The sequence below is a fragment of the Thamnophis elegans genome, chromosome 12 (genome assembly GCF_009769535.1).
Source record: "Thamnophis elegans isolate rThaEle1 chromosome 12, rThaEle1.pri, whole genome shotgun sequence".
In the NCBI taxonomy this organism is placed as follows: domain Eukaryota; kingdom Metazoa; phylum Chordata; class Lepidosauria; order Squamata; family Colubridae; genus Thamnophis; species Thamnophis elegans.
The window spans coordinates 38,706,408-38,850,586 of NC_045552.1; the positions used below are offsets into that span (position 1 = coordinate 38,706,408).

At 42.8% G+C, this 144,179-nt stretch overlaps 2 protein-coding genes across 7 annotated transcripts; one reads left to right on the top strand and one right to left on the bottom strand.

The window, feature by feature from the left end:
* Positions 1-13,122: 13,122 nt before the first annotated feature.
* Positions 13,123-46,460, bottom strand: LOC116515515 (heat shock factor protein 3-like). Of its 5 annotated transcripts, none has more exons than XM_032227620.1 (13): positions 46,271-46,460; positions 38,932-39,040; positions 36,863-36,990; positions 35,367-35,491; positions 34,310-34,385; positions 31,777-31,838; positions 29,150-29,231; positions 28,504-28,643; positions 25,902-26,135; positions 22,477-22,582; positions 21,376-21,441; positions 16,684-16,750; positions 13,123-14,019 (listed from the first exon to the last, which is right to left on the bottom strand). In XM_032227620.1, exons 1-13 carry the CDS (start codon positions 46,415-46,417, stop codon positions 13,715-13,717), a joined length of 1,647 nt encoding a protein of 548 aa, XP_032083511.1. In that variant the 5' UTR covers positions 46,418-46,460; the 3' UTR covers positions 13,123-13,714. The 5 variants fall into 5 exon arrangements, 3 of the variants coding, with proteins under 3 accessions (XP_032083511.1, XP_032083510.1, XP_032083513.1); XM_032227619.1 differs by having other exon boundaries at positions 35,367-35,506; XR_004256263.1 differs by lacking the exon at positions 13,123-14,019 and adding an exon at positions 19,590-20,631 and having other exon boundaries at positions 16,683-16,750; positions 35,367-35,506.
* Positions 46,461-46,634: 174 nt separating this feature from the next.
* On the top strand, positions 46,635-89,391 carry HEPH (hephaestin). Of its 2 annotated transcripts, none has more exons than XM_032228681.1 (22): positions 46,635-46,934; positions 53,308-53,389; positions 57,788-57,998; positions 61,281-61,525; positions 62,722-62,934; positions 64,244-64,423; positions 65,326-65,580; positions 66,346-66,514; positions 67,493-67,632; positions 70,139-70,270; positions 71,409-71,620; positions 72,517-72,670; positions 76,842-77,054; positions 77,652-77,865; positions 79,023-79,162; positions 81,645-81,776; positions 82,490-82,596; positions 82,978-83,203; positions 84,401-84,540; positions 85,774-85,936; positions 86,951-86,989; positions 88,838-89,391. In XM_032228681.1, the coding sequence occupies exons 3-22, from the start codon at positions 57,826-57,828 to the stop codon at positions 89,125-89,127; spliced, it is 3,537 nt and encodes a 1,178-aa protein (XP_032084572.1). In that variant the 5' UTR covers positions 46,635-46,934; positions 53,308-53,389; positions 57,788-57,825; the 3' UTR covers positions 89,128-89,391. The 2 variants fall into 2 exon arrangements, with proteins under 2 accessions (XP_032084572.1, XP_032084573.1); XM_032228682.1 differs by having other exon boundaries at positions 88,841-89,391.
* Positions 89,392-144,179: the final 54,788 nt, after the last annotated feature.

Below are 144,179 nucleotides of genomic sequence, written 5' to 3' on the forward strand. Positions count from 1 at the left end.
CAGTGGTGGGATTAATTTTTTTTACTACCACTTCTGTTGGTATGGCTTGGTGGGCTTGGCTTGATGGGAAAGGATACTGTAAAATCCCCATTTCCTCCCGATCAGCTGGGACTCGGGAGGCAGAGAATAGATGGGGGTGGGGGCCAGTCAGAGGTGATATTTACCGGTTCTCTGAACTACTCAAAATTTCTGCTACCGGTTCTCCAGAACTGGTCAGAACCTGCTGAATACCACCTCTGCTCCAGGTCTCTTCCAGCTTTGTAATTTTGTTATTCTTCATTGTATGAAATTTGTTCATTGGGATGTGATTCTTTCTAAGAGCCACATTGCTCTTCTATTCTGGATAAATGCAATGGAAAAGAACCCAAGGCCTTATGGGAAACCTGCACCAACCTCTCGATCTCATTGGGGAACCCAAGCTTTTGACCAAGATCAGCCAAGCCTTCTCTCCATGCAAGAGATCAACATCCTTTTCACTTTGCTTCAAGTCTGCCGGACCTACTAATACCACCTTGCAAAATACAAGAGCTGAGATTGCTTACGTTACAAAAGAGAGACCAGAAGAACAGTTGCCCCTCCTTTTCCTGGTGTGGCACCAAGTTGCAGGGAGTGATGCACAAATGGAAACTTTTAAAAAAAAGGATGGGTGTATTTCCCCCCCGTAATTGCAACACTAGCCCTCCATAGAGGAAACTGGAGTAGTTTTTAGAGAGTGATTAGTAAAGAAGATCCATTGATGTCATGGCAATTTTAGGGACCTGATGAATGCAGGAATTATTTCCACTATGCCAAGTGGACACATTCAATGAGGGATAGTCCTGGCCACTTTCATTTCCCATTTCTGAAGTAGTGCTGTAAGCAACTTTCTACTACTGCAATTACTTACAGGAGACATACAACATTGGTGCATGATGAGGGAAGTGGAGGCTAAAGCATACGATGAATGGTTGTGGGAACTGGGATTGTTACTCCAACAAAGAGAAGGACTAGGGTGACATGATAGCCATGATAGTCACCCTAGTTCCATTTTTTTTAAAAAAAATTTTTTAAAGGAACCATTTGCAGTACTCAGGTGACCCTAAGGACACAGATAAACCTTCAAGTGCTTCAAAGTCAAAGACCCTCTAAAAGGCTGCAAATGACCTGTTGTCTGCAAGGAATATATGTCCTTCCATTCCCCATTATCCTGTCGGAGCTGAAGAAGCTTCTTGGATAAGAAGTGAAACATCTTCAAAAGAAAAAACAAGAAAGTCCAGTTGCCTCCTGAAAAAGCATATTTGGGACATTGAGAAAACATTGTTTTCCATGACACTGAAATGGGAGCCCAGGTATAAACTTCAGTGATGTAGTCAAAGAGCTCCCATCAAAGTGGCAAACTTTATAAATCAGGAGTTCCTAATTTTGTTTCATATTTGTAATGTGCAAGTTAGAAGAAATCATAAATCTCCATATAAGCAGTCATCTATATACATTAGCTCATTTTTCCTTGAAGATCTACTTCTCCTTTTGAGAACAAAAGGTCGTAGAGCAAAAGCAGAAGCTTTCATTAATAACTGAATCATCAGCCCAAGCTAATGCTATGCTACAAGAGTCATGACACGCTATTGCACTTGACTGGAGCTGTGGGCAAACACTAGTGTGCCCTCTGTGCCATTGCAACAGTCCTATGGATCATTGCAACACAAGGAGTATCTGTCTCTTGTTATTGGCCTTCTCACCAATTTTCTTGTATAAATGAAAATTGGTCCAGTTAAGTGCCTCCATAACTGGAATCAGAATAGAGCTGGAAAGGACCTTGGAGGTCTTCTAGTCCAGTCCCCTGCTCAAGTAGGAGACCCTATACCATTTCAGAGAAGAGACTGTCCACTCTCTTCTTAAAACCATCCAGTGATGAAGCACCCACAACATCTGAAGGCAAGCTGTTCCACTGGTTAATTGTCCTCGGAGTTAGGAAGTTTCTCATCAGTTTCAGGTTTCTTCTCTCCTTGATTAGTTTCCATTCATTGTTTCTTGTCTTGCTTCCTGGTGCTTTGGAAAATAAGTTGATCCTCTTTTCTTTGTGGCAGCCTCTCAAATACTAGAAGACTGCTATCATGTCCCACCTAATCCTTCTTTTCTCTAGATTAGCCAAACCCAAATCCTGCAACTGTTCTTCATATGTTTTAGCACTTTTCCCATGTGGTGACCAAAACTGAATGCAGTATTCCAGGTGTGATCTTACTATGCTAAGGCTTTATAAAGTAGCATCAATACTTCACATGATTTTAATTCTATGCCTCTGTTTATGCAAACAAGGATTGTATTAGGTTTTTTGGCTGTTGCAGCACACCGCTGACTCATGTTTAAGTGATCATCCACTAAGACTCCAAGGTCCCTCTCACGGTTACTGTTTTTGAGTCAAAATACAGAATAAGGTAACGGTTTCCCTTGCACATATGTGCTCATCGTTCTCGACTCCAAGGGATGGTGCTCATCTCTGTTTCAAAGCCAAAGAGCCAGCACTGTCTGAAGACATCTCCATGGTCATGTGACCAACATGACTAGACAACGAAGGTGCACGGAACGCTGTTACCTTCCTACCAAAGGTGGTCCCTATTTTTCTACTTTCATTTTTTATGTGCTTTCAAACAGCTAGGTTGGCAGAAGCTGGGACAAGTAATGGGAGCTCACTCTGTTACGCAGTGCTAGGAATTCAAACCTCTGAATTGCCGACCTTTCTGATTGACAAGCTCAGAGCCTTAGCCACTGAGCCACCGTGTCCCTGTAAAATACAGAATACGAAAGTCAGAATACAGAATAGAACATAGAAAACAGAATAACAGAGTTGGAAGATACCTTGGAGGTCTTTAGTCCAACCCCTGCCCAAGCAGACAAATGGCTGTTCAATCTCTTCTTAAAAGTCTGCACTGATAGAACATGCACAGTTTCTGGAGGCAAGCCCTTCCACTGATTAATCATTCCTAATGTCAGCAAATTCCTCCTCAATTCTAGGTTGGATCTCTCTTTAATTATCTTCCATTGATTACTTCTTGTCCTGCCCTGAGAATAGATAGAACTCCCCTATTCTACAAATCTATTGTAGAATCAATCTTTCACAGTTACAAGCAAAATGCAAACAAAAGTCCAACACAATTAACAGGAAGATTTGACAAACTGCAATTGGTTTTCTGATTGATGCTACTGTATTTTTCGGAGTATAAGACGCTCCAGAGTGTAAGAAGCACCTTGGTTTTTGGGAGGAAAATAAGAAGAAAATTTTTTTCTGCCTCTGCCTAATAGTATCCATGGTATTCAGCTGACACATGGTAAGAAAGTCAGCCAATGAGGGCTATTTGAACTCTGAAATGTGCTGTGTGAGCAACAAGGAGACAGGAAGGAGCCTGGCTTAGCTGAGAACTGAAAGTGAAACTGCTTGTGTTTTGCTTTTATTTACTTCTACCTTGAAAAACCTGCTTTTGGTAATGTATTGTACATTGTTTTTTTTTATTATTATTATTATTGTACAATTGTATCACAGCGGCCAGTTGTTTCACCGGATTTGGCATTGATTACTAGTCGGGCCCCACCCAGGGGCCTAGGACGTCGTAACGTATTTTCGTAATATGCGTGCAGATCCAAGCAGTGCGGCTTTTTGCATTTGACTGATGGTGATTTTGTCAATTTTTAACTGTTTTAAATGTAATTCCAGTGCTTTTGGAATAGCACCCAGTGTGCCAATTACCACTGGAATTACCACTGCTGGTTTGTGCCATAGTCGTTGAATTTCGATTTTTAAGTCCTGGTATCTTGTGATTTTTTCATGTTCCTTCTCGGCGACCCTGCTATCACCTGGTATTGCGATGTCTATGATTGTGACCTTATTTTTCTCAACCAGTGTGATGTCTGGTGTATTATGCGCCAGTATTTTGTCGGTTTGTATACGGAAATCCCACAAGATCTTGACCATCTGATTTTCGGTGACTTTTTCAGGCTGATGTTCCCACCAGTTTGTTGCTGTTTTAATATTATAATTTTTGCACAAATTCCAATGGATCATTTGTGCTACTGAATTGTGCCGCAATTTATAATCAGTCTGCGCGATTTTTTTACAGCAGCTGAGTATGTGATCAACAGTTTCATCAGCTTCTTTGCAAAGTCTGCATTTGGCATCATCAGAGGATTTTTCGATTTTGGCCTTAATGGCATTTGTGCGGATAGCTTGTTCTTGCGCAGCCAGGATTAGTGACTCTGTTTGTTCAGTGTCCACTTTATCTTTTATTTTTTCCAGAAATTGACCATGCAGTGCTTTGTTCTGCCAACTCTCCATTCTTGATTTTATCACATCTTTTCTGTATTCTTGTTTTGTCTGTTGGGCCTTCAGTAGATTTTTGTTCTTTACTTCGATTAATAGATGTTCTTGACTTTCTTTTAAATAATCAGCCAGTGCATGTTTTTCTTCTTCAACTGTTTGCTTCACTTGTAATAATCCTCTGCCCCCTGATTTTCGTGGCAGGTATAGTCTATCAGTATCACCACGTGGATGTAAACTGTAGTGCATTGTCATTAGTTTCCTGGTTTTTCGGTCCAAAAGGTCCAAATCAGCTTGTGTCCAGTTAACTATGCCAGCTGTGTATCTTATAACTGGTATTGCCCAGGTATTTATGGCCTTGATTGTATTTCCACCATTCAATTTAGATTTTAAAATTTTCCTAACTCTGTTGGTGTACTCTCGCCTGACAATAGTTTTTACTTCTCCATGCTTGATGTTATCCAACTGCAGAATGCCTAAGTATTTGTAGGCTTCATTTTCTTTGCATTTAATTAGTTGGCCATTGGGCATTTCAATTCCCTCAGATGCAGTGATTTTGCCCCTTTTTATGGATACAGTGGCGCATTTTTCCATGCCAAACTGCATTGAAATATCGGTGCTGAATACTCGGACTGTATTTGTCAATGATTGGATTTCTATTTCTGACTTTCCATAGAGTTTCAAATCATCCATATATAGTAAATGCGAAATTTTTTCAGCTTTTTTGGCTGTTTGGTAGCTTAATTTCATTTTTTTAAAGATTACTGATAGTGGGATCATTGCGATGATGAAGAGAAGAGGTGAAAGTGAATCACCCTGGAAAATTCCTCGCTTGATATTAACCATTCCGTAGCTCTCGTTCCCTACTGCCAACTCAGTTCTCCATTGTTTCATTGCCTTTTCAGTAAAGGATGTAATATTTTTGCTAATGCCAGTTGTTTCTAAGCATTTTATGATCCAACTATGTGGCAGTGAGTCAAATGCCTTTTTGTAATCAATCCAGACCATATTCAAGTTCGTTTTTCTGTTCTTACAATTTTCTAATATCATTTTATCAATTAGAAGCTGATCTTTTGTGCCCCTGCTCCTTCTTTTGTTGCCTTTTTGCTCTACTGGCAAGATGTTGTTTGTTTCCAAATAATCCATCATGTTATCTGCAATAATGCCTGTGAGTAATTTGAAGGTTGTTGGCAAGCATGTTATTGGTCTATAGTTTTCAGGTGTTGTTCCTTTAGTTGGATCTTTCTGAATCAAGTATGTTTTTCCAGTTGTCAACCATTCATCAATTTGGCCCTTTTGTAAAATTTCATTCAGTTGCCTGGCCAATATTGCATGTAAACTGGTCAGATATTTGAGCCAGAAACCATGTAATTGGTCCTTTCCAGGTGATGTCCAATTCTTTATCTTTTTAACTCGATTTTTGATCATCTCAGTTGTTATTTCTAATACTTGCATTTGTTTGTTGCCAATGCTTTTCTCAAAGTCATGTATCCACTTTGCTTCCTTGTTGTAGTCCTTTGCATTTTCCCACAATTCTTTCCAGAATTCAACTGTGGCCTGCTTTTCTGGTTTTTCACTTTTGGTGTCACCATTCACATTAAGACTTTGATAAAAACACCGTTGGTCTGATCTAAATTGCTGATTTTGTTTATATTGGATGATTCGTGCCTCATATCTTTCAATTTTTCTAGCTGTTGCTGTTATCTGCTGTTTTACAATCTCTACAGCTTCATTGATGTTTCTTGTATCCAATCTATATCTTCTGATTAGCCGATCTATGATTTTGTTGTTTTTAAGCCGTTGCTCATGCATGTTCTTTAAGTTACTAGCATCTGCCCTTAATTTTTGATTTTTTGTTCTAGACGGATTTTCCACTTTGGCTTTGATGCTTTTTCTGTTGTGTGACTAGGTACTTTAATTTTAATGCCTAGTTCGTTAGTGACTATTACAGCTGCGCTGTACATTAACTGGTTTGTTTCCAAGATGGATCCCGGTTCAATTGTTGAAAACACTGCATTAACCATTTTCATGATAGGGGCCAAAATTTTCTTAGGCACAGTTTTTAGTGATGGTAAACGTTGCCTTTCCTCATTAAGCAGAAAATGCTCCATGATCTTATCCTTCAATTCTTTTTGTTTTTGAGTTAGTTCATCAGTTGGTTCAGTGATAACTGGTTCTAGTGGTGGTGATGTTATTTCCTCCCCGAGAGCTTCTTCTGGGAGTTCTACTATAGTGTCTTTAGTTGTGTCTTGAATATCAGTTATTTCCGCTTGTGGTATTGTTTTTTGGGTTTTGCAATTTGCCTGAATTTCCTCATGTTCAACTTCACTAAACACTTTATTCCGTATAATAAATCGCCTTTGATCTGCTAGTCGTTGTTCACTAACATTTGAATCTGGATATTGTTGTTTCCATAATTCATACATTCGCTTTAAATATCCTCTTTTTTCTGGCTCTGAGTTGTAGTAACAGGCCATTATGGCACGGTTTTCATCTGCACTATATTTTTGTCGTTTTGTTGGCTGGTCCACTTGTAGCCCACTTGTCGACGGATGTCCAGGGACCCCAACATCCGCCGCGGCCCTTGTTAACCTGCGCGACGACCGATGCGGTATGGAATTCTTATTTGTTTTTTTCACCATATTGTATGGGTTGGCGGGGGTTTTTTTTACGGGACCAGATGCCAACCTGATCCCAACCTTCCTCCTTTCTCATCCGGGCTTGGGACCGGCAATGGCGGAGTTATCATTATTATTATTATTATTATTATTATTATTATTATTATTATTATTATACAATTGTATCACAGTGGCCAGTTGTTTCGCCGGATTTGGCATTGGTTACTAGTCGGGCCCCACCCAGGGGCCTAGGACGTCGTAACGTATTTTCGTAATATGCGTGCAGATCCAAGCAGTGCGGCTTTTTGCATTTGACTGATGGTGATTTTGTCAATTTTTAACTATTTTAAATATAATTCCAGTGCTTTTGGAATAGCACCCAGTGTGCCAATTACCACTGGAATTACCACTGCTGGTTTGTGCCATAGTCGTTGAATTTCAATTTTTAAGTCCTGGTATCTTGCGATTTTTTCATGTTCCTTCTCGGCGACCCTGCTATCACCTGGTATTGCGATGTCTATGATTGTGACCTTATTTTTCTCAACCAGTGTGATGTCTGGTGTATTATGCGCCAGTATTTTGTCGGTTTGTATACGGAAATCCCACAAGATCTTGACCATCTGATTTTCGGTGACTTTTTCAGGCTGATGTTCCCACCAGTTTGTTGCTGTTTTAATATTATAATTTTTGCACAAATTCCAATGGATCATTTGTGCTACTGAATTGTGCCGCATCATCAGAGGATTTTTCGATTTTGGCCTTAACGGCATTTGTGCGGATAGCTTGTTCTTGTGCAGCCAGGATTAGTGACTCTGTTTCTTTCTTTAATGTACCTGTTGTTAACCATAACCAAGTTTGTTCACTGTGGCGCATTTTTCCATGCCAAACTGCATTGAAATATCAGTGCTGAATACTCGGACTGTGTTTGTCAATGATTGGATTTCTATTTCTGACTTTCCATAGAGTTTCAAATCAAATCAGTTTCAAATTCCAGTGGATCATTTGTGCTACTGAATTGTGCCGCAATTTATAATCAGTCTGCGTGATTTTTTTTACAGCAGCTGAGTATGTGATCAACAGTTTCATCAGCTTCTTTACAAAGTCTGCATTTGGCATCATCAGAGGATTTTTCTATTTTGGCCTTAATGGCACTTGTGCGGATAGCTTGTTCTTGCGCACAACAACAACAACAACAACAACAATGAATCCTGCTGAATCAGTTACTGTGCTTTCAGTGCTTTCTGAATGTGATTGATGCTGCAAACTCTGACCAGCCAGGGTCAGCTTCAGCACTTATTGCAGCCTGATTCATCACAGCTAATTGGCGGGTGGATCGGACTGCCAGAATACTGTTGTTCCAGGCTGCAGGGATTGCCACAGACCATCGCTGCCTCCATGCCTTGTATTTTTGGCCTCTGGTGGGGGTGGGGTGGGGTTACATTCAGTGTATAAGACACACCCAAATTTTCACTCTTTTTGGGGGGGAGAGGTGCATCTTATACTCCAGAAAAATATGGTAATTTACTCACAAGTGAAGTAAATCTGCAACTTCCAGAGCCTCCCAGTTACCTGCAACCCTTGGATTCTTCTGCCCTACTCTTTTGCCTGTCCTCTCCAGGTTGGCTAGAGGATGGGAAAGAAAGGAGGATAAAGCTGGTGAACTCATTTCAAGGGAAACCTTCAAAGGGAGAAGACTCATTTTACACCCTGGCAACCAAACTGGAAGCGAGCAGAAAGCATGCCTATCAGCAGAGAAGGCTGATTCAGCAGTGAGAGTTGGATAGCAAACTCCTCTTCCAGGTCTCCTGCTCTGCCTAAAATGGTAAAGTACATGTCAGCCTCATTTCCTGACTTCATCCTCTCTCTTGGGTCTGGCCCCAGAGAAATCTGTTTTGAAGGTTCCACCACAAATGCGCGAACGACAAAAGCGCGCCTCACTAAACCGCAGTGACAAAACCGCGCAACGAAGGAGCGATGAATGAGCCCTGAAGCGCGCAGACAACAGCGCGCCGACAGAAGCGCGCTGTAACCTAACCCTAACCCTAACCCTAAACCTAACCCTAAACCTACCTAACCCTAACCCTAACCCTAACCCTAACCCTAACCCTAACCCTAACCCTAACCCTAACCCTAAACCTTACCTTAACTTAAATCGTGCTTCTGTCGGCGCGCTGTTGTCGGCGCGCTTTTGACATCGTGGTTTTAGCGCCGCGGTTTTGTCGGCGCGCTTATGACGTTCACGCTTTTGTTGGGTCACGGTTTTGGTTCCACCACAAATGCGCGAATGACAAAAGCGCACCTCACTAAACTGCGGTGACTTATGACCTTAGCGCTTTTGTCGGGTCACAGTTTTGAAACCTCAAGGTAGGCTTAGCTGACCAACCTCATTGAGTCCAACCTACCAGGGTTGATATGGTGAAAATAGGAGGAGGAAAGAGTATTAGGTATGTTCATCCTTGAGTTACTTATAGGGTAATGAAATGTAATCAATCGATTTGAGTGCTAACCATGAGTCATCTTTTGAAGCTCAATCAATACTGCAGGAAAGGGTGTAACTTTAGCAGAATTTAAGTCTTTCTCAACTTTTCCATGTCTGCTCTTTGGCAATGGCGCAACACAGCTGACTCATGTTTAGCTCATGACTGATGGGAATCCCAACATTGCATGCGCACCACTGGCAAAACAGGTACCCTGCATCCAAACGTTATGTTACCCAAGTGTAGAACTTCCTATTTGCCCACGATGAATGTCATTCTTGTTTCCCATCCGACCACTGTTGCAATCACGAAGGGTCCTCTAGAACATGGATGATCTGGATCTGTGGCAGATGGAATTTGGGATCTGGCCTGGGACAGGAACTCTTTATCAGCTATTCTCCTGTCCACTTGTGACAAGACCTGGGAGTATGACCATTCTTCTCAACCCTAGTATCCTTATGGACCATCTACAATGTTATGGTGATACTTTTTTCTTAATGGATAGATCCTGTGAGTAGAGAGATGGAGAACTTTTTGACTCTGAGCAATCTGCTATGGGATGTCCATGGTTTGGTCTTTTCTGCTTCATCCTAATTTAGTATCTAAATTACCTAATTTAGGTACCTAATTTAGCATCCTAATTTAGTAGCATGAGGCTGCTGGGACAGACCATGTCAATTCAGGGTAATGTATGATCAATAAGCAGATGATACCCAACTGCACACCACTATCTGAGGTCCTGTAAGAAATTTATCAGAACATCTTACCTCAAGACTATCAGGGCTTGATTGGGAGAAACTGTTGTGGCCTGCCAGCAGCCAGTAGAGCTAGCAGCAGATTCGGACAGTGATGAGGCTGGGGTGGAACATGGGCAAGTCCTGGAGTCTGGGGAAGGCTCGGACGAGGGCTCTGCATAGGAAGCAGAGAGGGGGCCAAGGCCATCTGGTAGTTATTTGCTGCCTTCGGAGCCTGACATCAGTGAGGCAGAAGAACAGTGGGAGCTTGTTCCCAGTGTGTGCATATGCAGAGCTGCCAGAAGGCAAGAACAATTAAGAAAACAGGGTCGACTTGGGAGTAAGGCTTGAAGATGATTGGCCTTTCCCATAAGACATAAAAGAGGAGCGAATGGGGCATGAGCTTTTGCAGGAAGCAATTAGTTCATCTGGTCGGTTCAAGCTTTGAAAAGTTCTGTTTGACTCTGTGCTAAGTTTAGCCTTGCTCTGCATTTGGCAATTAGGTTTCTGGCAGCATTCCGACAGATAAGGTGGGTGTTTATCAACATTCCCCTGAAAGACTGTGGCAACTTGAGCAGACATCTGTCGGAACCTTCACAAACTATTTATGACGCCTTGAGGGCTATGAATGACCATATTTTACAGACTTACAAATAAAAGGGGTTTTGGGACTAAGATTGTGATTTATGCTTTCTCAGGAAGCCTGGGTCAGAACAGAAACACAAGGTCTTCTCCAGAACAAGAGAGGGACTACCAATGCAGAGGCCTGCTGATTCTAGGATAGAGCCTACGTCGATTCTCTCCTCCATGAGGGTTGCACTTGCCCAGAGACAGCAGGCCTGCAGCCTAATGGTTCTTCCACATTCACAGCTCCTGCTGGACGTACTGATGACCCAGAGAGCCTCTGCTCAGCTTCCATTGGTGCAGCCTTATCTTAAACAGACTGATTTGATGGCAGTCACTCATATCCTCAGCTTCATTCATCATCCAGCTCATACCATTGATGATGTGGAGAGCTGGGCTTCTGAGCAAGCAAACTCAGATCTCCTGGTCCAATAAAAGTGGGGTTTAAATACAAAAGCCATTGCTTCTTGCTTATGTATTGCAGCCATGGATGGGAAGTTTACAAAATCTGGCAGAGAGAAACTCAGGGAAGTGCTCCTGCGCTTGGAGCAGACGGTTCAAAACCATCATTCACTTTCAAATTTTCACTTTCAAATTTTCACTTTTGAAACAAAGTACCAAAACACTGCAGTTTTTCATTACAGCTAGTCCTCAAATTATGACTGTAATGGAGTCATAAGTTGTGACAGTCATAATGTATCACATGACCAACCTGATTTTACAACATTTGACAGCAGTCTTAACCAAACTCAGTTTGCTATGGGTGTTTTTGCCCAAAAGCAGAAGTGCCGTATTTTGTTATAAACTCGTCGTGTGACTGTGGGATGCTGCAAATGACTGTAAACATGAGCCAGTTGCCAAGCATCAAAATGCAGTCATGTGACGGATGTGTGTTTGTGTGTGTGTGTGTGTATGTATGTATGTATGTGCGTGCTGGCTATCAGAACTTTAGAACCTTTTTTGAACAAAATATTAATATTCAAATACATTAAAAAGAACCTTTTGGGTTGGTCGGTCATAATTTCAATCCAAGCAACCAATCATAAATTGAGGATTATCTGTATTTGTGAAATCACGAGGTAAAAGCCCTAAGTCAACTTTTCAAACAAGTTATTTTTCAAAGGAAGCCTTCATTTTGAAGGCAAGTATGTGATGTTAGAGAGACGTGGCGGCTCAATGGCAAAGACGTTGAGCTTGTCGATCAGAAAGGTCGGCAGTTCAGAGAGTCGAATCCCTAGTGCAGCGTAACGGAGTGAGCTCCCGTTATTTGTCCCACCTTCTGCCAACCTAGGATTGGGCTCCAATCCCCATGGCTCTGCCCATAGATGATGTGGAATTAAAAGGCTGGCATTCATGGCATTTGCTGGGATGAGTGTTGGATTTGGCCACCGTATTTTGTTTATGGGCAAAGGGCCAAAGAAGTTTGGGAGATGTTTTGTCCATCCAGAAAATATTGTATCTTTCTATACACCTCAACATGCCAAATGGCCTCATAATTCTGCTTTAGAATAGAATAGAATATCAGAGTTGGAAGGGACCTTGGAGGTCTTCTAGTCCAACCCCCTGCTTAGGCAGGAAACCCTACACCACTTCAGACAAATGGATATCCAACATTTTCTTAAAAACTTCCAGTGTTGGAGCATTCACAACTTCTGGAGGCAAGCTGTTCTACTCATTAATTGTTCTGTCAGAAAATTTCTCCCCAGTTCTTCTCTCCTGGATTAGTGTCCACCCATTGTTTCTTGTTCTACCCTCAGGTGCCTTGGAGAATAGTTTGACTCCCTCTTCTTTGTGGCAGCCCCTGAGATATTGGAACACTGCTATCATGTCTCCCATAGTCCTTCTTTCTATTAAACTAAACATACCCAGTTCCTGCAACCGTTCTTCATGTTTTAGTCTCCAGTCCCCTAATCCTCTGTTGCTCTTCTCTGCACTATTTCCATAGTCTCCACATCTTTTTTACATCGTGGTGGCCTAAACTGGATGCATTATTCCAAGTGTGGCCTCACCAAGGCCTAATAAAGTGGTATTAACATGACACGTGATCTTGATTCATGTTTTGAATCATGATTCACTATGCCCCTTTTGAAGACAAGGGGCAAAGGGGAATCTGCAGTCTGCGTGAAAATCACTGGAATCAACAAACCCCATGAGCAACATGTCTTAAGCCTCACAAGTGCACCTGCTGGAGGTACCTGGACAGAACACGTTATCCACACCCTCAATGTTCAGGCCTATGCAAAACATGTTGACTTCAAAAGCAAAGATGGCTTTGATGATACTTCTTAGATAATCCCATTATTTACTGGTGGGAAAACCATCTTATGAACAGAAGGTTTGATATGTAACGTGCATCAAAAACAAGCTTTTTGCAAAGTATCTAAATATGTAGCACATACTGCCATTATTTTAAAATAAATGTTAAAATATATTGTTTGCCATAGGAAACAGAAGTTACAATAATAATTAGAGGGAGAACTTAAGAGGTAAATAATACATAAAAGGTAACATGGATGCAGACAAAATCGTAGTAGTGAGGACTGAGGCAAAAGTTTGGAGCAAACAAAGATTACAGTTACAAAAAAAACCCCAACATAATTCTAACTTACTTGTTATCTCCAACACAACAGTTCAGGAAGAAAAATAAATGTATTATGATAGTATTGACTATCATGGGATCAAATAACCCTCTGCAAATCTTACACTAAGATATAAACATTAATCTTATTTATAGCATATTTGTGTATAAAATAGTTCAAAAAGCAGATTTGAAATTTGCTATTTTTTTGCTTTTGCCTTTAAAAAAAAATCAGTGCAATTTGAAACTTCACCTTGCAGCTACATTCCTAACACTACATTCTTGGGATTAAAGAGCTTTCCCTTGTTTGTGGAGGAAATTCAGCCACAGAAAGAAAGAGAAGCAGAACTGCGACCTGCAAAAGATGCTATTTTGTGAAACTTCTAGTCAGCAATTCAACTTGTTTCTATTTCTGAGGTCTCCTCTATGAAATTTGCAACTGGGCTGAGAAGCAGAAGAGGAAACAGTTTATATTCGCCGTTCATGTCTTCTGAGAGGAGGGGCTGATCCAGGGGCTCCAGCGGAGCGGCTCCGGTTGTTTGGCTTCCTGGGCTGGCGACTCGCTGCGCAGCTTCGTTGCTCTCCATGGAACCCAGCAGATCCCCTCCGGCGGTCCCCAGGCGGCCGTCTTCCTCACTGGAAGGCAGTTCTTCAAACAGTGAAAGCAAAGGGTTCCCCCGATACTGAATCAGCTGCATGTCTGGGGGGGGGGGGGAGGAATAGCTAGTTAATAAATAGTTAATAGCTAAGCTAAATGCTAGTGCTGGCATGTGGAGAGTCCTGGGAGGAACAAGGCCCCCCACCCCCCTTGCCCACCCAAGCTGTTTTGGTCTGTTGGTGGCCTGCGGAGCTGGCAGTAGAGTCAGACAGTGAGGAAGTTGGGGAGGAACATGGGCCAGTGCTGGAGTCTGGGGAAGGCTCTGATGAGGGCTCTGTGTCGGAGACAGAAAGGGGGCCATCTGGGAGTTATGTGCTGCCTCCAAAGTCTGACATCACGACACAGAGGAACATGGGGAGCCTGTTCCCATTGTGCGCATGCACAGAGCTTCCAGAAGGCAAGAACAATTAAGACAAAAAAGGACAACTCAGGAGTAAGGCTTGGAGATGATTGGCCTCTCCCTTAAGGAGGAGCAAACGAACGTGAGCCTTTGCAGGAAGCAACTTTGTTCGTTCAGTTTAAACTCTGAAGTGCCATTTGACTCTCTGTTCTGTTTGGCCTTGCAAAACTAATTGGCAATTAGGTTACTGGCAGCCTTTCCAGAGAGATAAAGGTGGGTGTTTATTAGCCTTATCCTGAAAGACTTTGGCAGACTTCTGTCGGACTCTCCACAGACTGTTTGTGAATTATTACAGGTTGTGAATGAACATAATTCACAGCCATTTAAATTTTAAAAAAAAAAGGGTTTTGCGACTAGGCATGTGATTTTTACTGTCTCGGGAAGCCTAGGTCAGAACACAAGCAGAGTGCAGACTAGATCCCGGAGGAGGGAACGTTCAAGTAGAAGTTTTGCCATCTGAGTCACACCACAGGCTGCAACCAGGATGAAACATGAGGCCATTCAGGCCTGCAGGATGGGTCCTGCCTGTCGCTCTTAGAGAAGAACCAACAGAAGCCACCAGCTGGTTACAGGAACAGCAATAAATAGACTTCACTTTCCATATCTGACTTCGTGCCTGGAAAAACTAGTTACTTCCAAGTGTATCATTACCGTTACTATTCCTTCAATGCACTGTTATTTTACAACAAAAGTCAATTTACCAGCAGTGCAATACACACACGCAAAATTAACAGCCAACTCAGCGCTGACTCTCTTCCAAACAAAAGGCCAAAGTCTGGAAATAGGAAGTTGGCAAAGGAGATGCTGTCACCACCACCAAGACTGGGGGAGGGGTGTCCACAGGGCATGGAAAGGAAATCAAAAGCTCTATCCCCACAAAACGAACTGGCAATTTCAATCTCACTGCTGGGGCTACCATATTTGAAAAGTATTTCCTGTGAACTTCCCTCCTCCAGTGCCGATCCCCTCAATTTCCAGCCCCACAGAAGAGGCCTCGGACTCAGATCCGTAAAGGATTTTAAGGGCCAGGGAAGGGAAAGCCGGGTGGTGAGGTCAGAAACACCAACAGAGCTGATGGGGGATTCCAAAATCTGTCCACTCAGCCCCCCTCTGGCATCAGAGTTGCCTTTAAAAACAGGACTGCATTTTGGAAAGGAAAGCCACAATCTTTCATTGCACAAGTCCGCTTCCTCTCTTTTTCCTCTCTCTCTGCTCTCCAAATGTTGTGTAAGAAGCACAAAAAGACTCAATCACACATAACCCAAATAAAATGTCAAACTAGAACAAGATGCTAAGAATAAAGTCTTGTATGGGGAAAACGTAGGTGCTCAGGCTGTCCCCTTTCGCAGTGCATGAAAGCCAGTGAGTCAGGAGCAGATTCGGGCACTTGTGGGGCAGCTCTTCCCAACTGGATAGTGTTGTGGTCCACTGGCGGCCTGTGGAGCTGGCAGCAGAGTTGGACAGTGAGGAGGTTGGGGAGGAACATGGGCAAATCCTGGAGTCTGGGGAAGACTCGGACGAGGGCTCTGTGTCGGAGGCAGAGAGGGGGCCAGGGCCATCTGGGAGTTATGTGCTGCCTCTGGAGCCTCCAGAGTTGGACATGAGTGAGGCAGAGGAACAGGGGGAGCCTGATCCCAGTGTGCGCATACACAGAGCTGCCAGAAGGCAAGAACAGTTAAGACATACGGGGTGACTTGGAAGTAAGGCTTTGAGGTCAATGGCCCCTTCCATAAGACATAAAGGAGGAACAAAGGCACATGAGCCTTTGCAGGAGGCAACTTTGTTCTGATCAATTTAAAGTCTGAAGCTCCGTTCTGACTCTGTGTTCCGTGTGGCCTTGCAAAGCTAACTGGCAATTAGCCTTTGGCAGAGTTTCAAGGGAGATAAAGGTGGGTGCTTATCAGCCTCATCCCGAAAGACTGTGGCAGACTTCTGTTGGACTCTTCACAAACTGTTTGGGACTCATTACGGGCTGTGAACGAACATAATTCACAGCTGTTGAAATTTTAAAAAGGGGTTTTGGGACTAAGTGAGTGCTTTTTACTGTCTCAGGAAGCCTAGGTCAGAACAGATGATCTCAAATGGACTGGAGTCTGACATTCCAAATTCCTAGCCCCTTTGAGCCATGCGGGCTCAAAATTATGGCAGGTGACATCCAGACCATCTGGAGGACACCAACTCCTATAAAACAGATGTTGTAAGCCACATAGGACAGGAAAGGGATGTTCCGTCCAAAGGGATCCACCCCTGCTTAGCTTCTCCAGACTGATTTGCTGAAACAATTCCCAATTTCTTGCCGTGCTCACCATTCCTCCCTGAGGTTTCCTCATCCGTTATCCCATCCGTGTCTAAATTTGCTGGCAAGTCTTCTGTCTAAAAAAAGAAAAAAATGCACTGAAAAATATTTTTGGAATATTTGTTTTAAATGCTACGGTACCTTTTTTTTAAACACAAAGACAAGAGAGCCAACTGTATCCTCACCAGTTTAATTGAGTCTCCTGTCTTCCTTTTAATAAGCTCATCACTCTGGCTATAATAGCCCAGCCAGAGCTTTGCTTCCCCAGCTTCAATTGGTAACGCTCAACTTTAACAAATGAACAGAGTTGGAAGGGACCTTGCAGGTCATCTAGTCCAACCCCCTGCCCAAGCAGGAGACCCTACATCTGCCTCTACCTAGGATGGAACTCACAACCTCCTGATTGTGAGGCAAGAGCTCCACCTCTAGGCCACAACAGTAGGTACAACTTAAAGCATTGTTGCTTCCTACAAGTTGCCCTGGCTGACAGTACAGGTGAAACTTGAAAAATTAGAATATCGTGCAAAAGTTCATTTATTCCAGTAATACAACTTAAAAGGGGAAACTAATATATGAGATAGACTCATTACATGCAAAGTAAGATAGTTCAAGCCGTGATTTGTCATAATTATGATGATTATGGCTTACAGCTCATGAAAACCCCAAATCAACCATCTCAGAAACTTAGAATATTACATGCAATCAATAAAACGAGGATTGTACATAGAACAATATTGGACCTCTGAAAAGTATAAGCATGCATATGCACTCAGTACTTGGTTTGGGCCCCTTTTGCAGCAATTACTGCCTCAATGCAGTGATGCATGGAAGCTATCAGCCTGTGGCACTGCTGAGGTGTTATGGAAGACCAGGATGCTTCAATAGCCACCTTCAGCTCTTCTGCATTGTTCGGTCTCATGTCTCTCATCTTTCTCTTAGCAATGCCCCATAGATTCTCTATGGGGTTCAGGTCAGGTGAGTTTGCTGGCCAATCAAGCACAGTAATCCCACGGTCATTGAACCAGGTTTTGGTGCTTTTGGCAGTGTGGGCAGGTGCCAAGTCCTGCTGGAAAATGAAGTCAGCATCCCCATAAAGTTCATCTGCGGAAGGAAGCATGAAGTGTTCCAAAAACTCCTGGTAGCCGGCTGTGTTGACCCTGGACTTAATGAAGCACAGTGGACCAACACCAGCAGATGACATGGCTCCCCAAACCAACACAGACTGTGGAAACTTCACATTGGACTTCAAGCATCTTGCAATGTGTGCCTCTCCATTCTTCCTCCATACTCTGGGTCCTTGGTTTCCAAATGAGATGCAAAAGTTGCTCTCATCAGAAAAGAGGACTTTGGACCACTGAGCAGCAGACCAGGTCTGTTTTTCTTTAGCCCAGGTAAGATGCTTCTGACATTGTTTGTTGTTCAGGAGCGGCTTGACAAGAGGAATATGACATTTGAAGCCCATGTCCAGGATCCGTCTGTGTGTGGTGGCTCTTGATGCACTGACTCCAGCCTCAGTCCACTCCTTGTGAAAGTCCCCAACACATTTGAATGGCCTTTTCCTGACAATCCTCTCCAGGCTGCCGTCATCCCTGCTGCTTGTGCACCTTTTTCTTCCACACTTTTCTCTTCCACATAACTTTCTATTAATGTGCTTTGATACAGCACTTTGGGAACATCCAACTTCTTTTGCAATTACCTTTTGAGGCTTTCCTTCCTTATGGAGGGTGTCAACGATGGTCTTCTGCACAACTGTCAGGTCAACAGTCTTTCCCATGATTGTGATTCCTACTGAACCAGACTGCGAGACCTTTTAAAGGCTCAGGAACCCTTTGCAGATATTATTGCTTAATTGGCTGACTAGAGTGGGGCACTTTGAACCTAGAATATTGCACCTTTTCACAATACTCTAGTTTTCTGAGATTGTGGATTTGGGGTTTTCATGAGCTGTAAGCCATAATCATCACAATTATGATAAATAAGGGTTGAACTATCTTGCTTTGCATGTAATGAGTCTATCTCATATATTAGTATTACTTTTTAAGTTGCATTACTGAAATAAATGAACTTTTGCATGATATTCTAATTTTTCAAATTTCACCTGTACATCTGGTGATGCTTTTTATCTATTCTACAGCTGGTCAATAGAAATATTTTGAGATGTTTGTTTTGGTATTTCTGCTGCAACTGAGTGCTGTAATTTTTTTTTTTAAAAAAAGGATGTAAGCATAAAAATAATTCTAGTAAACTACCTCATTTTTCGGAGTATACGATGCACCTTTTTCCCTCAAAAAAGAGGGTGAAAATCTGGGTGCATCTTATACACTGAATACAGCATATTTGGCTTCCCGAAACCCTGCCCCCTTCACCAAAATGGCTGTACATAGCCTTTAGGAGGCTTCCAGAGTGCTCCTGGGGGCTGGGGAGGGCAAAAATGAGCAGAAAACAGGCTGGTTTTTGTTCATTTCTGTCCCTCCAGCCCCCAGGAACACATTACAAGCCTCCTAAAGGCTATGCATGCCCGTTATTTGTCAAAAAACCGGGACATTTTTGGGAGGTCTGCAGAGTGCAAAAACTTATTTTTATTTGCCTCTTCAAAATCTTGGTGCGTTTTATACTCCGAAAAATATGGCATACTTTTATGTGCATCACATGAAAGATGAACACTGCAAGCACCTGACAGCTTAAATTTCATTTTGGGACTCTCTATTGAAACAAACCATCTTTGCTAGCCACATTGTCTCTGCAGGAAGCCAGGATGGTCTGCCTGCGGAGCACAAGCTCTGTAAACAGAGGGAGTCCGTGTCTCAGCCGCCTACACTCATTCAAAAGCAAAAGGCCCCGCATCCCACTCCCATTTCCTCCTAGGAGACCTGTGTGCTGCATAGATCCAACACAGTTCTTCTGAGCGCCACTTACAAAGTCCAGGTCGTTGGTGGAAGCTACCAGAGTTTCACTCCAATTAGCAGAATCCAAACCATCCTGAAAAAGGAGCTCATTTGAAAAGAAAAATGTATTGATTTTCTTCTAAGTACTCGGTTGGCAAAAGAGTTTAGATTTGGCAGAGGTCTCTTTATCACAACATAATTTAAAACTGTTTAACCTGAAACTTTTTATTAGGGGGGCTGCTGTGACCATAGAATACAGCAAGTCTTGCGGAAGGAAGAATTAGAGCTGGATGGCCTAAAAGAAAAGGCTTAGCCCGAGTCGAAGCCTTTAACTACCCAAATGTTATCAGAAAAAAACCAGCAAGCCAGGCCTTGGAAAATGCCCCTAATAAACAGAGAAGAGAAACATTAAGGAGCTTAAAGCCCAAGCAAGAAGGCCAGGCAGAGTCCCAACAAAACTCAAGCTGCTTTCAAAAGGGCTTCTTTGGTGCAAAACTCCCTTGAACGGGAAAATCACTCCTGAACCCTCAATGGCTTAACACAGTGATAGCAAACCTTGTTTTCCTCGGGTGCTGAAAGCACATGTGCACATGCCGATGCCCATAATGTAATGCCCCCCGTGCTCCCCTGCCCCCCCCCACATCCCTAAAGCCTGCTGGGACCAAAAATAGGGTGCGGGGGAGCACCACATCCCTCCCACCCCTGCGCGTGTATTGATAGCACAAATGCCATTTGGGAAATGGATTTACTTATTAAATGTATTTCCCACCCATCTCTCTGCAACTCTGGGTGACTTTTCATTGAACCCAGTGGCCTGAAAGGAAGCAAAGGTTGCTTACCTACAGCTCATTCCGCAGCTTTCCTACAGGTTTGTGGTCTGAAGAAAAGGCAGCTGGTTCTTTTACACCCTCCAGGACAGGGATGGCAGCCGAGTCAAGTTCTGATGGGCATCCCTCCACCCCCCTCACCCTTCCAACAGAGAAGTCAAATCTGGGAGCCCCATTTAACAGTAGACAATCAAGCCGTGGATTTGCCCTGTAACTTTATTTTATGACTGACGGGTTTTTTTTCTCCTTAAAAAAAAAAGAAAAGTAAGGAGAGGAAAGTGTCTCTCAAGATCTTCAGAAACCCTTCAGCACCCACCTTTATTCTTTCTCCATTGGGCAGGTTCCTAAGCTGACTAAAATTGTCCACAAATCAAATTTATACCAAATATGTAAACCAGTTTGAAATGGTTCAATTATTGTGATCTGCTGAAAGTTTCTATGAAAGAGGTATGACTACCTTTTCCCTGAAAATAAGACAGGGTCTTATTTTCTTTTGACCCCTGAAATAAATGCTTGGCCTTATTTTCGGGGAGGTTTTATTATTTTTGAGGTGCAGGAAGCGGCGAGTGTGGTCACCTCATGGCTGTAGCTATATTGCAATATTTTTAGGGGAGGGCTTATTTTAGTGCATGTCCTAAAAAGCCCAATTGGACTTATTATCTGGGGCGGTTTTATTTTGGGGAAAACAGGATACACTAAAAAAGCTAACGTGTGTGCATGTGCATGTGTGAGTGAGTGAGTGAGAGAGAGAGATCAGTATCTGTTAACCTTCTTCATTTATTGCTCTTGCTCTCTTTTTCTACTACACCATTTACCTGGTAAAGGTATTCCTGAAATTCAACTGTTCAGAGTCCAGCGTTTTCTAAGCAACTTGGCTGATCAGAAATAAACACACTTGGGTACCTTCAATTCCAAGAGCCCCCCCCCCCCAAATTTTCCCAATTTGCTGCTCCCCTCCCTCCCAGGAGCTAAGGAAGATCCACTGCCTACCTTTTCCAATCTGAGAGGATCTTCTGGTATGATTGAATCCAACACAGGAAGCTCTGGACTGAAAGTCTGGAGGTAGAAATGAAGGCAATGTTTTATGGATTAGAAACAATTTAAACAGCAAAAATACTACAAGGGCCTCTCTTGACACAAATCAAATGCTTAAACATAGGGGTGGGGGGATAAAAATAAGCTTCCTTCATCTTAGGCAAAATGCTGTCAGTGCACTGAGACTAAAACATGATGCCCCTCAATCCTAGAAGCAGAGGCACCTTGTAAGTGAAATGGGTGGCATATGAATATAATCAATAAATAAAAAGAATCATTCTGACAGATGTCTGCTCGAGTTGCCACAGTCTTTCAGGGGAATGTTGATAAGCACCCACCTTTTATCTTTCTGGAAACGCTGCCAGAGACCTAATTGCCAATTAGTTTTTCAAGGCCAAACTTAGCACAAAGTCAAAAAGAACTTCTCAGAGCTTGAACCAACCAAATGAACTAATTGCTTCCTGCAAACGCTCGTGTCCCGTTCACTCCTTTTATGTCTTATGGGAGGGGCCAATCATCTCCAAGTCTTACTCCCGAGTCGACCCTGCTTTCTTAATTGTTCTTGCCTTCTGGCAGCTCTGTGCATGAACACACTGGGAACAGGCTCCCACTGTTCTTGTCCGACTCCGGAGGCAGCACATAACTACCAGATGGCCTTGGCCCCCGCTGTGTCTGCGATGAAGAGCCCTCATCTGAGCCTTCCCCAGGCTCCAGGACTGGCCCAAGTTCCTCCTCAACCTCCTCACTGTCCAACTCTGCTGCCAGCTGCGCAGGCTGCTGGCGAACCATAACAGGTGGTGCTGAAGGCTGGCTCCCTAGGTCAGTCCCATCTGCCACAGAAATTCTCCAAGCACCCTTGACAGTAAATTGGTGTCTTGCCAGGACACCAATTTGCTGTCATGGGTGGTTGGAGAAATTCCCCTGATCCTGAAGGAGAGGAAAAGACAGAAAGTGCAGAGAATAGAAGAACAGCAACAACTGAGTTTTTCTTCTCTAGGTAATGTGAGAGGAAGGCGGCAGCCCAGCTAAGAAATCCACACAGAATAGTGGACTCACATCAGTGTGTGTTTCCAAAGCATGGTTGTTTTTTTTCCCAGACAGCATTGCCTGAAGCTCCTCAAGACTCGCATCGATACAATTCAAGAAGTCTTGGATCTCTTCTCTGCGAAGGGAAGCAGGAAAATAATAAATATAACAGGCTTTCAAGAGTTTGTTGCCTAAATTCAAATCCAGAAGCACACAGATAACTGATGCAGAAGGATTAATTAACTTCTTTATATACATAAGAATAGATGAATAAATGTACAATACCAACAGGTGGTTCTTCCAAGTAAACACAAGGCAGGAAAGTTACAGGCAAACATAAGCAGTTAGTTTCATTTCAGCAGACAAGCCCAGACAGACTGCTTGTTTACTTCTCAGAGCAGCAGACTGTTTCAGTTTCTCAGTACAGAGCTTAATACAGTTAAGCCATGTCCAGACTTCTTAAGTTTCTGTTTCAATTTTTTACACAGGCTCAGATCTGTTTAAGGTCTCATTGGCTGACTTAGTTGCTATGCCTATTCATTGGCTGACCTTGTTCCCAAGTCTCTCCCTGTTGTGAATATTTAACACAGCCAGACTGGGAGTTATACTATTGGGCTTCGGTATTTACATGGGTGAAAGAATGGATTCGTTTGAAGCATAAAAGGTTATTAACTTTGGATACACACACACACAAACACACACATACACACACGTATATGTATATGGGTTAGATAAATGGCAGAAACTGTGGGACAGGAATTATAAATTAACAATGACAACTGCATATAAAGAAAACCTTTATAAAATGTTTTATCAATGGCATTTTTCATCTTCAGGATTGGCAAATATGCTTAAGGACATGTCCCCTAAAAGTTGGAAATGTAATCAGACACTAGGTTCATATTATCATATGTGGTGGACATGCCCAAAGGCAAAATAATACTAGACAAAAATACATACATGATTGGAAAAAATGACAAAGCAACACATAGATCTAAAATCAGAAATATTTTTGTTGGGTACCTTACCGGAAAAATATAATAAAGGGAATATGTACATACTTAATTTTATTAAGTTGTTTTATTACATTGTTATATTTGCACAACAATGGAAAAGTGAAGTGATCCGTAGAGGAAAATGTAATTTAAAAAATACTAAAATGTGCAGGAATGGATAGTTCAACACTTAAAATTAAGGAAAAGAAACTGAAAACTTTTTAACATGGGACTCATTTTATCAATGGCTAACCAACAGAAACAGAAGTTATAAATATGGAAATATAAGAGAAGGATTAGTTTTATAAGAAGGTTTATTAAAACGGATAAGCAAATATTATTATTATGAGATCAATACTAATGTGATGAATATTATTGTAAATATGATTATTATTTCTCAAAATTATTTGTATGCAGACAATACTGTTTATTTAGAAATTGAATTTTTTATATTTAATAAAAATGTTTTAAAAAAACAGGCAGAAGGAAGCAGATTTCACTACATTCCAAGAAGAAACTCAGAAAGGCCAGCTTGATCTGTAGTAATAGTAGCCTTTAGTTTACTAGATCATTGTTTGCCTATCGGAAGAATGATGCACTTTCCTGTGTGCTGCAACTTAGCTTGGTGCACCTGGAGGAGGAGAATACTCATGTATGAAGGCTGTATGCTGATTTTAGCTTGGTGTTCAACACAACCATTCCTCAGTATTTGGTGAACAAATTGGGCCTATAAGGTTTTAATACTCCTTTAAGTAACTGGATACCTGATTTCCTTACTGATAGGCCCCAGTTTCCGCAAGTGGGGAGAAAAGTTTCTAACTCCCATCTCCTTGAGTGTAAGTTCCCTAAAAAGTTGTGTCTTGAGTCCGCTACTGTCCACCTTGATGACCCTCAACTGCAGTGCCAAATCTGCTACGAATCATATTGTGAAGTATGCGGATGACACGGCAATGGATGGGACCTATCTGGGACAACAATGATTATAGGGAAGAGGTGAAGGCTCTGGTGGATTGGTGCAATAAAAGTTACCTGGTTCTAAATGTTAATAAAACAAAGGAGATCATTGTACATTTTAGAAAGAGCTGCAGTGTCATATTCCACCCAGTATCAAGGATGCAGCTGTAGAAGAATAGAATAACAGAACTGAAAGGGACCTTGGAGGTCTTCTAGTCCAACCCCCTGCTTAGGCAGGAAACCCTACACTACTTCAGACAAATGGTTATCCAACATCTTCTTAAAAACCTCCAGTATTGGAGCATTCACAACTTCTGGAGGTAAGCCATTCCACTGATTAATTGTTCTAACTGTCAGAAAATTTCTTAGTTCTAGGTTGCTTCTCTCTTTGATCAGTTTCCACTCATTGCTTCTTGTTCTAAATGATCAACAGTATTAAGTATCTGGGGCTGCAGATAATTAACAATCTCAATTGGTCTCTCCACACGTCATCCTTAGTGAAGCACCCAAACCAGCACCTGCATTTCCTACATCGGATGAGGAGAGCATATCTTTCTCCTTCTGTCCTGGCCACTTTTTACAGAAGCACAATTGAGAGCATTTTAACAAGCTGCATCGCTGCTTCAGATAGAAAGTCCATACAGAGAGTGGTAAGGACAGTGGAGATTATAGGAAGTTTGCTTCCTGTTATTCAGAATACTGCTTATAAGTGCTCTGTGCTTAGAGCTCGAAGCATTGTTAGAGACCCCACATGCCCACCCAACTCTCTGTTTCTGTTGCTCCCCTCTAGGAGGAGGTTTCGAAGAATTTCTAGCAGGACTATCAGATTTTGTAACAGCTTTGTTCCCTTGGCCATCCATCGGGTAAAACCTGCAAGATTAGTTTTTCTCACCATGTACATGTATACATCCGAACTAGACTGTGTTGTTTCTCTGTGTCATATAATATATGTGGATATATGCATACTTTATTTATTTATTTATTTATTTATTTATTTATTTATTTATTTATTTTTATGTACTGTATATTGGAGGTGGTGACCCTTTGAGACCTGCATGCAATGAAATTTCATTTTAATGTATGCTGGTTAGTGTATCTTTAAAGGGACAAAGTTATTCTATTCTCTATTCCTATTCCTATTCCATTCCATTCGACAGAGGATGGGAAGTGAGGGTTTCTTTCACAGCAGTTTACACTGAGAAATAAGGAGGAAGAATCTAGCAAGGAATTTACAGCTTGTGCTCAAGAGAAATACTCAGAAGTCTTTCCCCTTCCAAAAGGATGCTGAAGAACGAGGGAGACAGCAGCTCCAGAAAACCAAGGGAAAAAAACCAAGGGTTACATTAATAAACAGTAGAACAAATTTTCTTCGGGGGCACGGACTGCCTGAAGCTAGACAGGTACTTATCATGGATGGCAAGGAAGAGACTAACCTCCTCCAATGCCATGGTTCTGTGGCAGGGGATAATCCTGCCAGGTGTCGCCTCTCTGAAAGTAGACACACACCTGTCAAGGAAAGAGTCACTCGAGGCCGTTGTTTGGTTTTCGTTGATGATGGAATCGATAACTTCTGCCGCTTCTTCGTTCGCGCTGACTTGTGGAGTGTGCAACTCCACAGCACTGGACTGGAGGGAGACATCCGAGGGCTGAACTGAATGGTCACCTTGGGGCTCTTCTGGCTCGGAGGTCTCTAGTGTTTCCCAAGTGGGAATCCCTTCTCTGGTGGGCACAGGAGCCTTCCTGAAAACACACAACAGGCACAGACTTAACTAATGCTTTCTCCAAATAGTGCAGCAAAGCAACTCCCACAGCACCCCAAAGTGGAGAGGACCCACTTTTTCCAATGGGAATCCGGCACTGCTGGCTATCCTGTTTGAAAGGGCAAAGAGACTCTTGAATCAAATCACAGCATCCATGCAGTTCTGCAGTTCTGCAGGGCTACAGAAGTGGTTTTGCATCTTGAAAGGAAATCTAATGTTGATTTCCTTTCCCAGGTTCCCTAATGGTCTGGACTGATCTTAGAATCTAAACAACCAATCAGTCCTGGTTCACACTTGTCTGGGGACTCAAGTATGAATTTGAATATCGTTGACTGGGAACTTGGAAGAACAATCCATAAGGAGATAAAAGCAAGCCTCTTCTGTAATACTATGTGAATGCAGTCACCAGAAGCCGAACTCGCCTTGAGGGTATCTTTGCCTTTAATTTTGTTTTAGAATAGAATAGAACAGAACAGAACACAGAACAGAATAGAGAATAGAATAGAGAAGAATACAGAATAGAATAGAATCGAATAGAATTCTTTATTGACCAAGTGTGATTGGCCACACAAGGAATTTGTCTTTGGTGCCGATGCTTGCAGTAAATATAAAAAGACACAATACATTCATCAAGAATCATAAGGCACAATACTTAGTGATAGTCATAAGCAATCAGGAAACAATCAATATCAATATAAATCGTAAGGATAAAAGCAACAAAGTTACAGTCCTGCAGTCATAAGTGAGAGGAGATGGGTGATAGGAACAATGAGAAGAGTACCCTGTTTCCCTAAAAATAAGACCTCCCCAGATAATAAGCCCAATTGGGCTTTTGAGAGCCTACGTTAAAATAAGCCCTTGCCCGAAAATAAGCTCTACCTGAAAATATTGCAACACAGCAGCAGCCATGAGGTGACCACGCTCGCTGCCTCCTGCACCTCAAAAATAGTAAGACCTTCCCGAAAATAAGACCAAGTACTTATTTCGGAGATCAAAAGCAAGTAAGACCCTGTCTTATTTTCGGGGAAACATAATAGTAATAGTAATTACTTAGTAAACAGTTTGACAGTGGTGAGGGAATTATTTGTTTAGCAGAATTTACTTAGTAAATAGTTTGACAGTGGTGAGGGAGTTATTTGTTTAGCAGAATGATGGCGTTTGGAAAAAAACTGTCCTTTTGTCTACTTGTCTTGGTGTGAAATGCTCTATAGTGTCGCTTTGAGGGTAGTAGTTGAAACAATTTATGTCCAGGATGAGAGGGGTCTGTAAATATTTTTGATTTATGCAATGGAAGGCAGGTGGGCAGTAATTGTTTTTTATGCAGTTCTAATTATCCTCTGAAGGATAATGTCCGTCTTGTTGGGTTGCAGAACAAAATCAAAACAAAAATCAGAATAAAAAACAACACAAGCTCCAATGGACTTTTGGTGAAGACTTGGCCAGCACTGACATGCCCAGAGAATCTCCTCTCTCTGGACGTTTTTCCACCTCAACAACAGAAGGAACAGGATTCCTTTTGTTTATTTCATGGCATGACAAAACCGCGGTCCACTAAAGCGCGCCCGATTAAAGCGCGTCGCTGACGTCATCAGCAGCGCGACAACAGGGACCGCGGAGAAAAAAGGGCGCTTTAAAAAGCGCTTTGAAAGCAAGCCGATTCACGTTAAGGTAAGGGTTAGGTTTAGGTTTAGGGTTAGGTTAAGGGTTAGGTTTAGATTTAGGGTTAGGTTAAGGGTTAGGTTTAGGGTTAGGTTTAGGGTTAGGTTAAGGGTTAGGTTAAGGGTTAGGTTTCAGGGGGTTAGGTTTAGGTGTTAATTTTAGGTTTAGCGCTCACAGCGTGCTTTCTTCGTCACACTGTGATGACGTCAGGTACGCGGTTTCGTCGAGCGCGCTTTAGTCGAACACGGTTTTGTGGTGGAACCGTTTATTTGACTTGGGCTTATTTTTGGGGAGGTCTTATTATTTTTGAGGTGCAGGAGGTGGTGAGCGTGGTCACCTCATGGCTGCTGCTGTGTTGCAATATTTTCAGGGAGGGCTTATTTTCAGGGGAGGACTTATTTTAGCACATGCGCTCAAAAGCCTGATTGGGCTTATTATTCGGTGAGGTTTATTTTCAGAGAAACAGTGTACTTTTTAAGACAAACTCCCAATTCTACTTTTCCTTTCCAGGAACATGGCGGTAACCATATCTCAAACCAAGATTCTACAGAACAAAGAAAGATATACAGACATCTCTTGGCAACATCTCTAGGGTAAAAATATTCAGCACTGATCACTTATTGTGAAGCAGCCTGCCTCTGCTTCAGTGCTGTCTCTCAGTAAAAACATCTGAATATCTGTAACCTCACCTTTCATGATTGGAGTGTGCCAGCGCCAAAAACCTCTCTGGGGCAGCAGCATCTTCTTCCTCCTCTTCCTCATGAGCATCTGTGATGTCACGGATGATAATGGAGTCTTGGCAGTCTGGGCCATGATCCAAAAGGGCTGTCTAAGGACACAAGAGCAACAAGCAGTTTATCTAACACCCTTAGCATCATTTTTCTTAGTCAGACAATTGTTATTATAGAAAAACTGTTAACGCTCTGGCAATTATTAGAATTCCTAGTGAAACCAAAACGCATTATAAAAAAAATATTAACAGGCATTATTAAGAAGGAATTTTATAACTAAGCTACCGTAAGACAGGGTCTTATTTTTGGGGAAACATGATAGCTTAGTTATAAAACAGGGTCTTATTTTCTTTTGACTTGGCACTTGATCTTATTTTTGGGGAGGTCTTTTTTTTGAGTGCAGAAGGCAGCAAGCGTGGTCACCTCATGGCTGCTGCTGCGTTGCAATATTTTTTGGGGAAAGCTTATTTTCCGGGTGGTGGTGGTGGTTATTTTAGTGCATGCACTCAAAAGCGGAGAGGGTTTATTTTCAGGGAAACAGGGTAGAATGAATTTAGCATGAACTGCTTTAGGAGGATCGGGAGGGAAACAAAACAAGTCTTACGGTTTCACAATCTTCCACGGGAATGCGCATGTACTGGCGGCTGAATTTTGGAGGCGAAGGGTCTGAAGCATCGGCCAAAGACCTGGGAGAAGTAGAGCACAGAGAGCTGTGGAGGTGGATGGACAGATGAGCCACAAAGCTTTGTATGCAGAAACCGTTGCATGTATGCAATGGAAGCATTCCCCAGCAAGAAAATCGTCACCAGAGAAATGGCTTGGTAAAAACAGAAATAGGTTTTGATCAACTTGAGTTTTTCACCTCTCATAGGTCTGAACAGTCCATGAAAACAAATTCGCAGAGGGAAGCTTTACTCCTCTCTTAAAAGATACAAATAAATTAACATTTGCATGCTTCGGAAGAATGCTTTTTAAGACACTAGACCAGTGATGGCGTGCCACATTCAGCACTCTCTCTGTGGGCATGCGAGCCATCGCCCCAGCTCAGCTCCACCTCGCATGTGCTCCTGCCTCCCTCTGGCTAGCTGGTCTTTGGGTCTCTGCCGTGCATGCACGGGGTGCACACATGCATGGAGGCCCACACGCATTCTGCATTTTAGGGATTCACATGCGTGCACGTGCTTTGGGCACTCGGACCGGAAAATGTTCACCATCACTGCACTAGACAAATGGATGAAATGTTCATTTGAATGGTCTAAATGAGACTTCCTAATTTTGCTGTACGCCTACCCTGATGAACCAAATATTGTTTACCCCTTTATAGCTACCAAATTGATTGGAGGATTACGATATTTGAGAGAATGAGTTTTAAAATCACAGCTGGCAAGTCACAGCGTTTAGGATCCAAAATTGAGGCAAGCTTTCAACACAATCAAGGCATAATCGTTATTGAACTAAAGTGGGCTGGCTTTTCCTAGGGATAGCTTGCAGCTGGAATATAGTATGGTCTCCAGCCACTAAATATGAGTGACAAAATCCAAGGCAACTCTTTCTTGTGCTCAAATGAAAAGGAAAACATAATTTTCTCACATGGCAAGTTCCTGCCCAGGAAAATGTACAGCAGCCATTTATTTTATGTAGAATAATGGGCCATGTGCTTTCCAAATGCACTTACCCCTTGGATAGTTATAACCATCCCAAAAAATTTTTTTTCTGTGTGCATGGAAAAAAGTACTTGAGTTCAACATCTGGACACAATCGTCTGAACATTCCCAGTTGGAAGAAGCTACTGGCCAGGCCTCTGCCAACACTTCATGAGCCCTGGGTCTACGACCTGAAGAAGCAGCCCACTGAAATTAGCTTTAAACATTTGATTAACTTTAGTTAGCTTTAAAGCTTCACATCCTTCTGCATAGTTTCCTCGGTAAGGGAGGTATGGGTCGTCCTTGACTTTCAACAGTTAATTTAGTGACCGTTCAAAGTTACAACAGGATTGAAAAAAGTGATTTATGACCGTTCTTCACACTTATGACCACTGCAGTATCCCCTCATGGCCTCATGATTAAATTCAGATGTTTGGAAACTGACTCATGTTTACGACAGTTGCAGTGCCCTGGGGTCACAGATCACTTTCTGTCACCTTCAGACAGGCAAAGTCTGTGGGGAAGCCAGATTCACTTAACAAATGCGTTACTAGGTTAACAACTTCAGTGTTTCACTTAACAACTGTGGCAATAAAAGTAGTGAAATGGGGCAAAACTCACTTAACAAATATTTCATTTAACAGAAATGTTGTGCTCAATTGTGGCCGCAAATCATGGACTACCTGTACAGGACAGGTTCGTACAATATGCTCCTCTGAAGTCTAAGACCTGGAAGAAATACAGTCACAGTTTCTCTCTAGGTAAAGGTTCCCCTCGGACATATGTGCTAGTTGTTCCTGACTCTAAGGGGCAGTGCTCATCTCCGTTTCAAAGCCGAAGAGCCAGCACTGCCCGAAGACGTCTCCATGGTCATGTGGCCGGCATGACTAAATGCCAAAGGTGCATGCTGCTACCATCTCACCAAAGGTGGTTCTTATTTTTTTACATGCATTTTAACATGCTTTGGAACTGCTAGGTTGGAAGAAACTGGGACAAGTAACGGGAGCTCACTGTTACATGGCGTTAGGGATTCAAACTGTCGACCTTTCTGATGGACAAGCTCAGTGTTTTAGCCACTGAGCCATCACTGAGCTTCCCCATTTCCCCTGTGGCTTGCGAAGAGTGTCCTTGGCCTGTTCAGGTTTCATGCTTCAGCTGCCAGCCATTTTCACCTGATCCCTAAGAAGAAAAACCAACCAAAGCTGCCGGCTCTTTTGAGTTTTTTTCCTGGTAAGAGAAACATCTGGCAGATGAAGGTATCAGAAAGGATGGCATGTTCACAACAAACCATAAGCGGGACCTGTGCCCTGAGAAGCCACAAATATAGTAGCTGAAATACCTTCACACTTGCAAGAATACTGCTCACCCAGAGGCCATGGAAAGAGAGGAAATCAGATACAGGAGCACGATGAAAGAAACAGGAGAGGCAACATTTTGGAATAATTTCAACTGTTCTGCTTGTATCCTCTTAACAGGGAGGCAGGAGCGCTATGAAGTTTAAGGATGCTTTTCTCTCTTCAGTATGGGGGGAAAACCTGGACTCAGAATCTCATTTTAAATGCCAACAGAAGCAAGAGTGAGCAATTACCTTTTTCTCTTGACCCCCAAAATGCAGTTTCCTCTCATTAAACCCAGTATAAATTCAACAATCTGAAAGAAGAAGGGAAAAATAAACAACCCTTTCTCATCTCAACCATCACAGCCTCAAAATTAAGCACAATATTCAATGGTGCAAACTAGAACTGGCAAAAGTCTTAAAAACTTTCTGTTAACTTTTGCCTTTAAAATAGCAATAGCAGTTAGACTTATATACCGCTTCATAGGGCTTTCAGCCCTCTCTAAGCGGTTTACAGAGTCAGCATATTGCCCCCAACAACAATCCGGGTCCTCATTTTACCCACCTCGGAAGGATGGAATGCTGAGTCAACCTTGAGCCGGTGAGATTTGAACCGCTGAACTGCAGATAACAGTCAGCTGAAGTGGCCTGCAGTGCTGCACCCTAACCACTGCGCCATCTCGGCTCTTCCTCCTCCAGATAAATCACACAAACACACTCTGTGTGTACTCACACATACTTCCATGCTGTTATCACAAACCACCTTAGGTAAGATTTAACATCTACACAACAGATTTTAAAATCTCCAATACATTAACCAGTGGTCCACATTATTTACCTTTATTGTAATAATTAAGGATTGAGCTAATAAAACATGGACTGAATTATCATTCATCACCTTACATGCCATCAGGGCAGAAGCTGTGTTAACAGAGCAATGGATCACATTGGCAACATCCTTGCTACCTATTTCCTCAATGTCAACAGGCAAACCTGTTCCAGATTTTGGAACCCTCTGCAATTCTCTTCCATTTTCTCAGGTGCATCTTTAAAGATGGCTACTATAAAGACATTCAAAGCTGCTTCGTTTCATCTTTTCTCTCCATCTATATTTGACAGCGGTGTGTCTCTGAATGTTGCATAAACCTGGACACAGGGAGTCATTTGATGCAACTGTTGTACAAAATATTCTAAAAGTCCTTTCAAGTAAATGTACAGTAAAGGCAGTTTGAATAATTAATCAATCTCTGGGAGAGTCACTCCACCGGGATTTAACTACGGTACTTCTGATCTTTCCACTCAGAATGCAAAAAAAACCCCAAACCCACCACATAATTATGTTCACTGACACTCTTAGTTTCTACATTTCTTGTGATTCTCTGTTCAGGCCTCTATATTTACCCGATTCAGAATAAAAAAACGTAAAAAGCCTATTTTTGACCTGTGCATGAATAGTACCGTGGGAGTTTTCTTACACAGAGATTGACTTGATGCATTCAGCCTTAACCAAGATGTAGAGAATAATATAAAGTTATAGGGCGATTAACTGTGTTATCAACCACAGCTTTTTGCAACCAACAAAAGCGTCTCCTTGCAGTTTACTTTAATGGTTGCTCCTTTCTTTGGTTCAGTTAAACTTCTGAACCAATGGCCTATCCATCTACTGCAAAATGATTTATCTAGACCACACAGATTTTAATATTTTAAAAGTTCTCCAGGACTTTTTTGTTGTTCTTTTTTCTTCCATTCGAGTTCTTCCAAGTAATCAGCAGGGCTTACCCAACTTTCTAGCCCTCCTGGAACTGTCAGTTGAGTCTCTTCCTTTCAGTTATCTCTGTGAATCTGAGAAATATTTCTATCTTGCATTTGGACTACCATATTTTTCGGAGTATAAGATGTACCTTTTCCCCTCCTAAAAGAGGGTGAAAATTTGAGTGTGTCATATACACTGAATGTAGCCCCACTTACCCACCGGCCCCACCCTTTGGCCGCTGCCTCCCAGCAATTTACCTCCTTGCAGCAAATGGAGAAAATGGATTTTGCAGAAGCGACAATAGGCTATGGCAATCCCTGCAGCCTGAAACAACTGATCATCGGGAGCCCTGTGCCTAAACTGAAATTGAAAGTGAAACTTGCTGTTTACTGCAAGGAGGCAAATTGCTGGGCGGCAGAAACAGATTTTTTTTCTCTTCTAATCAGGCTAAACTGAAAGTCTGTTTGCTGCAAGAAGGCAAGTCAGTAACTATAAATGCCTATAGAATATTCAAATTATTACTTATTTTTTAAAGACTGCTTTATTGTTGTTCTACACAACTTAACAAAATGAAGAAGCTTTTTAAAATAAATGCTTGATCTGAAGAGGTCCAGTGCTATTGTATCTTCTTTTAAATAGCAGAGAATAATGCTTCCAGAAAGCCACATCAATTTTAACAGCATCTGTACAGGTATAGTCTGAAATGTAACACCACAAACAGTGTATATCTCCTGTACTGTTTGCTGTAAGGAGGCAAATTGCTGGGAGGCAGATTTCCCCCCCTCTTGTTTTCCTCCCCAAAAGCTAGGTGCATCTTATACTTCGGAGCATCTTATACTCCAAAAAATATGTAGGTTCTTTTCTTCTAAGCACTTGGACGGAGTAGATCACTCTTAGGACCCTGAGCAACTGATTCCTGGAGGCAGCATTCCAACCGTGCCCTCTCCTGCCTTCAGGGGAGAGCCCCAGGCGAAGGGCGGCTGCTCTGGAGCAGAGGAGAGCGCCAAGCTAAGGCCGGGCTATTCTCAGTACCTTTGACAAGAGCTGCTGCTGCTGGTTGTGCTTCTGACGGAGGAAGGCCACTTCTTTCCAGAGGGCTTTGTTTTCCCTGGAAACGAGGAACAGAAAGAGGCAAGTTGAAAATGAAAGTGAGTGACTTCTATGGGGTTCAAGTCTAGTCCAGTGGAGGCTTTTGTAAGAAGATTTGGATTGCTGCAAAACGTAAGGAAATGAGGGGATGTGTGGAAGCAGGAGGAGACTAACCAGTTTTCCATTCCAAGAGACCCAGAATGGAAAAGGAGATGCCACAACTTTACGGGACTTTCCCCTGGGATCTGGAGGGGCACAAAGAGGCTTTTCTGAAACGATGTGGGGAAATGGCTACACCTTATATATGCTCGAACTACAATAACTGCCAAGGTCTTTTTTCAGCTCTGCTCCATGAGATCCTTTAAATGGGAGACTCGGGAGTCACAAGAGATCACTGCTCAGGGGCAAAATATCTGACCTGCAGAAAAAAGCACCAGCATTTCGAAGAAGAATGATTTCTTTGGAAGGGGACAGGCAGAAAGTTTTCTATCTGCAGACATCAATGGGTTAGATAGCCTATCAGCCCAGTCCTTCATCAGGCAGCTTTTTCCCAATGACTATGGATCTTTTCACGTCCCACAGTAGACCACTCTTAATTAAAACATTAAAGGACAACAACCATTAAACTTGCAGGTGAGTTAAAATCTCAGGTAAAATACTGCAGCTGAGCAGGCCAACACAGTAACCAGCAGGAACAAGATCTTTGGGGACGGAGGACAAAAAAAAATTAATAAGGAAAGAGTCTTCCTCCTAGATTAGCAGTTATTAATAGCCACAATAGCAAGATCCTTTATTTCCTTTTCAAAGTGAGTGGTGCTGATAACATGGCATAATGTTTGTTATTGGAACAGAAAGAGGTATTCCAGGATGCCAACAAGTCCACCTTTCTGTACTCAGGCAATCCCTTCATTCTATCTGCAGCTTTATAGATGGGGTGGGAAACTCCTCTCTCATGATTTGCCTCTCAGTACTTGCTCATGGTGCATTCATGGTGCTGCACCTTTTCATACTTTCCAGCTTGATGTCCATGCTGTTCTGCTGCTCCCTCATCTCCTGGACCTCCGACAACACTTTGTGCAAGTCATCTGGACAGATTTTGAGATCTTCTGGCCTTACTGTGGCCACCTGTGACAGGGTAGACTGAAGATGATAAGATGGAACATGTTTATAAGAAACAAATGCAACTGAAATTTGACTCATAAGGAGTGAGGACGCTGGAAACACAACCTTCCCCTTGCTGATCTTAGATGATAACCCAAAGCTGCTGTTTATGCCCACTCAGGAAATGCTACCTGGGCTCTCACCTACCCCAGTACCAGAATTGTACTGAGAAAGCAGAATTGCAACATCCCATTCAGAAAAGCACTGACACACATCTAAAAGGAAAAGGCTAAATCTCAGAAGTCTATGACTGGCCTTACGGTTGGTCAATTTTGCTGTAATGTTCACATTGTTCATATGATCTTGAGTAGAGAAATAAAAGATGTACCAAACTTTAGGAATGTATCCATTTATTTAGAGGTTTGTCCTTACTGTGCTTGGAATATATTAAAAAATAATAATACTGAGTTGTCAAAAGCATCCACTGAAAAAAATTGGTTCACTCTCAGAGTTTGAATGAAAGTCATATTGGTATCATCATTATGATGATCCTGCACAGGCCAGGTTTAATTTGTGCCTTTAAAACTAAGTTGTTTTTACATAACATATGAGGTTTTGTTTTTCTTTTATTGATTTTTGAAATATACAGTCATACAGAAAGTATGTAACTGTAATTATACTTTGCAGCTGGCTGTTCAGCCTCCACAGCCCCAGAGTTTTGCAAGTAACTCAGTATTTCACCCATTAGAAAAAGAATTAGGTAAATGTTCCCCTCGCACATAGGTTCTAGTCGTTCCTGACTCTAGGGGTGGTGCTCATCTCCGTTTCAAAGCCGAAAAGCCAGCACTGTCCGAAGATGTCTCTGTGGTCATGTGGCCAGCATGACTAAATGCTGAAGGCGCATGGAACGCTGTCATCTTCCCACCAAAGGTGGATCCTATTTTTCGAACTGCTAGGTTGGCAGAAGCTGGGACAAGTAACGGTAGCTCACTCCGTTACGCGGCACTAGGGATTCGAACCGCCGAATTGCTGACCTTTCTGATCGACAAGCTCAGCGTCTTAGCCACTGAGCCACCGCGTCCCCTAGAGAAAAAGAATTAGCATGGATGGAAAACATCAAAGCCAAGATTCCTTTCTCAAGACAAGCTCAACTCTGGAGACTTCATGAACCCCCTGTGTGCAAGCGGCTTCCATATTATCTTTTCACCCATCCAAGCACTAAAGAGAATCAGCCCTGCTTAAGTTTTGGGGGTGGACTTTTAGTGGGGAGGGGGAAGATCAGTCAAATTCCAATCCAGTTTTGCTCATAATGCTTTAAACAGAAAAAAGACCAGTTAACATGTGATTGTATTGAACAGAGGAATTTTAACCAGGCAGCACTCTAGGAAACATTACCTTCCTCTTGATGTTTGCCAGCAAATCCACCTTCCCTCTCTTGAAAAACGGATGCTGAAATTCAATGGCAATATTCTTGCCAGAGGTGATCATGCCATTTTCAAGTGCAATCACTTTCCTGAAGCCATCTGCAATGACATCAGAGGAAATTAAATGTGTGTGTCTTTGAGAAGCCCACTTTCATTTGAATTCTTTCCTTTTCCTTTAGCTAGGTGCAAACTCCCCACTCAAAACAAGAGTTACAGTGGTCATATTCTGATATGATGAAATCATTTCCTTTTTTCCTTCTTCAAAGCGAAGAGATCAGAGTGATAATAGACCAATGGAAGAACAAAATCTGGAAACCAGCAGGCAAAGTCAAGGAGGGAAGATGCATAACTCTTACAAGACAGCCTGGGATTCTTTTGAGTTTTTGAAACTGAAAGGACTAAATTAGATGCTTTGCAGAATGAGCTATGTTATTTAGTATCCAAAATACCACTCGGTGCATGCAGCAAATAAAGACTCCTGGACCATTCTTTGTTTCCAAGAGTATAATTTACTGGGCAGATATGGATATGGAAGTAGTGAAGCCAGTTCTAATGGTTTTACATGCAATCAGCATAGTTAAATGCTCCCTTCTTTTCCCTGGCCCTCCCAATGTCACTTTACTCAATCCAATCAATTATGTTCGTTTTTGTTTGGGAGAACTTTCTCAGATGGTGATCTTGGAAAGCTGGTATGTCTTGCTGTGGAGTCTGTGCTCTTGCATTCCATCATCCCCTTCCTTGCATTCCAACCCATACATCCTCACCCCCCCCCCCAATTGCTTCTTGTCTGGCTGTGACTCTTCTGGGTTCAGCAATGTCTCTTTGAGGAAGGTTAATACCATCAAATTTTAAAAGGACCTTTTGCCATGCTTATAATTGACAATTTTTAATCTATCTTCAACTTTCCCTTTTCAGCTAAGGTTGTTAAGGAAGTGGTGAGAACTCAGCTTCCAAGGGAGCCATTGTAGCTAACAATGGCATTTAAATGGGCTTGTCAAAATCTCTGAAATAAAAAGAGATCACAAGATTACCCATCTGTACTCCCAGACGCTTTGTATGTGTATGTGTGCTCATGTGAGATTGACTGGAAGTTGTGGGATTTCACTGTGCTCATAGCTGCTATTAGTCTGTAGAGATTCTCAGTCATCCAGGTTATAGTTGTCCCAAAAGTGCTTTTTCAAGAGGCAACCGGACTTTCTTGTTTTTTCTTTAAAGATGTTTTGCTTCTCATCCAAGAAGTTTCTTCAGCTCTGACAGGATAGTGGGGAATGGAAAGATTTATATTCCTTGCAGACAGCTGGTCATTTGCATCCTTGCAGCTGTCTGCAAGGAATATAAATGGAAGGATTTCATTTATATGAAGATTAATATTTCATTTATATTTATAGTTATCTGCAAGGAATATAAATGGAAGGATTTATATTCCTTGCAGACAGCTGGTCATTTGCATCCCTGCAGCTGTTTACAAGGAATATAAATCCTTCCATTCTCCATTATCCTGTCAGAGCTGAAGAAACTTCTTGAATGAGAAGTGAAAGTCTTAAAAAAAAAAAAACCAAGGAAGTCCAGTTGCCTCCAGAAAAAGCACCTCTGAGATGTAGCTGGTATTGTTACTTACCGTACATCCTCTGCAAGGCTCCTGCAGCTACTTCAATGGCCACTGTATGGACATGGTTATGGAGCTAGCATACTACATATAGATGGTGTTTCTGTTGCCTCCCAGCGTAGCAAACAAGGGTGCGTGGCCTACATGAGCCAGGCCTCCTGGGGCCTCTATTAAAGCAGTTACAGGAACCTTTCAAAGGAAGTTGCTCCTTCATATCCCAAATGCAAATTTAAAAAAAATCCACATATTGCTTTACAACTATTGTATGCTAGGTGAATATTATACCTTTTGCATAAATCCAGTTATGGTGTTAAATATTTAAATAATTTGTTATGTTTATTTTCCAACAGTTTAGGTAGAGGAGGGCATTTTTTTAATTTTAATGGACACTGGGTGCCGAAAACAACAAAATATAGACAGAATCTGATACTTACAGATGTTAAGCTGTCGTATAAAGCTAGACAAATTGTTGTGTTTGAAGTACTTAGGGAGCAATTCTTTAGCAAACCTCTGTTCATCCAAAATGCAAAAATTCTGTCCATTCTAGAAAAGTTAAGAAAAAACAAGTACAGTAAGAAAAAGAAACTAAAGAGGTCAAGATCTACTACTCAGTGGCATCACTCGGTCTATTTTAGTGCACCTCACCCAGTAGCATATATTGGTGGTGCACTGAACAGACTGGGAGAGATGCAACTTCCATCTCTTAACTAAAGAGAACCCACTAATGCAACCAGAGAATGATGGCACAGCAATCCATCTCCAGCTGTCTCTACTGAGCCAGGAGATGAAGCGTCTCAGCAGAACTTACAAGAGGATGGAAGAAAACTCTCCGCAGAAGCTGCTAGAACCATCTTTCTCCCTCTCCCTCATTATTTGGAGATATGTTTTGGTTTCAGCTTCAGTAGCAGAGCTCCCATCAGCAAGCCCTGCTTCAGCCCTAGCTACCTTTTACTTGTTTTAGAGTTACAGAGCTGAGATTTATAACCTGTTGCAGTCGTTAATGTCCTTAAAGCTATAACGGATTCACAAAATGACTCCAAATATAAGAAGCCCTTTTCTGAAAAAACGAGCTTTGGATTTTTAATGTGATGGCACATATTGACAGAGTGACTGATGGGATGTAAGATGCAAAAAGATGTGAAATGTATTTATTGTAAATTTATATATGTGCACACCCAAACCACAAGCCAACAATGTATTTTGATTTGACCTCCATCCGTGAAATGACAGAGTCCAGTTCTGATTTTTCAGACATTAATCATACCAAGTTTGGGTGTTTTTATTCATTATTTTATTTTTTATTTTGCTTTCAATTCCACGTTTATCATACAGTATATAGTAGTATCATATAAACAATATAAAGTGCATTATTGATTGGACTGCCCATCTTAGCACAAGGCAAATCTGGGTGGCTTATAATGTTAAAAGATAAAACTAAACAGCATCTATAAACAATACAAATACAATACTATTGTCACTCGAGAGCAGGTCAGGAATGCTTCATAAGTTGACAGCTATAAAAATACAAATACTCAACTCTAACTAAGAGATGAAGAGGGAGGGAATAGGATGAGTGGGTGGGGGAGAGATTAATCTGTTGTTAATCTATCAACCACCTCCCAGTGTGCCCCAAGCTCCATTATTGCCCCTAAAGAATAAATAAACCTATGTTACCCAAATAGAAATGTACCAAAAAAACTAGTAAAAAAGAGACCTAAAATTTCAATTTCCAAGCCGTTCCACATAGCAAGAACCTACGCTGTGACTTGACAATGTGCCACAGTTCTGGATTCAAAGTTGAATCTTGGAAGGCGGGAACCACCACAAACACATACCCCTCTGGTGTGGCCTCAGGCATCTGCCCGCATGATCCAAGTGAACTGCAGAAAAAAAAATTGCCAACTTGCCTTCCATTGAGGACCTGTACACTGCACCAGTCAAAAAGAGGGCCGTGAAAATATTTACAGACCCCTCATATCCTGGACATAAATTGTTTCAACTTCTACCCTCAAAACAATACTGTAGAGCACTGCACACCAAGAGAACTAGACACAAGGACAGTTTTTCCCCAAGCGCTATCACTCTGCTAAACAAATAATTCCCTCACCACTGTCAAACCCTTCACTAAGGCTGCATTACTACTTAGTCTTCTCATGCTTCCTATTCCCCATCTCCTCCCATTTATAACTGCAGGACTGTAACTTTGTTGCTTGTATCCTTACAATTTATATTGATATTGACTGTTTCCTGATTGCTTATTTGTACACTGTGACTATTATTAAGTGATGTACCTTATGATTCTTGACAAATGTATCTTGTCTTTTTATGTACACTGAGAGCATCTGCACCAAAGACAAATTCCTTGTGTGTCCAATCACGCTTAGCTAATAAAGAATTATATTCTATTCCTATTCTTTATACTATTCCATTCTATTATTCTATTCTATTTGCAGCCCAGGGGGTTACCACCAGCTGCTTATGCCTTGGCCAAAGAATTCTTGGATGCCATATACATGCACCCCTAACCTTCTATTTGTCAAACCCTGTTTGCCTTCACAGCAAAAGCATCACCTGGCAAAATAGCCCAAATAAATATGGCAGCCCTTGAAGCCACATGGCCAGGAGTAAAAGAACCCTTGCAGTTATGAATTAGCCCATGAAGCAGGCTGTTCCTGAAATAAAACTGATATGGGAATTGCTCAACAAGATTCACAAAATGCAAGTAGGCCTCTTTCTCTGACATGTTACAAGCAGCATTAAAAGCGAAACTGGGGCAGATATAATCCAATTTTTCTCAGGACAACTAATCCAGATCCATGTGCGATACTCAGCCCCAAGGTATTATTAACAAATTGACAGGTGAATACCAACCTGCCCATTCTTAAGAATTCCCTTAGAGAAATATTATAAAGCCTCAGAACATTAATGAAAATCATTTTTGTGGTTCAGAATCCTAGATAATCCCGAGAAAGTTGCCTGCAGCACTGTAAGTGCATAAAATGATTTATTAAAATGAATCCAGAAAAATGGGACTTCAACTGGAAAGTTTTAGCTGGTTCCAACTAATTTTGCAAACACCCACATAAATATGTTGACAACATGTCTTTGCATGCCTGCATTCATTTGTAAACAAAATACTAACCCAGTAAGGTAATGCTTGAATTAAAGGGGGGTGGGGGGAGAGAGAGCCAAGACTCCAAGTCATACAATGTCCCATTTCTGAAGCTACACAATCCCGTTGTCCATCTACTAAACAGCCTGTGTCCCAAAGATGCTTTTTCAAGAGGCAACTGGACTTTCTTGTTTTCTTTGAATACATTTCGCTTCTCATCCAAGAGGCGTCTGAAGAGCTGAAGAAGCTTCTTGGATGATAAGAAGTCCCAGTTGTTTCTTGAAAAAGAACTTCGGGGACAACCATGACTTGGATGACTGAGAATCTCCACAGATATAAACAGCCTGTGGCTATTCAAAAGCTGAAAATAATTGGAAGCAAGCATTTCATAATAAAAAAAAATGTGAGATTTAGATATGATTTGTTTGCCCCAACACCTAGGTGTAATGTAAGGACCTACCCCACACCATTCAATATATTTCTACATCAGAAATTATCCTTGGTTTCATTTTTATATGTATGGGTAAAGGTAAAGATTCCCCTTGCACATATGTGCTAGTCGTTCCCGACTCTAGGTGGCAGTGCTCATCTCCGTTTCAAAGCTGAAGAGCCAGCACTGCCCCGAGACATCTCTGTGGTCATGTGGCTGGCATGACTAAACACCGAAGGTGCATGGAACGCTGTTACCTTCCCGCCAATGGTGGTCCCTATTTTTCTACTTGCATTATTTACGTGCTTTTGAACTGCTAGGTTGGCAGAAGCTGGGACAAGTAACAGGAGCTCACTCCGTTACGCGGCGCTAGGGATTCGAACGGCCGAACTGCCGACCTTTCTGATTGACAAGCTCAGCATCTTAACCATTGAGCCACTGCGTTATCTGCCTACAAATATATTCTGTGAGCAAGGGGCCAACCAGCAAGGTCAAAATTTTCCAAGAGGCAGGCTTGGAGCCACAGCCAAAGCCCTCCCCGTTTGTACTTGCAGATATGAATGGCAGCAGAGACAACAATGTTGACACCTCGTTATTTTCATGCATGTTTTATTTCCACAATGTGCTACTTGTATTACAGACAGCAGCCACATTTCAACAGCACATTCTGGCAAAGCATTCTGTAATTCTAACCTATTCAATTTAATAAATGACAATATAATAAAAAAATATTGCTGAAAATAAGTATAACTAAAATACAATCCGATTCAGTATCATGACTGTCATTATCATGGTATAAAATGTTGCTATCATTCTGGAGATTTTCTAACATTGGACATTCAGAAGATAAGGATTGATCAAGGCATGGTACAGCGCTCTCTGTAGTGGAGATATTAAGTCTTAGTCCTGTCTCTTTGGATCAAAGTCAAATTTCTCTGATTGGGCTCTGCCCACATCAGGCTGAGCATGGATAAAAAAACTGGGGGCTATAATACATCAGGCCAAGCTGTTATTTCTTCCAAGAAGAGCAGCATCTTGAGCTAAAGATTCATCCCTGAAATTGTGTCAATCCAGTATTTCAATTGGCAGCGTAGTAGGTGATCCTTGATTGAGATGCACCCAAGCTTTAGGCAGCAGCAGAAGACTAGCACTGAGCAAGGATCTCAAACATTTAGATTGGACTGCTTTAAATCCACAAGTATTCTTAGAAATGCAAGACTATGCACAATACACCAAATACTTGGGATTTTTACTGTTAAGGGAGAGAAATGTAACCTGCATTGTAAATATATCTACCTTTGCTTCATTTATTACTATACTATTTCAAGACAACCAAATACGTTAGCAGGTGGAAGTTGACCGACAGCCCCACTTGCAACACAGACCGAATAACAATATTTTCAGCATATATAAAAATGGAAATTGATTTCGCCATCGATAAAATTTAGCTCTATTAAGGGTCTAGAACCTCTAGACAATATCATGTATAAAATCAAATAGGGGAGGAACAGAACATCTGTCTGAATACTTTAGCAGTTGTAATTATGTCACTGAGGTGCCTTCATGCAACATCATAATTAACTGGAGTACCCAGCAATCAACAGAAGAAATTGTTAATTTTCATCAAAATGCCTCAGAAATTAATGTCACTTTTCTATAGAAACTTTTGGTGGACTGGTAGAAGGGAAACACTAATCTACAATCGAGAACTCTAACCCTAAACCCATATATGTCCTTGCTTGTAATTTTTTGTTGGATCACCCTATCAAGAAACTTTTGGTAGAGGAGTTTCACATAACTTTCTAATTATGCCTAATAAACGGTTTGGCAATAATTGGCCAGTCTGGTCTTCCCACTCTACTATTTTGGGATTATTAGGTCTAATTTGCAATCCTCTATCTTCCCTTTCAAACAGAAGGTTTTATGATCTTTGGTGCATTGCTTTTCAGCTTCATGCTCTTTGTTACATTAAAGTTACTTACATAACTTTTGCTACAAGTCATCTGGATTCTCCGCCAAGAGAGCATCGTCTGCATAGACGTATACCCGGTTATGGCCTAACACACCTCAAATGACGCCACAAGCCCTTCTCACAGCACTTATTCATAAGTACATTACGCAAACAAGGAGACAACCAGCAACGCCCATACCAAAAGGAGAGAGGCGGCAGACTTGGTGTTGCCGTCCAAACCTTTTATGCTTGTTGATGTGGTTGGCCACGAAAATCCATTTACGCTCAAGGATGCGCCCCTAAGCAGCAGCTTAGAGAGGGATCTTGTGATTCTTTGTGGACTGGAAGAGGGATCTTAGAGTCTTAGTGGGCAACCAGATAAATATTAGCCAGCAGTTTGCAGCGGCAGCTAAAAAAGCCAATGTAATCCTAAATTGCATTAACAAAGGGATACAATCCAGACCAAGGGAGGTACTACTACCACTTTATAAAGCCCTAGTAAGACCACACCTAGAATACTGAATCCAGTTTTGGTCACCACACTATAAAAAAGATGTTGAGACTATGAAGAACAGTTACAGGACCTGGGCATGGCTAGCATAGAGAAGGACCAGGGGAGACCTGGCAACAGTCTTCCAATACTTGAGGGGCTTCCACAGAAAGGAAGGAGGTCAAGTTATTTTCCAAGGCACCCGAAGGCCAGACAAGGAATAATGGATGGAAACTGACCAAGGAGAGATTCAACCTAGAAATCAGGAGGAACTTTCTGACAGTGAGAACAATCAACCAATGGAACGGAAGTTGCTGGAGCTTCATCACTTGAGATTTTCAAGAAGAGATTGGACTGCAATTTGTCAGGAACGGTGTAGGGTCTCCTGCTTGAGAGGGTGGGGGGGCGTTGGACTAGATTACCTTTAAGGTCCCTTCCAACTCTTGCTTATCTGTTATCATGCTTTTGCCTTCAAAGCCACGCAAAGCCCTATGGGGTTCAGGTCTCATAACGCGATGCCCAATGCCTTCATTCCCTTGCGGACAGGCTCTCCCTTCAACCCTGCTGGGAGTGGAACTCCAGCTGACAACTCCCCTGACTTGCCTGGTATCATCACCCAGGTTTTGTAATCAGCTCTCGCCAGAGCCAGGAAGGAAGGCAGACCTAACCATAGTACATAAAGTTATCTGCTATAATGTCCTACCTGTCAATGACTACTTCAGCTTCAACCACAACAATACATGAGCTCACAATAGATACAAACATAAGGTAAACTGCTCCAAACTCATTGCAGAAAATACGACTTCAGCAACAGAGTGGTCAATGCCTGGAATGCTCTACCCGACATTAAGGCTGCATTGTTATTAGTCTTCTCATCGTTCCTATCCCCCATCTCATCCCACTTATGACTGCAGGACTGTAACTTCGTTGCTTGTATCCTTACGCTTTATATAGATATTTGTTTCCTGATTGCTTATTTGTACCTTATGACTATCATTAAGTGTTGTACCTTATGATTCTTGACGAATGTATATTGTCTTTTTATGTCCAGAGAGCATCTGCACCAAAGACAAATTCCTTGTGTGTCCAATCACACTTGGCCAATAAAGAATTCTCTTCTATTTGCAGCCGAGGGGATTACAATCAGCTGCTTATGCCTTAGCCCAGGAATTCTTGGGAGCCGCACACATGCGCCCCATATCTTTGCCAAACCTCCTTTGCCTTCAAAGCAAAAGCAACACCTGGCAAAATAACCCATTTTCTATTTTATCCTATCCCGTTTCTATTCTAATTCTATTTTGACGGCAGTGGTTGTGAGAACGAGCCGCACGCCGGCCGCCTTAACAGTTAGCAATAACAGAGTTGGAAGGGACATTGGAGGTCGTGTAGTCCAACACCTGCTCACGCAGGAGAGCTGTACTAGGGATTCGAACCGCCGACCTTTCTGATCGACAAGCTCAGCGTCTTGGCCACTAAGCCACCCCTTCCAAGCCCTGGCGATGTTGCCTCCTGGCTTGGGCCGCGAGAAGACAGCCGAGAGCGCCCCGGGCTGAGTAATCTCTTTTCATCTTCCAGCGACACAAGGACCCCCTGCCCCCCTTCCCGGGGGCCAGGATTTAGTAAACAAGCCCTAAGGGGAAGACGAGGGGACGAGGAGCGGAGGCCGCGTCCTCCGGGGTCAGCCAGCGCCTCTCCAGAGGGCCTGCGGGCCCCCGCAACCCTCCCGGCCGCAGCCCCGACGGCCGGAGCCACGGGCTTCTGCCCTCTGCGCATGCGCCCTCGGGCCTCACCCGGCTCCACGCGATTACATCGTCGCTCCCGGGGTCCTCGACCAGGGACCAAAGTTTGGCCAGGAAGCCGGGTACGGAGGAGGAAGAGGAGGAGGACGCGCCGGGCGAAGGCGGCCCCGAGCCCACCAGCGGCTCCGCTTTCCTCATGCCGGACTCCCGATGGCGGAAAGACGTCAGAAGGCGGCGCGACGGGGAGGGAAAAAGGACGACGATGATGACGGCAACGATGCCCGGCTCGCCCTCTTATTGGCGGTTCCCGGGATATGAGCCTCACAAGGCCGGCGCCTGATTGGCCTCCATTCCTTGGAAATGGGAGGGGTGGCTCTCCTCTCTCGCCGTAAGTCTCCGAAAAGAGGCGCGGAGAAATCAGCTGGAGCCTCTGCCCGCAGCATCCCTCCCGTGTTGCTTTTTCGGCGGGTGAGTCTGGCTGCGGGATCCGGGCGGTTGGAGCAGACGCGCCGCCGGCTGAAGAAGTCTGGAGGGAATTCGCCCTGCTGCTCTCTGGCCTTTCGGGCAGCGGCTCCTCTTAAGAAACCCACGCCGCGGATTGCTTAAAAAGCCTTTTTCCCCTCTTGAAGGTGGGCGGGGCTCTCGGTGCTTGGTAAGAGTTGGACCCCACTCGGGACACCTCGAGACAGCAAAACTCCCAGACTCTGGAAGGAGGGTAAGGAAGAGGGAAGAGCAACAAAGAGGATGGAGGGTTCTGCAGGGTAAAACGTATGAATAGAATTAGAATTAGAAAGAATAGGAATAGAATAGAAATGGAAATAGGAATAGAAATAATACTAATAGGAATAGGAAAATAGAATAGAATAAGATTTACAATTAACAAGAATAGAAATAGAAAGAATAGAAAAAGAAAAATAGAAATAATAGGAATAGAAATAATAGGAATAGGAGAATAGAATAAGATTTAGAATTAGAAATAGAAAGAATAGGAATAGAAATAGAAAGAATAGGAATAGAATAGAATCAAAATAATAGGAATAGTAATAATAGGAATAGATTAGAATAGAAAGAATAGGAATAGAATAGTAATAGAAGAAACAGAAATAATAGGAATAGGGATAGGAATAGGAGAATAGAATAGAATAAGATTTAAAATTAGAAATAGAAATGATAGAAATAGAATAGTAATAGAAATGGAAAAAATAGAAATAGAATAGTAATAGAATAGAAAGAATAGAAATAATGGAAAGAATAGAATAGAAATTTTAGGATGCACAGTTGTAAATATTAGGATACACAGTTGTATCTGTCCGCCCCGTGCCAACTCAGTGAAGCGGTAGAAGTGATGTGCCAGTGCCTGGAGGCTGTTAGGGTCTGGATGGAAACGAACAAGCTTGCACTCAATCCCGACAAGACCGAGTGGCTATTGATGCTCCCTCCCAAAGATGGTCCAGCTATTCCATCGCTCAGCCTGGGGGGTGAAATTATACGCCCCTCAGAGAGGGTTCGCAATTTGGGAGTCCTCCTGGACCCGCAGCTGACTTTAGAACACCATTTGTCGGCTGTGACCAGGGGGGCCTTTGCCCAGGGTCGCTTGGTGCACCAATTGCGACCCTACCTGGACCGGGAGGCCCTTCGGATAGTCACTCACGCCCTTGTGACCTCAAGACTGGATTACTGTAATGCGCTCTATATGGGGCTGCCCTTGAAGAGTGTCCGAGGACTTCAGTTAGTCCAGAATGCAACCGCCCGAGCGATTGTGGGTGCACTTCGGTACACCCACATCACACCTATCCTCCGCGAGCTGCACTGGCTGCCCATTGGTCTCCGGACACGCTTCAAGGTGCTAGTCGTTACTTTTAAAGCCCTACATGGTATCGGACCTGGGTACTTGAGAGACCGCCTCCTGCCGATTACCTCCCAAAGACCGGTTAGATCCCACAGACTAGGTCTCCTCCGAATTCCATCTGCCGGCCAATGCCGGCTGGCAACTCCTCGGGGGAGGGCCTTCTCTGTGGCTGCTCCGGCCCTCTGGAACGATCTCCCCATTGAGATCCGGACCCTCACCACCCTTCTGGCTTTCCACAAAGCAATTAAGAACTGGCTGTTCCGGCAGGCCTGGGGCTGTTGAATTTTCCAGCCCCATCCGAGGTATGAATGTTGCTGTTTTTTTTTTAAATTGTCTGTCTTTTTACTTTTATTTTGTACCCCCTCCCCCCAGATTGTTAGCCGCCCTGAGTCTCTCGGGAATAGGGCGGCATACAAATTGAATAAACCTTAACCTTAACCTTAGGAATAGAAAGAATAGAAATAGAATAGAAATAAAAGAAATACGAATAGGAGAATAGAATAAGATTTAGAATTAGAAATACAAATAATAGTAATAGAAATAATAGTAATAGTAATAGAAAGAATAGAAATAGGAATAGGAGAATAGAATAAGATTTAAAATTAGAAATACAAATAATAGAAATAGAAATAATAGTAATAGTAATAGAAAGAATAGAAATAGAAAATAGGAATAGGAGAATAGAATAAGATTTAGAATTAGAAATAATAGTAATAGAAATAATAGTAATAGAAATAATAGTAATAGAAATAATAGTAATAGAAATGGAAATAATAGTAATAGTAATAGAAAGAATAGAAATAGAAAGAATAGAAATAGGAATAGGAGAATAGAATAAGATTTAGAATTAGAAATAGAAATAATAGTAATAGAAATAATAGTAATAGAAATAATAGTAATAGAAATAATAGTAATAGAAATAATAGTAATAGAAATAATAGTTATAGAAATAGAAAAAATAGAAATGGAAAGAATAGTAATAAATAGAAAAAATAGAAATAATAGGAATAGAATAGAAAATAAAATAGGATAGAATAGAATTCTTTATTGGCCAAGGGAGGAATTTGCCTTTGGTGCAGATCTCTCAGTGTACATACATTGTGTGCGGGTTACAAACCGGCAGTAACACCAGCAGCAACCTACCCCTGATGGGGGGACTGCACGAGGCCCAAAAATGCAATGCGAGTGCCCCCCCCCCCATGCATGCTTCCCACGCATGCGTGGCAGAGTCCCAAAGACCAGCAGGGCAGCAGGAGGCATGCCTACATGTAGGTGGAGCTGATCTGCGGCGATGGCTGGTGTGCCCACAGAGAGGGCTCTGCATGCCACCTGTGGAATGCGTGCCATAGGTTTGCCATCATGGATCTAAGGCAGGGGTGGGATCCTACCAGCCTCCGTGCATGCCCTGCACTTACCTGCATCCAAAACGGACCACATTGAGACTCCAAGGAGTGGAAGGGCAGGGCCAGCCAGTTGTGGGATTTGGGGGTTCTCCAAACTGCACAGAATTTTAGCTAGAGGTTTTCACGAACCCCCAGCAGTCTATGGCAGAAAGGTCAAGGCAAGGATTTTCTCTGGGTTAATTAGTGGGTGAGTAATATTTGTTGCTTGTTTGTTGCGCTCAATATCAAGTTGATTTGTAGTCTACAAATTCTAAGGCAAATATTAGACTCTGTCTATGGGAGAGCAGAAAGTATAAAGTTCAGGAAAGTTCCATTCACTTTGCCTTATTTGAGAATGCAAATACAATTAATGGAGGCTGTAAGATCCAATTCCTTTAGATCTCCTCTGAAGGCTCCCTTGTTTGCCTTGCCATACAAGACCCTCACAGCCCAGCCTCACTTAGAAGCTCCCTCATGGGCATTGCTTGAGGGAGGAATGACTCACTTCCCCTCTATTTTTTTTTAATTCATCCTTAGCAGTGGTGAAATTCATTTTTTTTTTACTACCGGTTCTGTGGACATGGCTTGGTAGGCGTGGCAGGGGAAGGATACTGCAAACCCTCCATTCCCACCCCACTCTGGGGCCAGCCAGAGTGGTTTTTGCCGGTTCTTTAAACTACTCAAAATTTCTGCTACCGGTTTTCGGAACTATTCAAAATTTCTGCTACCAGTTCTCCAGAACCTGTTGGATTTCAGCCCTGATCCTTAGTAAGTTGAACTGAGATCCAGCAGCTGAAATGAAAAAAGTGATCTTTTAAGGTGTATTTTTATACTTGAAGACCTCCAATCCCCAAATTTTGACTTTCCAATGTAAGATTCTAAAATTGTATAATTTCATATTCTTCTTAGTGAGTTGAGCTGAGAACTTGTTTAGCAGCTGCATTAGAAAACAGTATTTTTTTTTTAAAGTTCATTTGTATACTGAAAGGTTTGCAATCCCCAATATTTGCCTTTCTCAAGGTATATGCCACAATTATATAATTTTATCTTTAATTAAAACTAAACAAAATAGGAAGTAAAGTTTCATATTTAGCAATAGTAATAGCATTTAGACTTCTATACCGCTTTATAGTGCTTGACAGCCCTCTCTAAGCAGTTTACAGAGTCAGCCTATGGACTCCAACAATCTGAGTCCTCATTTTACCCACCTTGGAAGGATGGAAGACTGAGTCAACCTTGAGCCTGATGAGATTAGAACTGCTGAATTGCAGGCAGGCAGCAGGCAGCAAAATACTCTGCAGTACTGCGCTCTATCCACTGCGCCATCGCAGCTCATTTACATTTATGATAATCTGTTGTGACTCAGCAGCAGTCTTCTGTGAGTCTTTTCGGAATGCAAGATTAACGATGCACCTGGGGCTCGTTATTGGGGTTTTGGAGATAAAAGGACGGATGCTGCCACGCCCTGGTGGCAGGAGTCAAAGTTCCTTCATGCGTTCCTTGGTTTGTTCAACATTGATTGATGATCAGTCGTGGTTTATGTAAGATACGCTTGGATAAGTGCTTTGTTTTCTGTAACCCTGATTCGTAGAGACTTTGGGAGAAGTGCATTGCTTGTAAGAGTTTTATTTTGTATTCTGTTATCTAGTCTGAGACTTTATGTTATTTTTGGGCTCGCAGCCAGTTTGAGCCGAGAACTGATAAAGAGAGTCCTTTTAAGTTTGTCTGCCTGCCGTCTGTTAACAAGCGGAGGAGGGGGGACAGAACAATAATCATATTCTTATGACTGCTTCCATTTTACTTTCATACATTTTTTTATTTCTTCCAGACAGCAGGGATTTCGTAACTGAGTGAGCTCCAGTTACCTGTCCCAGCTTCTGCCAACCTAGCCGTTTGAAAGCACGTAAAAAATGCAAATAGAAAAATAGGGACCACCTTTGGTGGGATGGTAACAGCGTTCCGTGCGCCTTCGGTGTTTAGTCATGCTCACCACATGACCACGGAGGCGTCTTCAGACAGTGCTGGCTCTTTGGCTTTGAAACGGAGATGAGCACTGGCCCCTAGAGTCAGGAACAACTAGCACATATGTGCGAGGGGAACTTTTACCTTACTCTGGCTGCCCTTCAAATATTGGAAGACTGCTCTCATGTCATCCTAGTCCTTCTCTTACATACCTAGTATTCTCAATCATGTAACCTCCAGATCCCATGCCATCTTTGTTCCTCTTCTCTGCACTTTTTCTAGGGTCTCAATATCTAGTTTCTATCTTTGCAAAAACGATCCCGTTTCTGAAAAGTCACTTCTCAAAAGAGTAGAAAATCAGTCACACGAATCAGATAGGCCCGTTGCTCATGTGGGGTAAATGTGGGGTAAAACTGGCCCCCCATTTCCTGATCTATTTGACCCAGCTCAGCTGCAGGGTGCCTGGGAAGATGCTGAAGCAGGGCCCAGAGGTTGCTTTTCTTCTTTAAATTAAGACTACATCAACATCTTCAGTTTACAATGAAAATAAAAACAATGGGTCCTTTTGCTGCTTGGCAAATACATCCTATAAATATTCTTGCATGGCAAATACGTTTTCTAAACCTGTTGGGGACATTGGAGGTGTTCTGTATATGGAGAGCATCTGTACCTCTTCAATCAGGACAGCAAATAAGCTTAGAAAAATAGCTTGGAAGTATTGGGAGTTTTTTCCCACTCTATATGCCAGTTGGGGTTCTTTTTATATATATAAAAAATCTTTATATATATAAAAAGGTGCAAAGAGAGGTCTCTTTGATTAAGCCTGTGTTTCTTGACAACTTTGAGAGGTGTGGTCCTGAAATGACCTTTGAGAATCATTTCTATGATTCAGCAAATAGAGAACAAAATGCACACCTAGTTTGATTCATACAGCAGAAACATTTTGATGTGTCATTGAATACACACACACAAAAGGAAGTTGTTTGCCCCCTCTACTTTTTCAGTTTTAAATGAATTCTTAAAACATATGAATTGTGCTAGCTAAGAGTACTATTATACAGGTAAGAAATTACACACCTGTTGTTAAAAACTGGGGTTTATTTTTGTAAATCAATTTTGAAATGTCTTTCTATTGTAAGTTTGAGAAGAGGGGCATCTATTTCCACATGATTTACGTTTAACAATACATTGAGTTCTATATTAACATGGTATGGGTCTTCTTATTTCTTTAGTTTTTAATCTGTGAATTATAATTTTTATTGCACTATCACTGCTGTATGTAATAGCAATAGCACTTAGATTTATATACCACTTCACAGTGCTTTACAGACCTCTCTAAGTGGTTTACAGTGTCAGCATATTGCCCCCAACAATCTGGGTCCTCATTTTATGGACCGTGGATGGAAGAATGGAAGGCTGGGTCAACCCAGAGCTGATGAGTCTCAAACTGCAAGCAGCTGGTAGTCAGCAGAAATGGCCTGCAGTACTGCATGCTAACTACTGCACCACCACGGCTCATAATCTTTTGGGTGTTTGTATTTTAACAAATTTAAAAGGGTTGTACAAATCCAGTGTACAAAGGAGCCTCTTGAAAGTATCAGGTTTAGTCTTCCTCTGTCATTTCTGCCTTTTTTACCAAAGAGCTAATTTTTATTGCTCTGATATCACCTGGCTCCTCCCATCATAACTTAGTCTGCCATCTGAGTGAAACTACACCAAGGTTATCCTTGTTATTTAAACTAAAAATGAAAGAGACGCAAGGCAAATAAATGAGCGTGTCCTGCTCAGTCCATTCCCAATGCAGAAAGGCCCACGGTCGGCTGCAGGTTTACGAGTGAGACTTTGCCCCCTCCTAGTTTTCTTTAAATCTCAAAAAGTTTTCTTTGGGACTTCAGGTGCTGGGAGAAAATGCTTCCGGAGCACGTCTTCATTCTTTCTCGTGGCTTCTGCTTCTGAGCCTCCCTCTTCTTCGTCAAGGTAAGGGAACGGTCTTTTGACTTCACTGCAAAGTTTTTCTGTTCCACTAAATGAAAGGTGGTTACCAAGACTGCAGTCCTAAATATAAATGGGCATGTCAATGGAATGGCAAACTCAAGAAAGAGTCTAAACTTCATCCTGAAGCTTTCCAATTGTTTCCAGTGAAAAAGAAGGGAAACAATGGGGCATGTGAATTTGATCAGTTGGAATTTAGAAGGAGAAAGATTTTGGTTTTTTAAATTTTATTTTAACCCAAATTTTATAGATTTGAACAAAATGCTAAGATACAGAGACTTAATTGATAGACAGGGAAATTTAAAAACAATTGAAGAATTGGCAGATCAGAACATGAAAGTTGACTGGCTAACTTACCTCCAAATCAAAACTATATACAATAAAGATACTAAATTATATGACATCGAAACAGAACCACACGAATTGGATACAATTATTCAGATAGAAAGATGATAGGGAGAATATATAAATTCCTCCTGAAGTATAAAATGGAAGAGGAAATTGTGAAAGAACAAATGATAAAATGGGCGCAGAACTTTGGCTATAATATTGAATTAGAGAAATGGGAAAAATTTTGGGGAACAAACTTAAAAATGACACTATCAGTTGCATACAAGGAAAAGCAGTACAAAATGTTTTACAGATGGCACCTGGCACCAACAAGGTTAACTAAAATCTTAACAAATACCTCCCCAAAATGTTGGAAATGCGAATCAATACACAGAACATATTACCAATTATGGTGGACCTGTGAGGAGGCTAAATTTTTTTGGAAAAGGATCAGAAATTGGCTGGAGGCAATAACAGGGGTTAAAATAGAATGGAAACCTGAAGTTTTTTATTAGGAATAATGTCTGTGAAATACAAAAAAGAAATCCAGTATTTAATACTACATATAATTACGACGACAAGGATTGCCTTTGCCCAGAAATGGAAAAACAAATTAATTCCAAGCGAAGATGAAAAAATAAGAAAGGTTATGGATTGTGCTGAAATGGACAAACTAACTAAAGAAATCCAGGGAAAAGAAGAATCAGAATTCTTCCAGATATGGGATAAATAGTATAGGTGGATGGAGGAAAGAAACAAGAATCAATGAAGGAATATAACAAAACTCAAAAAATAATAGTTATGAGTAAAATAAGAGGGTTAAGAATGGTGAAATCCAAATAAAATACAATAGAAGGGGAAATAATATAAGGTGAGCGGTATCGATTGATAATTGCTATTATAAAGAACAGGAAGCTCCTGTTCGTATTGTATTGTGTAAATATGTATGTCTAAGTTGTGTGTGTGTGTGTGTGTGTGTGTATTTTACATGTTTGTTAATAAAAAAATTTAAAAAGGAAGGAGAAAGATTTTGAATCTCCCTCTGTGTTAGAAGGTATTAGGTAAGTTGGTGTGTTTTTCAATTTTTAATTTGCCTGCTTCTCTGAATCAGGAGATTGATTTTAAGAGTTATAGAAATACCTGACTCTGTGGTTTCTTCCCCAAATCCCCAAAACTTTACCCTTAGACTGTCTACTGTTGACCTCACCCCATTTCTAAGAGGTCTGTAGGGGGTGTGCAACAGAACACCAGCATGCCTACTGTCCCTGTCCTCATCTCCCCATTTATTCATATCTATTTCATGTATTCATAAACTTGTATGTGCTTATATCTATTATCTTATACACGGTTGGCAAAACAAATAAATACAATAATAAATGGATAAAATTATGCTCAGAGGTGATTTAACAGAAATATTATGGGGCATGACAGTATATTTTCTTGGACTTTTTAAAATAATTCATAATATTAATTTATCCATTGAATACAAATATTCTCTAAAATCCAGTTGCACAGAATTGACTGCATCTAGTTTTGGTCATCACATTGCAAAAAAGATGTTGAGAGTTTGGAAAAAGTACAAAGAAGAGCAACTAAGATGATTAAAGGTCTGGAGACTAAAATATGTGAAGAATAGTTGCAGGAACTGAATATGGCTAGTCTAGAGAAAAGGACTGGGGGGACATGATAGAAGCATTCCAGTATTTGAGGGGCTGCCACAAAAAAGACTTTATCTTCTTCAAAAAAATCAACTTATTTTCCAAAGCACCAGAAGTCAAGATAAGAAGCAATGGATGGAAACTAACTAAGGAGAGAAGCAACCTGGAATTAAGGGGAAACTTCCTAGCTCTGAGGACAATTAACCAGTGGAACAGCTTGCCCCTCAGAAATTGTGGGTGCTTCATCTCTGGAAGTTTTTAAGAAGAGACTGGACAATCAATAGTCTGAACTAGTATAGGGTCTCCCAGTTGAGCGGGGGGTTGGACTAGAAGACCTCCAAGGTTCCTTCCAGCTCTGATTGATTGATTGACTATTCATTTCTCAGGGGGTTTTCTAATTTGTACAGATCTCAACCCCAGGCTACTAAAAACAAATGGAAATGAATGGTGTTACAGTCAACAGATCAACAAAGTCAAAGATGATGCAAAGTGTAGCTACATTCCAATATGTGTATGTGTGTGTGTGTGTGGGGGGGGGGGATTATGGCCTGTTAGTAAATAATTTACACCACATTTCTTCCTGACAAGCTTCCCAATAGAAGTACAGTTTCCCAGATTTCTATAGAACATAAAAGAGCATAAGTGCCCAGCCTGCATCCCATACTTACAAAGATAATTATATTGTGCAAAAGAGAAGATTCCAGCCTATTAATCCTACTGACATTAAATCAGAACAATGAATAGGTAGTCCTCGACTTACAACCATTTGTTTCGTTCAAAGTTACAATGGCACTGAAAAAAGTGACTTATGACTGTTGTTCACACTTATGACCATTTCTAGCATCCGCATGATCAAAATTCAGAGGCTTGGCAACTGACTCATTCTTATGACGATTGCAGTATCACGTGATCCCCTTTTGCGACCTTCCAACAAGCAAAGTGAATGGAGAAGGCAGATTCACTTCACAACCATGTTGCTAACTTAATAGCTGCAGTGATTCACTTAACAACTATGGCAAGAAAGGTTGTAAAATGGGGCAGAAGTCACTTAGCAAATGCCTTTGCTCAGCAACAGAAATTTCAGGGACAATTGTGGTTGTAAGTCAATGTTTGCTTGGAAAGGCAAGGTTTAAGCATGTTAATACAAGATGTTTAAGCATGTTAAGCCTTAACATTTAAGCATGTTAATACAAGAAAGCAGGAGAGAGAGAAAAAAACTGGTATCTTGGCCTATTTTTCCTGGCATCTCATTATTGGCTAATGAATCAGCCATGATAAGAGAATTTTATGAAGGGAACCAGTTTCGATTAAGTCAGCAGAATTGCTCAGGACCTTCTGCAGGGCTCCAGCTAAGTACACATTGCCACAGGGGCCGGATGCTTTAAACACTGTGGGAGCTGCGGAGAAAAGGGTGGGAAAGTGATATTAATCTAGCTGTGAATTTTGAAAATCTCTAATAAGACCCACTTGGCAAACAGACCTTGGCTATACAGCACTATATTTCCAGGAAAGAATCTGTGGGTCCTACCCAGTGAACCAAGACCCAAAGCATATTTGTCTTTTCCCACTTGTGACGTGCTTGCCGGTTTAGAACCTTGGTCAATCTTGTAGTGCAGAGTTTTATCAACCTTAGCAGCTTTAAGATGCATGGACTTCAACTCCCAGAATTCCACAGCCAGCACAGGAGAGAAGCAACCTAGAACTTCGGTGAGAACTATCAACCAGGGGATCGTGTTGCCTTCAGACGTTGTGGTGCTTCGTCACTGGAAGCTTTCAAAAAAAGATCGGACAATCATATGTCTGAAATGGTATAGGGCCGTGATGGCGAACCATGCCAGAGGTAGCACGCTGAGCCCTCGCTGTGGGCACATGTGCTGTCACCAGCTACACTTCGGTTTCCCTCATGCGCATCTGCAAAGACCAGTGGCCGCCGTGTATGCGCGCACGGCCAAACACTCTCTTCTAGGTTCCATCACGCACATGCACGCTGGCCAGCTGTTCTTCTCGTATGCACACGACAGAACTGAGAATTGCAGCTAGAAATGGCACACATGCATGCGCAGGAAGCCTCTTGCTTTTGGGTTCAGTCACGCACCTGTGTGCCGGCCAGCTGGTCTTCGCGCATGCATGTGATAGAAGCCGGAAGAGAGCAGCTGGCCACGCACGCATGCATGCATGCCATCACTAGCTGCACTTCTGGGTTCTGGTGCTCTGGCACGCACACGCATGCTCTTGTTTCGGCACTCAGTGCCAAAAAGGTTAGTCACCACTGGTACAGGGTCTCTTGCTTGAGCAGGGGGTTAGACTAGAAGACCTCCACGGTCCCTTCCAACTCTGTTATTCTATGTTGTTCTGTGTTTGTATTTCATCCCTTTTTTCATATCCCTTTTTTCAGATCCCAAGTCCTGACGGGGCTTTCAGCGCTTCGTTTCGATGTGCTGCTGTCAGCAAATACGGTTCTCTGTCCTTTGTCTCCATTTCCTTTTGCTGCTTCTTCTGGCGGACGGAACTACCAGAGTCTACTATCTGGGGATCCGCAGTGTGGAGTGGAACTACGCTCCATTGGGAAAGAATGCGGTCACCGGACAAAGCATTGCAAATGACTCGTGAGTCCCAGTTTCTCCATCCCTACAATCCAGCACAACCTGGACACCTCCAATCACTTCCGAATTGTATACACAAAACTGGAGGATTTGTGCTGAAATGTGCTACTTGTATCACAACTTTTATCTAAAAAATGGGAGAATAGAATAGAGTAGAATAGAATGATAGGATAGGATAGAATAGAATAGAATAGAATAGAATAGAATAGAATAGAATGATAGGATAGAATTGGAATGGAATGGAAAATGAAATGAAATGGAAAATGGAATGGAATAGAATAGAAAATGGAATGGAATGGAATAGAAAATAGAATAGAATAGAATAATAGAATAGAAAAGAAAAAAGAAAAGAAAATAGAATAGAATAGAATCGGACAATAGAATAGAATAGAATTCTTTATTGGCCAAGTGTGATTGGACACACAAGGAATTTGTCTGTGGTGCAGATGCTCTCAGTGGGCATAAAAAGACAAGATACATTTGTCAAGAATCATAAGGTGCAACACTTAATGATAGTCATAGGGTACAAATAAGCAACGAGGAAACAATCAATATCAATATAAATGGTAAGGATACGAGCAACAAAGTTACAGTCCTGCAGTCATAAGTGGAAGGAGATGGGTGATGGGAATCATGAGAAGATTAATAATAGTCTATTATTAATACTATTACTGTAATAGTAATGCAGCCTTAGTGAATAGTTTTGATGATGGTGAATTTCCACACTGTAGTATTTAAAATGTACAAAATGTTTCTTGATTATCAAAGAGAAATGTCCAAAAAGTATCCTTATAGTTTCACTGAGTTTCCCATCCCTGAAACTAGCTACAAGGTAATTCATCACCTTTTCAGAGGTCATATTCCACCATCTTCCTAGGGAAATTAATACAATTGAAACCGCTTGAAACTTTATAGGATTTCTAATCCAACTATTTATCCATCAATCCCAAAAGAAAAGCATGTGGTCTCAACTGAATATTAATCTTAAAATTCTCTGGGGCTGGACTTACATTCAAACTAAAAAGGTAAAGGTAAAGGTTCCCTTCACACATATATGCTAGTCGTTCCCGACTCTAGGGGTCGGTGCTCATCTCTGTTTCAAAGCCGAAGAGCCAGCGCTGTCCAAAGATGTCTCCGTGGTCATGTGGCCGGCATGACTAAACACAGAAGGCACATGGAACACTGTTACCTTCCCACCAAAGGTGGTCTCTATTTTTCTATTTGCATTTTTACGTGCTTTCGAACTGCTAGGTTGGCAGAAGCTGGGACAAATAACAGGAACTCATCCCGTTACCTGGCACTAGGGATTCGAACCGCCAAACTGACAACCTTCTGATCAACAAGCTCATCATTTTAGCCATTGAGCCACTGCGTCCCTTTTTACATATTCAAACTATTCAGCCCCAAATGCTCAACAGTAGCTATGGTTTGAAATCTTACTGGTTGTCGGGAGATTCCTGCTCCATCTGCAGATAGAAACTCAAAGTCCACCCCCCCTTACCAACTTGGACTTAGACCTCCAACCGGGGATGTTGATAAAATGCCTAATGATAGGTGAGGTTGTATAGTTCTGAGCTGCAGCAGAACAATCATTCCACTGTTTCCAACTTTCCAACTGTTGGAGCCGGAAATGAGTAAGCAGGGAAGAGACCTCTGTGATCTGTCGCTTGTGTACCATGTGTAGTGCTCCATCATGCTGCCGGTGAACTGTAAATTTTCATGTTACACCAGGGAATAATGATTATGTAAACAGAGAGCAGACATTCAAATTGTATTTAATTCTCTTATCTTAAACAAATTGATCATGTGCAAGTCATGATTAGTTTTTGTTATGACCCTGTCTTACCCCAGCCCACCTGCCCTCTAGAATGCCACTGGGGTAGCACGTAAGTCAAAGATTTGGTGGATCTTGGTTTGAAAAGTGTTTTCTAATTCTGAGCTGGAACAACTTGTGAGGTTGCCAGTCCAATTAAGCCACTATCCATATGATACCCTCTTTCCCTGAAAATAAGACCTCCCTGGATAATAAGCCCAATGGGGCTTTTGAGTGCATGTGCTAAAATAAGCCCTTCCCGAAAATATTGCAACACAGAAGCAGCCATGAGGTGACCACACTTGCTGCCTCCTGCACCTCAAAAATAATAAGACCTCCGCGAAAATAAGGCCAAGGGCTTATTTCGGGGGTCAAAAGAAAATAAGAAAAACCCTGTCTTATTTTCGGGGAAACATGGTATGCCCTACTAAGTGCCTGATAAGCCCTGCTCCTATAATTAACAAGCCAGTGTTGGAGGCTTCTCACATCCATGTGTTTTTATTACTTATGATCAGTGGTGAAATTCAATTTTTTTTTTTACTATCGGTTCTGTGGGTGTGACTTGGTGGGTGTGGCAGGGGAAGGATACTGCAAAATCCCCATTCCCTCCCTACTCTGGGGCCAGCCAGAGGTGGTATTTGCCGGTTCTCCAAACTACTCAAAATTTCCACTACCGGTTCTCCAGAATCTGTCAGAACCTGCTGAATTTCACCCCTGCTTATGATCTGTATTGCTCTTGGATGCTCGGTTGAGATGGCCTTTTTGATCATCCCAATGACTGAGCCAACACATTTTTATCTAGGGGCAAGTCCCGGTAGGTTCAGTGGAGCTGCTTAAAATAGCCCAAATTTGGTCCCGTGTCCAGTTTCCCATGGAAAACACCATGGGCAGTGCCAAAAGGCAAAAGGATATGATGCTGGAAGATGAGGTCCTCAGGTTGGAAGGTGTCCAATATGCTATTGGAGAAAAGCAGAAAAATGGGCCTCCCAGGAGTTCTGGAAATCCAAAAATGGGCGTGTTTCCGGTCTCCCTCCCAGAGGCTCGAGGAAAGCATCCAGAGCTTTGGAAGGACGAAAAAACGGGCCTCATGGAAGTTCCGGAAGTCCAGAAACGGGCCTGTTTCCAGTCTTGAAGGGCCTCTGTAATCTGGGGAAGGCCGTTTTTGCCCTCCCGGAAGCTTGAAGAACACCTCCGGAGCCTGAGTGGCCGAAAATGATTCCCTGCCATGTGCAGGAGGCCGAGGAAGCCACGTGGGGTTTTTTTCACGCATGCATGCTTTTGGGGGGGGTCATGTGCATGTGCAGATGGATGGGTGCATTGCATTGTGGGTGTGGGTATGCACACACATGTGATAGCGCGTGTGTGCACAATTTCGGCATGCGCGGAGAAAAGGTTAGCCATCACTGCACTAGAGTGAGTTTAGGTGGAAATTGCTACCAATGTTGTCTCAACTTTTGTCTTTTCTTTTCTAGTGTAGCTTCCCGTTTCCTCCAACCTGCCAAGGACAGAATAGGTGGGATTTACAGGAAATCAGTCTATAAGCAATACTCTGATTCTACATACACGGTTGAGATAGCTAAGGCCGCCTGGCTGGGATTCCTTGGGCCCGTCATACGAGGCGAAGTGGGAGACACCATTATTGTGCACCTGAAAAATTTTGCCAGCCGCCCATTCACCATTCACCCCCACGGTGTCTTCTACACAAAGGATTCAGAAGGTAAATAAGCTCGCATACTTTCAGATGGTCATAGGAGAGAAAGCTTGCAAGTGACAAAATGAAAAACTCTAGAGTTTTTAGAGATCTCAAGTGGCCCTGCTGAAGGGAGAGCACTTGGCAAGATCTAGCAAGGACCTCTGGAAATTTGGGGGAAAGTTTGCCCGAAGACACCAGATGAGGCAACCCCATTCAGAACAGAACAGCTGAAAGCTCCAGACCAGCCTTTTGTGTGTGTATCTCGGGGACCCTGAGTTCCAGAAAATCCAATCACCATCACTGTTGGCTGGGAATGTTGTGTGGCAGACTGAGTGTATTTAAAGGATGTTTAGGAGATTCCATTCTATACCCTACAATGAGCGTCTCTGCATTTGTGGAGCAGCAGAGGTAGAAGACCTGGCTCACATCCTATTGGATTGTCGCTTGTATAAAGGGGAGAGAGACAGGGACCTTGGTCCATATACCAAATGAAGGACCCATTGGGATCCCCATATCAAAACAACTTACCTTAGGTGAGGCCAGAACCGGAAAATAACATTTAACACAGCACAGTCCTTAATCAAAATGGTTCGGTTGAGATCTGAATACATGGGACTGATTGGGGTAGATTGCAGGGGTGACACCGAAATATAATTTTATCCTATTTTGTCTATATCTTAAATTATTGTATTCCATTCCAATTTCATTTTAGACTGCATTTTATTTCAATTCCATCTTAAATCGTCTTTTATTCCAATTCCATTTTAAATTGTATTTTATCAAATTCAGTTTTAAATTGCTTTTATCAAATTTTAGTAATAATTTGTTTCTGGAACTTTGCACTTTGATATGGCCCAAGGGCTAATCAATAAAGACTCAATGCTCTAAAGCAGTGGTCTCCAACCTTGGTAACTTTAAGACTTGTGGACTTCAACTCCCAGAGTTCCTCAGCCAGCAAAGCTGGCTGAGGAACTCTGGGAGTTGAAGTCCACAGGTCTTAAAGTTACCAAGGTTGGAGACCACTGCTCTAAAGGATGTTATGTTGGCAAAGGGTAAACTCAAAAAAGGCTAATGACAAATTTACTGTGCTTGGGCCTTGTGCAGAGTATCCTACAGTTAATAATTTCAATTAATATACATCAAGAGAATGAGGAATTGACCATTAGATTTCTTGTGAAACCTACCTTTGACTGGGTGGTGCCATTCATCCTTTCTTCTAGGGGCCCTGTATCCTGATAGGTCCTCTGGAGAGCATAAGGCCGATGATGCTGTCCCACCAGGAGGAAACCACACTTACACCTGGACGGTTCCTGAGGCCCATGGCCCAACTGATGATGATCCAGCCTGTTTAACATGGATCTATCATTCCCATGTCAACGCACCAAAGGATATTGCCAGTGGCTTAATTGGCCCTTTGCTGATATGTAAACAAGGTAAATTCACTCTGAAAAATGCCATTGGTTTTGTCCCTCCTTTTTTTATTGAGAATTTAAAAAAAAGGCTTTTACAAATATTTACCTTGCCTCCCCCACCCTCCCCACCCAAACTCAACCCCCCCACCCAACCTCCCCCCCTCTGACTTCCCAGAACAAATACAGGGTATAAATCTTTAACAAAGATGTTCTAAAATAAACTTTTAAAAAGTTAGTATCATCTTTCATTTGAGCTTTAACTCCTCTGTTGTTAGGCTAACTCTAAACAGATTATATCATTCCTCACTTTTTCAGTCATAAACTATCTGGAATTTCTTAGTCCCATATTTATTTTGAATATAGTCAATCCATCTTCTCCACTCCAGTTTATATTTCTCATTTGAGTGGTCCTTGAGATATGCTGATATTTTAGCAATCTCTGCAAAGTTTGCTACTTTTAATGTCCATTCTTGAATAGTAGGCAAATCTTCCTTCTTCCAGTATTGCGCCACCAACAGTCTTGCTGCCGTTATTAAGTACAAAATCAAGTTAGTCTCTATAACAGTACAATCAGTCCCTCCTTTTTGAAATGACCTTACAGAGCTACAATAAGCTATAAAGCTTTCTGGAATGATCCAACTTCAGACTTAATTTAAGCAAATTCTTATTTCAGAGTGCCCCACCTGATTTCGGCTGGAAATTACACTTAATAACCAAGACTCCAGTGGCCGAAGTGATGATGTAAAATAAATAGGCTTATTTTGTACTTTGTTTGCCTGCTTTTTTCTTGAGACTTAATGGGGAATTGTTCTTATTTTAACACTGTTAAATGTAATTTTGGGTGGAATGGGACAACTCGGTGCGGACAGCTTGCTACCACAAAGCTGCCTCTGCCAAGTCACCACTGCCAAGTCAGCATAGGACAGCTCAACACAGCCAATTCACCATAGGCACAACTTGCTGTGGGCACACCAGAGGGAGAACTAGGCAGAGTGGTGTGACTTGGTGGGCATGGCAGGGAAGGATGCTACAAAATCTCCATTCTCTCCCCACTCCAGGAGAAGATTACTGCAAAATCCCCATTCCCTCCTGATCAGCTGGGACTCGGGAGGCAGAGAATAGATGGGGGCGGGGCCAGCCAGAGGTGGTATTTACCGTTTCTCCAAACTACTCAAAATTTCCACTACCGGTTCTCCAGAACTGGTGAGAATCTGCTGAATACCACCTTTGATCCTGAAAGAGAAGTTGAAGGGTGAAAACTTCATAAGTTTCCCACCTAGACCTGGCCCTGTTGGTATCCTTCATTCACTCATGTTTTTTCCTGCTTCAGGAACTCTGAAAGTGCTTCCTTCAAGACGCCATGATGTAGATCTTGATTTCTTCCTGATGTTCAGTGTGGTGGATGAGAACGAAAGTTGGCACCTGGATGAAAACATTGCTTCCTATTGCACCAATCCAGACTTGGTCGACAAAGAAGATGAAGAGTTCAGAGAAAGCAACAGGATGCATGGTGAGCACCCTCCTCTTTGCCTCCTTATTCGACTGAGGCTGGTGTTTTGCCTACGAATAAGAAGGTCCCCAAAGAAGCCGACCAAAATTCAGACATTACTGTCCAGACTTTATTCAACACATTTCTGTTCCTGGGAAAATGTCTTGTCTAGCGTATATGGATATTTCAATTTATGTGGAACATTGGGTGCTATCTAACAAAATGAAATTCAAGGGTGAAAAAAGTAAGGTTCTACATTTAGGCAAGAAAAACCGAATGCACAGGTGCAGTATATGTGGTACCTTGCTCAATGGTAGTAACAGTGAGAGGGATTTTGGAGTCCTAGTGGACAACCATTTAAATATGAGCCAGCTGTGTGCAGCAGCTGCCAAAAAAGCTAACACAGTTCTAGGCTGCATCAACAGAGGGATAGAATCAAGATCACATGAAGGGTTAATACCACTTTATAATGCCTTGGCAAGGCCACATTTGGAATACTGCATTCAGTTTTGGTCGCCACAATGTAGAAAAGATGTTGAGACTCTAGAAAGAGTGCAGACAAGAGCAACAAAGAGGATTAGGGGACTGGAGGCTAAAATATATGAAGAACGGTTGCTGGGACTGGATATATCTAATCTGATGAAAAGAAGGACTAGGGGTGACATGATAGCAGTGTTCTGATATTTGAGAGGCTCCCACAAAGAAGAGGAAGTAGCTCTTCAACTTTGAAATGGAGATGAGCACCACCCTCTAGAGACGGGAACAATATATTGTGTTTGTTTTTTAGAAAAATGCAATTATAATTCTTTTTTTTTTTTTTTAAGGAAAGGACCCATGGTACTTCTGTCCTGAAGTGCCCCTTATCCAGGGGTGACCCCTGGGAACCCCCTCCTCCACTGCTACTTTTCTCTTTCTTTCTGCAGCCATTAATGGTTTCGTCTTTGGGAACCTCCCTGAGGTCACGATGTGTGCCGGAGATCGGGTCGCATGGCATCTCTTTGGGATGGGCAGTGAGATTGATGTCCACACTGCCTTCTTCCACGGACAGACGCTGATCAGTCGAGGACACCGGTCTGACGTGGCCTCCCTTTTCCCAGCAACCTTTGTGGCAGCTGAAATGGTCCCTCACAATGTTGGGAAATGGCTGTTGACCTGCGAGGTCTCTGACCACTTGCAAGGTGAGCACCAGGGGTGAAATTCAGCAGGTTGAAATTTTGTGTCGTTCAGAGAACTGGCAAATACCATCTCTGGCTGGCCGCAGAGTGAGGAGGGAATGGCACTCTACTGCTGTTCAGGAGCACATCCTTCATCCCCATGAATTTGAATCTCCAGTACATGCTGAAAAAGTAAATGGTCTCTGCAGCACCATAATAACAATTTTGGGTATGGCGTCTATCAGAAATGGAAAAGGGGTCATAACTGTATCTCCATTCCGATACTTTCTGGAGGAACCTTGCAGTCTTTAATGCTGGCAACACAATCCAGCTATGAACAGAAGTGGAGAGGACTACTGGAGAATCAAAGAGATCCCTTAATGACTTTCTGATTAATCTATCAAATCAGGATTGGATTTCTGAGTTGAACATTTAAGTTCCAAAGTTGCTCTGTTCTTATGGCTCTCTAATGTGCAGAGAGATTGTCAAGTCCCTTGTATCTGGAAAACTAGACAGCTCAATTTAATTCATTCAATTTAGGCATGGCCCAGCTGAGTTTGGGTACCGTTCAGTACAAATAACAGCATAAAAGGAGCATGATAATAATTATTTTTTTAAAATCATGGTGGATTGAGTAAGCCACATCGCCAATCAGCTAACCCAACTTATACAAATTCTTTTACTGAATCCTCTGAATTGCTCTCTTTTCTCCCCCACAAATTCTCCACTAATTGACAAAAAATGGGAATTGAGGCTCAGTCTCTCATGGTCTCTTTTTGGCTTCCCCAGCGGGAATGGAGGCTCTCTATGAAGTCAAGCATTGCTCCTATCAGGGTTCAGGACCTGCCCTCAGCGGGAAACTACGGCGATACTACATAGCAGCCAAAGAAGTGCGGTGGAATTACGGGCCTTCTGGACTAGACCCAGGTACAGGGAAACGCCTGCATGAGCCAGACAGGTAAGTCTTTTTGGTCCAAGGTTTCAAATGTGTTTTCCCAAACCTACATTTTTATTTATTTTATTTATTTGTTTTGCCAAGCGTATATAAGATAATAGATATAAGTATATAGAAGATTATGAATGCATGAAATGGATACGAATAAATGGGGTTGTTAGGACAGGGATGATAGGCACGCTGGTGCGCTTATCCACACCCCTTACAGACCTCTTAGGAATGGGGTGAGGTCGACAGTAGACAGGTTAAAGTTTTGGGGGGTTGGGGAAGAAATCAAAGAGTCAGGTAGTGCATTCCTGGCATTGACCACTCTGTTGCTGAAGTTGTATTTTCTGCAATTGAGTTTGGAGTGTTTTACCTTGAGTTTGTATCTACTGTGTACTCGTGTATTGTTGTAGATGAAGCTGAAGTAGTCATTGACAGGTAGGACATTGTAGCAGATAATTTTATGTACTTTGCCTAGGTCAGACTGAAGGCAGCGTAGTTCTAAGTTATCCAAGCCCAAAATTTCAAGCCTGGTGGCATAAAGGATTCTGTTGCGAGCAGAGGAGTGGAGGACTTTTCTCGTGAAGTATCTCTGGACTTGCTTGATTGTATTAATGTCCACTATGCAGTGTGGGTTCTAGACAGATGAGCTGTATTTGAGAATTGGTCCAGCAAATGTTTTGTATGCTCTAGTTAGTAGTACAGTGTTACCAGGGCAGAAGCTACACAATATGCCTTTTTGGCAATGTTGTTTTGGCAATGTGGGCTCTGCCACTTACATCATTAGAGATGAGTACTCCCACATCCTTGACAGAGTGGGGGTCACTGTGCCAAGCTAAGCCAATTATGGCAAAGCCCAGTTCAACTAAAAACTGAGCACCTGCAGGAAAATGTCACCACCGAGGTTCCCTTTTTGGCTCTTTCTCCAGGACTCAAGGATCTGCTTGAGACTTCTTGGTCTAGCAGGAAGTCATTATGGTCTTGTTTTGTGTTCAGTTTCTCACAGCTGTTCTTTAAGGAAAATGTCAGTCAACTTGGAGGGACATATTGGAAAGCCAAATATGTTGAATACACGGATGGAACTTTTCGTGTGGAGAAAGAGCAGACGGAGGAAGAAAAGCACCTCGGGATACTTGGTAATGGGGCAGGATTACATCTCTAATTGAGTAGGGAGTTCTTAATTGATAACTCATATTTGTGCTTTTCAACCTTGGTCACTTTAAACTATGTGGATTTCAACTATCAGAAACCTAGCATGCTGCCTAGGGAATTCTGGGAGTTGAAGTCCATCTTAAAGTTGCCAAATTGAGAAACACTGCCCATATCTCTTCATTCCTCCACTTCTTCAAGCAATATGTGCTCCAGTTAAAAACAATTTAGGAATCTGACATTTTTTATAACAACATATTTTACAACAAGAATCCCACTTATACATTGATCCTTTATTTAATTTACTTTGAGCGTCAATGTTCCAAGCTGAAGGCTTGATGTTTTAATATTTGCACAGTATTTTAATTGTGTATATTGCTTTTATGATACTGTGAGCAGGCCAAATTTGTGTGATAGTGAAATGGGCGGCATACAAATTTAATAAAGAAATGCATGATAGACAGCCTGGAAATCTTCAGTGAAGAACAAAAATTCTAAAAGCCGTATTTAAATAAAAATGTTTCCAGATAAAGCTAAAGAATGGTAAGGTTATTCAGCTTCATTTTGAGGAAAACAAAGTTTCTATATAGATAGGTGGAACTTTTTTCTCAGATATCAATATAGCTCACAATTATGCGCAACCATAGTTCACATTAGACCTGGTTTCCCTGAAAATAAGACCTCCCCAGATAATAAGCCCAATCGGGCTTTTGAGCGCATGTGCTAAAATAAGCCTTCCCTGAAAATATTGCAACACAGCAGCAGCCATGAGGTGACCACGCTCTCTGCCTCCCGCACCTCAAAAATAATAAGAGCTACCCGAAAATAAGGCCAAGTTTCGAGGGTCAAAAGAAAATAACACTCTTTCTTACTTTTGGGGAAACATGGTATTTATTTTAAGAATGCACCTCATGTGAGGAACTTGTTGGGCATATTCAATAACTATATTAGCAAATGCATAGAATTTTATGCAAATTTATTTAAAAATAGTTTGGAATAATACGAAACTCACCCAAATCAAAACTCACACATTTGCTTTCCCCACTAATTAAAAATATTGTGCAATGAGGTTTTTTTGTGCTTAATGGGTTTCTTTGTGGAAAGAGGAAAGACAGAAAATATGGCAGGATTATAAATGCAGGAGGGCCATCAGCTTCAGTCTATGCTGCCAATAAAATTCAGTCAGCAAACAGGGAAACTGTACAATTCAAACATTAGTCAGAAGCCCTTCAGAAAGCAACCTATTGCTGTGTGATTATTTCCTTTTATTCTTTTTGCTTTTTATTCTGGATAGTAAGATAAAGGTTCCCCTTGCATATATGTACTAGTCGTTCCTGGCTCTAGGGGGCAGTGCTCATCTCTGTTTCAAAGCCAAAGAGCCAGTGTTGTCCAAATATGTCTCCGTGGTCATGTGGCCGGCGTGACTAAATGTTGAAGGCACATGGAATGCTGTTCCCTTCCCACCAAAGTGGTCCCTATTTTTCTACTTGCATTTTTTACATGCTTTCAAACTGCTAGGTGGGCAGAAACTGGCACAAGTAATGGGAGCTCGCTCAGTTATGCGGCACTAGGGATTCAAACCGCCAAACTGCCATCCTTTCTGATGGACAAACTCAGTGTCTTAGTCACTGAGCCACCGCATCCCTCATTCTGGATAGTGAAATAGCCCTATTCTGATATTTTAAAATGAAAAGGAAAGAGAGCAGAATAAGAATGAGGAAGCAACCACTTTTGCTGATGCTTCAAGAGATAATGTAGGAATGAAGACAGACTTTGGAATTATTAGCTGGCAGTTCATCATGATTGTCCAAACTTTTGTCTTGCTTTGGGCCATGTTGAATGAAGAGGAATTAGCCTATACAAATAACAAATTTCTTTATTTTTAAATATTTTTTATAATCTTGTTCAGCCACATTGCTAGCTGTCCAGGGTCACATGCATCTTCTGGGCTGCTGGTTGGAGATGCTTGCATTAAAATAAACTATGATGCCTCTTGTCATTGTCTAATCCTTTCTATTTCCCCCTTTTTATCACATTAAACAGAACAATTTGAGAGCAACGTTAGCATGTTCTGGGTCTCCCACCAAAAGCTTTGGGGTGGCTCTAGGGGCCCCGACTGGGCACTCTAGGGTCAAATGTTTTTCTTTGCTACCCAGGTTGATCTAGGTCAGGGATCAGCAACCCAAGGTTCTGGAGCCGCATGTGGATCTTTCATCCCTCTGCTGCGGCTCCCTGTCGCCGGTTGGCTCCACAATTGATAGGGCTTTCAGTTAGGACAGGTAGAGGAAAAAGGATGCCACACTAGGAGGAGACTCTATGGTGGGGGAACCGGACTTCTGGTCGGCTCCAGAATTGAATGGGGGGGGGGCCTTCCGGTTAGGCCCCTTGTGGCTCTTTGAGTGTTTAAGGTTGCCGACCTCTGACCTAGGCCCTCTGAAGCTGGTTCTGTTGTGGTTGTAGCTCATCCAGCCCCTTGTCTCTTTTCCCTTGCAGGTCCAGTGATCAAAGCCGAAGTAGGTGACACCATTCAGGTCATGTTTGCCAACAAAGCCTCGTGGCCTTTCAGCATCCAGCCCCACGGTGGACTTTACGGGAAGCCGTGGGAAGAAGCCCCACACCAGGATGGTTCGTTCTTCTAACCTCTTTGTGCTCATTTTTTTTAATGTGTTCCAGAATGAAACACATACCCTGTTTCCCCGAAAATAAGACCTCCCTGGATAATAAGCCCAATCGGGCTTTTGAGTGCATGCGCTAAAATAAACCCTCCCCGAAAATATTTAAACTTGTGTGCAACCAGTCCCCGCCATTTCCTCTGGTTGCTTGCCATGGAAACAGCATGAGATGAGGAGGCAAGGCCGGAGAGTGGGGGGAAAGGGAGGGGAGAACATGCCCTACGCCCCCCACATGCCCTTATCTAATGGCCGCTCCCACAACCCTAGTCACTGTGCCCCTTCTGCCCTGCTCATAGCCGCCGCAAAAAGAAAGGTGGGCCCAGCGACATGCCTCGCTGCTGCAACAGCGCAACGCAGTGACAATGCCCATCGCTTCCTGCACCTGCACCTCAAAAATAATAAGACCTCCCCAAAAATAAGGCCAAGTGCCTTTGGGGAAACAGTATGTAACAGGCGTGATCCTTTCAGTCAGAGAACAGGTCAGGCAAATTATGTTCTTGGGCTGAGAAACAGAAGCTGTTTCCAGTTCTACAGAAGCAGTTTTATAGGAAGCCTTCATGTGGAATACTGGCAACTTCATAAGGGTCTACTCCAACCTGGTGTCCTCCATGTCAGCTGTGGATTATGGGAGGTGAAGGAAGCCAAGTTGCGGAAGGCTTCTGCAACTCCCTGCTTTAAAAGTTTTTTTATGCAGAAATGCTTTAGCAAAAAAAATGCAAAAAAAGCATTCTTAATCTGCCTCATTTCATTAGCCCACTCTGAGAACTTCTGAAAATAACAGTGACTGGTGGTTGCAACCCAACACTTCCTTTGAAAATGTCTCTCCCTTCACTGCCCCCAAGAAAGGATGAAATAGAAATTAAGCTAACTTAACCCTTGTCTTCCAGTAAATGGATATTGCAATGATTAGTGATTATTATCTTGGAAGACATATTTGGGTGCTCCGCGATTGCCATTTTGTACGGGGTGATATGCCTGTAGATGGAAACAGCCAGGAACATCTGTTCCCATAGGGCCTTCTGTGAGATGATTTGATAGATCAATGAATGAAAATGTACAAATAACTGGGTTTTCCTCCCTTCATTTTAAAGACCTGCTCAAAAATGGGGCATCCGTCAAGCCATTTGCCAACTTCACATATCTCTGGGTGGTACCACCATATGTTGGCCCCACAGCCTCTGACCCTCCCTGCCTGACCTGGATGTATTCTTCTGCAGTGGATCCCACAAGAGACACCAACTCTGGCTTAGTGGGGCCCTTACTCGTCTGTCGGCCTGGCACGCTCAATGAGAGAAACCAGCAGGTACTTTGTCTTCTTTGCTCATGTCTATCCCAAGTGGAGAAATCGTGCAACCTGTGAGGGAAGACTTTGGATGCTGGAAGCCCAGGCCAGCACTGGCATGCATTCTCAGGGCTGGGGAGGCCGTAGGGCCAGATTTGCTTTGGGGGCAGAAGACTGCAGCTATCGTTCTAATACATGCTGTAACCCACAAAGTGGGACGCGGTGGCTCAGTGGCTAAGAGACTGAGCTTGTCTATCTGAAAAGTCAGTGGGTCGAATCCCTAGCGCCATGTAATGGAGTGAGCTTCCATTACTTGTCCCAGCTTCTGCCAACCTAGCAGTTCGACAGCATCTAAAAATGCAAGTAGAAAAATAGGAACCATCTTTGGTGGGAAGGTAACAGCGTTCTATGTGCCTTCGGCATTGAGTCATGCCGGCCACATGACCACAGAAACGTCTTCAGACAGTGCTGGCTCTTCAGCTTTGAAATGAAGATGAGCACTGCCCCCTAGAGTCAGGAATGACTAGCACTTATGTTCAAGGGGAACCTTTATCTTTTACGCCACAATTTGTGTGTGTGTGTGTTTTGCTTTGGCTGCATCTGTTTGCCAGATGTGTTTAATCCCAACTTGTATGAGTCCTCTACAAATATTATTAGATAAAGTAGATAAAGAAGCATGCTGTGAACAAATCTAACTATTTTACTATCTTTCTGTTGTCACCATAGAAGTTAATAGAAATTGTCCTGTTGTTTTAACAGTTCCTCATATTTTATTCCCACATGTTTTGCTATCTCTCACCCACTTCATAACTCTAGGCTACCAAAAAAATTCCCTCTGTCCTCTGAGGTGGTTGAAATAGCAAAGTAGATGTTCTCCTCGGTTATCAAAACCTGATATCCTCTGTGTTGTTTCCTAGAAAGGCATTGATAAAGAGTTTTACCTTTTGTTTGGTGTGTTTAATGAAAACCTAAGCTGGTATCTGAATACAAATCGGAAGGATCTGAAATACAGACTGGGGAAAGAAGAACTGGTTGAGGATCACATCTTCAAAGAGTCCAATAGAATGCATGGTATGTCGATGTGCCCAAACTGGGGAATGAAAGCAAAGGATCAGCCAATGCAGGATAGGATGTTGGAGATCTTATGGCAGCTCAATTTCTTACCAGAGCTCAGGGATGTGAGATAGATAGGAATAGGAATGGAATGCTATGGAATGGAATGGAATAGAATAGAACAGAGGAAAGAAGAATAGAATAGAATAGAGGAAATAATAGAATAGAATAGAAGAAAGAACAGAATAGAATAGAGGAAATAATAGAATAGAATAGAATAGAGGAAATAATAGAATAGAATAAAGAAGAATAGAATAGAATAATGAATAGAATGGAAATGAAAAGAATAGAATAGAATAGAATAGAGGAAAGTAGAATAGAATAGAATTCTTTATTGGCCAAGTGTGATTGGACACACAAGGAATTTGTCTTTGGTGCAGATGTTCTCAATGTACATAAAAAGACAAGATACATTCATCAAGAATCCTAAGCTACAACACTTAATGACAGTCATAGGGTACAAATAAGCAATCAGGAAACAATCAATATCTATATAAATCGTAAGGATACAAGCAACAAAGTTACAGTCCTGCAGTCATAAATGGGATGAGATAGGTGATAAAAACGATGACTAATAGTAATAGTAACACAGCCTTAGTGAATAGTTTGACAGTGGTGAGGGAATTATTTGTTTAGTAGAGTGATGCGTTCGGGAAAAAACTGTGTCTAGTTGTCTTGGTGTGCAGTGCTCTATAGTGTCGTTTTGATCTCAGGAAACAGAGCAATGTCACTGCAGAAACCAACATTTGGTCTACTGGTGAAGGCACCAGGCTAGCAACCAGGAGACAGTGAGTTCTAGTCCTCCCTTGGCCAACTGGTTGACTTTGGCAAGTCATGGCCTTTCAGCCCAGCCCACCTCACCGAGTTATTATTGGGGGGTGGGGATTGTATATGTTCATCTTGAGTTATTCATAAAAATAATAAAGATGGGATATAAACAAAATAAAATAAATTTCCATAGAGACAAATCTCAAGAATCAGAGCTGAGTGTGGTTTTATACCAACCCAAAGATTAACAAGTGAAGCAGAAGCAACATTCATTGAGTAAGACTGGCCTGAAGTTGGAAATGGTTTTCCAATTCAATCTTTCAATCTCTAGGGTTTGTAGCACAGGAGTGTCAAACTCACATCATCACGGAGGCATCACATGATGTATCAGGACTTTTCCCCCTTCGCTAAACTGGGGGTGGGCATGGCCAATGTGTTACGCATCTGGCCTGTGGGCCAGGAGTTTGACAGTCCTGTTATAGCATGAGTAGGGCATGACTGTTCTCCTGAGTCTTGCCTCTTTCTCTGAGGAGCCACATTTCATATCTATGATCTACTTGCTGGGTACCAAAAGGCAAGAGCAGAATTCAAAAGCCAAATTCTGTTCCAGTTCAAAGTCTGACTCATCAAACAAGATCATAACCCTCAGATATTAATTATAGCAACTCAAATTTGTAGTGGTGGATGCAAATATTTGAACAAATTGACAATGAATGGTGGTTTACCAGTGATGGGATTCAAATAATTTAACAACTGGTTCTCTCCCCTAATGATTTCTTCCAAAAACCAGTTCATCGAACTGCTCAGAAACTTAACAACCAGTTCTCCTGAAGTGGTGCGAATTGGCTGAATCCCACCACTGGTGTTTACGTAGGTTGACCTCATCCTTTTCCTTGAGGAAAAGTTTCAGGACATCCTTCAAAGAAAAGATTGAAAGCAACAGCTCTCTCCATTATTGCTTGTACAAGGACAATCTGCAAATTAAAATCAAACATGGACAATTCATAGAGCTCGTAGTGAACAGTAGACTTCCTCTCCGTTTTCTGTTATGCTTGACCCAATTTCTATCCTTGCTAGCCAGCATCACTCATGCCCACCTTGGCTGAAAATTATAGGAATTAAAATCCAGCATCTGGAGGTCCAAAATTTAGAAATCCAGGTTTTCCCACTTTCGGGTTTCTCAATTAATGCTTAAGTTTTCATCTTACAGCAGTGAAATCCAGACATGCATTACACTTCATGGCTTGGATGAATGTCTGTAGAAGTCCACGGGGGTGTTCTGCTTTGAGTTAGGAGTCTTAGATCCCTTCAGATATTCTCCAGTGCTGTGTTCCAGGCCAGTAGCAGTCTCAACTCTGATTGGCTGCAGTGCCTATCTGTCCTTCACCTCCTGCGGCCACTGCCTAGACAGTCATTTTATCCTGGGTTGCTGATCTCCTATGTTTTAGGCTGGTCAGCAGTTGCCATTTTTAAATATCTTAGCAATGGCCCATTAAGTATCCTCACTGGCATTGGTCCACCTTCTCTAGAACCTCATTGCTCCATCTCCCATCTCTCCATTCTCACATTCCAGGAGAGGTAGTTTGTCTCATTCAACCGAGACACCAGGAGACCTCCTCCCATTACGCCAGCGGAGGCCATGCTGCCTGCTAACCACGATTTAAACCATTTATTCTGGTGCAAGCTCACACTGGGTTACTCTTCTCTCCAAGCCCTCTAGTCACTCTAGCCCTCTCTCTAGACTGGACCCATAACCAGTGGTGAAATTCAATTTTTTTTACTACCGGTTCTGTGGGCGTAGATGGTGGGCGTGGCCATTCCCACCCCACTCTTGGGGCCAGCCAGAGGTGGCATTTGCCTGTTCTTTGAACTCCACAAAATCTCCGCTATCGGTTCTCCAAACTACTCAATTTTTTTTGCTACCAGTTGTCAGAACCTGCTGGATTTCACCCTTGCCCATAACCTGTCAGAGTTTTGGCAGCGTGACTGTTATTATGAGATATACCCAGGAGCACAAACACAGCTCACAGAGCCTTAAGACAATTAAGAGTGGTTTATAGATAACAGAAATATATATAGACACCCACGTGTTTAAATAAAATCCCTTTCCATTCACTACAGATGCAAGTAAAGAAAATGAAATACATGATGAGAGAGAGAGAAACACCCTCTAATAGCCACCTATATATAGACTTGTGTGGACCTCCCGTCAGAGTCTTAAAAGGGTTATCCCATAGCTGCCTCATTGCATCAGCCTTGCCTTATAATTGCATCATTTTACGGATTACAGTTTACAACCTTTCATCAGCTGGCAGCTATTAAATCCTCAGTACCTTGACAGCATCCTTTGAGTTTCTGCCCAGATGGAGCAAAGCGTACCACCCCACGCCCACAGCCTCTCCCTTAATTGTATTTTATTTTTGACATCTTTAAGTTGCCGTGTAGAAGTCCTCCTGCTTTGCTCCTGAGAAGCTGAACTATTTATTCTTCCTGGCTATCAGCCAAGTTATCCTGGATTTGGAGTGGCTGGAAGGAAGAATGGCTGCCTTGATTGTGGAAGCATCAGAGCCATAAAGGGAAAAAGGAAAGCAGAAAGGGCTGCATTGGTATCAAAAGAGGGGGCGGGGAGGCTGTGGAGGCATCCATGGGCAAACATCTGCAAAGCAAAGAGGCAGGAATTGGTAAGCAGACAAAGCCCCCAGGGGGAAAAGCAGGAAGGGGAGGAGCCCTGCAGCTGTTGTCTTCTATTGCCCCTACCAGAACCCATGAAGCTTCTTGGATGAGAAGCAAAAGTTCTTTTTCTTCCGCTAGGAAAAAAAAAAAACACCCCAGTTGCCCTTTGAGGCAGCCCCACAGCTCTTGTGGGGGGCTACAGCCCAGGCGTTTGGCAATCCTCTCCCCTCCAGAGGTGGGTTGCTGCCGGTACGGCCCAGTATGGCCGTACCCGTAGTGGCCCAGAGCAGCTGAGAGCGTACCGGAATGGTGGCTCTTTTGGCCTGCCTGCCCGCCCGCACTCTATACCTGTTTTTATGGCAAACGGCAAAGTGCGCACGCACAGCATGTGGTGCCTGCGCAAGCCCCAACAATCAGCTGGTTGTCGCAGGGGCGGTGGATTGCGCATGCGTGCACAGTGCAAGTCAGGCATGTGCACGAACAGAACATGCGAGCGCATTATCAGCGTGACAGTAAGAGCAACCCACCACTGCTCCCCTCCCTCTTTTATCTCAGTTTTTGATTTCTGGAGTTCGAATCCTGCTTTCTACTCAGTTTGAGCATTCCCAAATTATTGCTGGATGAAATGTCCCCTGAAAATTCAGCCTACTGTTGATTTTTTTCTCCCCTGTTTTCTTTTGCATTGAAGCCATCAATGGATTCCTCTTTGGAAATTTGCCCCTCCTGGAGATGTGCAAAGGAGATACCGTATCCTGGCACCTGCTGGGCTTTGGCAGTGAAACCGACATTCATGGGGTTGTTTTCCAAGGAAACACCATCCTGAGGAATGGGATGAGGCGAGATACAGCCAGTCTCTTCCCTCACACCTTCGTCACAGCCCTCATGCAGCCCGATAACCAAGGTAAAGGCATAACTCGGTGCCCCCCTTCCCTCTCTCGGGACTGAGAAACTGACATGGCCCTTCACAGCGTGGGGAACCACAGCTTCCCATATTGTCCCGCACTTTTGGCCAGACTGACTGGGCTTTCCAGAGGCTTTAGAACCGTGATGGCAAACCCATGGCACGCATGCCACAGGTGGCACGTGGAGCCATTTGTCAGGGCACATGAGGCGTTGCGGTTTCTCCTGTGGTTTCTTCCCCAGACCCCCAAAACTTTAACCTTAGACTGCCTCCTGTTGACCTCACCCCATTCCTAAGAGGTCTGTCAGGGGAGTGCATAAGCGCACTAATATGCCTACCGTCCCTGTCCCCACTTACTCGTATCCATAAATACTACTACCCCCATCCCCAGTCCCTGGAAAAGTTTAAGCATTTTGTTTTATTTCTTTAAACCGGAGGATGCACACCTGTGATGTTCAAAAAAAATGTTGGCCTGTTGCCAGATCTGAGAGAACTTTGATCTGCCTTTCCCAAAGTTGGTAGAGAAGCTTTAAGGGTGTCTTTGCTCCCATCCTGATTCCGGGCATCTTCTCATTAGCTTCGTTTGCCTCCTTCCAGGCACTTTTGGTGTTTACTGTCAGACCAGCAACCACTATCAGAATGGAATGAGAGGCAGATACTCTGTTCGGCAGTGTGGGGAAAAGACCTATTTTCCAAACCGACAGTATGGGACCGTGAGGACCTTTTATATCATGGCGGAGGAGACGGAGTGGGACTACGCTCCAGACCGCAGCTGGGAGTCAGAAAGGCACAACAACTCAGGAGAGGAAAGGTATCGGTGCTGCTTCGGAGACAGCTCTGCTTCCGGGGATTTGTTTCTGGGAAATGGGATGTAGTCAATCGTGTTATTTTGGGGGGATTCTCTTGAAAGATGTTTAAATCAATTAGACTTACAGGCCAGAATTTTAAAAGAGAGGTAGGATAATGGGGAACGATCCTGAGGAAGGTAAGGAAGCCGATTAGTGGGATGAGAAGAAGCCCTAGAAAATTAGCCTAGAGAAGAGCCAATAAGGAGTTGAAGCAGTGGTGAAAATCAATTTTTTTTTTACTATCGCTTCTGTGGGGGTGGCTTGGTGGGCATGGCATGGTGGGCGTGAAATGGCATGGTGGGCGTGACATGGTGGGTGTGGCAGGGGAAGGATATTGCCAAATCTCCATTCCCTCCCCACTCCAGGGGGAAGGATATTGCAAAATCCCCATTCCCTCCCCATTCTGGGGCCAGCCAGAGGTGGCATTTGCCAGTTCTCCAAACTACTCAAAGTTTTCGCTCCAGAACCTGTCAGGACCTGCTGAATTTCACCCCTGAGCTGAAGGATTTTTCTCAGAGGAGACCAAGTGCTGTTCTCTGTGGTCTCACACTGGAGGTTCCTCACTTACTGGAGAATTAAGTGTTGCCTGAATATCAGCAAAAGCTTATTGACAGCTCAGAGAAGTGAGCAATTAGCAGGAAGGGACCTTGGAGGTCTTCTCATCCAACCACCCCCGCTCAAGCATGAGATTCTGTACTATTGTAGACATATGGCTGTCCAATCTCTTCTTAAGAGCCTCCAGTAATGGAGCACCCACAACCTCTGGAGGTAATCCGTTTCACTGATTGATTGTTCTTGCTGTAAGGAAATTTCTCCTTGGTTGTAGGTTGCTTCTCTCCTTAATTAGTTTCCATCTGTTGAAATTCCCCAGGCCACGTCAGGACTCAAAAATCATACGTAAGGTTTGCAGAAATATTTTTGAACTTTTTTCTTTTTTACATCCGTCTGATTTCCTTACCGGCTTTTGCTGTCAGCCTGGTCCAGATCAGTTAAAGCCAGGTTTCCATGAGTTAAATCTGCCCAAAGCAATGAATGATAAGCCTGATACACACCCTTATAAGCTGTTCATTTGTGCTAACCATGCATCTTTCATGCGAAAAAGGAATTTTGAAATTCACAGGCATGGCGACATATTCCTCAACCGTGAGAATGGACGACTGGGCTCCCGATACAAGAAAGTTGTTTATAGGGAATATACAGACGGGACATTCAAGACCCCGAAGAAGAGAACAGATGCTGAGCAACATCTGGGGATACTAGGTAGCCCACTGAAACCTTCTGGTGTGACTTTCATTCCAGCTAGTAGAATTTTAAACTCTTTCTGGCATTGTTTTCAAGAGTGCGTCTTTTTCATAGATTCCTGGGATAAGATTTGCAGCTTCTCAACTAAGAGATTTCCATCCCAGGAATGGAAGATTGTCTTTTAAATATGGATAAGATGAACAATCATTTGCCCAGGATGGAATAAGGACTCCTGCCCTGGGCAACCCCACGTGGCTTTTGGGTGGACGGTGGGGGGAGATTATTTGGATGGGGGGAAGGCCCTCAAGATAGTCCTTGGCCTGCAACCATTCATACAGCATCTACAGCAGTGATGGGGAACCTTTTTGGCACCAAGTGCCAAAAAGGAAGCATGCACACGCTCGTCTGGGCTGCAACCAGGAGGAGGAGCTGCCTAGGAGGCATGCGCGTGCCAGAAAATGTACTTCCGATTTCTGGAGTGCACATGTGCGCCGGCCAGCAAGTCTTCCGGTTGCTTCTGTGCATGTGCACACTGATCATCTGGTGTGTGCACATGCATGCCAGAAACCCAGAAGAGGAACAGGCAACGGCAGGTGACATGGGTCCACGTGCCACTTTGTGCACGCCTGCCCTAGGTTCCCCATCAAGGATCTACAATGTTCAAAGTTATGATGGCATGAAAGTAATTGTGGTTCCTGATGGGTCCTTGGAGTTCCGGCAAAGTCCAGCAGCCCTGCAGCCACAGGACTGCGATCTGGGCCCTCAGCAGCTGGTTTGCACTTCTGACTGACTGCAGCGTCCTGCAATCCCATGGTGGCTATTTGCAATCTTTCCTTCTGACTTTCCCAGAAAATGAAAGGGGAAGCCACCATCCAAGAGTCTCAAGTCACTGGGATAATGCGCTCTCCCCGCCCCCTCCCAGCCCCCCAGTGTTTCTGCACCTGTGCCGTTCCCGGCTTGGACCACCTTTGTGACAGAAGTTCTTCCGGTCCCAATTGCCATCGCAAGTCAAGGACAGGTCATCCTCATTTGCCCTGAGAAAGCACTTCAGCTTATTTATTTATTTTTATTCATTTCATTCATTTATTTAGTTTGACACTCATATACAAGATAACAGGAATAAGGATAAACATGAATAAGAACACAGGAAATGGGTACAAATAAATGGGGACATTAGGACAGGGACGGTAGGCATGCATGCCCCTTACTGACCTCTTAGGAATGGGGTGAGGTCAACAGTAGAGGTTAAAGTTTTGGGGATTTGGGGAAGAAACCACAGAATCAGTTAGGGCATCCCAGATGTTGACCACTGTTGCTGAAGTCGTATTTTTTGCAATTGGGTTTGTAATTTTTGTGTGTTCGTGTATTATTGCTTTTTGCCTGCCTTTCCAAAACTCCAAGAGCTTTTGCATTGACCTCATGCCTGGGGAAAGTTAAGCATCTCGGAGTGGGCAGAGAAGTGTCCATAAAACAATTTTTGGTCAGCACACTGGATTCTTTAGAGACGTCCCTACAAGCTTTGGGGAAGTGTGATGGACAACAGGTCTTTCTGGATTTTCTGGCACTGCTCATCAAAGCCTGGGAAGGCTAGTGTCCTAGGGCTTCAAGGGACTTTGAAGGTCTTCTAGTCCAACACTCTGCCCTAGGCAAGAGTTCTTATACCATTTTGGACAAATGATTGTCTAATCTTTTCTTGAAAACCTCCAGGGGTGGAGCATCCACAACACTTGAGAAGGAAATTGTTTCATTGATTCATCGTTCTCCCTAATTTCTCCTTAATTCCAGGTTGAATCTTCCTCCGATAAGCTTCCATCTCTTGCTTCTTGCCCTGCCTTCAGGTGCTTTGGAGAGTAAACCGATGCCTTGAGCTGGTCAGGAAGCCATGGGGTCCAGGAGAGCTAAGCAAAACGCTGGCTCCTTTCCTCGGAAACCAAGTGGTTATGTTGCTCTATGAAGCTGCTTGGAGGGGGCTACACATTGCTGTTCACCAGGAAAAAAAAAAACACTGAAATTTTGCAACCCCCCTGTCAGCCTCTGCTTCGCTTGCTTGCTATTGGCTGCCATAGAAACGGGGAGGGTGACGGCATGGTATTGTGGAAGGGAATTGTGTGGTACTGGAGGAGTTATGTAGAAGGGAGTTTTGTTCTCACCATCTTCTGCGCATGCTGATGGCTGATGTTTGGACTTGGTTAAGGCCAATCGTCTCGCATACCAACCTGATGAGGCCTTTTGAAGATGCACCCCACATGACGCTTTAGGGAGTTGCAGATTGGACACTGGGCTGGGGTAACTGGAGGGAGGGGGCTGGGTAATCATTTGACATGCACTTGTTCATGCCTTTTTGGCTCAGATCTTGCTTTCCTTTTTGCTGCTTTCAAATCTAGTAAAAGTACTTTATCTCTATTCAAATAGAATTGAGGTTTTTGTTTCTTGGATTCTGAAGGAGGCATGCCTGACACCCCCAGCCACTCTTCTTTTGCTTTATCCTTTCTGCCTCCAGGTCCCTTTATTTGGGCAGAAGTGGGAGATGTGCTGAATATAGTTTTTAGGAACAATGCCACGCGGCCTTACTCCATTCATGCCCATGGAGTCCTGGAAAAGAACCACAGGGACTCTAACACAGCAGTGCCAGGTGAGTCTTGCCGACATTTTCTTGGCAATCTATATGCCTGAGTTTTGTTTCTTCATTTACGTACTGTTGTGTTGGTGTTTCTGTGTAGCAAAAAGTCCACAACTGCGTCATCTGCCCTAAAATGAGGACAACCTTGCCTAAGAATTTTCAATGCTGTCCTAAAAAGGCAGAAATATTTAAATAAATTTATATTTAAATAAATACAGAACACAGTCAAAACGGGGTTTTTGAGCAACAGCTAAAAAGAACATTGTTGTATAAGAAAAACCAACACACTCCAATCAGATTTTAGATGCACAATAGCAGAGAACAATATTCTTAACCAGTCAACTAGGTAGTGCTGTGCTGGTAGAAGCATAAAATATAAATTTGGTTTGTGAAAGTTAGCAAAGATCAGAGAAGAACACAGGCAGACTATTGTTCCAATAAAAGTATTATTGTTGAATCAACAATGGGACAAAGGCAGTCCTGGATATTAGCCGATGCCCTGTAGTAATTTAAATCTCCGTATAGTAACTTAGGTCTGCTGATAAACATGTTAGTTTTCTAATTGCTTGTGCTATTTTGTAGCTTGGTGTTCATGAGGAAGGCAACCTCATAAACACCAGGGGCAGCCTACAATCTGCCTTTATATCTGAAGGCCTGAATTTTCAGATGCAAAATCCCCTGTTGCTAAAGTTCCTAACAAAAGTGTTGAAATTTCTCTCTCCTAGGAGGAATTGTAACCTATCAATGGGATGTTCCCGAAAGATCTGGTCCAGGACCAAACGATTCAGCCTGTGTGAGTTGGATCTACTATTCCACAGTGGATCGTGTCAAGGTGTGTGTTTTTCAGTTCCTTCGTTGATGATGTCCTCTCCCAACGCGGGATGGAGCTGCCCAAGGAAATGTTAGTGGTCAAGGTGGAGACTAGCATCGGCTGAAGCCCACACCAAAGTTAATGACCTTTTAGGCTTCCTCCGCTTGAGTAGAGTTCACTTTTTGAGTAAAATAAGAATTATATGTCACAGGATGGGGGGGGGGGGCATCAGAATTTTAGAGACGCTTAGGAGGGGCATGGCCAAAAAAAGTTTGGGAACCACCAAAGTTTAAGGCCTTGCCTGATGCAGCTGGATGTGCTCTGTGATGGTGTGTTAATAAAAAGAGTGTAGAGTTCTAGCAAATGTACGCAGAGAGTTTTTGCTGTCTCCTTTTCTGGCAGGATTTGTACAGTGGCCTCGTTGGGCCCCTGAAAGTTTGTCGTAAAGGGAGCCTGGATTCTAACGGGAGGAGGAAAGGCGTGAGCAAGGAATTTGCCCTCCTCTTTTTGGTTTTTGATGAAAATCAGTCTTGGTACCTTGAGGAGAACATGAAGATTTATATCCAAGGGGATTGGAACCGTTCCCACCAGCAGGACGAAGAATTTATGGAAAGCAACAAAATGCATGGTTTGTAGATCTCTTTTCCTTTTTTTTGTATTAGGAGCGATGATGCCTTTGCACGTTGCAAAAAGAAATGGGACTCTCTTTCTGAAAAACACATTTCTAAAAAAAAAAAAAAAGATTGTTCCACGTGCACATTGTGCTTGAGAGTGGTGGAGTGCCAGTATGGATACAAATTTAATTTCCTTAGGAAGAGATGATTAGATAGAGGTTTTGTCATAAAAAAGTCATTTTCAATAGAAGAAAATATCTGTAGTTCAGGGTTGAACTGTGGATTCCTTGATGGTCTCTCAGCCTGGTTACTCATTGCAGACATTTCATTACCCTAGTACCACAATGGTGAACATATGGCATGCGTGTCACATGTGGGACGCAGGGCCCTCTCTGTGGGCGTGCGAGCCATCGCCCTAGTTCAGCTCCACCGTGCATGAGCGTGCACCTCCTGCCAGCCAGCTGGTCGTCGGATCTCTGCCATGCATGATCATAAGTTGAAGATTACTTGTATATATTTTTTGGTCTATATCATTTATGATAGCCTCTAAATTCTTCATCAGGCAAGATATGACAGAGAATGAAGAAGCCAAAACTCCAAAACGTTTCAGCAAAGTGAAGTGCAGTTCAAAGTCCTCCATTGGGGTGGAGATTTGTTAAAATATTCATGACTGGGAGAGACATGGGAACAAGGTCAGCCAATGAATAGGCAAAGCAACTAAGTCAGCCAATGGGAGCTTAAAGAGATCCGAGTCTGTGCAGAGAATTGAAATGGAAACTTAAGCAGTCTGCTGCTCTGAGAAGTAAACTAGCAGTCTGTCTGGGCTTGTCTGCTGAAATGAAACTAACTACGTTTGGCTGTAACTCTCCTGACTTGTGTTTGCTTGGAAGAACCACCTGTTGGTATTATACATTTATTCATCTCTTCTTATGCATATAAAGAAGTTAATGAGTTCTACTGCATCAGTTATCTGTGTGTGCTTTCTGGATTTGAATTTATGCAACAAACTCTTACAAGATTGTAGGCTGGCCCCATTGTTCGTGGTGGGTGTGATTGAGTCAGAGGCAGGGAGAAGAATTGCTGACAGTTTTGCAAAGATAAAATTGATCTGACCCTAAGGAGAAATGCAAAGGCTCACTTTGGAAGGGTGAGTGGTTCTTCACGAGACAAAAGTCCTGCCGTTATTCACCAGATATCTCTTCTTTCCTTAGCAATCAATGGTAAAGTATATGCAAACTTGCCCGGGCTGGAGGTGTGTGAAGGAGACTGGGTGAACTGGTATCTGCTGGGAATGGGTCAGGAGATTGACGTGCACACCGTTCACTTCCATGCAGAGACATTCACCTACCGGGTGAGACTCTCCCCAAACTGATGCAGGGGATCCCCCCCCCCCTTTAAAGGACAAATCTAGAGAAAGAGTCTGGGAATGTTCTGGCCTAGGCTTCCGGAGAAAGCCTAAATCACAATCTTAATTCCCAAAACCTTCTTTTATTTATGCGGCTGGAAATTATGGTCATTCAGAGCCTGCAAGGCTTTACAAACAATCTGTGTGTCAATTCTGACAGTTGCCATGGTGAGAGAAAGGAGGGGAGCGCATTCCACCTATACTTTCGGCTAGAGTCAGATCTCAGATTACCACAGCAGGCTTGGGAGGGGTGCACCTCATTGGGGAATGTGATTTATGACACAGACTGAAGGGAGGGAAGGAACAGGGGTAAAGTTCAGCTATTATTCAAATAAGGTCTTGCCAAAAAAATGCTCCTAATAAATGACTAATTTTCTTTTGAAATTTGCCTCGAGACTCAAGAATCAATTAGGGCATTTATTTTGGAAACCTGACACTCTGAAAGTTCCGGCAAATGTCTGCTCAAGTTGCCGCAGTCTTTCAGGGGAATGTTGATAAACACCCACCTTATCTCCCTTGGAAGGCTGCCAGAGACCTAATTGCCAAATGCAGAGCAAGGCCAAACTTAGCACCGAGTCAAACAGAACTTTTCAAAGCTTGAACTGACCAGATGAACTAATTGCTTCGTACAAAGGCTGACATCCCATTTGCACCTTTTTTTTTGTCTTATGGGAAAGGCCACTCATCTCCAAGCCTTACTCCCAAGTCGACCCTGCTTTCTTAATTGTTCTTGCCTTCTGGCAGCTCTGCGCATGAGCACACTGGGAACAGGCTCTTCTGCCTCGCTGATGTAAGACTTTGGAGGCAGCAAATAACTACCAGATGGCCTTGGTCCCCTCTCTGCCCCCGATGGAGAGCCCTTGTTCGAGCCTTCTCCAGACTCCAGGATTGGCCATGCTCCCCCTCAGCCTCCTCACTGTCTGAATCTGCAGCCAGCTCTGCTGGCTCCTGGAGGGCCACAACAGGGGGCTCCTGTCTTGCATTTAGTTAGTTTGTGTGTCCCAAGTTGGCAGGTTGGTTTCTTTCCTCTCCCTGGGTCTCCCCAAGCCAACTAAGTTGAGCAAACTTATAAAATGCCTAACTCTCTGACCATGGAATTGGTAGTAGCTAAACATTACACTCTGGCAATCACCCCTGTTTTAGGTTTTCACTCATTGTCCTTCTATTTTTGTGTGTCAGAATGGCAAGAGTTACCGGGCTGATGTGGTGGATCTCTTCCCTGGGACCTTTGAGATGGTGGAAATGCAGGGTGGCAATCCTGGCACATGGCTTCTTCACTGCCATGTGGCTGACCATATCCATGCTGGTATGGAGACGCTTTTCACAATCCTACCACGCCAAGGTAAGAAGAAAGTTCGTGGTGCAAGTAGGGCTCAATCTGTTTGGGGAGCTGTGCCCATCAAAATCATTCAGTGGCTCCAAGGCACATCCAACCCCCTTGGAAACCAAGGACAAAATTCCAGAACTACCCTGTTTCCCTGAAAATAAGACCTCCCCGGATAATAAGCCCAATCAGGCTTTTGAGAACATCTGCTAAAATAAGCCCTCCCCCAAAATAAGCCCTCCCTTAAAATATTTAAACACATGCGCAGCTGGTTCCCAGCATTTCCTGGAGGCGAAAGAGGGGGAGAAATATACCCCATGTGCCCCATATGCACTTACCATCTCCACGTAATGGCCTCACGGAGGCCGCTCCCACAAATCCTAGCTACCGTGCCCCTTCTCTTAGTGGTGGCCGCAAAAACAGCAGCAGGCCCAGCGACATTAGGGCTGGCAAGAATGTGCCAGAAACAGAGACAGAACTTATGGCCCTCTCTGGATCAGCTGATCCACAGGCCGCAGGCCAAGATTAAGGGGCCTCCTGCACCTCAAAAATAATAAGACCTTCCTGAAAATAAGGCCAAGCGCTTATTTCGGGGGCCAAAAGAAAATAAGGCCCTGTCTTATTTTGGGGGAAACATGGTAGGAAAACTTCAGGATAAGCGATGGATCAGTAGAGAACAGCAGCTGGAAGGACCAGAAAAGCTAATGGTGTAGCAGATGTGCTCACTTAGCGGTGAACTGTGAAGAATGTATATAATTGGGAATCAGGGTCTGGACTTCTCTAAAGAAGCCATTCAAAAGTTCAAATGTGGTTGCTAATCCAGCAGCCCCAAGGAGCTCTGGGGATGGGCACATAGGCCTGTTTGCTTGAAACAGGGCTGAACATCGTGATGCTAAGGGAAAAGAAGATCTGGATGGATTCCTCTTTGTAAAAGCTGGATTCCATGAATGGATTCCTTGTGCTGCTTTGGGTGTCCTCCATCTCCCTCTGGGCTTTGCAAAACAGTCCTGATTCTGCCTTTTTTTTTTTCAGATGCAGAAAATTGCAGATACCATACATTCAAAATTGCAGGTACTGTGTTTTCTTTCCATATTTCTTTTCAGATATCTTTAATGAAAAGAAGGACTAGGGGAGACATGATAGCAGTGTTCTAATCTCTCAGGGGCTGCCACAAAGAAGAGAGAGTCAAACTATTCTCCAAAGCACCTGAGGGCAGAACAAGAGGCAATGGGTGGAAACTAATCAAGGAGAGAAGCAACCTAGAACCAGGGGTGGGATTCAAAATTTTTAGCAACCAGTTCTCCGCCTGGTTGCTGGGTGGGCGTGGCTATGGTGTGCATGGCCTACTCAGCCTCCTGCACTATGGGGGGGTTCCGTCCTCCCCAGGCTCTGGAGGTTCCGTCTTCCCCAGGCTCTGGAGGTTCCGTCCTCCCAAGGCTCGGGCCACCAGGAGGGTGAAAATGGCCTCCCCCAGGCTCTGGAGGCCAGAAACAGGCCTGTTTCCGGACTTCCGGAAGGCCCATTTTTCGCCCTCGCAGAGTCTCTGCATGGGCCCTGCACTTACCTGACAGCCAAAATGGGCTGTGCGGAGACTCCTGGAAGGGGTGGGGGTGAATGGGCAGGGCCAGCCAGTCCTTGCAACTACCGGTTTGGCGAACCTGATGTAAAATTAGCATCTGTTTCAACCGAACCAGTCCAAGCCAGCTGAATCCCACCCCTGCCTAGAACTAAGGAGAAATTTCCTGACAGTGAGAACAATTAATCAGTGTGACAACTTGTCTCCAGAAGTTGTGAATGCTCCAACCCTGGAGGTTTTAAAGAAGATGTTGGATAACCATTTGTTTGAAATGGTATAAGGTTTCCTGCCTAAGCAGGGGGTTGGACTAGAAGACCTCCAAGGTCCCTTCCGACTCTGTTATTCTGTTTATTTCTTTCAGATAGCATGATTGATAGAGATATTCCAAGTTTGAAATCTTTTCTCGCTCCCATTGTTCTTGTCCTGTGATCCCAAATAGTCACCCTCTGGAAGTGTCCTGAAATATTGCTAATCTCTTACAACTCAGGAGTCCAACTTGGCACAACCTCCAGCAATTTTCCTCTTATCTTCTGGAAATTCTCTTCTGAATATTACCTGGTGAACCCTTATTTAATCATAGCTTATGCTAGCAAGTTTGCCTCTTACCCATGGTTTTCAGATTTTGGTTTAGGTGAAACTGCTGGGACGCCACTATGGCATTTTGCCTGAAGTGCAGTTAAACATCATGCTCAACCATGCTGTACTTGAACAAGCTAGCTCAGTCCTTGGCTTTGGCTTGCCAATTTCAGGAAAACCAAGGACTAGTGTAACGTATGAATCCAGGTGTCCTGGATTCCCTAATGCCCTAATTATCAAGTCAAGGTTTTAGTACAAAACCAGTGATTTATTGGGTGATCCATTAGGCAATATCTGTTCACAGTCAAGCCTGTGCTTTGTTTGATTTTTCTTCTGAACTTTACCCCGTTCCTTCCCTCCCCTCAGTCTGTGTCATGATCACATTCCCCTGTAAGAGACACCCCTCCCAAGCCAGCTGCAGTAATCTGAGATCCAACTTCAGCCGACAGTATGCGTGGAATGTACTCCCTCCCCCTTCTACCATGACGCGGGAGAGTTGACGCCAGGTTTAAGCTCAAGAATGACACAACTGGAAGAGATTCTGTTCAGTCAGCTTGGCACAATCCCCAATTCTAAATGATTTCACGGGATTTCCAGTTTAGCCCTGTTCCTCATTTAGTTTTCCAATCGTAGAGAGTTTTTTTTAATTTACTTGAATTATTGCTATTACACGATTATCGCTGTTGTTCTCCAGTTTTCAATGGCTTAGGTTATTGAATTCCTCTTGGTCTGTAGTTTGACTTTTCCATAATTTCTTTGACTTCCAGCAGAAACTGCCGAAGAGGCACCTGTGGGTCCTTCTGAAGAGGAGCATGTGGAAGCTTCTGAAGAGAAAATCTCCCATGAGATCGTTTTGTTTGGCTCAAGGCTAGTCCAGGGACATGTAGAAGCAGCCATTGTGACTCTTGCTGTTGCTGGAGTGGTGCTCTTCATCACGGCCAGTGTTCTTCTTGGTGTGATCGTCCACCTCAAGAGACAAAGGAGGTTGAGACGCAACAAGCGGTCTATATTGGATGAAAGCTTCAAACTGATGCGTAGTCAAAAGCACGACCTTTAGCAAAGAACGGAAGAGGCCTTGGGAGTTTCTAAGCTAGGCAGTAGTAAAAATGGCCCAGAATAGGATTCAGCAATCATTTTCCGAAAATTCACTAAGAAATTTTACTCATAAGTCCTTCTGCCTATGATATCCACTCTACATTTTAAGGTTTCCGGTATCCCAAGCCTCAGATTGATTCCCAGCAGTGAGGAAATTCAATTTTTGATTTACTACCGGTTCTGTGGGTGTGGCTTGGTGGGCATGGCAGGGAAAGGATACCGCAAAATCCCCATTCCCTCCCCACTCCAGGGGAAGGATACTGCCAAATCCCCATTCCTCCCGATCAGCTGGGACTCGGGAGGCAGAGAATAGATGGGGGTGGGGCCAGTCAGAGGTGGGATTTGCCACTTCTCCAAACTACTCAAAATTTCTGCTACCGGTTCTCCAGAACCGGTCAGAACCTCCTGAATTTCACCCCTGATTCCCAGATCCTTATTCCCTGAAAGACAGGACAGGTAACCTCAGGTAGAGTCCCCAAGAGTTATGGTCAGTCAATACATTGGATAAATAAATAAGTAAATAAATCCAGACTGGATACTCTGTTGAAAATCCTCTGGTCAACAGTTTCCATCCATCTTACATCAGCTTATTCCCTATCTGATGCTACAGTGCAAACTGAGACCTGGATCTCCTGCATGCCTTCATTCTTCAGGCAAGTAACCGTTCCATGAGATTAGCCGAGGACAGTTTCTGCCTGTTCAACATGGGGAGAAGCAACAGGCGCAGAGAAAGTTCTTCAAGAGGGCAGGGCAACAAGCATTCCTTTGAAGCAGGTTTCAAACCATGGATTGTGGAATTCTCTTGCTTTGAGCTCCTTTCATGCCTCAGCAGCCCTTCTTTCAGGAGAACTCCTGGTTAACTCAACCAAAACAGGACTTCCCGCCGAAAAGGCCAATGAGGATAAACTAAACTAAAAGAAGCGGAAGAATCGGGGGTTTAGGGATCATGTTTGTTTCCTAACCTAGGAACTCTCCACCAGAGTTGGGATTGCAACCCATAGGACAGTGATGGTTAACGTTTTTGGTGCCAAGGGCCCAAAGCGCATGCCCGAAACCCCAAAATGCAATGTGAGTGCACCCACCCCCCGTATGCATGCACCCCCTTGCTCAGTTTTGGCTTCCAGGTTGGTGCAGGTAGCTATCCAGGCCCAAAACCAGGGGGGGGGCACATGCATGCGTGCAAACCCCCCAAATGCAATGCAAGCATGCATCCCTCACATGTACCCTGCGCATGCTTGATAGAGACCCAAAGACTAGCTGGCTGGCAGGAGGTGTGCCTGCATGCTCGGTGAAGATGGGCTGGGGTGCCCGCAGAGAGGGCTCTGCATGCCACTTGTGGCATGCATGCCATAGGTTCCAATTCACAACCCTAGGACCATGATGATGAACCTCTCTGCGAACATGGAAGCCGTGGCTTTAGATCAGTTTTACCATGCATGGCATGCGTGCCTCTCTACAACCAGCTGATTTTCAGGTCTCGCCATGCATGCACAAGAGGTGGTGCACATGCAGGCAATGCACATGCATGCGCAGGTGTGTATGTGTGTGTGTGCAGGCACAGAGGGTGGGGAGCACAGGGGGTTCAGTATGCCCCCCCAGCTCATTTTTGGTCCCAGGGGGTTTCAGGGAGGTCTACTAGGCCCAAAATGGGGTGCAGGATGGTTGCACGTGCGTGCACAGGGGATGGTGCGCAGGGTGTGCTGTGCGCACATTGCATTATGGGTGCGAGTGGGCGCTGGTGCACACGCTTTTGGCATGCGACGACCAAAAGGTTATCTATCACTGCCCTGGGATTACTGGCATTGCGGAAAGCGGAGAAAACAATTGTAAATTGTAAAAGTGAGAATAAAGGAAGAATTCTAATTAGACATTCGTTTAGTAGCGTTGAGATGGCACCATTATGGGCTGGTTCACATCTTCATTGTACAGTTGTTAGATACCTGATCAGAACCTGATTTCCATCCAGATTTCAAGAGTCGAGAGGACACCGTCCCACAACTAAAGGAGTCCTGGACCTCAGCCCAATGCTCAACCAAAGACCCGGATATGCTTAAGGCTTCTGATCCATTCATTTTGGAAATGGATTCACAATTGAAATGGAACCAAATCTTTTCAAGATCAGAATGAAAGGAAAAGGAAACACAAGAGGCAGACTGCAGGGTCTGAGAGGGATGTTCTTAGGCATTCATCCCCGTTTCTGGTGCTCAGTCCAGGTTGCCAACTACATTTGGCGAAAGACCCAAGATCTTTATTGAAGACATTTATCTGGGTAGATGGGGAGAAATTCATTCATTCTTGGTTTTTTTTATAAGAAAATTCTAACATTTGTTGATTTGCAAATAAAAGTGACAGAAACTAATTAAGTTTAAAACAATCTTATAGGAGGGTGATGCGGTGGCTCAGTGGCTTAAGACGCTGAGCTTGTCGATCAGAAAGGTCGGCAGTTCGGTGGTTTGAATCCCTAGTGCTGTGTAATGGAGTGAGCTCCCGTTACTTGTCCCAGCTTCTGTTAACCTAGCAGTTCGAAAGTATGTAAAAATGCAAGTAGAAAAATAGGGATCACCTTTGGTGGGAAGGTAACAGCGTTTCGTGCCCCTTCGGCATTTAGTCATGCCGGCCACATGACCACAGAGACATCTTCGGACAGCGGTGGCTCTTCGGCTGTGAAACAGAGATGAGCACCACCCCCTAGAGTCAGGAACAACTAGCAACATATGTGTGAGGGGAACCTTTATGTTTTTATAAGAGGAGTGGTGGGGGGAGGAGAAAATCATTCCTACAAAGAAATTCTGAACTCTGATCCCCCAAAATGGTACATCCAGAGACTGGAGCGTTGAAGCCTGATTTATGTATACATCTCATGCAGTCTTTCCCAACTTTGGGTACTTAAAATGTGAGGACTTCAACTCCCAGCCGGGTTGGCTGGGGAATTCTGGGAGTTGAAGTCCACACATCCTCAAGTGCCCAAAGTTGGAAAACACTAATCTTGTGCCTCATTCTCAGTATCTTCAGTCCCTTTTGAACCTGCATGCACACATGGCATGCTTCAGATGACTACAATTTATTTTGCAGTCCTCTGAAATTGCATGAAAAACTTCTGAATGCAATCATTGGTCGGTGGGCATAGACTCAGTTGATTGTACCTTTTGTATTCCTGCCTTCACATGTGCTCCAGAGAAATTACTGGGGTCAAATTCTCCTAAGTTGTCTCAACGTCTCCTCTGGAAGCATCACTTGACTAATGAGTGGGTGCATTGTACAGCTTGGTATTTGTAGAGATGTATGAGCTTTATCATGGGATATGATAAAAGATGGGGGGCTTCAGCCAATACATTAAAAGACGCTTGCTCCTGGGGAGGAAAGCTATGGCAAATCTAGACAGCAGACTAAAAAGCAGAGACATCACCCTGCCAATAAAAGTGCGTCTAGTCAAGGCTATGGTTTTCCCAGTTGCAATGGATGGCCTTGAAAGTTGAACCATAAGGAAGGCTGAGCGCCAAAGAATGGAGGCCTTTGAACTCTGGTGCAGGAGAAGACTCCTCCTCCCTTGGACTGCAAGGCGATCAAACTGGTCAGTCCTAGAGGAGATCAACTCTGACTGCTCTTTAGAAAGCCAGATACTGAAGATGAAACTCAAATACTTTGGCCACCTAATGAGGTGGAAGGACTCCTTGGAGAAGAACCTCATGCTGGGAAAGATGGAGGGCAAAAGAAGAAGGGGATGGCAGAGAATGAAGTGGCTGGATGGAGTCACAGAAGCAGTAGGTGTGAGCTTAAGTGGACTCCAGGGGATGGCAGAGGACAGGAAGGCCTGGGGGAACGTCCATGGGGTCGCTATGGGTCAGACACAACTTCACAACTAGCAACAACAGAGTTTTATCAGTGCTGCTTGATACATGATTTGGTACTCATTCATGCCAGCAATTACTTGCTGATTTATAATTATATGAATTGGGCCAGAACATATCTATCTTAAATAAATTAATTAATATTAGTATTGCCCAAACTATCACCAACTAGAAACAATATTTGGAGCAGCGGTTTCCAAATCTTTCCAGGGTTGATTTTAGGCTTGCTTTTTTACTTTCTTCAGGCAGAGGATAGTTATAATAGTTCCCAGAGCATAATAGTTCCCAGAGTATACTGGAGATGCAGATAGTGGGGTCCTCAGTCTGGCAAGATTTTGTCTATAGGGGTAAAAGAACAGAGAACTCAGCGTGGAAGAATCACCAGGTGCCATTTGGACCTGACACGGACCTATCCGAAGGGCGGGGGGAGGGAGGGATGTTTGGCGTGTGTTTTCCCTTCTTTGAAGAGGAGGTTGGCTTTGTTGGGTAGAATTTTAAGAAAGAGACATAAAGGACACCCTCACATTAAAAGAAAAATGGTCTGGAAAGTATGACCTGGGTGTGCGCACATGAATGGAGTATGACCTGGATGTGCGCACGTGCAAATGGAGCCCGACCTGGGTTTGCTCGCATGTGCGAATGAAACCTGAGATGGTGTCTGCAAGTGGAAATGGAGCCTGACCTGGATTTATGTATTCGTGGAAATAGAGGCTCTTTGCCCTTTGGCGGCGTCCCCTTCCAACTTCCTTTCGCAGCAGCCTTTCCAGGACGTTCCCAGTGCCTTTGGAAGACGACCTTCCCATTATGGCTGACTTCCTGTCCGTTCCTCCCAGTTATTCCCCCAGCTTCCTTTCTCAGCGACCTTCTCGGCATGGTGGGATTTCAAGTTTATTATTCTGCATCTTTATTATTAGACGCCTTATTAACCTTAAGAGAGCCACAGGAGGCCCAGGGGCTGCAACATAGACACAGAAGGAGGAATCCTGCTTCAAAAGACGAACAGTGCCATCCTGTGGTCCAAGCAGGTATAGCAGCCGCAAAAAATGGCATTTAAAAATTAAACATTGTTATATCTTTATTATTAAACGCCTTATTACGGTATTAATATTAATAGTGCAACAGAAGGCCCAGGAGCCGCACAACGGGCACAGAAGAAATAATCCAGCTTCAAAAGCCATAAACTGAGTTTAAAAGGGATACGATCGCCTCAACGCTAACGCTAAGGAACAGAAAACAGTGCCACCCAATACTCCAAGCAGGTATAACAGTTACCAAAAGAAATAAACTTTTAAAATGGCATTTTAAGGTTGTTATTCTTTATTCTTAAAACCTTATTAACATTAATAGGGCATCATAGGCCTTGTTAACTCAGTTTAAGGCTGTTGAAGCAGGATTTCGTTTCCTGCTAGAACAACTGTTCAAATTGTTTGCACCCATATAATTCTGTTTTGTTTGGGGGTAATTAAGTCAACACCCGTAAGGTCCTCATTTAGTGTAGGGTTTCTCAAAACAAAGTGCAATGAAATTTAATTACAATGCTGTGCATTTGCAAATCTTTCTAACTTGTTTAAGGTCTTTATTAATAATTAATATTTTTAACGACCATCATTGCCATAAAAAATAGCCACTGCAGAAAAACAATGACCGCCAACCTGCCTTCCATTGAGGACCTGTACACTACACGAGTCAAAAAGAGGGCCGTGAAAATATTTACAGACCCCTCGCATTCTGGACATAAATTGAAATAAACTCCTACTCTCAAAATGACGCTATAGAGCACTGCACATCAAAACAACTAGACAGAAGAACAGTTTTTCCCCGAACGCCATCACTCTGCTAAACAAATAATTCCCTCACCACTATCAAACTATTCACTAAGGCTGCATTACTGTTACTATTAGTCATCGTTTTTATCACCTATCTCATCCCATTTATGACTGCAGGGCTGTAACTTTGCTGCTTGTATCCCTACGATTTATATGGATATTGATTGTTTCCTGATTGCTTATTTGTACCCTGTGATTATCATTAAGTGTTGCACCTTAGGATTCTTAACAAATGTATCTTATCTTTTTATGTCCACTGAGAGCATCTGCACCAAAGACAAATTCCTTGTGTGTCCAATCACACTTGGCCAATAAAGAATTCTGTTCTGTTCTAATTCTAATTCTAATTCTAATTCTAATTCTTCTCTGCTCTGTTCCTATTCCTATTCCTATCCTATCCTATCAACAGTAAGGTTGGTTCCCTGTGCTTGTAGAAAGATACCAAAAATACAACACTTTCTTAAGGAACAGTTATGTTACAGACAAATCTACAGTTTAGCCAAACGTTCATCCCCAGCAGTTTGGTCAGCTTCGGAATTGGGAAAGCCTGTTAGAATGAACTTTTGGCTTTCAAGAGCGATCGCCATCTTGGGTTTTAGGGAATACCAAAGCAGGGCAGGTGGTCCAAGGATGCGGCTTTTGTCCCCCTACCTTTGTCCAAAGCGAGTCAGGGTTAGGAAGGGCACGAGATCCCTTCCCTTGTTCTCCAGACCATCCAAAGCAAACCACTCACTGCTCAGCCAAAAAGAAGGAAAAGCGGGTCTCTGTTGCACAAAGTTGCCAAGATTGGAGGCCGCTACTTTGGAGCAAGAGAAACTATTGAGCTATGGTGGCGCAGTGGTTAGAGTGCAATACTGCAGGCTACCTCTGCTGCTTGCCGGCTGTCTGCAATTTGGCAGTTCGAATCTCATCAGGCTCAAGGTTGACTCAGGTTTCCATCCTTCCGAGGTGGGTAAAATGAAGATCCAGATTGTTGGGGGCAATATGCTGACTCTGTAAAGCACTCAGAGAGGGCTGTAAAAGCACTATGAAGTGGTATATAAGTCTAAATGGAATTCCTATTGCTATGAGACTCGAGTCTTTGTAGAGTCTGGCTTGCATTTTGCTAATTTCCCCCAGTCACATCTAGCAGGTATGGACCAAAGAGAAGGGTGGTGCTAGTCTTATAAAGGCCTGCCGACTGAGAGCTTCAGCCATTTGGGAAAAGCAGTGGAGAAAGGAGGATGTCTTCCCTGGGTTTCCTGCCTATAGCATCACTGGCTGCTACAAAGGAATTCAAGAAAACAGATAAGTTGTCCTTGAAGAATTTGGGGTTGTTGTTTTTTTGGATGGTTTCACAGAGGTTTTGGCTTTTCATTTTAGAAAGATGGGGAAGGAAATAGATGGGGAGTTTGGGAGCCAAAGAGAAATGGTAGGTGGTTGAACTTGGCCAGTGAACAGGGAAATAAACATGGGAGCAGAGGTGGCATTCAGCAGGTTCTGACCAGTTCTGGAGAACCGGTAGAAGAAATTTTGAGTACTTCAGAAAACCGGTAAATCCCACCTGTTACTGGCCCCATCCTCATCTATTCTCTGCCTTTCAAGTCCCAGCTGATCGGGAGAGAATGGGGATTTTGCAGTATCCTTCCCCTGGAGTGGATAGGGAATGGGAATTTTGCAGTATCCTTCCCCTGGAATGGGGAGGGGATGGGAATTTTTCCAGTATCCTTCCCCTGGAGTGGGGAGGAAATGGGGATTTTGCAATATCCTTCCCCTGGAGTGGGGAGGGAATGGAGATTTTGCAGTATCCTTCCCCTGCAGTTGAATTGTGGAAGGCAAGCAGTTTGCTTTTCTTCAACCTGACACTGTGCTTTCTTCCTGGAAACAGAAGAGCCCACACTCCTGCGCTGACTGCTATAGATAGATCTGGCAGCTTGAGGGATTAGAGGAGAAGTTACAAAAGCCGAGAAAGCAGAGGTGAGAAGGTTTCAGAATGAAGTGCAGTATTTTTATTTTCTTTTTTTGCCCTGTGCTCTTCAAGTCAGCCTCAAGATGGAGACGGCAGACTGAAATTCGTTACTGGGAAATGCAGTCTGGCACTTTACACTGAACACAAAGAAAATGGTTATTGTCCTACCAGCAATGAAAACCCAAAGCCTGTTCTCCTACCATGGGAGATGTCCACAAGCATCTGACCTGGCAGACAGCAGAGGGAAGGAGGGAAGGAGGGAGAGAGGGAGAGAGGGAGAGAGGAGCATTACAATCAGAAGTGGGTTGTAACTGGTTCGCACTGGTTGGGGTGAACCGGTAGTGTAAATTGCGACAGGGTAACCAAACTGGTAGGCTGGGCATGCCCCCAAACTGGTTTCCCAGTTGTCCATGCTGTTACTGGCATGTTTTTTAGTCATTTTAACGTGTGCATACGCAGAACAATGTACAGGCAACAGCGCATGCACAAGCAACATGTGGCTGGGGCGCACACGAGCGAAGCCAACTGGCAGAAACCCACCCCTGATTGCAATATTATTACTAATCTAACCAGAGACTAATCTTGAGTGGTGCACTGACTGAAAAACCTATTTGGCTAAATTGCACAGTGTTACCTATGTAAGGGACACAGTGGCTGAGTGGCTGAGACACTGGGCTTGTCAAATGGTTGGCAGTTTGGCAGTTCGAATCCCTAGCGCTGCGTAATGGAGTGAGCTCCCATTACTTGTCCCAGATTCTGTCAACCTAGCAGTTCTAAAACATGTAAAAATACAAGTATAAAATAGAACCACCTTTGATGGGAAGGTAACAGTGTTCCTTGGGTGCTTAGTCATGCGACCACATGACCACGGAGATGTCTTTGGACAGCGCTGGCTCTTTGCCTTTGAAACGGAGATGAGTACTGCCCCCTAGAGTCGTGAACGACTAGCACGCATCTGCAAGGGGAACCTTTACCTTTACCTATGTAAGGCAGGCCTGCTGGATCAGTCCAAGGACCACCTTTGTCGAGCATTTCCTTTTCACAGTGATCAACCAGTTGTCTCTTACCCCACAACCAAATGTTGGAGATATATCTCTTTAATGCTGCTCCAAATCTGGAGCTAATGCTAAATCTTCAAAACAGATATCCCTTTGTAGGCCTGTTCCCGTGAATCTACCCAATCCTTTTTTAAACCTATCCTAGATAGTGGGCTATACTACAGCTTGTGGCAACAAATTCCATGAATTAATTATGCATTGACTGGAGAAATGCTTTGTTCCAGAAGTGGTAGTCACCAGGTTCTGACCGATTCTGGAGAACTGGTAGCTGAAATTTTGAGTGGTCTGGAGAACCAGTAAATGCCACCTCTGGCTGGCCCTGCCCCCATCTGTTCCCTGCCTCCCGAGTCCCAGCTGATCAGGAGGGAATGGAGATTTTAAAGTATCCTTCCCTTGCCACTCCCACCAAGCCACACCCACCAAGCCATGCCATGCTCACCAAGCCACACCCACAGAAACGGTAGTAAAAAAAATTGAATCCCGCCACTGGTCTGTTCTTATTCTTTTCCAAATTATCTATGGTTGAAGCAAGCGGAGCCTTAACTTCTAACCTTAGAAGCTCAAAGGCAATAGCAATAGCATAACCTAGACTTATACATTGCTTCACAGTGATTTACAGCCCTCCCTAAGTGGTATCAGCATATTGCCTCCAACAATCTGGGTCCCCATTTTACCAACGTCGGAATGATGGAAGGATGAGTCAACCTTGAGCTGGTGAGGATCAACTCCTGGCAGTGAGCTGAATTAGCCTGCAATACTGCACTCTAACCACTGCAACACCATGGCTCAATAGTTTTTCCAGCTCTTTGCTCTAAAGTAGCGGCCTCCAATCTTGGAAACTTTGTGCAACTCCCAGAGTTCCTCAGCTAGCATATTGAAATCCACAAGTTGTAAAGTGTGCCAAGTGTGTATGGAGATTCTCAGCCATCCAAGGTCACAATTGTCCCAAAGGTGCTTTTTTCAAGAGGCAACTGGACTTTCTGGTTTTTCTTGAAGGCCTTTCGCTTCTCGTCCAAGAAGCTTCTTCGGCTAAAGAGCTGAAAAAGCTTCTTGGATGAGATGAAAGGTTTTCAAAGAAAAAAAAAAGTCCAGTTGCCTCTTGAAAAAAGCACCTATGGGACTGTAGAAAGTTATCACCCATCTCTCTCCCAGAAAAATGAAATATCCTAGGAAATATTGAAAAGCCAGAATATTACATTTCCCTGAATGTGAAAAGGGAGAAACATGTTTTAAAGACAGAGTAGCTCCCTGCAGCTTCCTGCCCACCCCCATTGTCAATGGGCCGTTAAGATGCCCAGGCCAGTCCCTTTACATAATGAAGAGTTCTCCCCTTCAGCTCCAGGGTGATGGGATTAAGGCATGATTAGCCTTTACCCACTCACCACATGGCATCTGAGAACTCAACCAAACCTGGATTCAAAACACAGCCTAGAGAGTTGCCCCTGTGGCCCCATGGGAGTCTGACAACCAATCAGAATACATTTCTTACACAGGAACAGGAAGCAGTTAGGTGGGGCCAAACAGATTATAAAAGACCCTTATACCCCCTCCCTTGACCCTTCTCTTCTCCACCAACATTGAAGCATGTGATCACTTTTCTGTTCAGGACTCAAGCCATGTAGTCCTGTCCACCATTAAACCAACTTTCCAAGCAGCCTCCATGTCTCTAGTGCCTTTTTCACCACTTGGAGCTGAACCCAGAAGGACATTTCTTCCAACAATGATAAAGTCAGTAAGGTTGGAGACACCCCCCCCCCCATAACTTTAACCTTAAACAGTCTACTGTTGACCTCACCCGATTCCTAAGAGGTCAGTAGGAGCATGCATAAACCCACCAGCATGCCTACCAGCATTCCTGTCCTGCTGTCTCCATTATTTGTACCCATTTTTCTGTATTCTTATTCATGTTTATTGTTATTTCCTGTTATCTTGTACATGAGTGACAAACTAAATAAATAAATAAAATAAAATAATTAATTAATGCACAGTAATAGCCAAGCTTTTTCCATCCAGTAACTACTCTTGGTCCTCAGCTTTGAACAGCTGGAATGAAACCTCATCTGCTCTGCAGTAACCATGTCCTTGATGCTCAGGTAGAAAGCAAAATCAAGGGTTGACTCCCATTAATTTGCTGAAGCATTTTTTTTTTTGGGGGGGGGGGCAAGCTGGGCTTAAAAGAGGGTTAATTCCAAGCTTTTATCTTAATAGTTTCACATTTTGAAGGATTTTGTCCTCCCGTCCCTGCCATCAGAACAAAGCAATGCACACATTTTTGTCTTCGGACTACCAATACAAATTTAATCTTTTCTGTAGCAGAGGGAGTGCTGATACGGAGAGAATGACACAGGAGCACTACGGATCCCTAAGAACTGAAAATAATAATAGAATTTGGATCAACTCTCAGAACAAATTTATGAAGGTCATGTTGGTTATAGCTTTGGTGACTGTTCTAACCAATTAGTTTCCATAATTCTGCACACTGTCCCAGACTAGGCTGTTAGGAAAGAAAGACCTAGATTCCATTTGTAAAGAAAAGGTATGCTTTCACTAATGAAGTGGTTGCAGCATAAGCAAAGCCAAATCTGAATAATTTCCCGTGAATTCGTTACATTTCCCTTCTCCCAGGTACTCAGGACAATCATTCCTAGTGGTTTGGCCGAACCAGGACGGACCAGGTGGATTTCAGCCCTGGTTTATCCTCCTAAAGTCCACGCATAATCTCATAGTTCCGTCTTTTTTTTTCTTCTAATAGGATGGTGCTGTGAGCCCATCGCTTGGCTGGCTCAATGAAGTCCCTTGATAGGTTTTGTCTGTGTATTTGCACATTTCTTGCCTTTCCCGGGGCATCATGGCGTTCAGTCAGTGGTAGGCTTCAAGTAATTTAACAACCGGCTCTCTGCCCTAAAGACCAGCTGGGTAGGTGTGGCTGGGTGGTCATATGACTGAGTGGGTGTGGCCAACTTGATATCACTCACGTCAAGGGGTGCTTAGCCTCACTTGACCTATTGTGATCATGGGGATGCTGGAACGGTTGTAAGCATGAAAAACAGTCATGTCACTTTTTTCAGTGCCATTGTAACTTTGAATGGTCACTAATTGAACTGTTATAAGTCAAGAGTTACCTGTACAAAAATGCAAAAAAAATTCTTTGCTTGCAAAAAGCTGCCCTCAATGCCAGCCATTAGATTAGAAATCAATACAATACAATACAATAGCAGAGTTGGAAGGGACCTTGGAGATCTTCTAGTCCAACCCCCTGCCTAGGCAGGAAACCCTACATCACTTCAGACAAATGGCTATTCACCATCTTCTTTAAAACCTCTGGTGTTGGAGCATTCACAACTCCTGGAGGCAAGTTGTTCCACTGATTAATTGTTCTCACTATCAGGAAATTTCTCCTCAGTTCTAAGTTTCTAAGTCCTTGATTAGTTTCCACCCATTGCTTCTTGTCCTACCTCGGGTGCTTTGGAGAATAGCTTGACTTCCTCTTTGTGGCAACCCCTGAGATATTGGAAGACTGCTATCGTATCTCCCTTAGTCCTTCTTTTCATTAAACTAGACATACCCAGTTCCTGCAACCGTTCTTCATATGTTTTAGTCTCCAGTCCCCTAATCATCTTTGTTGCTTTTTCTAGAGTCTCCACATCTTTTCTACATCGTGGTGAACAAAACTGAATGCCGTATTCCAAGTGTGGCCTTACCAAGGCATTATAAAGTGGCATTAACTCTTCATGTGATCTTGATTCTATCCCTCTCTTGATGCAGCCTAGAACTGTGTTGGCTTTTTTGGCAGCTGCTTCCCACTGCTGGCTCATATTTAAATGGTTGCCTACTAGGACTCCAAGATCCTTCTCACTACTATTCTCACTACTCACTACTATTGAGGAAGGTACCACCTATACTGTACCTGTGCATTTCGTTTTTCTTGCCTAAATGCAGAACCTTACTTTTTCACCGTTGAATTTCATTTTGTTAGATAGTGCCCATGTTCAAGTTCAAATGGTGGAATACACAATGAAGACCAATGAGTCACAGCTGTCGTGGAAAGCTAAACCATTCTGTCTGATTACCTTCCTTTTCCTCAGCAATGTCTTCCTTTCCTCAGTTAGAAACCAGGCAGGGTGCCAGAGCACATTGAGGGATTCAAATAGTTAAATACAGCCAACTCTTGTTCATAAAGTGAACCCTTTAGCAGAGGGGTCATTTAAGCTCTCCAGAAAGTGGGTGGGCATATTTGGGCTACATAATGCCAAGCTAAAGACTCCAACAAGGTCTCGACATCATGGCCTAAATGCGAAAGATAATATTAAGTAAAGCAATCATTATGTTTTTTGGCTCAGAAAGGAAACGTGTAACTCTAGACAGCTTGTACTGCATGTAGAAATACAATCTGTAACAGGAAGTAGCAACTCAAAACTATGGAAAAATATGCTTTATTCCAGTGATGGCTAACCATTTTGTCCTCATGTGCCAAAAGTGTGTGCCAACACCAATAATGCAATGCACACGTGACACCCTCATCTGTGCCCCCCTCCCCTGCAAATGGATACATGACTCACTCATGCTCTCCCTTCTCCCCCTCCCTAAAAGACGGCACGGGGTGGGGTGGGGTGGAGTGCCACCCCCAATGCTCCCCCTACCCCCATCCATGTGCACATGACCTCCAGCCCCCCTGCACATGTGTAGTGAACTGGTTAACAGAAGTGAGGACTCTGAGATAACCGTGAAACAAGTACTGTATTTTTCGCAGTATAAAACGCATCTTTTTTCCTCAACAAAAGAGAATTTGGGTGCGTCTTATACACCGAATACAGCATTTTTTGCCTCCTGAAGCCCTGCCTCTTCACCAAAATGGCCGTGCATAGCATTATGGAGGCTTTCAGAGAGCTCCTTGGAGCTGGGGAGGGCAGAAATAAGCAAAAAATGGGCCTTTTTTTTTTACCCCCCCAGCCCCCAGCAGCACTCTATAAGCCTCCATAATGCTATGCATGCAATTTTTTTGACAAAAAATGGGCTCGCTTTTGTGAAAAATGGGCCCTTTTTCACTCATTTTTGCCCTGCCCCAGGAGCACTCTTCAAGCCCCACCCCCAAGGCTATTCATGCCTTTTTTTGGAGAAAAAAACGGGCCCGTTTTTGTGAAAAATGGGCCGTTTTGGGGAGGTTTGCAGAGTGCAAACACTTTTTTCCCTTTCTGAAAGCTCTTTAACTGATTGATGAGAATTACATTGATCAAGTGCCTGTGCCAGCAGAAACACCTACCTATCTACTGTATTCCCCTCTCTCTCTATTTCTCTCTCTCTATCCCTCTACCTACCAACCTACTCTCTCTCTCTCCCTACCCCTACCTACTGTATTTCTCTCTCTATTTCTCCCTACCTACACTCTCTCTCTATCTCTCTATTTCTCTCTCTCTCCCCCCCTTTATCTACCTACCTACTTACCTACTCTCTCCCTCCCTACCTACTGTATTTCCCTTTCTCTATTTCTCTCTCTTTATCCCTCTACTTACCTACCTACCTATCTACGTACACACACACTCTCTCTCTATTTGTCTCTCTCTCCCTTTATCTACCTACCTACCTAACTACTCTCTCTCCCTACCTACTGTATTTCTCTCTCTAGTTCTCTCTTTATCCCTCTACTTACCTACCTACCTATCTACCTACACTCTCTCCCTATCTCTCTCTATTTCTCTCTCACACACACTCTATTCTTTTATCTACCTACCTACCTAACTACTCTCTCTCTCCCTACCTTCTACTGTATTTCTCTCTCTATTTCTCTCCCTCTCTATCCCTTATTCTACCTACCTACTTTTTAAAAATTTGCCTCTTCAAAACTTTGGTGCGTCTTATACCTCGAAAAATATGGTAACTTTTATTTTAAACAGCAAGCTAACAAGAGAAAAGTAAATCAGCCCCACATGAGGTCTTTCCAACCGGTTGCAAGTCGAGAACTTTACAACATGCTTGTGCATCTCCTGCATGCATGGCAGAGACCCCAAAATCAGCTGGCTAGCAGGAGGTGCGAACACATGTGCAGTGGAGCTGAGCTGGGGCAACAGCTTCCGTGCATGTAGAAATGGCTCCACATGCATGCCATATGTTTGCCATCACGGTTCTATACTTTTTTATTCAGAAATCATTTTTCGTTCATATTAAGGATAACATTGCAAATTGGAAGGTCGGTAATGCGGATTCCAGGCAAAAGAGCTGTATTCGAGAATTGGTCTAGCAAAGGTTTTGTATCAGTGCTGGGTTCCTAACCGGTTTACCACCAATTCGCTTGTGCTCCTGCTCGTGCGCACATGTGCAGAAGTATCCGGGTGGAACCAGCCGAACTGGGAGCAACCCACCTCTGTTTTGTGTGCCCTAGTTTCCAGTACAATATTACCAGAGAAGAAGCTTCGCAAGATTTAGGTTGACAACTCTTAATGCCTTTTGGCAATGCTTTTTTTTTTTTTTGGTAATGGTGTTACAATGAGCTCTGGCATTTTACCGTATTTTTAGACTATAAGAGCACCTTTCCCCCTAAAAAGCATGGAAATGTTGGTGCATCTTATACAACAAATACAGCAATTTTTTGGCCTTGTGAAGACTCACCCACCACCATTTTTGCAAAAAACAGACCACTTTTGCAAAACGGAAGCTTTGCCTTCCCTCAGCCCCCAGCAGCCCTCTGCAGGATTCAGCCGGGCTGGGGCAAGGCAAAAACAGGGGCATTTTACCTTGCCCCAGCCCTGCTGAAGCCTGCAGAGGGCTTCTGGGGGCTGAGGGAAAGCAAACACTTCTTTTTTCTTACTTATCTCTTCGAAATCTTGGTGCGTTTTATACACCGGTGCATTTATAGTCTGAAAAATATGGTAGATCATTTGAGAGGAGCACCCCCAGGTCCTTAACAGAGTGAGGGTCGTCTATTTGATGTTCTGATTTTTTTGGCCAATGGGCAAGACAGAGGAATTGTTGGTTGAAATTTGTATAGTTCTAGTCCAGTATCGTACCATGTCAATGGCAGCAATGCTTCTGACCAGCAAGTCAATCTGTGTGCAAGTTGGTCCTGAAGCTATATACATTCAATTAATAAATAAATAAATTCACTTCCCTGATGCAAATGTTAAAGCTGATGTTGTGCGCCCCTAACACATGAGAAGAATCTATTAACTATGGGAAAGTGATGAAAGCAGTGTCAAAATAGAGGTGAGGCAAATTTAAACCCTGGCTTCAGTCTTACAGGCATGGTTCCACATTATTTTGCAATGAGTTGAGACTTCATAGAAACAAAATGTCCCTTTGAAGATTTGCCTGGCTTTGTTACCCACCCCACAGCCTTTGAATTATCTTTGCAGTCTTTCATCCCCCCACCCCAGATAAAAGAGATAGCATAAATTGACTTGGATTTGGAAATTAACAGGGTTGCTGGCAATATCTTCACTCAGACTTCGTATTTTTTTTCCTCTCTCTCAATAATTTCATCATGAAGCCTAATTGATTGGCTGGGTGACAATTTTCTTCCTAAGAAAATGAAATCAAGGACACAGAGAGAAACTGCTGGAAAAAACAGTTGGAGATGAAAACTGCAAACATTCCCTGATGTGGTGCCAAAGCTCTGAAGGAGGATCTGTTGGTAGAAAACTTCCTATCTCTTTAGGTATAATTGGTAGCTAATGAACAACTTAATCACTGAATAAATTACTTCTTTATTTCTTTGAGAGTCAGTAGATAGGTAGACAAGGAGTGGGGAGATCTAGCTTTGAGCTCATCCTCATGGATGGGAATTTTACTGGCTAATTTGAGTTTCAGCTGTTGGATAGACAAATCAGACAATAAACAATCAGTTTGATGGTGACTCCATATTGGATGTAAGGTAGCAATCCAGCTCTTCAGAAATGAAATATCCTATGAAGAATTGGGAAAATATATTTTGAATGATTATACTACTAAATATGAACAACAGTGGGTAGTTAAAACTTAACAATGGGTGATTAGGATACACACACACACATGGCACGCACACGCACACACTTGTATTATAGTAGAATTATATGGATTGAAGAACTGCAAAGAATTTGAATAAAAATACCCTAAATGTATAAATGATTGTGATTGATACTATAAAACTGTATAAGAAGATGTTGAATAATGGAAGAATGAAGGATGGGAACTTTGATTTAACTAAGGAATTATGAACAACAAAATATGTGGAAAACATGTCTTTGAATATTATAGCGATATGAAAGGAGAAAAAATTTAAAATAGGGATAGAAAATAGTGGGAATAATAATAATTGTATATTAATATGTTAAGATATACAAAAGGACAGAAAGATGGTTCAGAAATGGAAGGTGATGATAAAAGGCATGTATAAATAATATGAAATCATGGAAATGAAATGTAATATTAGGAAAAATAAGACTATGTTTATATATACTGAAATGTATGTTATCCAGTTAACACACCATTCACACATTTATATATATATATATATATATATATATATATATATATATATATATATATATATATATATATATATATATATATAATATATATATATATTATAATAATATATATATATATATATATATATCTATATCTATATATTATATATATATATATATATATATATATATAAAATATAAATTAAAAAAAAGGAAATGAAATATCCTAATGATTTTAAATTGCATTGCATTGGCTTGAACAGGTTTTCTCCATACCCTGAGAATGCCTGGAGAGAGGAATGATAAACTGGGTAAAACCAGGCTTAATAGCAGTGACTGTGAGAGGGAATCTTGGAGTCTTAGTGGAAGCTAAACATGAGGCAGCAATGTGCAGTGGCAGCCAAAAAGCCAATGCAATCCTAAATTGCATTAACAGAGGGATGCAATCAAGATCAAGGGAGATAATAATACCACTCTATAAAGCCTAGTAAGCCCACACCTAGAGTTCTGCATCCAGTTGTGGTCACCACACTATAAAAAAGATGTTGTTGAGACTCTAGAAAAAGGGCAGAGAAGAGTAACCAGGATGATTAGGGGACTGGAGACTAAAACATATAAGGAACAGGGCATGGCTTGTCTAGTGAAGAGAAGGACCAGGGAAGACATGACAGCAGTCTTCCAATATTTGAGGGCTGCCACGGAGAGGAGGTGTTTCAAGCTATTTTCAAAGCACCTGAAAGCCAGACAAAGAATAATGGATGGAAAACTGAATCAAGGAGAGATTCAACCATGAAATAAGGAGGAACTTTCTGACAGTGAGAACATTCACCAATGGAACAGAAGTTGCATTCGGAAGTTGTGGAGCTTCATCACTTGAGACTTTTAAGAAGAGATTGGACTGCCATTTGTCAAAAATTGTGTAGGTCTCCTGCTTGAGGGGTGTGTGTTGCTGGACTAGATGACTTAGTCCTATAAGGTCCCTTCCAAATCTGTTAAACTTCCAAGCCCCCTTCTCTATTCTGTAATGATCCAACCTTTCTCTACTTGAGATGTGAATCAGAAAAAAAGTGTACAGCTCAACTCATTTAACCATAGTTTATTGAATAAACTATTGTATGCTGAACTATGTTTCATTTAGTGACCATTGAAAATCACAACAGGGAAGCTAGATTTACTTTACAACTTGCTACTAATTAAGCTGTTGCCGTGATTCAGCTACCAATTATGGCAAGAAAGGTCATTAAATGGGATAAAATAACTTAGCAACAGAAATTCTGGGCTCAATTGTGGTCGTAAGTCGAGAACTACCTGTATATGAATGAAACATAATCAGAAGAAATGCTCTCAAGGTTGCTTTGCTGCTTCCAGAAATGGGAAACGAAGAATTGGTGGCAAAGCCTGCAAGAGAATATCACTTCCCACTCATGTTTACTGACAATTTTTCGTATGTAGCATTAGTGTGATTTACCTTTTTTCCTCCTCTTGCTAAATCTGTCATTACAGCTCAAGTTAATAATGTACAAAAACATTCAGTTGAAAAGAGGGAGTAAGCTCCACTTAATGTGATCTGTCTTAAATTAGATTTCTCGTCTGCTTTTCCAAAATCAGTTGGAATCATGCTCATCATCCATTTTGCCTTTGCTTGGATACGGGTTGGTTTTCATTAATGAATGTTTTTCCTGACTTAAAGATGCTTTTTCAAAAGGCAACTGGACTGATTTTCCCTTGATGATGAGGAGGAGGAAGAGGAGGAGGAGGAGGAGGAGGAGGAGAAGAAGAAGAAGAGGAAGAGGAAGAGGAAGAAGAAGAAGAAGAAGAAGAAGAAGAAGAAGAAGAAGAAGAAGAAGAAGAAAGAAGAAGAAGAAGAAGAAGGAACAACAACAACAAAACAACAACAATAACAACAACATTGGTTCGCTTCTCATCCAAGAAGCTTCACCAGTTCTGGCAAGAACTGATGCCCTGGATGACTGAGAATCTCCACAGACATTTAGCCTGACACTGGACAATTATCCAGGCTGGTATGGCATTTAAGGTGCTGGACTAGAATTTAGGAGACTATGAGTTCTAGTTCTTCTTTACCATGAAAGTCAACTGGGGTGACATTGGGCTAGTCATTCTTTCAGTCCAATTCATTCTACGGGGCTGTTGTAGGGTCCCCTACTTGAGCAAGTAGTTGGACTAGAGTCCCTTCAGCTCTATTCAGATGGATTGATTATGTGGAAAATGAAGATAAGGAGCATTATGGATGCCATCATCAGTTGTATAACTTACAGGTAGTCTTCAAGTTATAACTGTTCATTTATTGATCATCCAGAGTTACAATGGCATTGTGAAAATGTTTTTTCACACTCACAACTATTGCAGCATCTCTGTGGCTGCTTGATCAAATTTGAACACTTGGCAACTGGCATGTACTTATGACGGTTGAAGGGTCACATGATCACCTTTGGTGACCTGACAAGCAAAATCAATGGGGAATCCAGATTCATTTAACAACCGTGTTACTAACTTAATAACTGTGGTGATTCTCTTACAATTGTGCCAAGAAAGGGGGTAAAATGGGATGAAACTCACTTACAACTGTCTCCTTAGTAACAGAAATTTCAGCCTCAATTGTGGTCATAAGTCAAGGACTACCTTTAATGGCAGAAGTCCAACAAATAAATAACATCAGCTCACAGAGAGGCTCTTTCTCTAGATCAATATTCATCCTGGCAGCTGTTTTTCATACAAATTAAAAGGTGCAGATGGCCTGAAGTCTGCATCTGTATTTTTTAAAATTTTGCTAGGGCCAGAAGTGACGCTGAAAATGTGCTATCAAGTTCAGCCATTTTTGCACTGCACAAGACATTGTTTTCCAGGGATGACTAAAGCAGTTTGTTTGTTGTTTGTTTATTTATTTATTTTTATTGGGGGCTTAGCAGACATGTCAGAAGGACCCTCCCTCGTTTCCTGGCTTGTAAAGGTGCGGGGGGAAGAGTTGTACCTTCGGACTTGCAAGATTCTGTGAATGTAGCTTTACAATAAAGCTATTAAAATTAGTCCTTCTGGATGTGCTTCTTGTTTGCACCACCTCATAAGGTGGACATGATGTGCACAACAGTGGTGGGATTCAATTTTTTTTTACTATGGTTCTGTTTTGTGGCTGGGTGGGCATGGCAGGAGAAGGATAGTGCAAAAATCCCCATTCCCTCCCCATCCAGAGGAAGGGATAACTGCAAAATCCCATTCCCTCCCCACTCCAGAGGAAGGATACTGCAAAATCCCCATTCCCTCCCCACTCCAGGGGAAGGATACTGCAAAATCCCCATTCCTCCCCACTCCAGAGGAAGATACTGAAAAATTCCCATTCCCTCCCCACTCCAGGGGAAGGATACTGCAAAATCTCCATTCCCTTCCGATTATCTGGGACTTGAAAGGCAGAGAATAGATGGGGGCGGGGCCAGTCAGAGGTGGTATTTACCAGTTCTCCAAACTACTCAAATTTCTGCTACCGGTTCTCCAGACTTGGTCAGAACCTGCTGAATACCCCACCTCTGTTGCACAAACTATGCACTGTACAAGTCGGCACCAGTTGCATGATTAAAAACATTAAAATTGGTCAAGTGTGTGAGTGGGTGGTTGAAATGTGAAAAAAAAACCAAGGTTTGGGGAGAATGTTAAGTGAAATTCTCCACATGGGCATCTTGTATACTAACAACTTCCCCTCATGCATATTTGCAGGGCAGACAGTTGTGGGAATATTCAGGAACTACAGGTAGTCCTCGACTTATGATCACAATTGAGCCCCACATTATGTTGCTAAGTGAGAAATGAAGTGAATTTTGCCACATTTTGTGACCTTTTCTTGCCACATTTAAATTAGTTAACACGGTTGTTAAGGGAAATTCATTTCCCCAATGGACTTTGTTTGTCAGAAGGTCGCAAACATGGATCACATGACCCTGCGTTGCTGCAACTGTCATAAATGTGAGTCAGTTGTCAAGTGTCCGAATTGTAAAACCATGTGACCATGGGGATGGCACAACGGTCATAAGTGTGAAAATGGTCATAAGTTACTTGTTTTAGTGCCATTTTAACTATGAAGGGTCATTTAAGAGAAGTGTTGTAATCAAGGACTACCTGTAATACATTTTGCTAGAAAGACTGGTCCAGCCTTAGGAGAACCATCTCATTTGCTTTGCTAAGTTCTAGGTAATTTGTGTGTTCACAGATTAACAGAGTTGGAAGGGACTTGTAGGTCATCTAGTCTGACACCCCCCCTCTCCGCTCAAGCAGAAGACCCTACACCATTTCTGACAAATGGCAGTCCAATCTCTTCTTGAAAGTCTCAAGCGATGGAGCTCCCACAACTTCTGAAGGCAACTTCTTGTTCCATGGCTTGATGGTTCTCACTGTCAGAAAATTCTCCTTATTTCCAGGTTGAATCTCTCCTTGGTCATTTTTCCATCCATTAGTTCCTTGTCTGGCCTTCAGGTGCTTTGGAAAGTAGCTTGAACCCTTCCTCTCTCTGGCAGCCCCTCAAATATTGGAAGACTACTATCATGTCTCCCATGGTCCTTCTCTTCACTAGACTAGCCATGCCCAGTTCCTGCAACTGTTCTTCAAAGGTGTTAGTCTCCAGTTCCCTAATCATCCTGGTTGCTCTCCTATACACTTTTTTTAGAGGCTCAACATGTTTTTATAGTGTGGTGACCAAAACTGGATGCTGTTACTCTAGGTGTGGCCTTACTAGGGCTTTATAATGGTAGTCGTACCTTCCTTGATTTTGATTGTATCCCTTTGTTAATCCAATTTAGGATTGCATTGGCTTTTTTGGCTGCCACTACACCACTGCTGTCCATCACTGCGCCACTGTGTGTGATGAATCTAACCATGTTGATATACCCTCTTTTCCCAAATTAGCACCCTGGCACCACTTCCTGATTTTGATGAACCCCAGGGCTGCTAGGCCTTCTTTAGAAGGGGATGTTCAAAATCCATTGGGCATGCCTTTCCACTCTCTGCAATGTTGTTCTGGATAAGCACTAACCTTGGCAAAGGGTTCGGAAGACTGGCATCCTTCTTGAGGGACAGCTGGTGGTTTGAAGGGCTGCTATTGCATTTAGTTGATGAACAAAGTGAACGGGTTGTCATGAATCCCATCAGCAGGGAGTCCTGTTTGTTCCAGGAGTCTGAGCTTTCCACTCATTGTAAAATAATTACTGAGATGGAATCCGAGGTGGTATTCTGCCGTTTGGCCACAGTTACTCCTGTTTATTCACATAGTGAGAACAATCAACCCATGGAGCAGAAGTTGCCCTGGGAAGTTGTGGGAGCTTCATCACTTGAGACTATCAAGAAGGGACTGGGCTGCCATTGTCTCCTGCTTGAGCGGGGGGTTGGACTAGATGACCTACAAGGTCCCTTCCAACTCTGTTCATCTGATGTGACCCACTTGAAGTGGCTTTGTAAGGAAACATTTCAGCAAGCTGACTGATACTGTGGGGCAACAGGAGGAGTAATCAGACAGGACCATGGGCCCAATAAACCAATATTTATATTCACCAACCATATCTGAGAGACAGTAAAGCTGCCAGGCTGACATAGAGAGGATAAATAAGGCCATCCAAATGGATTTATCATTCCAATGTCATGCTATAAATTTCTACTACACCTGCCTTTTCTTTGTCTTATCTTTGCAATGTATTATATAAGCTGTAGTTCTGCTTTTGCTCAGGGCTGCCCAGCTTGTTGGAAGTCCAGTATATATTATTTACTATGTGCACGCAAAAACTGTATTGTACATTCAAAGAGTTTTGGTTGTGTTGGTTGAGTCAGTCCTCCAACAGTGGCCTTTAACCAATACATCAAACGGGGTCTCTCCTTCCATGTAGGCTGTTTTATTTATTTATTTATTTAAAAAAAATAGTATATTGATGCAGTCCAGAGCTCTCAATTGTCTGCCTCCTGGTGGTCCAGAACAACGTTGACCTGTATGGAAATCACTAAACAGACTAGGAAGATCAAAGGACAATCTAAGAAAATGGAGCTTCCCTAGGGAAGGTACTTTGTGTGAGTGTAGAAAAGAACAATGCATCTCACATATGCTTCGGTGCATGCATACCATGTCCTTCAGCCAGTGATGTGCAGGCAGGGGAGGCAGGGGAGGCAGAGCCTCACCACTGTCATCATGAAAAGAAAAAAAATGTAAAAGGAAAAAGGCTGAGGTAGTTGCTGCCAGAGTCACAGTGGATGACTCTGCTTAGTGCTTAACTGTTTAAAAAAGCCTCTAAAAAGTGTCCTCTACAGGAGGAGGCGGGAGAACCACGTCCCTCATTTAGTCTGACTTTCTGATCACTCGAGCAGAGTTAAGCAAGGGTTAAAAGCCGAAAAATTCCTTATGTAGGTGAGGCACGTGGTTCTCTTGCCTCCTCCTGTAGAGGGTGTTTTTTTAGAGGCTTTTTTAAATAGTTAAGCAGAGTCATCCATTGGGGACTCTGGCAGCAGCTAGCCCAGCCTGACCTCAGCAGCTCTTGCCTTTTTGCTTTTATATTTTTACGTTTTCATGATGGCAGGCAAGAGCAGAGTTGAACTCCTCTGTGATTGTGAAGCAGCTGGAAAAGGTATGTGGGTCAGAGGGAGGGGGAGTAATTCTCCACCCAATTACTAAATCCAGGCAAGCCGCTTGTCCAGCAAGTACTATTTAGTTTAGCAATAAATCACTACTGATTTAATGATCTTTAAATGTTCTGAGCTCCGTAAAAATCTGTGGCATCAGAGTCTGACCCCGCCAACAAAGCTGTTCGGCGCCATTTTCTGTGTATTTCTAGCAAGTAGTTTGTCAGAAGGAATTCTTTAAAAAATGGAGTTAAAGTCTTAATACATACAATTAGAAGTTCTCCAGTATCAGCTCTGCCCGTATTGGAATCAGTAATAATCAATCCTTGAGCTGAGGTTGGACGTATGCCTTCGTTCTGCAAAAAGGGCAGAAGAAGTCCTTGACACGGAGAATTCACTACGTTACTGGGCGGCTCCTTCCTTCTACCCTCAGATTTATGTTCGGGGGGGGGTGGGTTAAATGGAGTGCTGCCCAAACACAGCTTCCTCACCTCCTCCTCCTATACCTGGAGAAGAGGTAATCAAACTATCAAACAGTTGATGGATACTGTTTAGACAGCTTAATGCAGCCAAGGATCCGGAGCTGTTAAAAACAACTCCTCTCAGACCACGCCCATCCGGAAGCCTATTCAAAATATTCTTAAAAAGAGGATAAAGTTTACTCCTCAGTTTTTCTTGTTAGGTATAATTACAGATTGTACAGTTATAGAGACTAATTTGAGTCTGAATTTAACAACGGCAGCAAGATTGTTGGTGGCACAGTATTGGAAGAAGGAAGAATTGCCTACCATTCAAGAATGGACGTTAAAAGTAACAAATTTAGCAGAGATGGCTAAAATATCAGCATACCTCAAGGACTATTCAGATGAGAAATACAAGCTGGAATGGAGAAGATGGATTGATTATATTCAAAATAAATATGGGACTAAGAAATTTCAGATAGCTTATGAATGAATCAACAGAGAATGTTACAACTTATCTAAAGTTAACTTTACAAAAGGGGAATTAAAGTACAAGCAAGGGACGATGCTAAAGTTAGTTTATTTTCATGTATGATTGCTAAATGTTTACACCCTGTATTTGCTCTGGGAAGTTGTGGGGGAGGGTGGGAGGGGATTTGGGATGGGGGGGGAAGGAGGGAAGTGGAAAGGTAGATAATTGTAAAACTCATTAAAACTTTTAATTTAAAAAAAGAAATAAACAAGAATATAATAAAAATAAATGAATAAATAAAAATAAAAATAAAAAAGCAGTCATGCCGTTACTGCTATGTACTAAATTATTGTATGCCACCTCTGCATGTGGCAAAAGTTCAGCCCAGTTATCCTGTTGATAATTGATAAAACACCGAAGGTATTGCTCCAGAACTGAGTTATCCCACTCACAAGCCCCATTAGTCTGTGGATGGTGGGAGGAGCCAATCAATTTCAGGAACTTTTTCCAAAAGTGGGTGGTGAATTGGAACCCCCCCCCCTTTTATCCAAAATAATGCATCCAGGCACTCCATGTAGTCTATATACATGTAAAATAAACAATTTAGCCAATGACTTAGCTGATAGGATCTTGGAGCAAGACACAAAATGGACTTGTTTGCAGAACTGATCAGTGATTACCCAAATTACGGTATTTCCAAGGCTTTCCGGCAACTCAAAATAAAATCAATCGATATCTCCTTCCACGGGGCCCCAGGACGAGCAACACTTTGAAGGAGACCTTGGGGCTTCTCTTGTGGTCTTTTTGCGGTGACACAGACAGGACAACTGGCTCTGTAGGACTCAATGTTTTTTGAGGACCGAGCACACCAAAGTCATATGTTCCTTGTGTGTTTCCATGTAGATAAGGATGTCATCAAGGTAAACTAACACATCCTTGTAGAGGTGCTCATGCAAAACTTAATTTTTAATTGTATGAAAACTGCTGGTTGACCCTGCAGTCCAAAAGGGGGGAACTCTAAACTGAAAACATCCCAAAGGGCAGTTGAAATTCACAAAACTCTTGGATGTATTCAGCTACTGGATTTCTTCCCTGAGTAAGAGACTTCATCTTGGTTCTCGCCTTTCGCTCGGCAAGGAGGTCATCAAAGCGCTTTCTCAGGGCAGCCATGAACACATTGTAATCCCTCAGCAGGGGGGAGTCATCATTATGCAAAGAGACCATCCAGGCTGCCACTTTGTTCTCCAATGCCATAGTTACGCCTCTTACTTTGGTGGCCTCATTAGGGAAATCCTCTCCAAACCATTGCTTGTAATTTCAAACCTGGACCAGGAAAAATCCCAGCTCTTTGGGATCTCCTCTGAATTTCATACCAAGGGGAGGAACTTTTGGCATTCGGCCCTTCCCCCCTTGGAGGGGCTTGGCCAGCTGCTTCTGTTGTGGCTGGGGCGCCTCCATCCTGATCAGCTCCACTGTCTGCCCCCAGGACACCCCCCAGGTTAGGCAGGTCTTCTTTCCCATCTCTCTTCATGATCAGCCAAGTCAGCTTCCCTTTCAGCACGGCTCTCACGAAAGCGGCGTTTCTCCCAGGCCTCTTGAAAAAGTTTCATAGCATGGGACATCATGAGAACATCTTGTTCGGCTTGCTGCCAGGCAGCCTCAGGTGGCTGGTGTTGGCTGATGGTAATTCCGGCAGGGATCTCCTCAAGGTCACTCCTCTGCCCCACTCCCAATGACCACCTGGGGTAGATGGATCTTTCCTCCAAGTTCAATTCAGCCATCCATTCCATTTCCAAGGGCATGAGAATCCAGTAGCCCCCATGTAGTCCTCCTGGTCACTGCCTGGACATTTGGACATTTCTTAGGGGGATTTTTGTTTTTAGTGCACTCCCCTTGGAGATTGTTAGCTCCAGGATGAGCGTGAAGGCAGAACTTGCTTAATGTCAGGCATGCCTCCCCAAATAACCAAGAAAGAAAACTTCTAAATCTGTTGTTTGTGGAATTTAAATATTTTTATTGGTTACGAAAAGATGGCAGCGAAAGTAAAGCAAGATCTGAGCCAGAAAGGCGCGAACCTATACATACCAAACAATTTCCCAACCCCTTCCTCCCAATGATCCCCACCCCAGTGTCCAATCTGCAACTCTCTAAGGTGTCATGTGGGTTGCATCTCCAGACAGCATCACTACATTGGTATGCAGGATGGTTGGACTTGACCAGGTCCAAACACCGGCCATCAGCATGCGCAGAAGATGGTGAGAAGAAAAATCCCTTTACCATATCACCTCCACTACCATTTATTCCCATCCCAAATACCATGCCCCCACCCCCATTTCTATATCAAGTAAGCAGAGGATGACACTGAAATTGCTACACTTCCTTGATTAAACTTCCTCAGAAACAATGGGATTTGCCTCAGAACTGGGACCAATGGCTGGACTGGTGGCACATGGAACGGGGGCGGTACGATTCCCTTCTGTCCTAGAAAACCTTCGCTAGGCAGAAGAACTGAGGAAGGAACGAGGGTTTGAACGCAAGACTAGAGACCGAATCAATCATAGCTTGGACTCTCCTTTTGAAACCTGGCTTTTGTTTTCCTGGGATTTTCACCCATTATGTTATGGTTGAGGAATTCGCCCAACAGAAACTGGGAGGAGGGGAAAGCGAGGAGGAGGAAGGACAAAAAAGCTAAGGCTTCACTGTCTTCAGTAGGGGCTACTCGAGAGTTTCAAAGCCAAGATTATTTTCGACATTTGCATGAGCTCCGTGCATTTTACCTTCATAGTTCAGTATCCTGTTTATAATGAGATAATTTCTCGTGAGCCTATTTTATTCGCTGTGTTTAATGCCCTTTGGAAGACTCGCCATCCTCCAGTTTTCCCCCTATGCCTGAAAGCATGAAGGAGACCACCAGCCATGCCCCAAGATGGCTCCTCCAGCCCTTCATTTTGCCTGCCTCCTTCTCCCAAGCCCAGCCTTCTAACTGCTGGACACTTCCTCATCCAATAAACAGCACCCCCCCCCCTCTTAATTGACTCTTCCCCCTCCCCCCCAAGCGGATTCTGATCATTTTAGTGCAGTGAGAGCGGACCGGACAACCCTTTCCTATTATTGGGAAAAGCTGGTTCTCCAGATATCCTGCGATTGTGTGAATAAATGTTATTCTATCAAAATGCTTTTCTGGACACGTTCATGTTTAAACTCCATTACTGATGACTGACTCATTATCTCTGCTGGAAGTTGGCTGCAAACTTCCCCTATTCTTCCTGTGAAGCAATCCTTTCTAAAGTTGCTTTTGAAATTCCCTCCTATCAGTTTGAGATTATGCCCAACTCGCGTTCTTGAGTTTTTGTTTAATACTGAAAATGCTGCCTTCTAGAACCTTATTCTCACCCTTTGTATAATTAAAGGTTTCAGTCATGTTCCCCCTTTTCCTTTCTGTCCACCAGGCTGCACATATTCAGTCCTTCCATCCTCTCCTGACACGTTTTGTCCCTTAGACTTGCACCATTATTGTTCTGGACTCGCTCAATCTTATCCAGACCTTTTTAATTGTTATTTCAAAAAGATCCCTCTCACTCTGACAGCTGTTGAGCCAGGTCCCACCCATTCTGTACCTATGCATTTGATTTTTCTTGTGTAAGTGTAAAACCTTTCTTTTCTCACTGCTAATTGCATTCTGTTGGATAGAGTCCAGTCTTCAAGACTGTCAAGATCCTTCTGGGCCTTGAACCTATCTAGATCAAGAATGCAGTGAGGGAAGTTGGCACAAACCCCAGCAACACAGATTGTAACAAGGAAGCACCTCTTCTATGAGCAGCATCTGGGCACAGGCTGAATCTGGGCAACCAGAAAGTCTACTGATCAGAGGAACCATGAAACTATTTTGCATGTCTCTGTAATGGGGCTTAAAAAACCCCAGAATGTTTCTAAAATACATTTTATTACAGAAGATGAAAAATATTGGCAAGAATGTTTCCAAAGTATGAAAACAAGTTTATTATAAAGACAAAAAGAAATCACAGTGGTCCCACCCACGGGGAAAATGGAAACATCCAAACTACCCGTAGGTGGCGCTGGTCTACTAGAAGGAATAATCTTTGGTAGAGAGCCTCAGAATGAGATTCCAGATATGCTCCAAACTCCAGAACATTTTAAACATAAAGAGCTTTTTCCGTTCATGGGCTGCACATAAAACAGTTCAAGTTCAAATAATACGTAGTCTGCATGAAAAAATCTTCTCTTCATTGCTTTCCACCCCACTCCATTCTATGTTTTTTTTCTTTTCTTTTCCATTCTATTCTACTCCATTCTATATTCTATTCTGTTCTGTTCTCTATTCCATTCCATTCTGTAGGGAGAAGTCCAGCTAAATAGAGGCAAGATTTCTTAAAAATGGCAGCTGGCTCAGATCACTAGATGAGTGTCAGAGAATGAAACCTGGTAATATTTGGACGTACGCTGATTGCGTACCCTGGCACCCCAAAGAAATCTCAGCCGGATACACCGAAGGAAGACCGAAAACATTGCTGGTCAGAGGGTCACAAAAGGGATCACGTGACACCAGGATGCTGCAACTGTCACAAGAAATGCCAGTTGCCAAGCCTCCCCTCCAAATTTTCATCACGTGACCATGGGATGCAGCAATAGTCATAAATGTGAAAAACCATTGTAAAACACTTTTTTCAGTGCCATCGTAACTTTGAACAGTCACAAAATGAACTGTTGGAAGTCGAGGACTTCCTGTAATCCTTTGAAACCAAATTATGATCCTGCATTGAAACCCACGCCTAAAACGATTTGAGATCAGGAAATACACAAAAAGCCCTTCCTTCCTCTGCTCCTTCACTTTGTCACAACTTCTTTTTTGTTGTTCTTGTTGTTCTTCTTGTCCAGATTCCTGCAGACATCAAATGGTCCAGATATCAAAGAAGTGTATTGCCGTCCATCAGCAAGTCTGCAATACAAACAAGCACTAACAAGGCCTTGGCTAAATATAAGGTAAATACGCTGAGGTTTACACTTTTAGGGCCCCAGTTGTCTTAGACCCAACGTCAGACAATGACAACTCGCCGTGACCAACTCATAGCTACCCACGAGCCACAGCCGACTCACCTTCGATTAATTCAACATTTCCATGTTAAAAATCATTTTAACGTTGTTTTTCATGTTCCATTTTGTCCCTCCTTTGGCATCCTTTCTTTGATGCTTCTCTTCCATTATTTCTCAATATTAGACAGACAAATGAATAATAGAATTACAGACTCGGAAGCAGGCCTTGGAGATCTTCCAGGCCAACCCCTTGCTCAGGCACAAAACCCTTTACCATTTCAGGCAAATGGTTTGTCCAATTTCTTCTTAAAAGCCTCCAGTGATGCAGTACCCACCACCTCTGGAGGCAAATTGTTCCAGTGGTTAATTGTCCTCACTGTTAGGAAGTTCCTCCTTAGTTCTAGGTTGGTTGCTTCTCGTCTTGCCTTCTGGTGTTTTGGAGAATCGGTTGACCCCCTCTTCTTTGTGGTAACCACTGACATATTGGAGCACTGCTATTAGTGTAACTCTGGTTCCAGTGTGAATTGGCTACGGCGAGTAAGCCATGGTTATTTCGCCGTGCCAAGAGCGGTAAGGTGTCCCAGTCTATCAAGGAGAACTAATGCACTTAAAAAGATGAAGCTGCAAGATCTTGACAAAAATCATCAAGCATTTCAGACCCCCAAATAGGGAATTAGCAAGAGGACCTATGGGGAAGGGGTGTGTGTGTGCGGGTCTGGCTGCCATCTTGGCTTTTCTTGATCCTGGGAGCTGCAGGGGGAAACGGCCCTGTGCTTGACCACACCTGGCCCATTCCTGATCCTCCTTTGTCCTGTTTCCTTTTCCTGGCCGATGGGTGGAGCTCTCTAGGACTCACAGACTCTTTTTCCAAACTTCAGATCAACTTGTATAGATATTATGGGTTAAAACTGAGAAACTGCAGGAGGACCTTGTGAAGGACCATCTAAAAAGGCTTCTGGCGTTCTCAGGTCCAGATGAGACAGACAGAGAGGTGAGTGGGAGTGGGCTGCCTGTGGGAGCTTGGACCTCCAACTTGTGGGGTCCTTGGTGCTCTCTTAATTTGGTTGTTTTCTTGTAGTTGTTTCATTATCTAGGTAGGTAACATCATCAGTGCTAGCAGAGAATTGGGATTATAGGGAGCAGGAGGAGGGCAGCGGGAAGGAAGAGAAGAACTGTGGTTTCCTTGGTGCTCTCTGGGTTTTGCTGTTTTGCTGCAGATATTTCATTACCCAGCCAGGTAATTTCATCAGTGCTAGAAGGGCCTGGGGTTTGCAGAGAGGGGGAGGAGAAGGGAAGGAGAAAGATTAAAAAAAGGAAAATGTGCAAATGTTTAATTCATAAGCATTACTTTGCCTAGGAAATCTCGGAGACCATCCGTCTTGCAGCTTTTCATCACTTGCTGGAAATCCTCCAGGTACTCAGGAAGGTCGGCCACATTCAACAACTGAAGAGATGGTCACTCTTAGAAGGCTCATGCAAAATACTGTGAGGATAGAAATTGCTGGATATTGCCCACCTCCATCTCCTGGGGAACTATTTTATAAGGCTAGAGAAGATTATGAGTTGCCCAACAAACATCTCCAGTAGACCCAAAGGCACTTTTTCAAAGGGCTTGGACTTTATTTTTTCCTGAAGACATTTCAGTTCTCATCCCAGAAGCTTCTTCTGCTTTGACCGAACTCAGAACTGAAGAAGCTTCCTGGATGAGAAGCGAAATGTCTTCAAGGAAAACCAAAGTCCAGTTGCCTTTTGAAAAAGCACCTTTGGGACAACGGTGGCCTGGATGACTAAGAATCTCCATCATTTTCCATCCATTGCTTCTTGTCTTCTGGTGCTTTGGAAAAGTTTGACCCCCTCGTCTTTATCCTGACAGGATCCACAGTATCTCTCTGAGAGGCAGCTTTGCACAGCCTTCATTCTGTGCTATGGCCAAGCAGTCCTGGGAGCCAAACCTGGAGACCTGGTTGCTTTCATGGAATCCATCGTGTCTGAGATTCTGTTCATTTATTCCATCATGAACAAGGTAGGCTGGTTTCCACCCTCGACTTCTCTTAACGCTGAGTTCCCCTCTTCTCAGAAAGATAGGAGTCATGTCAGAGGTCTTCCTTCTGAATTAAAATGAAAAAATGATTATTTCCCACTATCCCCTTTCATTATCTCCCATTGTAATGACAAGAACAATGATCATCTGCAGTCCTTAGCTTGGTTGCTTTCTTACAGACATTTCATGACCCAACCAGCATGTTGTGGGAGAGGAAGAGAGGGAGGAAGAGGAGGAGGAGGAACGTGGGGTTCATGGTGCTCTGCTTGGTTGCTTTCTTGCAGATGTTTCCTTACCCAGCTAGGTAACATTATCAGTGCTAGAAGAGAATAGGGTTTGCAGAGAGGAGGAGGAGGAGGAGGAGGAAGACTGTGAGGTCCTTGGTATTCTCTGAGCTTAGTTATTTTCTTGCAGACATTCCATGACCCAACTAGGTAACATAACCTTCTAGTGCTAGAAGAGAGTAAGGTTTGCCGGGTGGGGGGGAGGAGGAGGAGGAGGACTGTTGAATCCTCAGTGTTCTCTACCTTTTTTTTGCAGATGTTTCCTTACCCAACTAGGTAACTTTATCAGTGCCAAAAGGGAGTGGGGTTTGCTCTCAGTTTATATATAATTGACTTGTCATGTCAGTGCTGGCAGGACTGTTGCTTTCCTCTTGCTAGTTCCTTGATCTCTTGTTTACTGCTGCATTGTTTGTCTGGTGTTAATCCCTCCTTATCTGGATTTCAATTGCTGGTGACAAAATATAAAAACATCTGTAAAAAAAACAACCAAGTTCAGAGAGCACCAAGGGCTCCATAGTTCAACCCTGAGCTACAAATATACTCTTTTATTGAACAATGACAACCTGATTGCAGTTCTTAGAGATTGTTGGGAAGAATCTGGGATCAGCAGGCAACTTCGAGCCCCTGGTTCTTGGGTCCCTGCCAGATTTATAGGAGACTCAGGTGGCGAAGCTGGTGAAAGTCTTTCCGCTGTTAGAGCTGGTGGAAACCTGCTAGTTGTAGCAGTTGTGGGAGGTTTGGATGAATGCTTCCCTTTATGCTTAAGCTTTGAGGCCCTATCTGCAGCCGCGGATGAGGTGCCTGCTGAAGATCTGTTACAGGTACTCCTAGTGGTGGGCCTTCCCACCCTAGCACTGGCCCTGGTAGGGTCTGGCTGTGGCATGGGAGAAGACTCTGCCCCAGCACTGCTATCAGAGATGGAATGCTCCGTCATTATCTCGACCTTAAGTACCTAGGAGCATGATCACCCGACTCAAATTGGCAATCCCTGAGCTCACAGTTGTAATCCAAATACTCCAAGCGAGAAGGGTGGTGGATCACCGCTGGCCACTGTATATGAAACACTGCCAAAGATCAAGCTGCGAAGATGATCATCGCTAGGAATTGCCGGAGCAAAGGATACACACAATCATGCTGCAGCTAACCACATGCGCAATGGCGGAGTGGTGGTGTACCATCCTCCCTAGGCGCACAATCAACGGCCACTGTGATATCATTGCAGATTTCAGTGCAAACGCAAAGCCGCTCCCTTCAAAATATCCCTCCAAAAAACAACATAAAAGCTAACTAATTTAAATGAACACCTACACAAAAAAAAGGACAATTTAATCTAACTAAACCAAATATGAGTTAAAATATTGTCTATTATCCTAGAGAAAATATTTATGTCTCTTCAGGCTGGACTGAGTTAAAAAACTGAACTGTACCAGTCAGATGAGGCGTGGTCAAGAATTTCATAACTCAGTCTTTAGGTTAATGGACAAAGTTAACCTACGTTTGGATTCTCCAAGCAGCACCCAGGAGAAAAAGGAAATTATGATGTAATTTGATAGAGGGCAGCAAAATATAAATGAATTTATAAGGTCAGAAGCCATTTCTTTATCATCTTTCTTTCCCTTTTCTTTTTCTATTTCCTTTTTTCACTGTACTGTTTTGTTGTTTTTTTTCCTTTATGGAACTTGGTAAATGTCTCTCTGTGTGTGTATAATACAATATAATACAATGCAATACAACATAATACACTACACTACACTACAAAGCTCATTGGCTTGTTTGCCGCCTTGTTTTCCCCAGATAATTAAATGCAAGAAAAACCTTGCCAAAATGCAGAGTCAGATGCTGGATTTCCTAGGGAGCCAGAACTCTTCCTCCCAAGAGGCAGCTGCCCTCTTAATTGGTAATTCCAAAGGCAAACTCTGGAAGGAGGGGAGGAAAAACCAAGGCAGGGGGTCTAATGCCAGACATGCTGACTGTTTAAGCAAAAAAAGGCAGAGTTAAGCAATATTCTTTGGTTGTTCCTTGTTGCCTGTGGAAGAAACAGTCAAGAAAACAGATAAAGCTTCCACTGACAGGAATTAAGGAAACATTTCCTAACAGTGAGAACAATTAATCAGTGGAACAGCTTGCCACCAGAGGTTGTGGTCCTCCATTACTGGTGGTTTTTAAGAAGAGATTAGACAGCCACTTGTGTGAAAGGGCCTTGAGTTACATAGATTTTCTGCTGTTGGAGTGACTAACCTGCTTCTCTTTCTTCGTAGGATGACATCAAACTGAGGATCACAGCCATCACTATTTTTGGCACGGTCTTGAAAGGGGTGAGAGGGACACATGGGGAAGTGAAAAAATCAGTCCTTGCCCCCCTCATCATTCAACTGTCAAATCGGCAGAGCAGAGCAGTGAGTTTGAGGACTGGGTAAACAAAGCTCCTGGTCTGTTCATGCTACCTCCTTAATGAGACCACTCTGTACCTCCATCTTCACTCAGAGCAAAGTTGTTCTCCTGGGAATGAGTGGGTGGGTGTGTTAGGATGGGGGATTGGGGTCCACAGGGAGGTCCACAGGGAGCTCAAGGCTCAAGGCTGCATTTCTCATCTTCTTGACAAGCTCCCACTCTACGACGGGGTCCAGGGCAACCCTTCCGCCCTCTGACTCTTCTGAGAGGCAGCCACTTGGGATGGTGGCTTCTTCTTCACCAGGGAGGCCTTGGTTTTGCTGTGGAAAGCCTTATTGGGGTCCAGCTCCTTGACGAAGGAAGCATCAACCACTTCCCACAGCTGCTCTTTGTTTTGTACATGTGGAACCATTGCTGGAAGAGGAGGGAAGAGAGAGTCAAGCCAGGGTTTGGCAAGAAGGTGGGGATCAGGAGTGGAAGGAGCCCAGGGAACCTTGTCTCCCTCGGTTCTCTTTGAACTTGGGTGTTTTACTTGTAGATGTTTCATGACCCAACCAGGTAATGTCATTAGTGCTGAAAGGCCTGTGGCCACAAAGGCTTGTGGAAAGGTGGGGGGAGGAGGAGGATGACAACAACGACTGTTGGGTCCCTTGTACTTTCTGACCTCTGAGTTGTAGCCGTGCCTTAGGTGTCAAATACACATGGGTGACTTTGGGCCATTCATCAGGAAGCGGTGAGTTCTAGTCCTGTCCTGCCTTAGCCATTAAAGTTGGTTGGGTAACCTTAGGCCAGTCACACTCAGTCCAGCCTCCCTTACAGGGTTGTTGTCGTGGAGAGCAGGAAGAAGATATTTTGGATATGTTTGACATCTTGAGTAATTAAAAAGAAAAACAATAAGGGCAGGAGATTGCCAACCAACCAACCTTGGGTGGGGGGGCATCTGGGTAGGCGTGGCCACTCCCCAAACTGCTGGTATGTTTCCACTTCGTATTTGCAAAGTTGACCTGGATGGCCCCGCGGGCTGGCTCCAACATTCTGGGCCGGATGCGGCTCACAGGCCTTGAGTTTGATACCCCTCTGCTAACAAAAGAGAAATATAGAAATAATGCATGAGGCAACTTTGATGCTCTCATTTCTTCAGCAATTTCATCAAATAGTTTGGCAATGCAAATAGTTTGACTTATTTTTTAAGGAAATAACTCTTCAGGATAGGAACAAGACAGGGGCGGGGAAGGAAGTTCAGCCTTCTTAATTAAGAATATTCATGCTTACATGATCTATTAAATATGCATTGGATGATTATCATTTTGGTCCCTTTCTGAAATGGAGAAATATCAGTGCATCCCTTGGTTTATGGAATTTCTTCACACTCTTTTTGGGAGGTACATTCTTCCACTCTTCCCTAAATAAATAGTAACCATCCTGAGCCTGAATTAATGGCATTTTTGTCTCCTGCATATGATTCCACAGAAATTGGGATCAATGGGAAGGGATTCAGTTGCTGATCTGCCACCAGGACAACAGTTGGGAAACCCTATAGGATGCATGTTATGAAAATGATCCCATGTCCCTTCCCAGTAGTGTGTGTAAGGGCACAGTCTGTGTCTAAGAGTGTATTGCAGTTGGGGAGGATTACTAAGTGTATGTGGTCCCATCCATCTAATTCTCAGCCGCCCTGGCCTTGCTGCCAGCTCAGCTGAGCGATGGCCGGAGATGTCCAGGAAGCAAGGGGGGAAATGACTTTGGAGGGGTGAGTGTAGCCTCTAATTTGCACCCTTTCAGGTGGGAGCTCAGAGCCTTGCAATTATTGCAAGGAACTCATAAAGGCTGTCCTGCAGTTAACTCCTTGAAGGACTATTGCCTGGACTTTTCAGTGGGTGAATGCAAATATTTCACAAGAGGTAAATAAAGAGAGGTTTTTCTTGACAAGGAGTTGGGTTTTTCCTTCTGCTAAGGTTGGGTCAGAACACTAATGAGGGAGAGAAGCAACCTAGAAGTAAGGAGAAATTTCTGACAGTGAGAACAATTAATGGATGGAAAGGCTTGCCTCCATAATCTGTGGGTGCTCCAACCCATGCATGCGCAAATGAAGCTTCATGCGCTCACCCTCTCACCTGGTTCCCAACAGGCCGTGAACTGGTACCAGTCCACAGACTGGGGGTTGGAGACCCTTGGACTAGAAGACTTCCAAGGTCTCTTCCAACAATTCTTTATATTGGAAGGCTGTAATCTGGAGCCATCAAAGGTAATGATAAGCAGACAATGCTATCATGCCGTTACATATTTTTTTTTTAACAGAACTTTTTTATTTTTCTTTAAAAAAAAACACAAATATGTCATCATTTGTCAATCATTAAGACATTGAAGTACAATTTTTCTTTTGATGTGTGTACCCCTCCCTCCCTCCACCCCCCACCCCCCCCTCCTCCTTCCCCCCCCCGACTTCCCAGAACCCGTACACGGTATGGATTTTTAACTAACACAGTCTAAAATCTATTGAGAAAAAAGAAATAAAGAAATTAATGACATTCTAGATTGACCTTAGCTTCTTCTTACTGAACTGACTTTTAACAGTTTAAATCATTTCTGATCTTAAGCATAGGCTAACTGGAATTTCTTAGTCCCGTATTTATTTTGTATATAGTCAATCCATTTTTTCCAGTCTCGTTTATATCTCTCATTTGAATGATCTTTGAGATATGCCGATATTTTAGCCATTTCAGCTAAGTTGTTACTTTCAATGTCCATTCTTGAATTGTAGGCAAGTCTTCCTTCTTCCAATATTGCGCCACCAACAGTCTTGCTGCAGTTATCAGGTGCAGAATCAAATTGGTCTCTACCACTGTAAAGTCAGTACATATACCTAGTAAAAATAACTGAGGACTAAACTTTATCCTTCTTTTAAAAACATTTTGCATGACCCACCATATTTTTATCCAAAATGCCTTAACCTTTTGGCAGGTCCACCATATATGATAATATGTAGCATCGAGAGAACCACACCTCCAACATTTAGGCTGTACATTCGGATACATAGAAGCCAACTTTTTAGGATCTAAATGCCATCTATAGAACATCTTGTAAAAATTTTCTCTCAGATTTTGAGCTTGTGTAAATTTCACATTTCTTACCCAGATTCTTTCCCATGTATCCAACATTATTGGTTCCTCAATATTTTGAGCCCATTTTATCATACAATCTTTAACTAATTCTGTTTCCGAATCCATCTGTATTAATACATTATATATCCTCTTTATATGCATTAAGCTTTGATCTCTTATTTGTTTAAGCAGATTATCCTCAACTTGAATAAAACCAATTTTTTGATCTATTTTCCACCTAGCCTGTAATTGCCCATACTGGAACCATGTTTGAACTACCTTCTCCTCTTTTAATACCTCTAAAGATTTTAATTGTAATACCCCCCTTTCCGAGGTAAGAAGCTGTCTGTAGGTAATTCTGTCCTGTTTTTGTGCTGTATTCATATTTTCAATTGCGTGTCTAGGAATTGCCCACATGGGTATCTTGTCATTTAATTTATATTGGTATTTCTTCCAGACCCGCAATAAAGCATTTCTTAAAATATGACTTTTAAAGTTCTTATCCAATTTTTTGTTGAATAACAGGTAAGCATGCCAACCAAATACCAGATCATGTCCCTCAATGTTCAATATTCTATCATTGGTTAAGTGAATCCAATCACTAATTACAGATAATACCACTGCATCATAATATAGTTTTAAATTAGGTAGTTTCAATCCTCCTCTCTCACGTACATCTTGCATTATTTTCATCTTTACCCTCGGCTTCTTTCCTGCCCACACAAATTTGTTGATACCCTTCTGCCATTCTAAAAGGTTCGCATCTTTTTTAAGTATAGGTAACATTTGGAAGAGAAATAAAAATTTTGGTAAAATGTTCATTTTCACTGCCGCTATCCTACCCAGCAAAGATAAGTGCAATTTCTCCCATTTTTTCATCTCTGTCTGTATGCTATGCCAAAGTGGTTCATAATTATGCTTATATAATTTCCCATTTGAAGTTAAAATGTTAACTCCAAGATATTTGACTTTTTTAACTACCTCACATCCTAGCATCACTCCTAATTCTTCCTTTTGTTTAATATTCATATTTATAGCTAATATTTTGGTTTTTCCTAAGTTTATTTTAAAGCCCGACACTTGACCATATTGATTAATCATATTCATTAAAACCATACTAGATTCCTGCGGTTGTTCCAATATTATGACCAAATCATCCGCAAAAGCGCGGACTCTATATTCTTGCTGCCTAATCTTGATCCCTTTTAAACCATCCAAGCCCCGTATTTTATTCAACAATACTTCCAAAGTTATAATAAACAATAATGGGGACAAAGGACAGCCCTGTCTTGTACCTTTTCCAATTTGAAAAGAGTCTGTTAGACTTCCATTGACTATGATTTGTGCTGTTTGCTGTTGGTATATTGCTTTAATTGACTGTAAAAAATTATCTCCTATCTGCATTTTTTGCAGTATCTTCAACAGAAATTGCCAGTTAACTCGATCAAAGGCCTTCTCAGCATCCAAAAATATAAACGCAGCAGGGATCTGGTTGTTCTTTCCCAAATATTCTAATGCATTAATAATTAATCTAACATTACTTTTCATCTGCCTCCCTTGTATAAAACCTGTTTGGTCCGTATGTATCAATTGTTGAGTGACCAACATTAACCTATTTGCTAATATTTTAGTAAAAATTTTATAATCTACATTCAGTAATGAAATAGGTCTATAATTTTTGGGTTGAGTAGTATCTTGATCTTCTTTGGGTATCAAAGATATAAACGCTGTCTTCCAAGATGGAGGGACTTTACCTTCCGTTTGAATCATATTAAATAATTCTCTAAGAGGTTCTACCATTTCTAACTGTAAGTTTTTATAGTAAACCGCTGTCAAGCCATCTGTACCTGGTGCTTTCCCTGACTTTAATTGCTTAATTACCTGCAGGATTTCCCCCGAGGTTATTGGTTGATTCAATTTTTGCCTGTGTTCTTCTCTAACTGAAGGTATTTTCTCTTTGTCTAAATATTTGTCTATGTCTAAACCATTAATTTTATCCCCTTTATACAGTTCTGTAAAAAATTCCCAGAAAGCCTTTGAATCTCTTCCTGTTGAAATACCTCCTTCCCTCTGTAAATCAGTTTAGATATATTTCGAGTTTTCCTTTTTTCCTAATCTGATAAGCTAACCATCTGCCAGGTTTGTTTGCATTACAAAAAGTATTGTGTTTTGCATATAATAGATTAGTAGCCACCTGGTCAGAGATCAACATGTCAAATTGAGATTTTAATATGTTAATAGCTTCCTTAACCTTTGTATCGTCTGGGTTCATTGTTAACTCCAGCTCTTTTCTCTTAATTTCCTCTTCCAGTTCTGTTCGTTTTAACCCTTGCTTATTTCTATGTGTTTTATTTATATTCATCAAAACTCCTCTCATATACGCTTTGCTTGCGTCCCATACAAATTCCATAGATGTACCCTTATTCATATTCAAAACAAAATATTCAGATAGTAATTTTTTACAATCATTAATATACTTTTCATATCTAAATAAGTTTTCATTCAATCTCCAAGACCTTCTTGCCTGCACTACCCTTCCCAACTCCATCCAAACTGGGTTATGGTCCGAAAGGATCCTAGCTGCAATCTTTGTTTTCTTGACCCTAGAAAGCAAATCATTAGTGGTTAGAATAAAATCAATCCTTGAGAGGGATTGATGCCTGTCCGAGAAGAAAGTGAAGTCACATTCCTCTGCATTTCTTTCTCGCCAAATATCTCTCAATTCAAAATCATCCATAATGTCAAAGAAAGATTTGGGTAACTTTGCTCGCATCTTGGTATTTAGGCGGGAAATCTTCTTATCTCTCTTAGTGTCTATCACTCCATTCCAGTCACCCAATAGTATACAGGAACTATAGTCCCACTGTACTAATTTAGCATGAAGATTTCTATAGAATCTATCTTGCTGTTGATTGGGAGCATAAATTCCCAAAAGTAATGTCTTTTTCCCTTCTAAGATTAAGTCTAAAGCAATATATCTTCCGAAGGAATCTGCTTCTATTAATTCAGCTTTCATATCTTTTCTTAAGTATACAACTATACCATTCTTCTTTTCCATAGCAGAAGCTGCAAAATGTTGACCAAGTTTTGAGTTGATCAAATATTTTTGATCAGTTGACTTGATATGAGTTTCTTGCAAACAAATTACATCGTTCTTAAACTGTTTGAGATAATGAAATATTTTCTTCCTCTTCTGTGGAGAGTTCAGTCCGTTGACATTCCATGTTAAAATCTTAGTTGTCATCTTTGGTTGGTTGAAGCATTTTTAGAGCTTCCTGCACGGCCTGTTTAACCTTAGGTCTAGCTCCTCCCATTGCTTCCAGATTTGTTGTTGTAGATCCTTGATCGATGGCCGATGATTGTTGATGCCGTTACATATTAAGCAGTAGAACATTAAGCTTTATTTACCAATTTCCTTGACAATTGGATTCCACATAAACCATTTCTTTCTTCCAGCTGAGGAAAAATTTCAGTGTAACTACAGGGTTGTGATAGATTCCACACAAACACAAGCAGGGAGCTGTTTTGATTAAAGCATGATGAGTTTTGCTTGCTTACTTGTCTGCATAAAGTGGCATTTATCTGAGTTCTCCACTTTTATCAGCTATTTGAGTACAAAGACTGCCATGCAGGAAAGCTCCTACCCCCACCCCCTTCATGCCAATTGCATCCCAGAGTTTGGGCAGATGGTTAAATCCTTATTTAAGTCTCCCCAAGGAAGAACTTGGACTGTTTGGCCATTACAAGAGCTCATAAAAAGGGTGAAGATAGAAAGTGCTGCTGCAATTTCCTTCCTTCCTTCCTCTCTCCCTCCCTACAACCACTTGTTGAGTGACCATTCAAAGATATAACAATACTGAAAAAGTGACTCATGACCATTTGGTCATGTGATCAAAATTCAGATGCTTGTATTTTCAGATGAGGGAAGGTGGGCAAAATGGCGGTGGAGCCCTTGGGGAAGAAGCTGAAGAAGAGAAAGGGCCCGTGGGGAGAATTTATCAATCTTATAACTGTGTTAGAAATATTGTACAGGGAATCACATGTTAAATCAGCCAGGTCTGCACAAACCTATTAACAGCCTCTGAAATCCTTTTAACATTAATTAAATACTTATTTCAAACTGTAAACACACATAAGCAAAGATGCCAAACTCAGCACAATGTAACCATAACGCTTACAGTCCATATCACTTGATTTAATCGACCCCTTCTCTGGGGTCAGCATGTACACACACCCACAACCCTCAAGTGTCACACTAGCATCAGCACCTAAACACTTCCAGGTCAAGGTATTAGCTGCTGCCATAGGCAAACCTCTCTGCGATTGGGAATGAATAATTCTCTTTTCCTCAGAGTTGTCTGGGTTTCATTTTTATTTATTCTTCTGCAATCCCAGCTCAAGTTGGAAACCTAAATTATTTTTCTGACACTTCAGAGCCATTTTTTTTTCTTTTTGGCTTACCTATCAGAATTTAATATGCAATTGTGGAAGAGAAATTGAGGGCTGCTATCTAAAAGTTTTCACCTGCTTAATCTTTCTTCAAAATCTTTCCAGAGCGCTTCCTTTTCTGCAATTAGGTGAGCACAGAACACTGCTCCCTTCCCCCACCCCAAAGGTGATTCCTATTTTTCTACTTGCATTTCACGTGCTTTCGAAGGCTAAGTTGGCAGAAACTGGGACAAGTCACAGGAGCTCACTCCATTACGCAGCACTAGGGATTAGAACTGCCGAACTTTCTGATTAAAAAGCTCAGCGTCTTAGCCAGAGTCACCGCGTCCCTAGTTATTTTTTATATTCTATTACATTTATTACTATACACCCACAAGAATATAATACTTCTTTTATTCTGTAGCTTGTTTACATCTGGCCTCGGCTCTAATAAATAAATTTGAGTCCGAAAGAAAAAGTCAAGATTGCTGTTTAAATATTTCTCACCTTTTAAGTTCAGGCAGACCCTTGGGGGGGGGGGATCCCACTGGCCGATATGTCCCAGTCGAATGGCAGCCCCGGAAACCTTCCGGGGTCTTTTGTGTTGGGCCACAGCCTTCGATGCAGCTGTGGGAAGATGCTAGGTGACCCCCTCTCCACAGCAACTGAGCCCCCGTGAATAGGAGGGGTTGAGAGCTCAAGAAAGAGACCCTGAGAGTCCCAAGCAAAGTCTGTGGAATAAAAGGAGGGGGAAATGGGGGGGGAGAGATGTAGGGAAGCCCCCCCCCAGGCTGCCATGGGAACTGAGCCCACAGAAACTGGGATGGGAGAAGGTCTCAGGGAAACCTCCGGGAGGGCAGAGGGGCTCCTGCTTGGGCAGGGGTTGGACTAGATGACCTCTTGGGTCCCTTCAGCCCTGGGAATCTCTGGAATTATCCCAAACCAAGAAGGGCCACTCAGCCTTTCTCCCTCCCCCACTGCCCCCTCTGCCCCCAACCTCTCCCCCTTTGGGAAACTTTCCCTGACTGCAGGCTGTGGAGGAAATGGAGGGAGAGAAAAAAATCACCTCAGAAAAGAGCCACAAAATGGAGGACAGTGAGTCCTTGCCGGCTGTAGCTGCCCTTGCCACTGCCTGTGAAAATCAGCTAGGATGGAAAGGCTACATTGGAGGCTGCTCCTTCAGGCACTGAGAGGGACGGCTAAAGCTGGCCAGGGAATTTGGGGTCCATCTAGAACAGGGGTCCCAACAGGGGGGGCAGTTTGATTTTTATTGGGGGAAATTTGAAAATGAGCCGTTAACTGAATGTTTGAAAGGCTGCAGATTCTCTCTCAGAGCTGAAAGGGGGGGGGGGAGGGGGCTACTGGGAGAATTCACCTCCACCTGCTGAGCTACCAAAGCTTTATTTCCCCACTTAGCTGCAGGTTCAAACCAGTGGTGGGTTTCAAAAAAATTTGGAACCTCTCCTGTAGGTGTGATCTGCTTTTGGGGAGTGGCGATGTCACTGAATTCTTTGCCCCAACGGATGATCTACAAAAAGATGTAAAAAAGGAAATTTATTATTTTGTGTCCTTACTACTTAAATAAGATTAAAATAAGTACACAAAACAATAAAAGACCTACTTACAGAAGGAAGATGACTGTCCTTGCCAGTCTTCAATATCACTGACTCCAATGAATGGCCTGCACAAAGAAGAGACACAGAAATGAACTCTTTCATTGCATGCACTGCATTAGGATGAAACCAGCACACAAAATAATAGAAAAGGAAGATTACTGTCATTTTGTGTGTTGAAATCACCCACTCAATTGCTAACCAACAGAAATTAGAAATCTAAAAGTAATTATCATTGCCATCCTTCATCATGCAAAATTCATTTCTGCTTCTTGTTAGTTTGACTTTCACATCAATGCCGTTAATTAGCAGTCTGTCTTGAAAAAACAGATCGCTACGCAGAGGCCCAAGAATGTCCCATTTATGACTATCGGCCGTGTGTCTTGCTCTCGTTTTGAAACCAGAGTTCCCAGCCACTGTCAGTAAGGTACTTTCCGTGAGGTCTGAGTCATCTTTGTAAAAATCCCCAGAAGTAAATTGGGTACCCAGCGCATCACCACCAGAGTTGAGAATCAGTTCAATTACGGCCCGATAAGAATAGCAATGATGGCTCTGTGTAATGAGCTGATCTCCCAAGGTAACATCCAGCTGCTTAAAGAGTGATGCTCTGGGGTAGTTGGTCAGGGCCACTCTTGTCCCATCATCAATATCTGACCTATCAGCCTTTACAATCTTGCAACAGCAGAGTGTTGTTTAAATTTGTGTAATGCTCACCATGCCCCGTGATGAAAAATTCCAGGGGGGCATTGTGCGTTAGCCCTGATAAAGGAGAGATCTCGACATAGATACTGTTTTCAATACTGGTCTGTGTAGGTGCCAATTGAAAAAGATCCAGTTCAGATTTAACACATTACTCTGAAGCAGAATGAATAAATGACATATTGTCTTAGAGTATGTCTTCCTTGGTGCAGGGTTTCCTCTTCTATGCACGTCTCCCCTTGGTAGGATGGGGCTTTTTCACAAGTCTTCTCTTTTTAAATGGAATAGGCAGGCCCGATGCGTAATTCTTCCTGGCTATGACCAGCCCTGATCCATCCTGCCCACTCTCAACAACATGGGATACAAGATGCCCCGCAACTTCTCTGGCAATGTTTTTGGCAGCAGATTTCACATGCAGCTTAATGATTTCTAATCCTTGTCTCAAAAAAGCCATTGCTTTTGAAAAAGTCCATGGAACAACCCTTCTATACCGGTCCTGTACATAATGGATGCTCCTCAGAAGCCTGGAAGGCCTCCCCTGGCTTGTGCCCTCTAGTAAGCAACGTAGTCTTGAGGTCTCCTGTGCTCCTTGTTTACAACCACCTGTCACTTTTCCAAGGCCTAAAATGAAGCTTGATAATCATCTTCCCATGATAAAAATGCATGTTTTTGTCCAGGTTGGTTTTGATTCTATAGTAACAGTATCGATGTGATGTTTGCTGACCGGCACATAATGTGGACAGTCATAAGTCATTATTATGAAATCATTGTCTTGCCTATACACAGCATACAGCGCAGTAATGGCACATAGAAGTCACCTACTATCTGGTGCTCTACAATGTCTGTGTAAACATATAAGGTGCTGAATACCTAACATACCTAACAGATGTCCATGTTCTCCACTGACTAGAATGGTATGAGGTTCTTCTCCTTTAAGATTAATTTTTTGACCTACTGAATCATAATGTAGGGTTGTCTTAGGGCCATCCTTGACATTTGATATAAGCTTGTTCATATTTTCTAACAGTTGTCAGATGCTATTATAGTACCCGCTTCTATTTCTCTCTTGAAATTCTCTGTGTCTCCCCCGCCCTCTTTTAACACACCAATAACTCCTAAGATTTATTTTTTTCCATGGTTCTCTTTAGAAATTTTGGGCACATCTATGAGGTCAGCCTGCCATTGATGATCTAAGCCAGACACTACTGATTTATTTGTAGGAAAATTAATTATTACAGGCTTATGAAGCAGATAAGCGTCTTGCCCTGACAGCCACGTCTTGACTTGCTTCATGGTCAGGTTTTTATCATGTTTTCTAGCTTCTTGAAACAGGGTGTTTACACTTCCATAACTCCTTACATATTATAGTGTATAATAAATATGGCTTAAAAGCTTTTTCATGCATCATTGGGTCAAATGTTGACATTAACACAATCTTTTATTGGTTGTACAGAGTTCAGAGGGGCATGGCACATCCATCAGAAAAATATCCCTCATCACCACTATCAGAAGCAGAATATAGAGGGGCATAATATGCTATTTTACAATTAGTTGACTCGTCTGTATTCCACAAATCATGTCCATAGCCGCAAGCAAACCAGCCTTTACACAAATTGCAACTCTTTAGCTTACAGGGTAGATAGTATCTTCTCTGGGATAGCTTAGAATCCCAGTTATAGTCTAGATCAGAAAAATCTGCAGAAGCTGATTTTTCTCAAAATTGAGAAAAAGTATAAAAAAGTTGAATCTGCCATTTGGAAGCCTGAGTCTGAAGTTTTTTTCCCCCTTGAAACAATGTATCCTTTGTTCACTCCTATTTGGTTTCACTGACTTTGTAACGGAAGGGTTTGGAACTTGTTTATAAAACCTGATAAAGACTCAAGGGCACGAATTGCGTTTTGCAGGTGCTCTTGGAAAGTATTTTGGCAAGAAAAGGAAAAGTAAAGAAAAAGATAAGAACCCTTCTACTTTGAAAAGTACAAAAGAACTTGTGCTTAAGACTCAAAATAAATATAGATATATTCATAAAAAAAAATTGACAGGCTAGAGTGGTAGTGATTATTAGACTCCTTTTTTTTATATATTTCTTTTCTTTTGGAAAAATGGATCAATACTTAGAGAAGGAAACCTTAAAATTTCAAAACATCCTGGTTGGAATTCAAAATATCTTAGAATGATTTGAGAGATCTGAGAAGAAATTGGATAGACTATTGTTTTTCACAGGAAAAGATGATGGGGTTGGAGCCCCAAAAATTAAAGAAGAGAATGAAAATACAGAAGATAAAGACAAGACAACAGATGAAGTCATTAATGGAGCAAATGTGGGTGAAAGCAGAAAGAAGGGAAGATGGAAATATGAATTTGACAATTTGGAGCTTTATCCCAAATTTCAAGATACAGGAGAAAAAAAGAGTGAAAAGGATGGAGTTAAGAAGACAAATCTATTCAGAAATAAGTTTGACAACCAAAGATAAACTAATGTTAATAACAATTCAAGGGCAACAAGACTACATGAGACATCATCTAAGCAACAAAGTGCAGAGAGAATTTTATAACTTTGGAAAGGAGCTGAAAAGAGAATTGACACAGCAACTGACAAGAGAGATAAGACTGTTTTGCTACTGGAAAGATACAGGTTGATAATGATAGTTGACAATAAAAAGTTAGCTAATTCTTGGTGATTAATAAGTAGGGATTTTAGCATTTTGTAGACTGTTTTAGATTATCATTGAATGTTTATTCGTTAACATATAATTAACTATGACATTAATAATGAAATGATAACCTTAATTAGGATAGATAACCTGGCCATAAATTGTAAATTGGGATTTGGCAAAAAGACCTATAAATCTTATTAATAAATATTTGTTTAGATCTTGTTATAAAGGTATAATTAATTTGGGTCTGAAGAGAGGAGATGTGATACAAATAGTAAATAATTTACTTCTTTTTTGTTAACTACAATAATAATAAGGAAATGTTAATTGATACTTTTAGTGATTAATAAGTAGGAATGTTAGCATTTTTTAGATTGTTTTAGATTTTAAATGTTTATTTTGTTAACCCTAACCCTAACCCTAAGGAGAAACTTCCTAACAGTGAGGACTATTAACCACTGGAAAAGGTTGCCTCCAGTCTCCAACTGAAGAACCAAGTTCAAAGCACCAAGGGCCCCGTCTTTTCCTTTCCAGCGTATTCCCACAGGCGCGGGGTCCGCTTTTCGGGTCACTTTGCATGATCTCCTGTGTCTCCTGGGTTCGGGCCAGTGGCTTGCATATCTTTGTTGATGGCATCTTGCCATCTCTGTTTTGGACTCCCACAAAGTTGCCAACCACTCTTGGCCATGGTGGAAGATGCTTCTCTCTGGACGTGTCCCCACTCTCATCTTCTCTGTAATTGGTGCCACACCAAAATGTTGACAATAGTGTCATTTGTGATGTGGTCAAGAAGGGAGGTGCCTGATATCCAAAGGAATCTTTATGTATTCATGTCATGGAGATAGTTTTCGGTCCTTCTTGTTTGCTGCCCAACATTCATGGCCGTACATTGCAACAGGTGGGATCATTGTCTTGTAGATCTTAGAGTCAAAATGGGTTGGCATCCGTCCGTCAAACCATTGAGTTCTCGCCAGTGCATCCAAGCTGCATTCACCCTGCTTGCGCCTCACCATTGATGTCCTCTTTTGTTGTGCTGGCCAGAGGCCAGCGGAGCTGGCTGCAGAGTCAGACAGTGAGGAGGTTGGGAGGAACAAGGGCCAGTCCTGGGGACTGCGGGAAGCTCAGACGAGGGCTCTGCTTCGGAGGCTGAGAGGGATCTAGACAACAGTGACGCAGAGGAACAGTTGGAGCCTGCTCCCAATGTGTGCATGCAGACAAGATAAGAACAACTAGGAAAGTAGGGTCAGCTTGGAGATGATTGGCCCCTCCCATAGGAAACAAAAGAGGAGCGAACAAGGAGGGGGCTTTTGCAGGAAACAATTTGTTCGGTCAGTCATTTGAAGAGTGGAAAGTTCTGTTTGTTATTGTAAGAGACACTGTGCCAAGTGTTGCCTTGCCTTGCATTTGGAAACTAATTATCTGGCAGCTCTCCGAATGAGATAAGGTTCGTGTCGATAAATATTCATCCGAAAGACTGTTTGCCAAGCCTGGCTGACTGTGAATGAAAGGATTTCACAGTCGTTTAAAAAAGGGGAGGTTTTGCTGGGACCCAGACTTTGCTTCATGCTTATTAAGAAAGCCTAAGTCAGAAGACCTTTGCGTTGGAGGTGGGATCCCTGATACTGAAAAATGTCCATCTTCTTTAGGTTTTCTCCATGGAATGGTTGGTGACAGTCTCTAAGTACCCAGTTGTCTTGATGTTGAGGTGAGGTCCAGATTGGTTGCGCTGATCGTTGCATGGTCCTTCCAGATCCTCCCACCAAGGGCCCCATAAAGTCAGCAGCTTTTCAATAACCACATTTCTCTACTTTGGGGATAAATCATCTCCACCGGGGCAGCCCTGCTTCTGCAACCTCTCCACGAAGGATCTCCAGGCCCACCACAAACCAAGCTGCTTACCTGGAGAGGACGAAGATGGTTGAAGATGGTCTCTAATATTTCACTCTCCTCCATGGAGTCCAATATTTCTTTCACTGATCTTCTTTTTAGCGGCTTCTTGCTGTCCCACAAATAGCTAAAGAATTCATCAGAGAGTTCTGGAAAGAAGAGACAGACTGAGATTGAGGGGCAGTTCGACGGGACAAGCCTTCTCGAAGTGAAGAAAGAAAGATTGTATGTAGGGGATGTCCAGGCTGAGCCTGTAGGAGGGGTCAAACGGGTCATAAGCCCCGAGTCCCTGATCTTCATGTCTTTAGGCAACCCTCTTGAGGAGGAGCTCTGAACTCCAGGGCAATCAACATATAAAAGAGCATCTAAAATTTGCCATGAAATATTAAGATTAAATTAGGATGACTTTAAAAAAAAAAAGAATGATAAGATTAAAACATTGTGAAATTTCAAAGCAGTAAAGAAGGCCAAGGGCTTTGAATATGATAGAGCTGGAAGGGACCATGGAGGTCTTCTAATCCAACCCCCTGATTGATTGATTGATTGATTGATTGATTGATTGATAGTGTGGGATGGGCAGATGTGAGAGGAAAAGGCTGGTTCCAGAGGTAGCCCAGCCCTGGAGTAAAGATACCTGGATAGGAAGACGGGACGGCGTTTGGGGAGCATTTTCTCCCCTGGGTGAGGTGGCTCCTCTGAGCCTTTTCCTTCTCGGGCACCCTTGGCAATGGCGGGCACTCCTTCCGGCCACCCTTGATCTCCATCTGAGAAAGCCCCAGAGGGGTCTTGGCAGTTGCTCTGCCTGCCAAATCGGGCAGCACCAGAGCTGGAAGCTGAACGTTCTTCCTGAGCTCCATTGGAGCCGGGGAAGACTTCTGAAGCAGAGGGAAGACTTGAGAGAGTCGCTGACTGGCTGAGAAACTGGACGGGTGGGAGCTAGAGAACGGGGCTTCCTGGTTGTCATTATTATTGATCTGTGGATGGTACTTGTGGATGTCCTTCTTCAGGAAGGGCAACTTTTTCAGTCTATCAGACATCCTCCCGTGAAGAGTGACTTCAGAACTGGAAGCAGATGCTATCAGTGAAGGAGAAGGTTTCTAACTCTAGGTTGAAATAGCTCTGCTATTCTCTGGTCGCCTCTCAACTCAACTGAGTTGAGAACACAACTTGACTCGTCAAGTGTCTACACTCTCAACAGCTCTCCTCCCCTCCCTTTGGCCTTTATATCTCTTCCCCCAGGGGCCATGACATCACAGCATTCTTTATGTGTCCATGGGGGGCAGCTGATGTCATGGCCCAAGGGGCCTCTTACTTCCCAACCTAATGGGGGTGGGATAGGGAGGGTCCCCTTGATCACCCCTTCATTCCATTCACCAGATCATGGGGAGCAAAGCCAGGGCTCTCCTACGGAATGACCCAATGGAATGGTCACTCTGCACTGGCTGGATCTGGAAAAAACCAACCCAGATTATGGCTGATCAAGTTGATTCTCTGATTGGCTCTCTACTACTGGGCTTGGCCTTTTTATTTGTATGATACGTGACACGTGGCCATGACTGCTGCAGCATTCACAACTTCTGGAGGCACATTTTCCCATTGATTAATTTTCTAACTGTCAGGAAATTTCTCCTTAGTTCTAAGTTTTTTCGATCCTTGACTAGTTTCCATCCATAGCATTCCACCCATATGATGATATAATATATAACGTTTGAAAACAGATTTTTAAAAAAGTTAAAAGAGAAAATTGCAGAGTTGAAAGACCAAGGAAGCTCCTCCGGCCCACGTACCTCCCCTCCCGGGCTATCTGGACTCACAACCACAATTGAGCCCAACATTCAGAGGCTTGGCAACTGGCATGTACTTATGACGGTAGCAGTCTCTCGGGATAATGTCATCCTCTTTTATGACCATCTCACCAGCAAAGTCAATGGGGAAGCTGGATTTATTTCCCAACCATGTGACTACCTTACAGAATAGAATGGAATGGAATGGAATAGTTGGAAGGGTCCCCGGAGGTCTTCTAGTCCAACCCCTAGGTCAGGCAGATGTCCCTTTATCATTTCAGACAAATGGTCTCTTCTTTAAAACTTCCAGTGTTAAAGCAACCACAACCTCTGAAGACAGGTTGTCCTGCTGCTTGATTGTTCTGTCATGATGCTCTCCTTAATTGCAGATTGATTCTCTTCTTCCTTACTTTCCATCCATTTAAGAAGAAATCAGACAGTCACTTATCTGAAATGGTATAGGTCCTCCTGCTTGACTAGTGGGTTGGACTAGAAGACCTCCAAGGTCTTATCCTATCTTATCCTATCCTATCCTATCCTTATTCTTATTCTATCCTACCCTTCCCTACTCTAATTCTTATCCTGTCCTTTCCTCTCCTCTCCTAATTCTTATCCTATGCTATCCAATTCTATTCTACCCTACCCTATCCTATCCTGCCCTATCCTATTCTCTCCTAATTCTTATTTTCTTCTATTCTCTTCTGTTCTGCCCTGTCTTTTCCTGTCCTACCATACCCTACCCTATCCTCTTCTAATTCTTACTTTATTACCTCCCCTAATACTTATCCTATCCTATCCTATCCTATCCTTATTCTTATTCTTATTCTATCCTACCCTACCTTACCCTACCCTACTCTAATTCTTATCCTGTCCTTTCCTATCCTCTCCTAATTCTTATCCTATGCTATCCAATTCTATTCTACCCTATCCTCCTCTCCTCTCCTCTTCTAATTCTTATCCTATCCTAATTCTTATTTTTATTCTTATTCTTACCAAGGGTGGCCTTACCAAGGCCTTATAAAGTGGCATTAACACTTCACGTGATCTTGATTCCATTCCTCTGTTAATGCAGCCTAGGACTGTGTTGGCTTTTTTGGCCGCTGCTGCATACTGCTGGCTCATATTTTAGCAACCAATAATGTCCCTTGACAATAGGAGAAGGAGCTGGACAATTCCTTTCTTCCAATCAGCTATCTTTGCCCAGGATCTTCATCATGCAAAATCAGAATGAAATTTTCTTTTTCTTTTTTTAATTTTAAAAAAAGATTTTATTGGTAAAAAGAAAATACAACATCCATAACTTGTAAAAAACAATACAACTACATTTCGAGATATTCCCATACTATCAAATCATTATAAACATCAAAGGTTAGGTATCTTATTCCTTCCCTCCCTCTTCTCTTCCCTCATTTCTTCTTTTCCATACCCTTTTCTTCCCTCCCCCCCTTACATCCTTCTCCCCTGCCTTCCCTCCTTTCTTTTCTCCTTTCCTCCTTTCCTTCCCCCTCCTTTCCCTCCCTCGGTCCCCCCCTCCTTCTCACATACCTTTCCTCCTTCCCTTCCTCTTTCCCTCCTCCTTCCTTTTCTCTTAATCTCCCTCCTTTCCTCCCTCCTTCCTTCCTTCCTTTCAACTCTCCTTCTCTCTTTCTTTCCCTCCCTCTTTCCCTCTTTACTACCCTCTCCTCTTCCCTCCCTCCTTCCTCCCCCGGTTTCTTCTCTTTCTTCTCTCCTTCTTTCTTCCCACCTTCTTTCCCTTCTCTTCTTTCTCTTCCTCCTCCTTATCCTTCCCCCCTTCTTCTGTCTTTCCTGTTCCTCTCCTTTCTCCTCTCCATCCTGACTTCCCTACTATCCTCCTCCCCTCCCCTCTAACCTTTGTTACATTAACATATTTTCCTCTGCTGAGGACAACCTGGTTCTCTTTTCCTTTCCTTGCTTAAGGAGGCAAGGATTGTAAATCCTCTCGCCTCATCTAAAATGAAGTTTAATTGCTAATTCCAAGCAGGTAGTTATAGCGGATTTCCTATCAGCTTTTTTAAGTTTTCCCAACATTGTGGTCTAACCAAATTGCTCGACAGTGGGTTCTCACCCCTAATACATTTCTCCTTTCGCTTATCTCTCAGTTGTTGTATATTGTTCATTTGAGTTATTGGTTTAATCGTATTAGGTTAGTCAGCTATCTCTTTTTGTGTCTAAGTCTTCACTGACTCATCAAGCCATTTGTACAGCTTCTCCCAGACTGTATAAAAGTCTGTATCTTCTTTGTCGTTAATTCGCATCGTCAATCTGTTCATTTCTGCTAGTTCTAAAATTTTATTCATCACCATAGTGTTGGTGGGGGCATTTTCACTCTTCCAGCACTGTGCGTAAACAATCCTTGACGCTGTCAGAATATGGACTAGGAGGTATTGATTAGATTTGCATATTTTTTGATCTATTATCCCTAATAAGAAAGTTTCCGGCTTAAGACATAGTTTAATTGACAAGATTCCATTCAGCCATCCTAGTATTTGCTTCCAATACGCTTTGGCAACCGGACACGTCCACCACATATGGTAGAACGTGCCCAGCACTGTTTTACATTTCCAGCATATGGCCGAAACTTTTGAAGACATTTTCGCCAGTCTTGTCGGTGGGAGATGCCAGCGGTAGAACATTTTATATATATTTTCTTTATAGGCCGTCGATTTTGTCAATTTTAGGTTCCATTCCCAGACTCTTTCCCAATCTTCTAGGTCTATTGTGTGGCCGATGTTTTGGGCCCAGGTTACCATGACTTCTTTTACTCTTTCTGCTTCCGTTTTTCGAATCAGTAAGCAGTTGTATATTTTTGAAATTAGTTTCTCATCTGGGCCAATTAAAATTTTATCTAATTCCTGGTTCTTGTTCTGGAAGCCGGGTTGTGCTAGATCGAATTTGTGTTTGTTCTGAATTTGAAGATATGGCCACCAATCGATGTTTATTCCCTTATCAGCCAAATTTTCCCTGGGATTTAGTTTGTTTTGGTCGTCTAGCAACTGTTGGTAGGTAACAATTTTATCCAGATTTATCAAATTCGGGTATATCAGGGCTTCCGTCGGAGATATCCATTTAGGTAGTTGCGTGTAGTATCTCCTTCTAATTTCCAGCCAGTCGTTAATTAATACCCCCCTTAAATGGTGTCTACTAAAGTAATTGTGGATTTTATTTCCCTCGCACCATAAGTAGTTGTGCCACCCGTATTGCAGGTCGTGGCCCTCTATTGTTAAGATTCTTTTATTAGCTAACATTACCCATTCTTTTATCCACATAGTTGTTGCTGCTTGATGATATGTTTTCCATTCCGGTAAGCCCATTCCCCCTTGAGTTCTTTTATCCTGCAGATGCATATATTTTATTCTGGGCTTTTTACCATTCCATATAAAGTTTTGAATCGTTTTGTCCAAATCATTATAAAATTTTTCCCCTAACTTGACCGGTGCCGTTTGAAATAGGTAGAGGATTTTTGGCAAAACATTCATTTTAATTACTGCGACTCTTCCCATCAGTGATAATTGTAGTTTTGACCAGGTTTTTAAGTCCTTTTGAGTATTCTGTAACAACTTATCATAGTTGTCTTCTTTTATGGAAGAGCATTTCGCAGACAGCCAGATCCCTAAATACTTAATTTTTTTAGTTACCTTTAATTCCATTGTTTTCTCTAGTTCTCCAATCTGGTTTTTGGGAAAGTTTTTTTATAATCATTTTTGTTTTTTCCTTGTTTATTTTTAAACCGGCCACACACCCAAAGTTCTCAATGTCCTTCATCAAATTCGGTCCTGAAAGTAAGGGGTCTTCCACGATAAAGACCATGTCATCCGCGAAGGCCTGTACTTTGTATTGTTCTTTTTTTATGGTCAAGCCCCTAATTTCCTGATTTGATCTTATCCGATTTAAAAGAACCTCTAGTGACATAATAAATAGTAGTGGGGAGAGCATGCAAATGAAAAGGGGGAAAGGGGGGGGGAACTAGTTGAAGGCCCACACTCTATGGTGATGCTCCAGATGGTTCGGAAAATAACTCTATGAAGCACCTTCAAACAGAGGAGAACTGAATCTCTCCTGTTAACAGGCCGCAAATGAAAAGTGGATTCCTTACTAACGATTACATTCTCCCTGTAGATTCTCCTCTTTCCCCCATTTGTGAAGTCTTATTACCATTCTTTTGTGTGTTTCCTGCAAACTTTAATGTATTGCACTGAAATGATTCCATTTCTCCTGCTCGGTTGTTTCAAGAGGCTATTTAAAAGCTTTTAAAGATATTGGACTTTCTGTTCTGGGGAGGAGAGGCATTATTTCCCCCCACCCAAGGCTGCTCTATTTTACCTTCCACAGGAAGCTGCATTCTTGTGCAGAACGTTTTTCTGCTCAAGTTGGAACAGCCAAATAGCCATTTCTTCTTCTGTTT

Coding starts and splice junctions, on each gene's coding strand:
- HEPH (XM_032228681.1), top strand. CDS start 57,826: ATGTGCTGCTGTCAGCAAATACGGTTCTCTGTCCTTTGTCTCCATTTC. Junction 62,935..64,243: donor TTTGCTGATATGTAAACAAG/GTAAATTCACTC, acceptor TTCCTGCTTCAG/GAACTCTGAAAGTGCTTCCT. Junction 82,597..82,977: donor CCACAGTGGATCGTGTCAAG/GTGTGTGTTTTT, acceptor CTTTTCTGGCAG/GATTTGTACAGTGGCCTCGT.
- LOC116515515 (XM_032227619.1), bottom strand. CDS start 46,417: ATGAGGAAAGCGGAGCCGCTGGTGGGCTCGGGGCCGCCTTCGCCCGGC. Junction 36,991..38,931: donor TATACGACAGCTTAACATCT/GTAAGTATCAGA, acceptor ATGTCATTGCAG/ATGGCTTCAGGAAAGTGATT. Junction 16,751..21,375: donor ATCCTCTCAGATTGGAAAAG/GTAGGCAGTGGA, acceptor TTCTTTTTTTAG/ACAGAAGACTTGCCAGCAAA.